Here is a 144179-nt window from a genome sequence, read left to right on the forward strand (position 1 = left end):
TGCTCCATCTATTCCAAAATTGCTCTGATAGATATTTATCTCTTCGCCATCTTTTCCTTGCATATAAATCCTCTTTGGTGAAGTTGCCAGGCGGTGGCTGTATGTAATCAGCTTTAAGGTGAAGTAGATGGTTGGGAGTTAGAGCTTCCAAGCTTGTTGAGTCGTTTATGTTGTTGACTGCAAGTGGACGACTGTTAACAATAGACATTACTTCATAGAATAGTGTCCTAAGTGAAGCATCATCTAATGTTCTTTTTCAACACTGAACTTAGTACGTTTCTTACAGTTCTAATTTGCCTCTCCCAGACCGCCTGTATGGCTTGCATTTGGAGCATTCATGTGAAAAATCACACTGTTTCTCTAACAAGTACTCAGTTACTTTTTCTTTATCAATCTCTTTTAGAGCCTTGTTCAATTCGTTCTTTGCTCCAACAAAATGAGATCCTTGGTCAGATCTAAGTTCTCTGACAGTACCTCTAACGGCTATGAAACATCTTAAGGCGTTGATAAACACGTCGGTTGACATATCTTCCAACATTTCCAGGTGAATTGCTCTGGAGCTTAGACATGGAAATATCAGTCCGTATCTCTTGTACTCCTTGTGGTTTTGTTTGGTGATAAGTGGGCCGAAGCAATCCATTCCGCTATAACGAAATGGTGGAGATGGGTTTACACGTTCAGCTGGTAGATCAGCTATTCTTTGTTCTTCTGTAGGTCTACGTGTCTTTCTACAGATTGCACATTTACTTATGTACTTCGCTATAACTTTGCTTCCTTTCACTATCCAGTAACCACCTTCTCTCAAACAACTTTGAGTAAAGCTTCTTCCTTGATGCAAGGATTTGTTGTGGTAGTGATTGATAATCTTGTGAAGGTAGAATTTTTGGGTAGAATTGCTGGATGCTTAGCTCTGTTAGGTAGCGACGCATTTCCCAGCCTTCCTCCCACCTTCAGTATACCATCCTGCAGAATAAGATTAAGCTTGTACAATGGGTGGTTGTTTGGACGTCTCTTAGGTTCTTGACTAAGTCTCTTCAATTCTTCACTGTAGAATCTTTGATGAATGAGTCTTATAACCGTTTCTTCAGCTTTCACTCTTTCCTCTACATTCTTTCTTTCTGATTCCTTTTGCTATGCGTTGAATCGAGCTACTATGTTTATGACTGTATTCCACTTTGAACATCTGGCTAGTCGTTCAAGTATGTCATCTTGACACTTGGCGGCAGTGCTCAATATTTGAACAACCTTTACTTCTGGATCACCCATAGACAGTTCTGTATAACCTTCACTAGGTATGATTTTCCTTTCCCAAAGGAACTCTGGACCAGTGAGCCAGTTTGAATTCTTCAATTCTGTTACATTCCGGCCTCTTGAAGCATGATCTGCCGGGTTGTGCTTTGTGTCAACATAGTGCCAATGTTCTGGATTCATTGTTTTTCAAATTTTTGAACTCTGTTAGCGACAAAGATGTGGAATCTTTGAGCTTCATTGTTTATGTAACCTAGGACAACTTGTGAGTCTGTCCAAAAATGCTCTTCATCTATTTTCAATTCCAATTCTTCAGAAACTTTCTGATGCTGAAACGACGGCTGCCATTAGTTCGAGTCTTGGTATTATCTGAATATTGTTGGGTGCGACTCTGGCCTTTCCCATAACCAGGGCACAGTGTATCTTTCCTTCTCCTATTGCTCTGATGTAGGAGCATTGACCATAACCATTACTACTGGCATCTGAAAAGTGATGAAGTTCTATTTTCTTGTACTTTCTGAAATCAGGAGGTACAAAACATCTGGGTATCCGAATTTCTTTCAAATTTTACAAGTCTCTTATCCAACTCTCCCACCTTGACCTCAAGCCTGCAGGTATGGGTTTGTCCCATCCCAACTTCTGTCTGCATAATTCTTGCAGTATTTTTTTTGCTCTGAGGATTACTGGTGCCAAGAATCCCAATGGATCATATTTTGAGGCCACTGCGGAAAGAATGGTATGTCTAGTTGGAACTTTCTCTTCCATGGATATTTCAAAGAAAAAATTGTTGTTTTCTACATTCCATCCCAATCCGAGTACATTCTGAACTGGAAGAGGATCATAGTTAAGATCCACATTCTTCATTGTTGATGCACGTTCGGAGTCACTGATGGATTCTAGTACCTCTCTGTCGTTTGAGATGAATTTGTGAAGACACAGGTTTCCCTTTGCGCATAACTCTTGGCTCTCTCTCACCAATTGAATTGCAGATTCTGAGGATTCTAGACTTATAAGACCATCATCTACATAAAAGTTTTCCTTCAAAAAATTTGCTGCTGATGGACAATACTTTTCATTGTGATTGGCCAGATAGGCACAACCTGGGGATGATGCTGCTCCAAACAAGTGCACTTTCATCCTGTATTCCGCTGGCTCTGTATCTGTATCTCCGTCTTCCCACCATAGGAACCTCAGGAAGTCTCTATCTTCTTCCTTCACATGAAATTGGTGGAACATCTGTTCAACGTCGCACATGACTGCTATGGGATACTTTCTGAATCTACAGAGTACTCCAGGTAAAGTGTTTGTAAGATCTGGTCCCTTTAGTAGATGATCGTTCAATGCAACATCATTGTACCTTGCTGAGCAATCAAAAACTACTCTGATCTTATCTGGTTTCTTTGGGTGATAGACACCTTGATGCGGGATGTACCACACTTCTCCATTTTTAGGCTGACCATCAACTTTCTCTGCGTGCCCTTCTTTGAGGATTTCTTTCATCAATTTCAAATAATCGTCTTTGAGTTTGGGATCTCTTCCCATCCTTTTCTTTAAGCTTTTCAATCTTGCCAGGGCAAGATCTCTGTTATTTGGCAGATGAGGTCGTTCTCTAAAAGGTAGGGGCATTTCAAGATGACCTTGTTGATTTTGCTGAATATTATCTTCTAGAGCTTGTACAAACTTTATGTCCTCTTGGGATACGCTCTTTGCATTAGAACTTATGTCTGCAAAGTCAGATTCTAGGATTTTGAGTACTTTCGCTGGACTTCCAGTTGGTAACTCTTGGACAGATATTCTATGACACAATCCTTTCACCTGTCCTGAATCTGCAATCTGTCGTTTTCCTCCAACAACACCCCAGCCTAGATCAGTTTGGACTGCGTAGGGTTCACCCTTTCCTCCTGTGACTACCTTTCGTGGCACCAAGGCCTCGGGACAGTCATAGCCTATCAACAGTCCAACACCAAATTCCTTCAGCGGGGACATTTCATGAGATATAACAGATAGGTGTTCCCATTTGTTGGCTGTTTCACAGGTAGGTATGCGATCTCGATCCAGAGGTATGTCGTCTTTTGTATAAGCTGGAGGTAGATCTAATATGCAGTTTGAGTGGAGTCCTCTAACTCTCAGTACTTTGACTCTTTGACTGTTCACCAATGTGTCTCTTCCTGTCATTGTGGTGAGTTTGAGTTTCACTGGTTCTGTGGCCACTTGTAATTTCTTGCAGATTTCTTGATCAATGAAGGTGACGTCACTCTGGGCATCCAGTAGCGCATAGGCGTATACCTTCTTGTTCTTTCTTTTAGGATTTGAAATACACACTGGTACAACCATTGACGTGCCATTGATTTCTCTTTCTTTCACTCTGCAAGAGAATACTGTCGCTTTATTTTCTTCCTTAGTGTCCTTGGGCATTAAGGATTTCTCTTTCTTTGGACGTTCTTCATGTAGTGGGGTAGTATGACGTCCTTTACAAATCGGTACATGCACAGGTAGAGTCCATGTGAAGAAAGTTCCATTAGTGGCATTCTCCAGTAACTAGTATCTCTGGAGTGAATCCCAAGTTGGATGGCTCTCACATTCTTCGGGCTCCTCAATGGCTGTGTCCCTCACAGAACATGGCTGATGGACCAGCCACAGATTTCACACATTCCTATGGGGGAACCGGGGAAAAGGAAGTGCTCTCCGGACTGTCCCTATTATATCCACAGGAGCAGTGGGTAAGACCCAAACATCCTACCAAAAACCAAAGAACTGGAAAGGCATTAACCCTAACCCTCCTGTCCGGGGTAGCACCTATGTAACTAATATCAACCTGCTTCCACACTCTTTTGTCTATCACAAAGCTTCTGCAGCACTGAATGCATGTTCAGACAGCAACTGCGTACTGGGTAAGCTCTGCCCAGTGGTTCATCCTCATGATCCAGTAGTTGAGGGGGTCATCTATTTGAAAGAACTCTGCATCCACACTTGCCCCCAGATAATCGGCCACAGTGTGATACAGCCATTGTGGATAGGTGTTAGCAGCAAACAATCCTGAGCGTTGAAACATTTCTTAAAGGAATCGCTTATGCAACCACCCCCACCACTGCTTTTCATTTTATCGAGAGGAGGCTCTGAGACACCTTGTCTATGAGATCCTACCACATTCTAGAACTGGGTGACATACCGGTAGGTTCCTCCTTAGTGCATCTTCCAGATGTTTTACCCTCTGCTCCTTCTGCAAGGGCAGGATGTGCTCTTGAGCTCTGTGACTTTCTCCTTGTTACATGGATCAAGGAGTGCTGCCAAGCAGTAATAGTCCTTGATGCCTTAAATCCTAGGAATCTTTTGCAAGTACTGGGGCAAGAGGGAACCCATGTGCAGCAAATAACTGGAGGCGGAGGAACCAGAGTGTTCTATTTCTTTTAATCCAAACTCTTTTATTAATATCAAAGATCTAGGCCCGTGTGAATGAGGCTTTACTCGCGCACAGCTGAAACACTGTCCATGCCATGCACAATTAGTTGCTGATAACTGATATTTGTGTGATATTCACAGTAGGCATACATTTTTTCATCTGTATAACAATTAATCACTAGCATTTTTATTAGTACAACTGCATTCCAAAAAAAAACAGCTGTATTGCTCTAGCCTAAATCTTGCACAGAGAAAACACTTTATGTAACATAAACAGATAAGTGATGTATCCACAAATATTACAGAAGAACTGTGGGCATAATCAAAAATGAAATACAGTATATGATGCAGTCTGTCAATAGCATTGACATATCAGTTCTTCTTTACCTGAGTCCCTCCATAACCAACCTTTATTACCTGTTGACCCTGCCAGTAATCTTGTTTTTCCACTTTAGTTCCCATTAGTATTATAACATTGTAGTAATGTGTATGAAACAAGCATTTTGACATTCATTACTACAATGTGCAGCAATGTATTACATCAGGACCACTGCATGGGTTCTGACAGCTCAGCATCCCCGGAGGTAAGTACAGTGGGAACCAGGGGGTGGGGAAGGTGTATAGTGCTAGTTCACCTTACATTTTATCTGTAAAGGTGAATTAACACTTTAACCGGTACCTGTTGACAGTCCTCTGCATGACTGCTTGAGTCCCTTCAGCACAAGTTTCATTTCCAGGAGACATCCCTTTGTAGAGGTTCAGAGAAGAAGGAGTTGTCCACACCAAGAATGCCTTCCAGGCTTCAGTCACACGGGCATATGCAAGTAGCACTACCCCCTTAGGAGTTGCTAGAGATTTGGGTCCCCCTATAGTCCTGCACAGCCAGGTAACACGCATCTTCACACAGGCTTGCATCCAGAGTCAGAGATCAGTCCTTGAGCTTTGGTTTTGTTGCTTTTATTTAGGTGATTTAAACTGGGATAGGGTTAAGGGTGTACAGGATGTCCAAGGGAACTGATGAACTGAGGAAAACTCCCTGGAACATTTACAAGACTTCACTTCAACACAGTCTCTGTTGGAGAGATAGCCAGCGTCTCCTAATGTACCACCCCAGACCCTAGATGAACTCCTCTTCTATCACCCAGCAATCTGGAGGTATCCCTGAATAGCAGATCTGGTTCCTGTCACTTTAAAAAATGGACAGTCCCAGGTAGGTGGCGAATCTGGTTTCCCACCAAGAATGCACCCTCCCCTATCCTCCCAGATCCTCTCCTGTACCGCTGATGGGTTGGTGGCTGCTACCAGGCCTTTTAGCTGGTCCAATCCTTCCCTGCTGCACAGGTAGTCCTCACTCTGGGAGCCATTGAAACTTTCTTCCTTTCCAACTCTACAGCCTGTAGGTGAGCCCCTATCTCCATATGGACCCCCTCCAAGGTTCCTGTCTCCAGCCTCACATCTTCCTCTCTGTCTTCCACCCAAATTCTCCTCTGCAGCTTAGCAAGCTCAGAAACTCTTAAAGGTTTTCCCAGCCCCTTTTCAAGCCTCCTGTTGGGGATTGGCCAGGATCCTTCAAGTGTTCAGGCCAGCCACTCCTCAGATCCACCCACTGCCTCTAGGCCTTTCTCCAAAGCTCTAGAGCTTGGGGAAATTGCAGAGAGGCTGGCCTGCAAAGCCTCTCAGCTCCTGACCCAAATTTGACCTCCTGACTATTGCACCCAGTCTGCTACTCAGCCCTCCTCTCTATTAATTAGATCCTAATGCATATTCTCTGCAGAGAAAGCAGGTTCTTGCTGGCAGAACTAGCAAATGTATCTGTGTTTAGACACATACCACTCTTCTAATGGCTTATGCATGTATGAGTGCGTATGTTTACCCTTGTTTACATGCTCTTATGCACATAAGCGGGTGAAATCTGCAGATCTATGCGGCTGTGAATGCAGCTGTGTTGTACTTTTTTTGTGCATGGATAAACATGGCACACGTATTCACGTGTAGAGTCAGCTGCATATATGGGCTCATTGATTACTATAGTGCCTCATTTATATGAGTACAAAACTTTGTGCTTTATGCAACTAAACCTTTTCTGCCCGTGTTACTGAGCCCTTAACAGTTTACACATGATCGTGCTGACCAGTCAGAACTGTTCTGATCTGTCCTAGCATCCCTTGGGAAAGAAGAAGAACTTGGTTTTCAAACCCCTGGACTGCTGCACCAGGCTGCGTGGATGGTGAAACTGAATAACCCAAAGAGATAAGTGCAGCAGGGCCGAGGAGGGGGGTCTTGGTGGGTGTAGGGTGATTGGACACAGCTGATCACATGGTAGAGCCTACATCATTGGCTCTTTACTGCAATTGGTGATCCGCTGTGTCAAGGGACACAGCGCATCACCGATCAACACGCTAGAGTGGGAGGTCGTCATATGACATCCTCTCAGAACAAGTTCCCGCCTATCCATCATTTTCCTATACGGTGGGCAGGAAGCGGTTAAACACGTTTTCTGTTTTTTTCTTTTACAATTTGTTTCTTTTTTTACAATTTGTTTTATACATACTGTCATCAGAATAGTTCAGTGTCAATACAGTGACTTTACTACACTGGGTGGGTGATCAAGAATTTTGTCTATACACTGGGATTGCTTGTTAAATGATGATCACTGTAACAGCAATCATTTGAACTATCAGGAATTGCTTTCATTCATGACTAATTCTTTACTGTTGTGATTGGCCCACAGCTATCACATGCTACAGGGTGCTGTGATTGGCTCAGGTACCATGTGATAGCGATGGGCGAATCGCAGTATCACAATAGTAAGCAAGCTGTTATGAACAAAAACCATTTGTGACAGTTGTGCTTACATGTTTTAATGTGATCGCTATGATTGGTCATAGCGATTACATGACCACTGTGATCCACTGTGTCCACCAGGGGGCTTTCAAAATGCATAAGCACCATGATGTACGGGTCACAGTCCCTGGAAAAGCCGCCCCCAGCAGTAATTGTACTGCTGTACAGTTGTTAAGTAGTGGAAATGTATGGATTATTTTTGGAGAATAAGGATATTCTCTAGATATTATCTAGTGTCACTTTAACTGATTTGGTAAACAGTTAAAGTGTTACTAAACCTACAACAGTAAAATCAGTTTGTATATGCAGTAAAGCATGCTTGTTATATTCACTGTGGAGCCTAAGGGTTTAATTCTCCGCATTGTATAACAAGGATGTTTGATCCTGTCTTATCTGATCCTCCCCTTCTACTGTCCCCCATCCATCTGCTGATAGAAAAGAGCCTTGGGCAAGCTGTAGATGCTCAGTTTGGTGTGCATTGCTAGACAGGTTTTTGTTTTCTTGGGAGGGTGCATGTGAAATTTAGGCTAGTATGTATTCTGCTACACGTCTTTGGTTAAAAAAAAAAAAATCCCAATAAGTGTATATTGATTGGTTTGTGTGAACGTTATAGCATCTACAAACTATGAGATATATATTGGAATTTTAATTTATTTGTTTATTTTATTGTTATACTGCTAATGGCGGTGATCAGTGACTTATAATGTGACTGCGATAGTGCAGTGGGCAATCTGGCACTAACTGATGTTGAGGAATACTGACTAACTGCCACTGACATCTCCAGTGACACTAATACATTGATCAGTGATAATACTATACACTTTCACTGTACCAATGACACTGGCTGGGAAGGGGATAACATCAAGGGCAATCAAGGGGTTAACTAACAATGTGTAATGTGTGCATTATGTGCTGCTTTTACTAAAATATCTCTTTGTTTCTCATCCCTGATTTTCAATTCAGGGCTCTGGGCTGTGATTGCACACAGCTGACCAGCATTGGCTGGGACCTGCTGACAGACTCCCTCTATGTACAATCACAGCGGGTGTCAGTGGTGGGGGGGCGTGCATGCACGCACCCGGAAGCAGGCAGCGACATACCAGTACATCGCTGTGCCTGCATGGGCTGCTTGACCTCAGTACAATTGTGGGCGAGAAAGCGGTCTGGAAGTCGTTAATAACAGGCATGGCAAAATACAAAAGGTTGCCTTTTGTGGCCAACTACTGGAACGTCCCCACTAGGGTTGCCACTTCATCCCTTTAAAACTGAACAAATATTAATTACACAGGTTCTGAGGCTGACTAAGGTGGTAATTAAAGTAATACTAAACCCACAACAGTAAAATCAGTCTGTATATGCAGTAAAGCATGCTTGTTATACTCACTGTGAAACCTAAGGGGTTAATCTTCTGCATTGTGTAAAAGGGCTGCTTGATCCTGACTTCTCTGATCCTCCCCTTCTTCTATTGTCCCCAATCCATTGGCTGATAACACAGAGCCCTAGGAGGCACTCTGCACATGCTCAGTTTAGTGTGTATGGCTAGAGTTTTTTTTCTTTGGGATGGTGCGTGTGATCCCCACAGGGCCAATCAGCACTGTCTGGACAGAGGGTCAAAGGTTACACATCCTCCTAGAGCAGAAAGAAAGCTCCTCCTACAAGCTTTAACTACTGAAGTCACAATACTGCTCTAACTGCTGATGAGAAAAGGTATTTAGCAGTTTATATTTACTAAAATAATTGCATTTCCATGTTGTGTGTACTATGGGAGACCAGATATAGTGAAGGCAGGGTCCTGGGTTTAGTATCATTATGTTTCGGTTTTAAAGGGATGAGGTGGCAACCCTAGTCCCCACTGAGGAATAAACAAATTCTTGGAAAATGTAGAGATTTGCTACCTCATCGCTGAGGCAGATTGGAAGGCCAGTGGTGTCTATGCCTTCAAGAAAAGGCAAAGACAAAGGTGATGGGTGGCTAGGATGTACCTACTGTGGCAATAGAATAGACTGAGGGTGTAATGAAAATGATTTGTTGCAGAACCATGCTGCCTGATTATTCCTGGGACCCTATTGTACGTAGTACTGTCTAAGGTACTCATACAGCAGGTTCTCCTGAACATTCATGAGGGAGCAAGCCATTGGGAGGCTGATAAAACGGTTAAATGGGCCTGAGAATTCATGTATTACTTAACCTCCCTAGCGGTCTCATTATGTCCATATTTCTGTGCTCAAAGCGGTACATTTTTTTGCATGGAAATATGTTTTTTTTTTATTGTAGGCCTGTAATTTTTAGGAATTACCCACTAAAATCTGTCCGAACAAGAGTCTAGTAAACATCCCGGGTATGATAAAATTTGAAACACGAAATCATAAATTATAATTTAATAAATATTCATAAAAAATAATAATATAATAATAATAAATTTAATTCAATAATATAATCAAACCAAAAAGACTGAAATTTGAAATATAGCGCCAAGTTCGCACATCACTGAGCAAAGTCGAAAAATCGTTTTCAGTGTCTGATGACGAATTTCCCCACGAATCATTATCACTCAATTCTGCAAGTGGTTCTGATTTACTATCGCTGGTCTCTAGCTGGTCTAAAACCGCTTTTGACCTAAAGGGACGTTTTTTGGACGCCATGGATGTTTCTCAGTTTCCAGGCAGAAAGAACAGTAAAAACACAGGCAGGGCACAGGACAAAGCACTAGGGACAAAATGTATGTGAAATGGGTTGATACAGTAATGTTTTACTACGTGATTTTAGTGAATGTCACTTTTTGGCATTTTCAAATTTCCCGCCGTTCTGTCCCCCGTACGTCCCGACACTCGCAGGGGACGGAACACAGATGACAGATGCCGGGCATCTGCCGGAGGACATTACAGGGGACACTGCAGGAGGGACATCGTGGGAGCACCAGGACAAGATAAGAGAAGACCGAGTGTAGCTCGGGGTTACCGCTTGTGGTACTGAAACTTTACCCCGAGCTACACTCGGGAATACTGCCAGGGAGGTTAAAGCGGAGCTCCATCCAAAAGGGGAAGTTCCGCTTTAAGCCTTTGTCCCCCGCTCCCCATTAAGGATTGGCACCTTTGGGGAGCGGGTACCCAAATTTGACAGGTACCCGCTCCTACTTCCACTGCGATCGCCTCGGCATTCGGAAGTGGAAGTTATCCTCCCTCCCCATAGTCTTCTGGGACATGTGACAGAGCCATTCACAAAGTGCAGCGCTTCTCGCACATGCACAGTGGGCACCCGGCAGTGAAGTCGCAAGTTGTCACAGCTGGGTGCCCACACTGAAGATGCCAGAGCCAGGGAGAGAAGACGGCCGGAGAAACCAGCTGTGGTGAGGACACCGCTGGACCGAGGGACAGGTAAGTGTCTGTATTTTAAAAGTCAGCAGCTACAGCTTTAAACCCCCATGGTGAAAAGTGAAGATGGTGAAAACACATGCCCACATATTTTCTATCTGTTCATTATCTTGGCTCCTAATTCTTGTACACAATTACAATGAAACAGCTGAGTGTTTATCCAACTTGAGCCATGTTATGGTTGGCTTTTGTACATTCAGAGGTTATAATCTCCAGCTATCTGCATTTCCAGAGGCAGTGGCATTCATTTTCTTCTCCATAGCTTACAGAAAAGAACACAATCCTTTCTCAGCTTCTACTGTTGTCTATATTAGTTTGCTATGCTATTTCCCCGGTGGTTTTATCTAGCTGTTTCATGTTTGAGACAATGCTCATAAAGCGGCTTTTGTGCACAAGTCCGCTGTATAGTCAGTGTTATTACCAACCATATTTCATTTAAAAAGGATGGAAATACTAGTGTTATGCATAGCAATCAAGCAGGATGTGTTCATGATCTAGTCTGACAAGTTAGATGTACATCTTATTCAAAATTTAATTTCACGTCTTTATAGTCTAAAAAGTGTAACCCTTTGGCGCTAGCCATTGTAGTAGCAAAATTGGGAATACCAGGTAAAACTCCGGACACGAACTTGAGGAAAAAATACCTTTTATTAACCAGTGCTGTTTGAGACTTAGCAAGGACTTGTGTGTGCAAGCTAAGTGCCTTGAAAAACATCTCACAGGGAACACATAGCAATTACATCACAATGCATTTATTTCCTCTTTCACTTTCTATACATTCAAGAGACTTTCTAAACAGTGCACAATATGACCTTGTGGTTTCACAGGTGCAGACTGGAACACTTTGTTACACAGGAAATAAGGGAGAGGGCAAGTGAGTGGATGACCTTGCGAACAGAGGCTGTTAGAAAAGTTTAAAGGGGAACTCTGCAATATTTGGGTGCTGCCACAGTATGTGATGCTGGGAAGTGGGGTTTAGGGTCATGTGACCACCGTGGTTGGCTTTCACGGCCGTCCCATGATCAGAAAGCTCCCAACTGCAAGTAGCGATCACGACCTTTACATGAAGCACCGGTAAATGTGCCTGAAGCGCGCAGGGCATGCGCTCTCGGTACATCTGTTGTTTACAATGGGTACATAAATATGTGTCCCCTCGGTGCCAGGGCTGATTCTTCCACTAGGCAAACTAGGCAGCCGCCTAGGGCGCACTGCCACCTAGGGGCGCCTGGGAGCAGCACAGACCGGCACTCTCGCTGTGTGGGAATCACGTCATGAATGAACCTTCAGCTGAGGAGAGGGGAGGCAGAGCGGAGGAAGAAAGGACAGGGGCTGGGGCTAATGTAGCAGCTGAGCTGCCGCACTTTCCAGCGATTCTCTCAGACTCAGTCCCTTACTGCAAGCCAGCTGGTGGCTGCTGATCACTGTGGAGTTCCAGCCCTTCTCTTCCCATTCATCAGCATAGGTGGAGCTGCGCCTGTGGAGGAAGATAATGTCTGACTCTGATGCCTGAGTGTGACCCGGCCAGCCATCCATCACATGTGCAATGTTGCAGTGAGTGATGACATCATGACAATCCCACAGCCTGCTCTTCTAGTGCCTGCTGATCTGTCAGTGTTGGTGGTGCTGTGTTGTGTCGGATCTGTCACTGTGTGGGATCCTCAGTTCAGGTGTTCTGTGTGTGTGTGTGTGTGGGTTGGGCTGCCTGCTGTCACAACGTTTTATCTCCCCCCAGTGCCTGGGGAATCCCAGCCTGGGATCTGTCAGTGTGGATCCATCATCCTCCACTCACTGCAACTGTCACCCTGCCACTGCCAGCCACAGATATAGCCCATCCGTGACACTGATTTTGTCTTTAACCACTTGCCTACAGGGCACTTATACCCCCTTCCTGCCCAGGCCAATTTCCAGCTTTCAGCGCTGTCACACTTTGAATGACAATTGCGCGGTCATGCAACACTGTACCCATATGGAATTTTTATCATTTTTTGTGACAGATAGAGCTTTATTTTGGTGGTATTTAATCACCTCTGGGATTTTATTTTTTCTTAAACAAACCAAAAACCACTGAAAAATTTGAAAAAAAAAGTTTTTTCTTAGTTTTAGTTATACAATTTTGTAAATAAGTGATTTTTCTCCTTCACTGATGTGCGCTAATGAGGCTGCACTGATGGGCACTGATAGGCTGCACTGATGGACACTGATAGGCTGCACTGATGGACACTAATAGGTGGCACTGATGGGCACTGATGGGGAGGCACTGGTAGGTTGCACTGATGGGCATTGACAGGCATCACTGATGGGCACTGAAAGACATCACTGATACATGACACTGATATATGGCACTGATAGGCGGCACTGATAGGCACCACTGACTGGCACCGATAGGCGGCACTGACTGGCACTGTTAGGCAGCACTGACTGGCAGTTAGCCAGCACTGACTGGCACTGATAGGCGGCACTGATACGCACTGATTGGCAGCACTGATAGGTGGCACTGATTGGCATTGATAGGTGGCACTGACTGGCATTGAAAGGCAGCTCAGATGGGCACTGATATGTGGCATTGATGTGCACTGGTATGCACTGATATGTGGCATCGATGTGGCACTGATGGGCACTGGCACGTGGTACTGATGAGCACTGACTGCTGGCACTGATGGACACTGACAGGTGGCACTTCTGGGGCCACACTGATCATCAGGGCACACTGATCATCAGTGCCTTGATGATCATGCACATGTCCCCTCCGCGAAAAGCTGATTACCGGCTCTCCTCTCAAGCTGTCAGCGTGACAGCTCGAGAGGAGAGAAATGCCCATAACCGGCATTTCCGTGTTTACATGTGATCAGCTGTGATTGGACACAGCTGATCACATGACCAAGCCGACATCTTAGGCTCTTTCTGTGATCCGCTGTGTCCGAGGGACACAGCGCACCGGCGATCGCCGCGCTGCGCGCTCCCTGAGCCGCGCATGCACGGTGAGAAAGGAAGGACGTCATATGACATCCTATCAGAACGAGAGAACCACCTTGCACCCGTCATTGTACTATATGGCGGGCGGAAGGTGGTAAATATTGGTGCTGGTGGCATCTTATAGCACTTATTTTTGCAGATTAAAAGAAATGTTGCAGTTTCATGTTTTATTGATTTAATATTTTCTGTTTTTTTTGGGGGGGGCACAAGTAGCTGGTCTTGCCTAGGGTGCAAAATAGTATCGCACCAGCCCTGCTCAGCGCCAATGCCCAACCGCCAATCTTTACACTGCTAGCATTAGTAAATAGATAGGAAAATATATCTTATTTACTTGTTTTAAACTTTTTTTTACACATTTCTTCAGTTACCTCCTGGTTATCATGCCTAGGCAAATGATGTCATACATCCCAGGAGTCTTCAGGAGGGGAGGGAGGGTTCTCAGCTCAGCCAGTGCCTGAGCTAAGGGCAGATGGATTCCAGGAAGTACATGCTACATGAATCATCTGCCCTTACTCAGGATGGCCACTGGCAGACATACCAGTGAGTGTTTTATAAAATGAATTCTCAGCAAAATAAAGCATGGAGACATGCATGGATGATGGTGTTTGCTTTGAATATTAACAATTAAATATATAGCATGTTTGGTTTGTGATGATCAGGTGCAGTGAAGTTCTACTTTAAGTTCTGCTTTTTTTAAGTTCCTATAGATATCTGCTTCCTCAAGCTCCTGAGTATGTTAGGATAGGATAATATATCTGAACATCAGGTGTATACCAGATGCAGTGAAATCTACTGGTGAGATTCACCCTTGTTATTTATTATGGTGACCCCTGCCCAACATCACCGGAGTATAGGGACATCTTCCAATGTGGACATTTGTTCTACTGACAGCTGTCCAACAGAGGTTTTCCTTCAGTTTGGAGAGATTTCCTTTCACTTACTGAAGTGTCTTTCAGGGAGCTTCTGAATGGCTGAGTATTGGCTGCAAACAGTACAAGTCCCAGTCCCATTTCTTCTTGTTAGAACACTCCACCTGCTTGAAGCCTTAAACCTCTGCCATCTTGTGCCCAACGACTTGCCAGAGGCCTTCTCACGGCACCCCTGGCCATTAGTCTTTATATTCCAAAGAAAGGAATATCCACACAAAAGAAGTTTAAATGCTGCATTTTACTTGTGTTACTTCAGAAGATAGCAATTACAGTCACATCACATAGACATACTATCCAGGGTCAGTACTTCATCAATTACATATAGTGGACGAACCACAGCAGTCACATGTAAAAGCAGCATAAAAGACTTCTCCCTTCAGCCATCTTTCTTTAACAGTTTATCTCCTTCCCAGGGTCATTTGTACTCACTCAGAGGACTTTGGCTTGTCTTGGGCTATCCATGTCCAGCTCAGGACTGCTTGTCATTCCAGTGACAGGAACACTGCTGATGCACCTCTAGCTTCAGTACACTACTCCTAGGTCCTCCAGGGGGATAGCCTCACTTCAGAGAACACTTGACCTGGCCTGAAAGGACTTTTTCAACCAGCTCTAGCCTCCACCACCATAAGATGCACAATGAACTATCACTCTGAGACCTCCAGCCCTGTCCAGGGCCCCTGCACTAGGTGACTACACCTGCAAAATGTGGGGTATCTGGATCTCATACCTCAACTGCACTAAAGCTCCTCCCAACCTGGCTTTTATATGACCACTGTCTCACCCATGACATCACTACAGGAGGGCTTTAGCTAAAAGGGACCTAGTAGAGACAGCAGAAAAAAACAGCCCTCTTCCTAACACCCTAAAGTGTCCTAAGCTGAAATCCTCCCACCCGGGTACTTACCTGCTTTGACGCTGGTGACCTCCTGTATTGTTTACATCTCAGTCAGCACAATTTAGTGTGCTGCTTTCTGCGCCTGTGTAGTAAAATACTATAAACATGGGTGAAATATTGTCCCAAAAGTATGGGTATGTCCTGTTCAGGTCTATTGGACATTACTGCGCAGGTGAGGGTGTAGTGGAGTGCCCATTTACTCACCTTGAGCCACAAAGACATTGCTATGAGGAGTCTATGTTTGTGTAGCTTTCACATTCTGTGTTGTGTTATTTTGCAGTGTATGCATGTTTTTTTGTCATCCTGAACCTGTGTTGAATCATTCATAGCTTCACACTTTGCACCTGTTTAATAAACTGCAAGTTACAGGTACTCTCTGTCTGATTATCTATTCTGTTAAAATTGGTGTCTATGAACAGTATAGGCCATGTCAGATAATGGTGATGGGGGTGGTGTGAAAGTGATATCTGGTTAGTAGTACTCTAGACGTAAGCAGGCAACCTACCTCTTCTTCAATAATGACTGCCTTATTCCTGCCAGGATTCCTGCCAAAACAATTACCCAAGTACATGGGAACAGATTAGGACTCGTGTGACTGGGCCAAGAGATTGCAGGTCCTGATCAGATTAAATGGGTTCCCATCCCAATCTTAAATTCAACGAGCTGTTAAAAGTGGTAATGGTATGTCAGGAGCAGAGGCGAACAGACTTGAATGTACTTATGTAGGTGTAGGTGTGGCCCTCTGGAAACTGAAGGGATGATTTAGCTCCAGACAGGATTATCCACATTGATGTAGAGAGAGCAATACTCTTCCAAGAAGAAAGAGGGGGATTACCCCTTGTGACTAAAGTGAACACCACCTAAGGGGCCGCTGAGGCTGGGCAAGGTCACCACTGACTTGTTACAGATGTCGAGTTGGACCATTTTCAGAGAGACTGACCCCACCATAAACAGTGAAAGCCATACAACTAGATTGCCCCATTGCCAGGTGTCCAGCAGAGGGCCAGCAAAGTGAAACAACTCCTCATTCCAGCACCGAAGATGTGGATGAAAGGACTGAAGGAATAGAAATCCCTGACTGGAGGAAGGAATAGAAGCAGGCCACAGGTGAACATCATTTATGTACTGGAAGAGAATAACTGGACAGAGAGACAGAGAGAGAGGATCCAGTATTTGCCCCCACATAGAGACAATATGGTTATCACTCTGGCCAAACGCTACAGGAAGACTGAAGTTAATATCAGAAACCAACAATCTGCTGAATGAGTAGTCTGGTCTGGTTCTGAGGGATGGTATACTGTACAACATTATAATGTTCCCCCATGACTCTTCAGTTGAATTGACAGGTTGTACAGCCAAGGGCACTGGCCCTTTCTGTGGCAGAGAGAATCCACATGGAAGAGGGAACTGAGGTGTCCATTAAACATTCTCCTGGTTCACGAGACAAGCTGTGTGTGGATCTGTTCTAATTGGTGGAACAAGTCTGCTGACACTGTGTTAGACATTCACCAAATTCCACCACTGAATTAGCACATGCCTGCCCCACTGGAAGTACTGACCATCGACTTACACTCATCATATCAGAAGAGAGATACCATAAATTTTCAATTGTGGTGAACCACTTTACCAAGTTTGTGGTGGCAATACCAATTAACGACCAGACCACCAAGATCATCACCCATAGGGTGCGGAAGCACATCTACCTTTCTTGTGGCTGTCTGCAGAAGATACATTCAGACCAGGAGTCCTATTTCGAAAGTAATTAATCCAGGAATGGTACTACTGACTAGGCATTAAGAAGTTTCACAATACACTGTACCATCCACAAGGCAATAAGCATGTGAGAGTTTCAGCTGCACCCTGCTTCATCTGTTGATAGGCTTCACTCCTAAAAACTCATGAAAACCGAAGGCAATGGACCCTTTACTTAGGCAAAGTGGTCTGTAAATATAACCACACATTTTATTCGTTGACAGGCTGCTCACCCTACCATGTTATGTTTTGACCATGCTTTTGGGGGTCCTACAGACCTATGACACACAGGACCCACAAAAGAATTTGATCTCACCCTGACTTCCTGGATTTAGAAGTGCTGGTCCAGAGGATGAGGCTTCTCTGGAAGACTCAGCTATTGTGGAGAACCCCCTCCCCAAATGCTATCAAACTCCTGCAGTTCTAGTGGATTGGCCCTTTGACCTTGGATACTTTCAGCTGTTCACCCGTGTTACCAGCGATACCCTGGACTTTACTGAGTAGGATGCAGGGGTGGACTGACCATTTGGAAACTCGGGCACTGCCCGAGGGCCCGGGGTCAGTAGGAACCTTTTTCATAGGATTTTCTGAGTTTGGGCAAGGACACAGGGGCCCCATGATCCCCTATTGCCCGGGGGCCCCATGAGTTGTCAGTCCGCCCCTGGTAGGATGCTGTTTATAAAGATACTCACAAGTAGCTGTTTTTGTTCTCTACTGTTTTAATGAAGTAGTGATCCTCAGTGTTGTAGAGTCTTTTAGCGACTATCCTAAGCAGTCACGTGTTGCCCTGATCGAGTCAGGGAGATGTTGCTGTGAAGATTCCATGTTTGTGCAGCTTTCTCAAGTTTCTGCACGTTTCAGAATGTGTTTTGAATTTTTCTGTAGTGTGTGTATTGTTTTTAGCATCCTAAACCTATTTTGCTGCTCCTAACATTGCACCTACTTAATAAACTGCAAGTTACAGTCAGGCAGGCCATAGATTAGGCAATTTTCTATCTTGCAACCATAGTCAGTGTTGATTGGGGAATCCCACCCGCAGAGCTATTGTGTTCTCACACAATACACAATGAATATTGCTAGAGGCTATAGCTGCTAAAAATCCCACATGCTGATCAACTTGGGTAAATTTAGCCTGCCCATACATGGAGTGGAATCTCAGCCGCTACTTGGTGAACTGGCCGAGATTTGATCCATTTATGGCTCAATTTACTCTCTGATTATCTATTCTGTTTAGAACCTGTACAGATTTTTCTGCACGGGGTGCAATCAAAGTGGGCTGCTGCTGCTGCTGCCAACAGAGATGGTAAATAAGCACCAAGGTGGGTGAGGTGACAGTTTCAACCTAGGATAGCTTAGGGTGCCGGGACAAATTAACTTGGTTTTGTTCTTCCACTTTCTGTCCAGATAGGTGGTGTGAGACAGTAAACCAATAAACAGGAAAACTACTCTATGGGGGGGGAGACATTTAAAAACTGATAGGTGATCTAAACTTTCCAACTCTATTCAATAGTGAAAGTTTTGACTGGAGTTGTTCTTGAAATGTGGAAGGACAAGCATGAGGTTTGCATGCTCTTCTGTGCTTGTGTTGGTTTCCTCACAAACTCCAAAGACATGCTGGTAGGTTAATTGTCTAAATGGGCCTCTAGTATGTGTATGTATGGAGGTCAGGAATGGACAAAGAATGTAAGTTCCTTGAGGGCAGCAACTGATGTAAATGTATGCAGGGGTGTCCCGAGGGTTGGTGTCACCCCTGCATACATTTATATCAGTTGCTGCCCTCAAGGAACTTACATTCTTTGTCCATTCCTGACCTCCATACATACACATACTAGAGGCCCATTTAGACAATTAACACTTGGTGACACCCCCTCCGACGATCTCCGCAGGATGGATCGGATCTGCGGATTAAGCATAATGGATCAGACTCCAATCCATTATGCTCCCCAATCCGCAGATCTGATCCATCCTGCGGGGATCGTCGGCTTTCTTTACAACTTACCTTTTCATGGAGCGGGTCCGGTGTCACCCCGTATAGGTTGCATGCCAACGATCCCCGCAGGATGGTTTGGATCTGCGGAGTGAGCATAATGGATCAGAGTCCGATCCATTATGCTCCCTAATCCGCACATCTGATCCATCCTGTGGGGATCGTCGGCATGCAGCCTATGCGGGTTGACACCGGGTCCGCTCCATCAAAAGGTAAGTTGTAAAGAAAGCCGACGATCGGATCGGACCTATCCTGCGGGGATCGTCGGCTTGCTTTACAACATACTTCAAAAACACACGATTGAGCCCCCAACCACTCCTCCTTCTGTCCCTCTGTCCCTCCTTCCCCATCATTTGTCCCTCATTTTGATTTGAACTTACCTTTTCGTGGAGCGGGTCCGGTGTCACCCCGAGCAGTAGGTGTCACCAGGTGCGGCACGTATCCCCCGCACCTGCCTCTGGACGCCACTGAATATATGATTTATGTAAAGTGCTGTGTAAATTGTTGGCTCTACTTAAAGGAGAAGTACAGCCAAACCTCTTTCAGCTGTACTTCTCCTGTGGATCACAGGGGTGCAGTTCGTTCTGCACTCTTTTGACTCGGTTTCAGTTCACCTCAGGCTGAAACCTGCTGTCAGCTGACATCCCGCAGCTGATCCAGGCATGGAAAAGATCCCAACTTTAAAGTCGGGATCCACCCCAGAGTCTGGAGTAGCAACACCTGGCTCAACCTGTCAGCAACCTGCTGAGAGCCTGAGTTAGCGCTCTCTTCCCCTCCACTGCCTAGCGCTCCAGTAAGCACGCACGCAAGGGGGCGGAGCAGACAGCGGTGACTGACAGTCACCACTCTCTGCTCAGAGAGGCTATGAGAACTCAGCAATCAGCGGTCATGTGATCACTAAGTGCTCACACAGCACTGGCGGGGGGCAGATGCAACATCTGACCGATGCTGCATCCACCTAGGTAAGTATAATTGGGGGAAAAAAAAGCCTAACCAAACATTAAAGGATACGTTCACCTTTGGACCAAAAATAATAAATGCACATTTTTTTGCAGGTAAAAAAATGTGCATTTATTATTTTTGGTTGCATGAACCTGTAAAGCATTGCAGACCGCTGGTGCCATGCAGGTCTCCTGCAGACCTGTCAGTATATCTGCTTTTCCGTACGGTATGTACAGGCAAGTAGATATACTGACAGGAACACTCAATGAACTACCACAAACTACAAGTCGACAACCACTAAGGCTGTGGGGACTTGTAGTTTATTCATTCACAGAACTCTGTGAATGAGTGGCATGGCTGTGTGGGTAGGACCACACTGTTTTTAAAAACGGACAAATAGTACAGGGGTTTTCTCCCCGTACTTCTGTCATGGGGGGGCTGCAGCATTGGGAACATGTTACATGTTCCACTCTTACATGTCCCCACCCCAAAGGAACTTATCCTTTAAAAATCCATAGTGAACCGCCTGGAAACCGCATGATCCAATGATTGATGAAGTGTATCTGCTAATCCTGCCATGATTATTAAAGTTACGTCTGGATACCTAAGTACGATACTTTATGGATGATGATAGCTCAGCTCTGTGACTCAAAGGCTCTTCCATTCCCCTGTGTTTGATTTCAGGCTTTGCAGCAAATGTCAGTGAATATGACTGCTGCTCAGGTCGCTGAGACCTGCAATTATTTAAATGTGATTGTGCAGTATCACAGTTATTCCAAATTTATTGCAAGTCCCAGCAATCTGTATAGAGGTCATATTCATTGACCTATGCTGCAAAACCACAGAAGAGTGCCTGTGAATACTAACTATGCAGAAACACAAGATTCACTTATTTGCTAAACAAAAGACAGGTTTAGGCCTCATTTACACTTGCAGTTGGGGGTGGTAAAAACACACGATTGAGCCCCCAACCACTCCTCCTTAAAACAGAACTACAAGAAAAAAATACTCTGACAGGTAGGGTTTTTGTGATAAAAGAGACCCTATTGCATAGCTCCCAACTGTCCCTGATTTTGAGGTACTTTCCCTTATGTGGAACAAAGTCCCTCTGTCCCTCCTTCCCCATCATTTGTCCCTCATTTTGATCTGAACTGTATAGCTGCAGGGCTTTTCTTCAGCAGGAACGCAGTTCAGGCACCTCCAGCACTAAATGTATGTGCAGGGGTGCTCAGGTGTGTTGAAAGGTCTATTAATGCTTGATATCAGGAGATCTATTGTCACTTGAGGGGATCTACATTTGCTTGGCAGTCTATAGTTGCTGGTGGGGGATCAGTTTTGAGGGAGGGGTCTATTGTTGGTTGCTGCTAGAGAGTCTATTGATGCTGGCTGCAGAGAAATCTGTTGCTGCTGCTGAGAGTCTATTGTTGCTGGGCTGATATTTTGTTGCAAGTGTCCACTATTATTGGGGGATCTATTGTTGCTGCTGGGGTCTGCAGTTGCTGGGGAGGGGCTATTGCTTCTGGCTGCGGGGGATTACTTAGCACCACAAAATTGTATTTGGCTCTGTATTCTCTAAAAATTCTCGATACTGGGAAGGGGTTGGAACCAAGGAACGGTGCTCAAGGGTGGGTAGGGTGACTCAGAAGGAGTAGGGGATTCCTGCACTTATTCTCTGAGAAAGAAAGCCCTGTATAGTTGTATATAAAATGCATTATTTACCTATTAAAAATTGTTTTACAGTGTAAACTTTTCATCCAATTTCTAAATTGCTTCATTTGCAAATTTTATAAGCCAATATAAAGGAATAGTAGTGGTAAAAAAAGCTCTTTTGGGTTTAACCAATAATTTGTTTTGTATAGTTCTCCTTTAAGGGGGTGCATGTAAATGCAATTTAGGCTGGCCATATGTATCACTAACCCCCTAGGATCCGCTGTAGTATTGTCCAGGTCTTCCCTAAACTTTGCCCCATGGCCAGAAACAAGGTAGTTTCACAGCCAGGTACACACACGCTTTCACTCTTTGTCTCCAGTGATCAGTCTAGGGGTTGTTTTTGTAGTTTTGTAGTAACAGCCTTCAGAAAAATCCCAATGTCAAGAAGGGGTTAAACGTACAGTGCTCTTCAGGACACCAGCCGGTGCCCCCTTGTTTCAGACCCACGTTGACTATAGAGCTGATTATAGAGCACCAGAATAGTAGCAAAGCACACAGAGTCCCCAAGATCCCAAAGTGTCTGTACTCACAAGGCCCTAGGACAGAATGGTAGCCTCCTTCCAATCTTCCAAGAGATGCCCTCCAGTGATACCAGACAGATCTTTAGCAGACAGCACCCCTCAATCAGCTTGCTGAAGAACCAGGGTCACTCTCTCTCTTACTTCAGGCCTTTAGGTCACCTGAGACAGCATTGCAGCAGGTACCTGGAGGGGCAGCGTGCCTTCCCCCAGGCTGGTGCAATCCTCTCCAGGAAAGACCCAGGGCCCAGTGTGCCCAAAGAATAAATACCCTCTTCCAGCATCCTTTAGGGATGCACTCCCTGGGATTGGCTGGAGTCGTATTAATATTCATACTGTGTTCTACATGACTTCCACCTATGCATCCAGAACCTTCCTAGGTTACTTAGATATGGAGGAAGTCAGAGGCAGAACTAGCAGTACTGAGCAGGTACTACTAACAATTGCAGCTCTCTGTTAAGCAGAGGAACCAACACCTATCTAGGAGGGTGCTACACATACATTAAACAATTTTCTTCTACAATTTTCCTTTAGATTTAGCAAAACCAAAATAACCACTGGAAGATTTACACCCCTTCATCACCAGACCATTTTTTGCTATATGGCGCTTCATTACTTTAACTGACAATTGTGTGTTCATGCAACACTGTACACAAATGAAATTTATATCATTTTTGTCACACGAATAGAACTTTCTTTTAGTGGTATTTGATCATCGCTGGTTGTTTTTATTTTTTGTGCTATAAATGAAAATAAAACGAAAATTAAAAAAAAAAACAGTATTTTTTCGGTTTGGTATAAAACATATCCAAATAAAAAATAAAAAAATAAAATCTCTTCATAAATTTAGGCCAAAATGTATTTTGCTACATGTCTTTGATAAACAAAAATCCCAATAAGTGTATATTAATTGGTCTGTTTGAAAGTTATAGTGTTTACAAATGGCGGTATATAAACTGGAATTTTTTTTTTTTTTTTAATACTAGTAATGGTGGCGATCAACGACTTATAGCGGGACTGCGATAGTACAGCGGGCATTCTGACACTAGGTGGGAACTAACTGCCACTGACATCTTCAGTGACACTAATACAGTGATCAGTGCTAATAAAAAGCACTGAAACTGTACTAATGACACTGGGCAGGAAGGGGTTAACATCTGCAATCAAAGGGTTAATTGTGTGTCAGGGAGTATGATTACTGTGTACTGTTTTACTAGGGGACATGCTGGTTTTCATTTCCCTGTTTGCAGAGAGATAAACAGCACTTCCCTGCTGACAGGCAAGAGATCTGTGTTGTTTACACTCACAGATTTCTCTCCTGTCAGCTGTTCTGCCTAGTACCGAGTCCCAGTAGTGACCCAGTGATTGACACCTACAGGAGCCAATGATAGCGCGGGTAGGACGGTACATACATGCCCCCTACCCAGAAATGCAAAATCACATACTGTCATGGCCAAAAATATTAGCACCCCTGCATTTCAGTCTATCATGAATGCTGCTGCCAGATTCATCTACCTTACTAACCATTCTGTATCTGCCACCCCTCCTTGCCAATCCCTCCACTGGCTTCCCATTGCCCAACAGATAAAATTCAAAACACTAACAATAACGTATAAAGCCATTTATAACTCTGCCCCAAATTACATCACCGATCTTGTCTCTAAATATCACCCAAACCGTACTCTCTGCTCCTTGCAAGACCTCCTACTCTCTAGCTCCCTTGTCTCCTCCTCCCATGCTCATCAACAGGACTTCTCCAGAGCTTCCCCCATCCTCTGGAACTCTCTACCACGATTTTTCAGAATATCGCCTACTCTGCTCACTTTTAGGCGATCTCTGAAAACCTATCTCTTCAGGGAAGCCTATCCTGCTCTCAGCTAATAATGGAATCTTCTACTCTTCCAACCAGTCCATCCCCCACAGTTACTACCTTTTGTACCACTAGCCCCCCCCTCCTAGATTGTAAGCTCCAAGGAGCAGGGCCCTCCTATCCCTCTTGTATTGAACTGTATTGTTGCTGTATTGTCTCCCGTTATATTGTAAAGTGCTGAGCAAACTGTTGGTGCTATATAAATCCTGTATAATAATAATAATTTCTGTCAGATAATGCACCACTTCGGCCAAAAAATTATTGCAATTGCAAATGTTTAGGCATTGTCATGTATATTTCCTTTGTTTGTATTGGTATGACACAAAAACGTGTGAGAAACAAAAAGCCAAATCTGACACATTCCATGCAAAACCCTGATAATATGGTGAAAAACTGATTCAATCTTTCTGTTGTGTGTTTCTGTGTGCTACATGGAGCATGGAGAACAGAAAGAGCAGCAAAGAATTGTCTGAGGATTTGAGAACATAAATTGTGGAAAGGCTTGGACAATCTCAAGGTTACAAGTCCAACTCCAGAGATCTTAAAGCGGAAGTTCTGCTTTAAAGACTGGTCCCCCACTCCCCATTAAGGATTGGCACCCTTGGAGACAGGTCCCAGAAGACTACAGGACCATTCAGAAAGTGCAGTGCTACTCACGCATGCGCAGTGGGCACCTGGCTGTGAAGCCACAAGCTGTCACAACGGGTTCCCACACTGAAGTTGGAAAAACAGGACTGCGGGGAGGACACCGTGGGATCGAGGGACAGGTGAGTGGCTGTTTTTAAAAGTCAGCAGCTACAGTTTTCATAGTAGCTTTTATTTTTTACAGTGTGACTGGAACTCTGTTTTAATGTTCCTGTGTCAACTGTGCACAACACTGTCAAGAACTTTACAGCCCATGGCACTGTAGCTAATCTCTCTGGATGTGGATGAGCCAATCTGCGGAGATGATCTGCGGATTAAGCATAATGGATCGGAGTCCGATCCATTATGCTCCCCACTCCGCAGATCCGATCCATCCTGCGGGGATCGTCGGCATGCAACCTATATGGGGTAACACCGGACCTGTTCCACGAAAAGGTAAGTTGTAAAGCAAGCTGACGATCCTCGTAGGATGGATCTCATCTACAGATTGGGGAGCAAAATGAATCGGACTCCGATGCATTATGCTCAACCTGCAGATCCGATCCATCCTGCGGGGATCATAGGCTTGCTTTACAACTGCCCTGTAGCAGTATATGCACTATAGGGTGGTCCTTAAGCGGTAAAGAAAAGTATACAGTCCCTACAGTCAAACATGTGGATATTCACTGATATTTCGGGGTTGCTTTACTGCTTCAGGCACTGGATGTCTTGACCGTGTGTATGGCATTATGAAATCTGAAGACTACCAAAGATTTCTGGTTTGCAATGTAAGGCCCAGTGTCAGAAAGTTGGGTCTCCGTCAGAGGTCATGGGTCTTACAGCAGGACAATAACCCAAAGACCACATCAAAAAGCACCCAGAAATGGTTTCAGACAAAGAGCTGGAGAGGACTGAACTGGCCACCAAAGCAGTTGGGAAAAGGAACCCTTCCAGTCTGAGAGATATGGAGCAGTTGGGGAAAGAAGAGTGCGCCAAAATTCCAATAGAGAGGTGGAAGAAGCTCATTGAGGATTACAGGAAGCCATTGATTTTCGTTATTTTTCCAAGGGGTGTGCTACCAAATATTAAATTCAGGGTGTCAATTTTGTCCAGTCCATATTTTTAGTGGAATGTGTCAGATTTGGGTTTTTGTTTCTCCACTTTTTAACCACTAGCCTACAGGGCACTTATACCCCCTTCCTGCCCAGGCCAATTTCCAGCTTTCAGTGCTTTCACACTTTGAATGACAATTGCGCGGTCATGCAACACTGTACCCATATGAAATGTTTATCTTTTTTTGTGACAGAGCTTTATTTTGGTGGTATTTAATCACCTCTGGGTTTTTTTTTTTTTTCTTAAACCAAAAACCACTAAAATTTTGAAAAAAAAAAACATTTTTTCTTAGTTTTTGTTTTAAACTTTTGTAAATAAGTGATTTTTCTCCTTCACTGATGTGCGCGAATGAGTCTGCAGTGATGGGAACGGATAGGCTGCACTGATGGACACTGATAGGTGGCACTTATGAGGAGGCACTGGTAGGTAGCACTGATGGGCATTGACAGGCATCACTGATGGGCAATGAAAGGCAGCACTCACATATGGCACTGATAGGCGGCACTGACTGGCACTGTTAGGCGGCACTGATAGGCAGCACTGACTGGCACTGATAGGTGGCACTGATTGGCAGCACTGATAGGTGGCACTGACTGGCATTGATAGGTGGCACTGATGGGTGACACTGAAAGGCAGCTCAGATGGGCACTGATATGTGGCATTGATGTGGCACTGGCAGGTGGCATGGATGAGCACTGAGAGCTGGCACTGATGGACACTGACAGGTGGCGCTGCTGGGGCTACACAGATCATCAGGGCACACTGATCATCAGTGCCCTGATGATCTGTGTAGATGTCCCCTCCGAGGAATGTCGATTACCGGCTCTCCTCTCCTCTATCAGTGTGACAGCTCATGGGGAGAGAAATGCTGATAACCGGCATTTCCCTGTTTACATGTGATCAGCTGTGATTGGACACAGCTGATCACATGACCGAGCTGACATCTTCGGCTCTTTCCATGGATCGGTGATCTGCTGTGTCCGAGGGACACAGCGCACCGCTGATTGCCGTGCGTCCGGGAGCCGCGCATGCGCGGTGAGAATGGGAGGACGTCATATGACTTCCTCCCAGAACGAGAGAACCACCTTGCGTCCGTCATGTTACTATATGGCGGGCAGGAGGCGGTTAAAGAAATAAACATGAGAATGCCTAAACATTTGTAATGGTAACAATCTCCTGGGCGAAGTGGTGCATTACCTGACAGAAATGCATGGGTGCCAATATTTTTGGCCATGACTGTATATATATATATATATATATATATATATATATACGTGATTTTGTCGGAACGTCTGCAGGGCGGTCAGAAAGTGGATAATATGAGGTCAAACCTAAACCCTTTCAGTTTGTATGCAGTCAGGCAGGCCCTTGCATTATAAAATTGAAGGTAAAGGGAAATTGAGTAAGAAAATTGTACCATGTATGGCCACCCTAGAAAAATGAATTGAAATACATGAAAAAAGTATTCCAATAAATGCACGGCGATGACAAAGACGCACGATGGACGCAGAGCTTGCGGCGTCTATGATCCCTATGTCAGGACAGCTCAGCATTCAGTAGGGATTGTGTAGTCCTGTCATCAGAGCTGGATGGGCCTTTATAGGCTCCTGACTGTTCTCTTCCCAGCTTGTGTGTATATAGAATGGCTCACACAGAGCAGGGCTGGGATTCCTGCAGACAGCCATGTAAACAACGTGCTCCCATTGTGTGCCAAGTCTGCACTCCGGACAAGTTTGTTATTCAGTGTTGTGCTATATTGCAGAGTTTGGAGGGGAGTGACAGGGGCGGGGTTTGCGGCGATCGGGGCGGGGCCAGGCTAAGCTTGCAATGAATGTAATGCTGCGAAGGTCTCAGACATTGTACACACACACATGCCGGGTAGGTCGGGGGAACGTACGACTCATCGCCCGACAAGCTGCATCCACACACCATGATGAACGGATTCCCCTCCGAGGACTTAGCCCGGGACAGTGGGGGAGAGGTCACCTCCCCGACAGCTGCCATCCCCGCCGGGGCTCTGGGTCCTCTCAACGGGCAACTGTGCTGCCTGCGGGACGAGGGGGAGCGCTGCACCCGGCCTGCCGGCAATGCCAGCTTCAGCAAGAGGATCCAGAAGAGCATCTCCCAGAAGAAAGTCAAGATCGACCTGGACAAGACGGTAAGTGGCCGGCGTTGTGTGTTCCCGGGGCCCCTGACATGCCGTGCTATTGTATACTTCGGGCTGCAGAGGAGGCCGGCCATCGGGGACAACAACAAACTAGACAAGTCATCCGCATTGCATGACTGATGGGAGACACACACTGATCGCTAGCAACACGCTGATCACCACACTGATCGCCAGCAACACGCTGATCTGCACACTGATCGCCAGCAACACGCTGATCACCACACTGTACACTGATCGCCAGCAACACGCTATGCAAACTGTACACCAGCAAAACGCTGATCACCACGCTGCACACTGATCGCCAGCAACACGCTGATCACTGCACTACAACAGACACACGCCGATCACCAGTAACACAATGCACCACACACTGATCACAGACTGGGCTGCACACCGGTCACACAATGCACCCTGCCCTACACCAGACACACACCGATCACACACAATGCCGTGCCCGGATCACACACACAGCTGCTTCCTGTCATCTGAAACTTCATGCGATGGCTGTGTGCTCAGTGCTGTGAGCTCCCGGGCGCGGAGCGTGCTCAGTGCTCGGTGGGAGCCGTCTACTATCAGTGGGATATAAACATTCTGCATGGAATTCCCCCTTTTGTGTGGATGTCGGGAATACGTGGCGGCTTCCCGGTCTGGTGCTGGGAAGGGGGTGTACGGTGTAGCGGCGGGTTGGGTGTACGGTGTGGCGGGGCCGGGGAAGACTTTGCTTTTGTTCTGCTGGCTGCGATCAGTCAAGTGCAGGTTGTTGGGGCAGAACAAGTGTCATCCGGCGGTGTGGAGGGACATTCCCCGCATGGAGCACACAGAGCAACAGGGACAGGCGGGCTGCATGTCATGTACAGGACTTGTGTGTTGTCTGCAGACTGGGAGGACTTCTAGCCAGGCCAGTGTGTGTTCCTGGATCCGGCACAACACCGCCTCCGTGCGCAGGGCTCCTCCACCGCTGCCGGGGCGTCCTCCGTGCGCAGGGCTCCTCCACCGCTGCCGGGGCGTCCTCCGTGCGCAGGGCTCCTCCACCGCTGCCGGGGCGTCCTCCGTGCGCAGGGCTCCTCCACCGCTGCCGGGGCGTCCTCCGTGCGCAGGGCTCCTCCACCGCTGCCGGGGCGTCCTCCGTGCGCAGGGCTCCTCCACCGCTGCCGGGGCGTCCTCCGTGCGCAGGGCTCCTCCACCGCTGCCGGGGCGTCCTCCGTGCGCAGGGCTCCTCCACCGCTGCTGGGATTTCCAACCACTACTGGAACTGGGTTTATCTGTGTACACCAGGACTGGGTTTCTGCTCAGTCTGGAGGAAGTTGAATGTGGAGCAGGAGAAATAACATGTGCTGGGGTGTCCTCTATGTACATAGTTTCTCCTCCTGTACAGGGACTGGTATTTCTGCTGTATACATGGCTCATTAACCAGTAGCAAGGACTGAGCTGTCCTCTGTATACATGGAATATACTCCAATATACAGTAAGTACTGGGATGTCCTCTGTATACATGGCTCTTCCACCAGGACTGGGTTGTCCTCTTTGTACACCGGGACTGGGATTTCTGATGTATATATGGCTCCTCCACCAGTACTGGGGCTGGGTTGTGCTCTCTGTTCACCAGTACTGGGTGTTCTGCTCAGTCTGGAGGAAGTTGAATGTGGAGCAGGAGAAATGACGTGCTGGGGTGTCCTCTGTATACATAGTCTCCTCCGGTACAAGGACTGGCATTTCTGCTGTATACAGTGTGTATAGAAAGGAATTACCCCCTTTAACATAATCACATTTTGTGGCTTTGCAGCCTGAAACGAAGACAGACACATATTTTGTTTTATCCAGCTGTATTTCGTCCAAGTGAAAGCTATAACACTAACATGTCAGAAAAAAAATCAAAAACAGAATCTCTGAGTTGGAAAAACGATCACCCTCTTGTGTCAGTATTTTGTTTTTCCACCTTTTGCTTTAATTCCAGCATTTAGTCTGTTGGGTTATGTCTCCACTAACATCACACATTTAGACTTTGCAATATTTGCACACTCTTCTTTGCAGAACTGCTCAAGTTCAGATAAATTTGATAGTGACTGTTTGTGGACTGCGGTGTTCAAGTCATTCCACAGATTTTCAATGGGGTTCAAGTCTGGGCTCTGACTAGGCCAGCAAGGATATTCACCTTTTTGTCCTTCAACCATTGGGGTAATATTTGCTGTGTGCTTTAGGACATTGTCATGTTGGACGGAAAACCTTCTCATTGACAATTTTCTGGCAGAGGGCAGTAGATTATCAAGAATTTGATGGTATTTTGCCCCATCCATTTTTCCTTCTCCTGACAAGTGCTCCAGTCCCAGCTGCAGAGAACCCCCCCCCCCCCCCCCATAACAGGATATTACCACCTCCATGCTTTACTGTAGGAATGGTACTATTTGGATGATGAGCTGGATTGAGTTTCCACCAGACATATAGTTTAGTGTTGAGGCCAAACAATTCAATTTTAATCTGACCATAACGACTTTTTCCATGTGGCCTCAGAATCTTCAAGGTACATTTTGGCAAAGCTCAGTCATGACCACGTGTGGCCTTTCTTGAGGAGTGGCTTTTTTTCTTGTAACCCTCCCATACAAGTCACATTTGTGGATCATTTCTGTTATTGTTGTCACATTCATAGAATGACCACTCTTTGTCATAAATTCCTGCAACTGCTTCAGAGTTGATGTAGGCCTCTTGGTGGCCTCTGTGACCAGTTTCTCCCTGGCTCTTTCATCCAGTTTGGAGTGACATCCGGAACCAGGGAGGTTCTGTGTTGTACCAAATACCTTCCACTTCTTAATAATAAACTTAATTTTTTTTTTTGTATCTGTCTGCTGACTTGTGCCCATCCATAATTGTATCCCTCAGATCATTTGACAGTGCCTTGTGACTCATAGTTGATTGTTTGCTTCAGTTGCACTACAAGAGACTGAAATGCTCCAGGAAAGCTCTTTTTTTGCTGAGCTAATCAAAATTACCACAGCTGATTACAGTTGAAAGTCAAATGGCTTTCTGTGCCATTGAGAAGGTGATTAGCTACACATGATTGAGATTATAAGTCATTTTTAGGAGGGGGTGATTCTTTTTCCAACTAAGTGATTCTGTTTTTGATTTTTTTTCCTGACTTGTTGGTGTTATATCTTTCACTTGGATGTTAGAAGTTGCACAGCTGGATAAAACAAAAATGGTGTCTGTCTTCATTTCAGGCTGCAAAGCAACAAAATGTGATTATTTTAAAGGGGGGTATTCTTTTGTATACCCACTGTACATGGCTCCTCCACCAGCACAAGGACTGAGGTGCCCTCTGTGTACATAGCGCCTCTACTAGTACAAAGAATGCTGTTCCCACTCTGTGTATGACATACACCATTATAAAGCCTCATACACAAGATGAGAATATTTAGGTTTTGGTTTTTTGCTTACTAGTCTCATATAGAAAATAGGTTACTAAAGTTACAAAAATTCTCATATGACAGAATACAATTTTGGAAGTGATAGAATGTGTTGTATTCTTTTATTTCCAAGCATGCGCAGTCTTGGTCTCTCGATATATTTTTTTTTCCAGAATACTGTACTGATTAAAGCAAAAATCGTACATTCTGGTATCATATGAGAAAAACTTTCATGTTTGTCCCTACAGATAATTTAGCATAAACTGGTGTGATTGGCTGTAGAAAGCTGTGTACAAAGCAGATTATCGCACGATTTTCTGATCGTTTGTACTAGGCATAAGTACTGGGATGTCCTCTGTGTATAGGGCTCTTCCACCAGTATTGGGACTGGAGTTTCTGCTCAGTCTTTAGAAAGTTGAATGTGGCGCATGAGAAATGACATGTGCTGGGTTGTCCTCTGTGTACAATACATAGTTTCTTCACCAGTACAGGGACTGGGATTTCTGCTGTATACATAACTCCTCCACCAGTACAAGGACTGTAGTTCCCTGTATGTATATTGTTTATAAACCAATATACGTTCTTGGTTGTCCTCTGTGAACACGGCTCCTCTACCAGTACAAGGGCTGGGGTTCCCTCTGTGTACATGGCTTATACACCAATATAAGGACTACAGTTCCCTCTGTGTACAGGACTCCTCTACCAGATTAAGGACTGGGGTGTCCTCCAAGTACACAGCTCCTCCACCAGTACAGGGACTGAGATGTCCACAGTGTACAATCAAATAACATATTCACCTTGCAAATGTTTCTGGAGATGGCTTGAAGCAAGTGGGTGCTGTAGCAACTGTCAGCTGGAAACCGGTATTAATACAAGTCAAAGCATATAGCACCAGTACACCATGGATCTTCAGAATATCCAGTGCCTGAAGAAGGGGTCCTGCAAGTCCCAAAATTGTCACAATTTACTGCTGTGATGTAATTACTTTACTAAACCTTTGGACACTGTTCTGAAGATCCACGGTGAGATGTGTTGACTCTGTATACAAGGCTCCTCTACCAGTACAAAGACCTGAGTGTCTTCTGTATATACATCTCATTCACCACTACAGGGAGTGGGAGTGCGCCTTTTTTACACAGCTCAATCACTGGTACAGGGACTGGAGTGTACTCTGTGTACATGGCGTATACATCAATATAAGGACTGAGGTGTCCTCTGCATACATTACACATCCACCTATATAACAACTGGGTCCTCTGTGTACGTGGGTACATCACCAGTGAAGAACTGTGGTGTCCTCTGTGTACATGGATACATCACCAGTACAAAAATTGGGTTGTCCTCTGTGTACATGGCTCCTCCACCAGTACAAGAACAGGGGTTTACCCTGTGTACATTGCTCCACCAGTACAAGGACGGAGTGTCCCCTGTGTACATGGCTCCTCCACCTGCACAAGGACTGAGGTGGCATTAGTGTACATGACTCCTCCACCAGAATAAGGACTGGGTTGTCCTTGGCGTACATGGCTTCTCCACCAGTACAAGACTGTGGTGTCCCCAGTGTACATGGCACTATAGGGACTGGGGTGACCTCTATATGGATAGCTCCTCAATCAGTTTAGAGGTTTTGGTGCCTTTTGTGTGCTTTGCTTGTACACCTTTACAGGTGCTGTGGTGTCTTCTGTGTGCATAGTCTCTCCACCAGTACTGGGACTGGGATTTGTGCTGTATAGTCGCTTCTTCACCAGTACAAGGATTAGGTTATCGCCTGTGTACGTGGCTCCTCCACCAGTACAAGGACTGGGCTGTCCTCTCTGTATGTGGCTCCTCCACCAGTACAAGGACTGGGCTGTCCTCTCTGTATGTGGCTCCTCCACCAGTACAAGGACTGGGGTTTCTGCTCAGTCTGGAGGAAGTTGCATGTGGAGCATGAGAAAGGGAACTTGTTTTGTCTGGTCTGCCAAGCCTGGATTATTTAGTGATCACACACGGCTAACCCATTCTCCAGATGGGATTTTCATTGTTTTATCAGTTTACACTATATTCTGGAATGCAATTGTCCAGCTAGTGTGTTTGTTTTTATTATGTATGTAGTGTATATGCACACATTTTTATATACAAATAGATCTGAAGAAAAGGACATGCTTTGATACAGGTTTCTTCTTAGGATACAAATATGCTACTAATTAAATTAAAAAACAGAATGAATTTGTCTAGCAGTTCATTAGATGGCGATAATCAATGGTTCAGCATTTCTCAAAGTATTCCACTGATGTTTTAAATGACCAAATATTTTAAACTCCTTTTTACATATGGTTTAGTGTTTGTTAAACATGAAAAGCACTTTTCTGCTGTATTTTGACGGGGAAGAATTCCCCCAGCACCTGGCAGAAGGTTCACTTAGCAGTAGCTGAGAATCTCCCCAGTACAAGCTCTGAGATGTTAGGCAGTACAGCTTGGAAGTTGTTTGATCAGTGCCTGGGGTTATTATTACTGGGGCTGTCACCTGGCAGGTAGACATCACACTAGTTGCCAATATTATTATTAGGAAAGAGCTCATAAAGCCGGTATTTTTCCTAGAAAAGGTGGCAACCTTTTGTAATACACACTATCTCTCTTACACTTTCATGAAATAAAGGCCTATACATACACACACCTTACAAATCGGTATAAAGCAAAAACATTAAATTATTTAATCTGTAACTATAGGCAAAAAAAATTACATGATACAAGCTGTCACCAGCATTAACCTTCCTAGCGGTAATCCCGAGTGTGACTCTGGGTTAATCTACAGTACCAAAAGCGGTAACCCCAAGCCACACTCGGGATTACACTGTAGTGCTTGTCCTGCGATCCCCTGATCCTTACCTTGTCCTGCGATTCCCCCAATGTCCTCTGACTGTGTCCTCCGGCCAATTCCGGCATCTGTCTTCCAGGTTCCCTTCCCTGCGAGCATCGGGACGCAGGGGGGCAGAACCGGTGGGAGATTCAAAAAAGTAAAAATATGACATGAACACAATACATTGTAATCTGTTAGGATTACATTACTGTATCAAACCATTTCACCTAAATTTTGTCCCTACTGCTTTGTCCAGTGCTTTGCCTGCACTTTTACCGTTCTTTCTGCCTGGAAACTTGAGACCGTCCATGGCATCCAAAAAGTGTCCCTTTAGGTCAAAAGCGGTTTTAGACCAGCTAGAGAACAGCGATAGTGAATTAGAATCACTTGCAGAATTGACCGATAATGATTTGTGGGGAAATTCATCATCAGACACTGAAAGTGACAAAAGCGACGATTCTGCAACTGAGCTCAGCGATGTGCGAACTTGGTGCTCTTTCAAATTTCAGTGTTTTTGGTTTGACTACATTGCTGAATTAAATTTATTATGATACTGTTTTTTATAATTATTTATATTATAATTTATGATTTTGTGTTTCAAACTTTTATCATACCCGGGATGTTTACTAGACTCTTGTTTTGGACAGATTTGTGAGATATTCCTAAGAATTACAGGCCTACAATATAAAACAACAAATTTCCATGCAAAACAATGTACTGCTTTGACATTCAAAAATATTGATCTAATTAAACTGCCAGGGAGGTTAAAGATGAACTCCCTTAGACAGCAAGGTTCAAATGCTTGTTAAAGTGGTTGTAAGGATTCATTTCTTTTCTAAAGTAATAAACTTGTAATATTTACCTGCTCTGTGCGGAGAATGCATTAAGGCAAAAAATCTCTAGCCTTTACAGCCACTTTAGGGGGAGAGGGATAATCTGTAATAAATACCCTGTTCCTTGCTCTAGCAGGCTTCCGGCTCTCTTTTGCTCTCAGCCGTTCCGAGTTGTGGACAGGCTGCACAGTATACAGCATAGAGGAAGCCTACTGAAGCATGGAATATAGTAAGTATGGTAGCTTATTCCCCTACCCCTAGTCTTGACAAGCAGATAAAAGGTGAGACTGTCTATTCATGAAAGGACACCGATATTGGTCTCAGGAGTAGCAATCCATCTGTTAATAGCCCACATATATGTTTCTTTTACTTACACAGAATATATTTTTTCTTTTATAGGCAAGGCATCTCTATATTTGTGACTTCCACAAGAATTTAATTCAGAGTGTAAGGAACAGACGGAAACGGAAGGGTAGTGATGATGACGAAGGGGACTCCCCAGTCCATGACACGGATACTCCGGAGGTATACTTTTCAGATTCATGTTTTTATCTAAGTGCACCTGAAGGACCTCTCCTGCAGGTGGAGAGCAGAGATGGAGCCATCTTACATTACCTGGTTTAGTTTTGGTTGCAGTGAGTCGGCGTCCTGTGTGTGGCCGGTTGCCATTTTTCTGTAGTGGGCAGCACAGTGGCTAAATGATTAGCACTTCCGCCTGACAGTACTAGGGTTGTTTGTTCGAATCCCAACCACGGCACCACCTGCCTGGAGTTTGCATGTTCTCCCTGTGCCTGCGTGGGTTTCCTCCGGGTACTCTGGTTTCCTCCCACACTCCAAAGACATGCTGGTAGGTGAATTGGCTCCTGTCTAAATTGGCCCTAGTATGTGTATGTATGAATGTGAGTTAGGGACTTAGATTGTACACCCCTTGAGGGTTAGGGACTGATGTGAATGTACAATATATATGTAAAGTGCTGCGTAAATTGACGGCGCTATATACAGTAAGTACCTGAAATAAATAAGTGTACAGTCATTATATTATTGTGATAGAACTAGGGATGCACAGATACCGGTTTGTTATCGGTGAGTATGAGTACCCATACTTTCGGTCAAGTACTCGCCCATACCAAATTGCACCGCAAGGAATAGCATGTGATGCCTGTCCAAATCGCATACGGTATGCCTACTGCTCCTGTGTAAACCCAGGCTTGTCCTAGCCCAAGTTCACACAAGAGTGGTGCAGGAAACCCCTGCAGGCATCCCATGGAGGTTTTCCACACCACTTCTGTGTAAACTCAGGTTATGACAAGCCTGGGTTTACACAGGAGCAGTAGGGAAACCATATGCGATTTGGACAGGAATCACATTCATGTTCAAATCGCATGTTAATCTTTGTGGTGCAATTTGCATCCATTAACGCAAATCGCACCGCAAAGCATCGGTTAATGGGAGTATTTTCATGAGTACTCCTGAAAATACTTGGTATCTGCATCAACGCTGGTGTCAGTGCATCCCTAGATAGGTCTATGCTGCTTACTTTATGGTTTGGTATTTGTAGCAAGTCTTCAAAGGACAGTTTTTATTGAGGCATTTGAAATTGTACTGTTTTGTTGAATAACGGAAGTCATTTTATGTTTTAGATTTAATGGAAAGGGAAAAAGAACACCTATCTCAATTTGTCATGTTTACCTTGATCATTAAAAGTGAAAGTAAAATAAATTTTTAAATTTTCGGTTCTCCCCAGAACAGTAATAGAGGGGAAATCTTCCCATGGGAGCACTAGTTCGGGTGACAATGATGACAACTGGGACTACACCGTGTTGGAGGGATTTCCTCTCACTTCCTGTTTTCTGCTATGGGACAGGCAGTGAAGGAAAATCCCCCAAATGGGAAATGGATGGACAAACAGAACATGACTGGGATATAGCGGTAGATCTCCTTAAGCCAGCCATACATAGTGCTGAACCAGCCAAATTTTGATCTATCGATCAGCTTCTGTACAACCACCCTGTTGTGTTTTTTTCTGAACAATCAGTGCCACTGGCTGTATCGGGAACACTGATCATTGTTTTCTGACACCAGGGAACGCCATTCGCCATGAGAACACATTAGCATAGCATGAGTGATTCCTCCATTCACCTTAGATGTGTGGATGGGGGGATCAGCACTTTTTTTTTCATTAAGACCTGTCTTACACTATGCAAAATGAAGCCTTTAGTTCAACTTTAAAATAAACCATATTTATCCCATCAAACAGTACTTATGCGCAAAGTCTGTTGTAAGCTCTTTATTGCTTTCTTTCTGATTTCACAGTGCTATGTCAATAACTAGATATCAGCTGAGAAAGCTCTGGAAATTAGACATTTTTTGGCCTCATTCACATGGGGGGAAGATTACTGTACACCCCAGTCCTTGCCATGTATAGAGCAGAAATCTCAGTCCCTGTACTGTACAATATGGTTTTTATGCAACTGGAAGGCACCCAGGCATTTTGGGTCCAGGGCCACTCATGTTTCCCTGTAGACTTACAAACGCTCTATGTTGTATCCAGGGTGGATTTGATTTAAATCACGATTTAAATCACTAGTCAGTAAGGCTTGATTTAAATCATAGTTTTCTACATAAAGACTAATTCTTGCTGGTATAACTTTAATATGCAAGTAGATGAAGATTTTTAGAATAACTTTTCATATTAGTTTTTTTTTATCCCCAGTTTAATAGGTTAATCATTCATATTTGGACAACTTTTCTGTTGTACTTAGGAAGAAGAAAAATCATTCCCTTAATAATAACAATTTAAACATATTTATTCAACTGAAACAATAACATTACATCATATGTTATTTGCTTAAACAAACATCCATGTTTGTTCACTAATTTGGCTAAACAAAATATATATATTTTAAGAAACTTAGACTGTCAGCCCCTTCCTCCTCACACTTCGTTTCACTTTCTTCTTGTGCAGATCTATTCCACTCCAAACAATCAGAAAAATATTGATTCTATTCACTGAACTTCTCAAAACTTAGCACTGAAGGGGTTGATTCTGTATTCATAGGTTTGTAGAAGTTAGGATTAAGGTCTTTTTCTTAACTCTGTTCATGTTATAACATTTATGCTGTGAAGAAGAGGCATGTGATCTCCGCTGAGTCAAATTCAGTTTTGAAAACTGCAAAAGTAAACCAAGCATCTGTGATAATATCTTGTAGGCAGAGAAACTGCCCAATAATCTTACAAAAACCTCTGGAAGAGCATGACATTGTGAATGGATTCATGGAATTTATTTACCAAAAAAATTAAACATATACAGCCTTATTCTACATAATTAAAAAAACGAATCTTTATTTCATGATGGAATAACCTTTGGATGGTAATATATTTTCCTCAAAAAGCATTTTATTTAAAAAAATCCGATTTAAATAAAAAAAATCCAATTTTTTTATTTATTTATTTATTTTTTTAAATCATTGATTTTTATCCACCCTGGTTATATCACACATACAGCCGCAGCGTGTCATTGATGTATATGGTTGGCTGTATACAAACGCCTTTCACTTCCAGACTCCTTCTAGTCCCACAAACACATGACCCTCTGCACCCATGTGAATGAGACCTTAAAGCAGGAATATTCTCATCGATTTAACAGTTTAAGAAAACAGTTACATTCTGGCCATGTGCCAGGAATGTAACTGTCACATTGGTATTGTTCTCAACCAAACTATCAAACCAATAAATGGCTGGTGTCATAAATGATCACATGTGAAGATCAAACAGAGACCAAGATGGCAGCTTCCTTGGCTGAAAATAATAGAAGGGTTTAGTTCCACTTGAAGGTAAAGTCATCTTTTACACATTTTTACTGTGTACAATGACATCATCCCTCCTTTCCAGATTGGCTGGAACAATTCTTTTCTTTTCTAATGACTAATAGAAAATATAATTCCAGCTAATGGGTAAAAAAGGAATGTGATGCCGAAAATGGGCAAAGTGGATTTTTACACGTTTTCGCAGCTGTTATCTAGGGATTGCTAAACAGCTGTGACATGCTATAGATAGCAACAAAGAGCTTACATTTAAAGTACTCGCTTTCACTTGCATACAGCATTTACAAGCAAAATTCTTTTTCTGTTTTTTTTTTTTTTTTTCAAGAACTAGAATAGATTTATACATAACTACATTTACATGAATGTACACACAAATTCTGAAAATACGCTGAGCTCCATTTGCAGGATACTGACTCTTTTCTTCGTACATTTCTAAGCGCAGATGTAGAATGCTGCCATGTGCATGAACACATTGGCTATAATAGAGTTGCTGTGAGATTTCCCCCCCTCCCAAAAAAGAGTGGGTTTTTTTTTTTTTGTTTTGTGGGTTTTTGTTTTTGTTTTTTTCGCATTTGTGAGCATTAACTCTTAGATGGGATATGCTGGTGGGATAGTACTTTGCGTGCCAAATTAGGATGCCTGCATTGTGCATGTTACATATGGTACCATTCATCCATATGGAAGGTGTGCGTGCTGAAAACTGCAATAAAAATACGGAAAGCAGGAATTTTTAAAACAATATCACACCAAAATGCATAGATAAAACTATGCCATTGCAAATAATCGTATATTCTATTACCATGACTGGCCAAATTTGTGCAACAATCATCTAATTTCTGTGGACGCCTTTAGAGCTCATCTATAGACATTTTTTTTTAATTTTTCCATAAAGTCTGTGATCCGCCCCCCCTTCTGGCAGAATTCCTTTTTTCCTTGGTGGTCACTGGGACAGAAAGTGAAAATATATTTCCCCAACTGAAGTATTTTTTTATTTTTTTTTGCTGGAGTTCCGCTTTCATAGAACAGTGGAAGGAAATGGGAACCATTCTGTCATTGCGAAGTCACATGAATGTTGAATTGATCTTGGAGAAGGAACTAAGGAATTGTGCAAAATGATTCTCTTCCTCTTGGCTTGAACAAGAAATACTGTTTGCTTAGTGTTTAAAGGAAACCTGCACTGAGAAAAGTATTTGAGCTGCTATTGGTGGACACTCCTTTTAGAAAATGCTGGTTTCCAGAAGGTTATGTCCATCGAAAGGCTTCATTATTTTGTGTCAAGGGCCAAGTATGCAGATCAGGAGTTCCAAATATTTTGGGGTTTTACTACCTACCGTTGACTGATAAATCATTCAGGTTAAAGGCAACCAGGAAACTGGTATTTTCAGAATAAGGTCTGCAATAGCCACATATTTTTTCTTTTATGTGTTTCCTTTAGTGCCAGTTCACATGCGTATATGCGGATTGAATGTGATTTGAACTGCATCTGATCCACATGACATGTAAAGTAACATTTCTCTCGATGGTGCCTGTTCACATATGTCCGGTGCACTGGCGGTGAAGATTAGGGCCCGTTCACACTGCACGCGTTTCATTGTGCTTTTTTTCTGCTTCCAAAACACACAGAAAATAAGTTATATGGTTGTCAATGTCATAGTTTACATCAGTGCTTGCAGTTCCAGTTGCAGAAGAAAAAGTAGAACATGCTGCATTTTTCCTGCACAGAACTGTACTGGAAAGCAGTAAAACGTATCAAAAACACACTGGAATGCACATGTCCCTATTTCAATTGAAGTAAAAAAGAGGGGAAAAAATGAACTGGAAGGTATCAAAAATGCACCGTAATGCGTCAAAAACACTCATCTGGAATGCATCTGGGCTGCATTTCTATGGTGTGAACTGGCCTTTAATGCGGTTTTAAAAAAAAAGAGTCCTGTACACTTTCTGAGTAGTGTGGACCGGTTCAGGTGCGGATTAGATATCCGGTTTTAGAAGCGGTTCCCATAGAAGTCAGTAGCCTGGAATCCGCACCTGAACCAGGCCGCACTGCTCAGAAATCGGACAGGACTCTTTTTCAAACCAAACTGAATCCTCATCACCAGTGCACTGGACATATGTAAACAGGCACCATTGGAAGCAATGTTTTTTCACATGTCGTGCAGATTGGATGCAGTTCAAACCGCATATATGTGAACCGGCAGTTAATCTGTTTGCAAACACCTGGTTACTTGGGGATTTTTTTGTGTTAAATAATTGACATATATTACCAGACCATACACATGAGATGAATATTGGCTGATTGGAAGAATCAGAGTGCCAAAGACTTCCTTGGCCAACCAGTGTTGGGGCAAATAGTAGTTGGTGATGTTAGGTTTGTTTTGAGTAAAAAAGTTTATTTTTTCTCTGGGGGTGTGTCAGGGATTTTTCCTTTCTGTCCTCTTGGCAACCTCCATAGCCATGAAGACACATACTTTGATCTTTCATTGAGATTATAGAGGAATTTCAAGTTTTAAGAAACGAACACTTACCAGCCCATGGAGTCCAGTGTTCTTTTCCCCACAGTTGATTAACCAATGGCCCAAGCAGATCTCATTCTCACCTAGAAAAGAATTGAGGGAGTGGGAGCGGGTAACTGTCAAAATAGGTACCTGCTCCCCTTCAAAAATTGACTCTTCCAATTCTTCAGAAGTGGAGGAGGGAAATGAGAAGTACTTTCACTTTTGAGTTTATGTCTGCTTCAAAGTGATTGTAAAGTTACAAATAAAAAAAAAAAAATAACAAACGTGTCATACTTGCCTGCTCTGTGTAATCGTTTTGCACACAGCAGCCTCTAACCTCCTCCTTCTCAGGTCCCCTGCTGGCACTCCTGGCCCCTCCTCTTTCGACAAGTGCTCCCAGAGCAAACCGCTTGCTGGGGGGGGCACTCATGCGTTCTCCCTCCTGAGCTGGCCTTGTATGTTCATAAGACACATGGAGCTCGGCCCCACCATCTGTTCCCTCCTCACTGGCTGTGATTGACAACAGGCAGAGCCAATGGCTCCCACAGCTATGTCTGAGCCAATGAGGAGGGAGAGACCCTGGAGAATCGATGCTTTTGTGCATGTCACTGGATTGAGATCAGGGTCAGGTAAGTATTAGGGGGAGCTGCATGAATGCATGAAGGTCAAAAACCTTCAACCTTTAGAACCACAAGTTTGTAGCTGGTTTTTCACAGGCAAATGAAACACGTAAAACTTTAGGGCTCCACAGGTTTTTTTTTTTTTTTTCTTGTTACCATGTGCTTTTGGTGCGAGGAAATTAAATACATTAACAAGGTACATTGAGGTGCCATTAAGAATTAATGGCACTGTTGCATGCCTGCAAACGCAGAACATGTTTTTTGTATATTGAGGGAACATGGGCAATTTTGTACTTGTTCCTGCAATGCACAATTGTGAGCTTAGCCTAAGCTTTGGTAAAAAAAAATGCCCAAAGCTCCTAAACTTGCATTTTATCAGCTGCTCGTGGTGTACATGAGCCCTAAGACTGGCCATAGATGGACTGAAAATCGGCTGATTCAGCGGGGACCAGCTGAGCTTCGATCCGTGTATGGTCATCTCTGTTGGACAGGAGTCAGTTGTTAGATTGACTTTGGGAATGTTGGAAAACTCTTCTTGATCAGCAGCTGCAACCTCCTGCAGGAAGAATCGTACTATGAGAATACAATGTCCCAGCAGGGAGGATTCTTCTATGGCCACCTTAACTGCCCATAGAGCAAGGAATCTATTGCCCAGTTTGCTCGCCATACAGTATGTTCTAGAACAACGGGAAAAATTGTGCTGTCTGAATTCAAACAAAGATAAATCCATCACCAGCACACCATTGGTTGGACATCAGTATGTTTTCTTCACATGCATAGACTCTGTCCCAACAATTTACATTTCTTTCCTATGTAGGGTTCCTTTATCACCACACTTTGCAGAGGGAGATTGATGTGCTGCATTGCTTCCACATATATGTGCAGATATATGCAAGTGGAGAATCTGTTTTTACGAAGGTGATTTAACTAGGCCACTCTGCATACTAATTAGGGCTGGCTGCTGGGCAGTGTTAGTCTAATGCCCTTCTGGGGCCTGATTTATTATGTGATTCTGTGGACTTGAAAAATATATCATCTTCACATGGCTGGATGTGTGCAGTGAATACAGGCTCACTTTAACTCCTTTTCCACATGGCTAAATCAGGCCCAGTCTCTCTTTATATCGCTTCAAAGCAAATCACACATTTTTAAATCCAGCTCTTCACATATTACCCTTCCCATTTGTACTCCCTTGATAATTATACATTACCGTCTTTAATAAATGAACATATTACACAAACAGCAATTAATGTTTGTGGAGCATCCCTAGTTTTATTGAGTAGTCTTAAGATTTATAAGTTGCTGGTCATATCATAGCAATGCAATATGTAGGCATAGTTTTTACGGTCAGTTTGTTGCCAATTAACCCTTCTCTGCTCCCACCTTTTATCTCACCCCCTCCCCAGCTCCAGTGGGCGCTGGAAGAGTGCGGTAACTGACAGTCACTGCTCTCTGCACCAAGCCAACTGAGAAATGAGCGATCAGCGGTCATGTGATTGGCCAGTTTTCTAACATGGAACAGCTGTAGCATCACACTGATGCTGCTGAATGAAGGTGAATATGTGGGGTTTTATTTTCTTCATAAGCTTCTACTTTTGCGCATGCGCAGTAGGAAAACAGCCGCAAGGCTTCACTTAGTCAAGATGGCGGCACCAGAATCCGATTTAATTAACATTCACAGAGGTCCGGTCAGTAAAATTTTTATTCATTAGGGGTCCGAGTCTCATATTGTGCCATATCTTTCATATTATAGCCCTCTCCTTTTACAATATAGCACCCCTTTACTTTATAGCACCCCTTTATAATACATCATTCTTTACAATACAGCCCCCCTTTACGTCACAGTCCCCCCATATACATGACCGTGTCCCCATTATAACACAGGCCCCCTTTGCATTACAGTGTCTCCTTTCCTTCAGTGTCCCCAGTCCTCCACATCACAGCCCCCTCCCCTTTTATTTGCCTCCCATTCCCCTTCACAGCTCCCTCTTTCTTGTATCCCAGTCCCCTTCATAGCCACCCCCCCCTTTCCTTGCTTCTAAGTCCCTTTCACAGCCCCCCTTTCTTGTATCCCAGTCTCCTTCACAGCCCCTCTTTCTGGTATACCAGTCCCCTTCATAGCCACCCCCCTTTCCTTGTATCCAAGTCTCCTTCACAGCCCCCTTTCTTGTATCCCAGTCCCCTTTATAGCCACCCCCTCTTTCCTTGCATCGAAGTCCCTTTCACAGCCCTCCTTTCTTGTATCCCAGTCTCCTTCACAGACCTTCTTTCTGGTATACCAGTCCCCTTCATAGCCACCCCCCTTTCCTTGTATCCAAGTCTCCTTCACAGCCCCCTTTCTTGTATCCCAGTCCCCTTCATAGCCACCCCCTCTTTCCTTGCATCGAAGTCCCTTTCACAGCCCCCCTTTCTTGTATTCCAGTCTCTTTCACAGCCCCTCTTTCTGGTATACCAGTCCCCTTCATAGCCACCCCCTATTTCCTTGTATCCAAGTCTCCTTCACAGCCCCCTTTCTTGTATCCAAATCTCCTGCACAGCCCTCCCCCCTTTCCATGTATACTAGTTCCCTTCACAACCCCCCCCCCCTTTTCTTATATACCAGTCCCTTCACAAACTCCCTTTCTTGTTTCCAAGTTCTTTTCAAAGCCCCCCTTCTGTACATTCCCCAGTCCACTTTACATAAAAGCCCTCTAACTGACGTCCCATTTCTCCCTTCCATTCACAGTCTCTCTATAACCCTGCTAATCCTAACTTGCACGGCGGTTGGTGGGTGGGCTTGTCTGGATGGGGGCGGGACTTCTAAGCTTTTCCTGTTGGTGGGCAGGTGATTGCTGGGATTGCATCATGTCCTGACAGTATAAATGGTATTTAACACCACATGTCCTGACAGTAAGTCTGTGGTTTGTGAGCTACCATTGGTCCCACCCTCTGGCGTACCGCACCTTCTGCCTGCCAGGGATGAAGGCTGGGGCGGCAGCGGGAGAAGGAGGATTTCAGCTGGGAGAAGAACCATGGTCCGGATAGGACTGTCTTTTGGTCCGGGTTCGGACCACGGTCCGCCATTTAGTGACGACTGCGTTAGTCAGTTGAACAGTCAGCTCCGTTGAGGACACTGCTGTATGCCTGGACAGCTAAGTTCCCTAATATTAAAAGTCAGCAACTACAGTATTTGTAGCTGCTTACTTCTAATTTTTTTTGGGGTGGGTGCTGGAACTCCTCTTTAAGTAGATGATACTGCAACCAGTGTCAGTACAAATCTAAAAGAAATGTATACATGTTTAAGCTCCCTAAGGCTGCTTTCACACTGATCCGTTTTTTTTTACGCTTTTGCATTTAAAAGCGGAAGAAAAAGGTATGATGATGTATTTCAATGGAATACTTTGCACTGCTCCATTGCAGGTCAGGTCCATTTTGTTTTTGTTTTTAAATCCTGCTAGCTGCATTTTTGTTGCAGGTTTGGTGCGGTAAAAATACCACACTAAAATTGCACGTCCCCATTGAAATCAATGGAAAACATGGCAAAACACACGTCCTATAAAAACGCACCTTTTTGTCAAAAAAAAAATGTCTGCCTCAAATGCACCATGTTAAACAATACTTGGACTCACCGAAAATGGTCAGCAAAGTCCACAGTGGCAGAGACAATTGGTCTGTCCTATTATTTTACATTTTCTTCTTAATGCCACTCTGTAGGGGTTTGTCACAAAACCGACTTCCTATCTGATCTCTGTGAGACACTGAAGGATGGTGCTGCTTGAATGGGAACATGTGGCATCCTTGTACATGTGGCCCATTCTGAAGTGCCACGGCACCCCCCAGTTCGAGAATTGCTGCTTTGAATACACTGGTGAAAGTGGAAACAACAACACTTGTAGTATAGGTGTCATGCACATGCTTAAAATATATGTAAACGCTCACCTTGTAAAACAACCCCATAGAAATGAAAAGCAAAAGATTTGCATAGAGATATAAAAAAAAATAAATACCTTTTTTATTTATTTTTTTATTTTCTAAATAAGTGATCATATACCCTCTATTCTCAGCTGCATAAGGAATTTACAGAGCTGTGGAAGGAGAAGCAGCAGCACACTAGTGTTCCCAGTGAATGGCTGTGCAAGGATGAGGGGGGGTGGAATAGAATGTGGTAAATTTGTATTAGGAAAGCAGAGAAACTGGAATGAACAGCAAGCCTTTCACAAAAAAAAGAACCATTACAAAGAGAACGGGATGCTTTTTCTTACAAATACATGGACCAGCAGGAACATATTGGGAATATGAAATGTTGGGTTGACATATGCATTAATACCGTCTATCAGTTGTATTTTGTAAGAAATACAAGATTAAATGTGTCCTCTCCCACAGGCAGCGTGATAACCTGAGAGAGCTTTAGAACCAAATGTGTTCTTGGTGCAGGGAACTGTCTGGCCCAGCAGAAAGACCTGAACACCCTCTTATAGCACTTAAGTGTAGAAAGTCTTAGAAATCATTTAATGGGTACTCTATGACTTTTCAGTCATAACAGATAAATGCTATAAAACAGCCTGCTATCTCTAGACCTGTATTTTCCAATATTGTTTTATAGTCATATAAAATAAAGCATAAATTACAAGGTAGATTCTCTAACAGCTTATCTCCTGTTGTGACAAGAACGTCTGTGGTGAGGAAAGCAATTCTGTAGGGAACGGTTTTGAAGGCCATTTCAGAAACTCAAAAAAAAAAAAAAAATTCAGATGGTATCATGAAATCAGAAGTTGTAAAAATAATCCTTGCAGCAACCTTGATTTTATATAGCTTTTTAATGTTCTAGGTGGACCTTTTCCAGTTGCAAGTAAACACATTAAGAAGATATAAGAGGCATTTCAAATTGCAAGCAAGGCCTGGACTGAATAAAGCACAGCTTGTTGAAGTAAGTTTACTGTTTGTGCATTGGAGATGTGGAAGTATACTGACAGGTGCATAGTATATTTGTATTATTGGAAGAATTGTCATTATATTTTTATTGGCCTTTGTCCTTGTGACATTACAGGTTTATTTAACAAAAGCAAAAAAGCTGTAATATGAAGTAACCCGTATAAGCTAGAGTAAGAATGGATTAATCACTTGACACCCGCTCACATATACTGCGAGCTGGCGGCAGGTGCAGGCTCGGCTAATGTAAAAATACTTTGCTGGTTTTCTTCTGGGTTTAGGGTATGCGTGCTCATGCCCCCTTCTGTGCACTGCCATTGGACACAGCATGATTTTGTTAGCAGTTTCAGCCAATGATTTATGGCTGATACCAGCTGCTCAGCTACTGTATGTCCAATCACAGAACAGAGTCCTGTGTTTACCACATCAGAGGCAGTTTTATTGTGGGTGGACCAGCCTTTCTCAACCAAGGTTCCTTCTAACAAATACAAGGACTAAAAAAAGATTAACCAAGGGCCTGAACAACTGATATAGAAGGGATTAAATTCAAGATCACCCAGTATTATTGGCTACCATATGATCGCTGAAAGTTAATGGACGTGGTCACCAAAACTCATACTCAATACGTATGGGCATAGGGAAAAGCATTCCCCGAACAAAGATCGTTTCATGTGGGACCATGCAGCTTTATCAAAGGGCTTTTATTAGAAAAAACAAAACAAATGTGCATTGCACAAATATACACAAAAAAGCTGAGCACACTACCACCATAACTTCACCAAACTAAAAAGACAATGTTGTCTCGTCACCTTAGCAGCTGCTCATACAACCTCCAACATACACACTAAGGGGAAGGGGGCGGGAAAGGCTAAAGGTGCAACTTGGGAACATATGGGGCAAGAACCATGTATGGAATGTAAGAGTCGGATGATTGTCATTCAGTAATGTCCCATATAGTAGAGATAGGAGTCAGGTAGAAGACCGGTTGTCCCATAACTATATATAATGAATAATAATCGGACGCCTGAGAATTCAATTACATTTGCAAGTGAGGCTTGCCGGTCATAATCTGGATATGAAGGTTCCTTCAGCAGTGAGCAATAACATACTGATCTGCCTACACTCGCCACCAGAGCAAGGAGGCATGTTTACATTGACCATGGACATAATTTTTGTGTTTTTTTTTTTTTTTCCTACCATTTATTACTGAAAATAATTTACTAGCAGAATGTAGGGATATAAAATATATATATGTGTGTGTGTGTGTGTCCTGGATGTCAAATGAAACATGTATGCCACAGTATTTCTTCATTTAAAATTTTCTACCATGTACTCAAAAGTTAATGTACAGCTGTAGGTATACTCCCTTTTAGCAAGTGTTCCCTCATACTTGAAAATTATTTCCAGAATTCCTCTGGGGAAAAAAGGTTGAGAAAGACTTGGCTAAACTATTAAAAAAAGTGAAAAACTTAGCAACTCTGGCAGGTTTAATTGCTGTATGTGCCTTCCTTGCCATGGTGTCACAATGATAGTGTGGGGTCACATAAAACAAGGTGGGTCAAACCGTTTTGCTCTCAACTCAAAACTTAAAAGAATTGTTCTAACTGGAAATGGGCTTTAACAGGGCGCACTGAATACGTTTTTGTTGTGGACAAATAGAAAAAATTAATTTGATTGTATTGGTACCATTTGGCTTATTGTTGAATATGAAAAAAATTCTCGTCAAGGCTATTTATTTTATCTATTTTTCACGGTGTCAAATGTACTTATTTCTGTATGTTACTGTTTTGTTGTTTAGATCATCGGAGGCCATTTCAGAACACTCCCAGTGAATGAAAAGGACACACTAACATATTTCATCTGCTCGGTGAAGAATGAAAAAAACAAAGCAGATCACAAATCTGATGGGGGACTCCACTAGTGAAAATGGACATTTTATGGACAGTTTTGGGTTTGCTCAAGGCCTTGGAATGGAAGGACAGTTGTAAATAAAATTCAGTGTTATTTTAGTGATTTCTGTGGAAAAGTTATTTTGTTGTTTCATCTAAAAATGTTTCTCTACTTCCTAAGCCTGTAATTGAGAAATGTCACTTTTTTGTGACCTATAATTTACCATAAACCTGGTTTATATGAGCTGGTGGGCAGTAATTTAATACACTATTAAGGTGGAACTTAAAGCTATAGGCAAAACTTTTTTTTTTTTTTTTCTGTTTGGATAGAGTAAAAGAGAGTCATAACCCCAGACAGATTTTTTTGCGTCATCTGGGTCACATTGTGGAGATTTTCCTTCACTTCCATAGCCAAAATGGGAAGTGAGAAGAAATCCCTGCAGATTAAGGGAATTCCTTGGGGCCCCCTAGGTCATCAGAACAAGTGCCCACGTTGTAAGATGTCCCCTCTATTACTTTTCTGGGGACAGCCCAACACTTGGGATTTTTTTTACTGTCACTTTCAATGATAATGATGAACAGGATAAATCGAGATGCTGAACCTCCCTAACAAGGGCACAAAAAGCAATAAAAAAAACCTTACAGGTGTTCTAATCCATCTCCACTGTGTCCAAAACAAAGCAGAAAAAAAGTTTTGCTTCATACATATATTTTAACTTTACAAATGTGTATAATTTACATCTGGGACATATGTTGCTGGTCCTTATGTAGGAACAGTATCTGTGCCATCATGCCATTTCTCTTGCTATTCCATCTAACAGTACCTGAGAGGCTGTCGTAGGCAGTTTTTAGCTCCCTCTCCTATACCATGGCTGGCTCACAATCCTTAGATAGTAGCTGTGAAACTGTTAAAAAAAAACAAAAACTTTACTTTTAGAAGGCAGATCTACAATTCCCGTCTACCAAATATTCCTAAACCCATTGCAATTTCTTCATTCTCTAAGGCCGAAAATATTTTTTTACTGACCGTTTACTTTTATAGCATAGATCTGTCAGCCAACAGCAAAAATAGTAATTCCAGCCAACTGGCAAAGAGAAGATTTTTATCCAGGCAGACCTCTGAGGATAAAGGTGTTCTGTAGAAAGTTTCACAGCTGTTATCTAGAGCTTTCTAGATGCCCCTTTCGCACCTGAGCATTCTGAAGCATTGCTTGAAGCTTCACTAAAAGCACTTGAACACTCAACACTAGGATTTCCATTCTATTCAATAGTGCCTGTTTGCAGCTGAGTGTAGTAGTGCTTAAAGCTCATTGCTTAAAACCTCTGTTGGGCAGAGTTGTATTTTAGCCCTAATAGACTTCAAAGAGAACACTTGGGAAACAGGCATTACTTGCATTTTGCAGGTTCTATCTTGACTAGTAACTAGCTTTTCATTGGCTAAAAATAATAATAATACAAAAAATATAAACACCGAAGCCTGAAATGTGGAAAAATGCTCAAAATGCATGTACAAAAGCTCTCTGGCCCCATTCACATTCGGGACTTTGGTCATTTTTTGTGTAGTGACATGAAATAAGGAGCAAAAGGAAACTTACAACAGCCCCTGTACACAGGTACTGTTATATTGAACAGCAAAAAAGGATCATTTTCCTTTCATTTCCTGACTTTGTAGCACTTTTATACATTAGACCCACTTTATTCTACAGTGTATATATAGTGATAAAAGGCTGTGTTCAGACCAGCACATTGGAAGAGGGGATACAGATGTATAAAGATGTATCATAATGCTATTTCCAAAAGGACCTTTTGAAATATAATATTTTAATTTGGTTTAACATAGATAATTTCATTTTCTATTGAACTTTATTTGACCAAAAATGCTTATTTTCTGAGAACCAGATGACCGCCACTCTCAGCTAATAGTGTGAACTTAGGTAGTAGGGATGGCTTGCAATGGTTATTGTAGTGCTGACTCTCACCTAACCGTGAGGCCAGCTATTTCTTTGGAAAGGGTTAGCTATGTATAATGGAAAATTATAACTTGTTTTAACCTGATTGATGAACAAGGAGTGCGTGGCAGTATGGAGAGCTCGCAAGTGTTCCACAAGAGCTAACACAAGTTTGCTTCACAATAGCAGCCTAGGGATGTTGTAAAGCTACATTTTCAGCATGTGAAATGCAAGGCAGTATTTTATAGATTTGCCAGCACTGTGCTGCTACAAATCCCTTTGCATTAAAGCGGAACTAAACCGTCATCTTTTCCAGCCAAGGAAGCTGTCACCTTAGCACATGTTTGATCCCCAACTGCCATGATACTGCACATGTGATCAGTTATGACACCAGCCATTTGATGGTTTGAGAGATTGGTTGGGAGCACAAGCAAATGTGACAGCATTCCTAGCATGCAGGGAATGTATGTGTTTTTTAACACTGTTAAATCAATGGGTTTAGTTCCGCTTTAAGATGTGCCCTGCTTCTCCACAAAGTTTCAATGGGTTATTTTTATGTATGCATACATGAAGAACAGTTGTCGGAACTCTTGTTCCTACATCTTGTTCGTGGCGATCACATTTAATATGTGTGCCCCACAGTAAAACTGATTTATGGAAACTCAATTAAAAAGTAGACTTGTTTGAAGGCCCAACTGAGAGCTATTAGCAATTATTGCATGTATGCTCTGTTTTCCTAAATCAGCAGGGTTTGCCTCTAGGCAGTGTTTGTCAGAGTCATTTTATATATGATGGTGACAGGCATTCTGCTAATATAAATAGGAGTTAACTGGGGAGAAGAGGTTATGCCACCTGGTGTGGTCTTCAACAAGGCAAGGAGCAGTAATCCATATGAGACCTCATCTTTCATTTAGTTGACTGCACTTAACAGCTGAAATCTTACCGGTTGCTCTGGGTAATCGCACATCATGGTTGCTCATTGTACTGTAATATTTCTAGCATACTCTTTAAGGCACTTAAAACGAGAATAATGATGGTGTGTCATGTGCAGTTACCTGCAGAAGCCAATCAGGTGTGCTTATCTGACCACTGCAAAATGAAATTTTGTAAGTCACTGTGCTTTGCACATAATTGCTGCTCTTTACACTGCCTTATTAGACTATTTTATTTGTGTTTAGATGCAGCACATGCTTGCTGCACTTTTCGCAGGCAAGACTTCTTAAGTTAACACGTTTTAATTATCATTTCTGTATATGTATACAAATATATAAGGTGGCGGAAATTGACAACACCACACTCTCTCTGCACTATGTGTTTCAAATGCTGACAAAATATACTGTTAAATAATGCTATATGTGCATTTCCTACTATTGATGTTATGCCATGACTCATTTGAACAACTCACGCTTGAATAAATTTGCTTTCTTTAGGTTAGGACTTCATTTGGTGTATAGCATGTATTAATGCTATAGGTTGCACAGACCCACATATCGTATGATAGCCTTTAGAATTTGCACTTTCCTTTTCTGGGGATTTTTGTCACTTAAATATTGTTGGCATGTGTTGGTTAATGTTCGTGATTTAAGTCCCTGGATCAACCTGAATGTATAATATTGTGATGGCTTTAATAAAAAAAAAGTGTTACTGATCTTTGTTTTGTGATGCTAAATAATTTTTTTAAACATTATACATAAACAAAAGGACCCTTTCTCACAGAACTACGTAATGGCATTCATTTTGAATTTGCACCTCCACAAAGCACCTATGTTGCAGTGCCACCTCAACACACAGTAACACACTACTGTACAATGTGATGCACCTGCATCAACTAAAATTATAAAGGTAAATTTCCCTAAGGCATCTTTCAGGACAGCACCTCTGAGAGAAGGCTATTCCCCCTTTCCAGGAAATGCTGACACATCATACTTTAAAAGGAGTGTCTCTCCGCCAGCTGTGAATATCTAGTGTTTCCTTGTGGGGAGATACTGCAGGGAAACCTGTTGTGTGACTGTTCCTAGGGGCAGTCCAGTGTGTATTCATTATGGAAAGTCCATATATGGAACCAGATATGTATATATCTTCGGTATTCTTAATCTGTATCTTCTGCCTTTTTAGAGGTATCAAAGTAATTCCTTCCAATTCATCAAAATGCGGAGATACTGCAGGGAAACCTGTTGTGTGACTGTTCCTAGGGGCAGTCTGGTGTGTATTACCAATGATTAGGGTGGTTGCTGGGGGATCTAGCCTAGCTGTGATTGGTATACCCTATTTGCTGATTTCTCAGGGAGGATAAGGGCTACCTCTTTGTCAACAACCGCTTTCCCTCTGATGTGTGGGGGAAAGTTCTATAGATCTGCTCCCTTTTTTTTTTTTTTTTTTTTTCAAGCCCAGGGAGGGTCTTTCCTGGAATTGGGGGTTGCTTCCCTGCTGGTGGGTGCAGTGTTAGCCTCATTGGCTGCTGATGTTGTGTGGCAAGCTCCTCTGTTCAGTCTTGGAGGGTGCAATGGCTCCCTCTTTACAGCTACAAAGGGGAACAGATCAGGCATGAGGCTGGTGCAAAGCTTCTGGAGACACAGTGGCGTGGGCAACTGGAGCCTTATGTAGCGGGACCACTCATTTCTCGCTCCTACCAGTGATCTTCTAGGATGTCTGAGGAAGAGACCCCAGTCACCATGGCACCATGCACATCTAGCATCAGCCACTCCTAGTTACCTGATTCCTTCCTGTTCTTTCATGGCTTGGATAATCCCACTAATCTTTTTCCTTTTTGCCCTCTTGGTGATCAAAGGCCTGTACAAGACATTAGGGACTGTTGAATAGCTGTATCCTGCACACTGGGATAAGCATCTTAAGCACTGGCAGACGTGGGGGTGTAATTGGCAGTAGTTGATGAGGCTCTCCTGTTCTTTGTTTTTTTTTTTTTTTCAGGATAGAGCCCCAGAGAAAGCTAAGCCTCCTTCCAAGGGCCAAAAAAGGAAATACCCCTCCTTCAAGATTTTTAGAGTCCTGGACTAAGGCTTTATACAGAACATTGTGGGTCTGGTCAGAGGAGTCAGTGGCCCACTGTAGTGACTTTGTTGCATTAGTGAAACAAGAACGATCCACCACTTTTCAAGCATTCGGGTCCCTGACCTCCAATATCCCTCTCCCACAACTGCCATCTAGTCAACAGTATCCACCAGCCTTTGCTGGTTACCTCATCTACCAGTGCCAGGTCCTGCACGAGTCTAGTGAGGAGCAGAAGAGTCAAGTTACCAGCTCCAGGCAGAGTTTGAGGATGAGGGGCTAGAGGGAGACAATAAGGGGACCTATAGGTACAAGACCCAGGATGATGTGTTGGGGGTGATTTATACTACCATAAATACTCAGGAAGAGAGAAGCTCCTCACCTTCCATGGGACCCTGAAAGCAACCTGTTCTATTCCAGGGCCCTCAAGCAGGATTTCTGTCTGATGACACAAGATGGATGCAGCCTTTTTTCAGGTATCAAAGAATACTGATTTGGCCCTTGAAGATATGGGGGCATTGAAAGATGCAATGCATAAGAGGATGGATTTTTGCTACAAAAAACCTGGTACTCTACTCATACATAATTGAAGCCAGCTGTGGCAGCGACCGTGGGGGACAGGAACATAGAATACTGGTTGACACAGATAAAAGCACACATTGAGGCTGGTGTCCCTAAGGAGCAGATTCTAGCCTCATTTCCCATGCTTTTGCAGGGGGTGGGGTGCATTGCAGACTCGTCCGCAGATTCTGTTCGTATGTCAGCAAGGCCTTCGGCAAGGTCAAGCTGACTCAACTAAGAATGCTGTGGCTGAAGACCTGGCAAGGGAATGCAGGGTAAAAAATTAAGTTATTTGGCATTCTAATTGTGGGGTACCTTCTTTTTGGCCCAGTTCTGGATGCAGTTCTAGACCATACTGCGGAGAAAAAGAAGGCCTTTCCAAGTGCGTAAAAGCAATTTCAGGCAAAAGAAGCCCTGGGGTGGCCAGAAGGCAAAAGGGAAAGGAGTCTTTCTTTTTTTTTTTTTTTTGCATCCTCCTGACCAAACCCAGAAATCCCAGTGACAGTGTCCCCATGGTGGGGGGAAGGTTGGGGCTCTTCCACAGCGGGAAGTGGTGACCTCCAATCCATTCATTTTGGGATTGTCAGAGGAGGGTACTGTTTAGCATTTGCAGATACCCCACTGAGGAGACTTTTTGTCACTTATGGACATGGAACAATTTTTGTCACTGGACTCCCATGGTGTGCGGAGAAGTGTGAGGCCATGGGCTGCTGAGGTACTCCATCCTTGCAGTCCAGTGGGCAGGGCAGCATTTGTGTCTTTGCAGGTTTTCATTCTCAAGGTGTGAGATCTTTGCTGGAATCACTTGGCTCACTGGTGAGGATACCAGGCTAGGTAAAAAGGGCGTTTTGCTTATGGGGTAAGTCGGCAAACCTATTGGGCTCTTTTAGGTTCCTCCCATCACCAGGCGTGTAAGTACAGATGTGAGTGCAGGTGGGGAGCTTATCTGGGGGTCAAGGTTTACACAAGGCAGATGAGAGTACAGAAAGGCAAGGTCTTTGAACTGGAGATAACTGAAGGAGGTAGATCTGGCGGTCAGAGCCTTTCAGGAGGATCTGGTAGTCAAACACGTGCAATTTCTCTCATACAACGCCTCAGCTTTAGCTTATGTCAACAAATAGGGGGGGCAGAAGCAGGACTTTGTGGTTGGTGGCAGAGGAACTGCTCAGTTGGACGTAATTGAACCCAGTTTCCATATTGGCATTACACTTAAAGTGAGTAGTAAATCAATTGGCCAATTTCCTCAGTAGGAGACAGCTGCAGGAGCGGTGTGCAGAATAAGGAGTACTTTAAGGCTCTCAAACAGAGGTGGGATACTCTTTAGATGGGATGGAACTCTTGGGGTGGACGCTCTGTCTCAGCATTGGAAGTTCCCCTTGTGCTACGCTCCCCCCCCTCTTGGTTTAGTGCCAGCGGTACTGAGGAAGTTTCAGAAGGAGAGAACCTCCTAGTAGTGTTAATCCTAGTAGGTCCTCACTAGGGCTTGGTTTTTGACCCTGAGCAGTCGTTCAGCAGAGCCTCCTTTGAAGCTACCATGCAGGAAGGATCTGCTGTCGCAGTGGTTACTGAAAAGCAGCTGCTAAGGAATAAGGGATTTTCAGACCGGCTAGTGACCAACCTGCTGTTGAGTAGGAAGAGGGTGGTGGGGGCTATATACTATACATGAAAGTCTGGAAGCTTTTCAGTAGGTGGTGCAGTGAGAAAGCCTATGAGTCCCAGAACTCTACAGTGGAGTTAGAATTCCCAAAAAGTGGAGCATATAAGGGGTTGGCACTTAGTACCCTAAGGCCTGTTTCACACAGGCTTCAGCTTGTGTAAGAGCAGTGTGAACAGCAACCTTTTACAAATCACTTGCAGAGCTTTCAACAAGCTTTTAAAGTATTAAGCAACAATTTTAAATGTTGAAAACAGATCCCAATGGGAGTGCTGACTGCCACTTGAAACAAACTTAAAGAAAGCTGCTTGAAGCTTGCGGAAAGTTTCATAAAAGCTTGCTGTTCACACTACTCTTATACAAGCTGACGCTTGTATAAGCTTCAGGAGGCAGTCGTGAGTGTGTTTCTGGAAACACCCTTGGCCAAAAGCCTTTAGTAGTTTGAGCTCCGTAAGCCTAGTACACTCGATGGGAAAATCAAACAAAAAATACCACTTTCAAAGCGATCGTCCGATAATCTGATCGTTTGTACACAGCTTTCAAGAGCCAATCACGACCTGCAAAATTATTTGAAGGGACAAACGCATAACTTTTTCTCGTACGATACCAGAACAACCGATTTTCATTTAATTCTATACTACTATAAACCAGCGCTAGGATTGCAGAAAATGTGTATACAGAAAAAAAAATATAAACTGCTCAAAAAAATTAAATAAACACGTTTTAATCAGAGTATAACATCAAGCCAATTAAACTCCTGGGATATTGATCTGGTCAGTTAAGTAGCAGAGGGGTTGTTAATCAGTTTCAGCTGTTTTGGTGTTAATGAAATTAGCAACAGGTGCAATAGATGGTTAACAATGAGACGACCCCCAAAACAGGAATGGTTATACAGGTGGAGGTCACTGACATTTTTTTCCCCACTCATCTTTTCTGACTGTTTTTCACTAGTTTTGCATTTGGCTAGGGTCAGTGTCACTACTGGTAGCATGAGGCGACTCCTCCAGGATGGCACATTTATACGTGCCATTGCCAGAAGGTTTGCTGTGTCTCCCAGCACAGTCTCAAGAGCATGGAGGAGATTCCAGGAGACAGGCAATTACTCTAGGACAGCTGAATGGGCCATATAAGGTCCTTAACCCATCATCAGGACTGGGATCTGCTCCTTTGTGCAAGGACAGGATGAGCACTGCCAGAGCCCTACAAAATGACCTCCAGCAGGCCACTGGTGTGAATGTCTCTGACCAAACAATCAGAAACAGACTTCATGAAGGTGGCCTGAGAGCCCAACAACCCCTAGTGGGCCCTGTGCTCACTGCCCAGCACCATTGACCTCGAATGGCATTTGCCATTGTACACCAGAATTGTTTGCAACTGCCGCCCTGTGCTTTTCACAGATGAGAGCAGGTTCACCTTGAGCACATGTGACAGACATGAAAGGGTCTGAAGAAGCTGTGGAGAATGTTATGCTGCCTGTAACATCGTTCAGCATGACTGTTTTGGTGGTGGGTCAGAAATTGGGGAGGAATATCCATGGAGGGATGTACAGACCTCTACAGGTTAGACAATGGCACCCTGCATGCCATTAGGTGTTGGGATGAAGTCCATGGACCCATTGTCAGACCCTACGCTGGTGCAGTGGGTCCTGAGTTTCTCCTGATGTACAACAATGCCTGCCTCATGTGGCGAGAGTATGCAGGCAGTTCCTGGAGGATGAAGGAATTAATGCCATTGAATGGCCCCCACGCTTGCCTGACCTAAATCCAATAGAATACCTCTGGGATATCATGTTTCTGTCCATCCAACGCCGCCAGGTTGCACCCATTTTGATTTGCTGCACTGAAATTTCAGCAAAATGGACTAGCCTGCTGCATAATATTTTCACTTTTATTTTCCGGGTGTCTTTGAATTCAGCCCTCTGTAAGTTGATCATTTTCATTTCCATCAAACAATGGGGCATCCTTACGTTCCTAACACATTACCCAGTCCATATCAGTATAGATATCCAGCATGATATTTTTCCCTATTAAGATCTGATGTGCTTTCAAAGTGTTCCTTTAATTTTTTTGAGCAGTGTATATAAAACTTTCACAGCTGCTGTATTCAAAATGCCTTATAGACTGTTGGTGTTATATCACTGTTGCTGTATTTTATGTGCTATTGACAGCCCCTTCGTGGGCGTGCCTCTTGCATTGTTGGAGTTACAATACTGATTTCTTTGTTTTTTATATACCATTGATAGCCCATGCGTGGGCGTGTCTTTTGCTCTAATCCTTCTTGTTAAATTGTTTACAAACGTTAATAAAAACCATTGAAATACAAAATGCCTTAAAGGCATTTAGTACTACCACCAATGGAATATATACAGCGCTAAGTAAACCCCAAAAAAACTCTACTTTTAAAATGTGCATGCAATGTCCACATTTTTAAGTGATCCTATGCAGCAATACACCACAAATGGCCTCAATAAAGTGCTTCAATAAAGTGTTCATACAGTTATTTTCATGCAAATGATTCCATGCACAATCATCAAACAAAACCAGTGTGCTCTTGATGCTGCGCTCCAGTGGTCATCCACCACCAACACAGAGAACTCACCAAATATACAGTTGCAAGAAAAAGTATGTGAACCCCTTGGGATTACGTGGAGTTTTGCATGAATTGGGCATAAAATGTGCTCTGAACGTCATCTAAGTCACAACAATAGAAGAACACAGTCTGCTGAACATAATACTACACAAACATTAGATGTTGCCATGGTTTAATTGCACATAACATGTAAACATTCACAGTGCAGAGAGGAAAAAGTATGTGAGGCCCTAGCTTAATGACTTCTCCCAGAGCTAATTGGAGCCAGGAGTGAGCCAACCTTGACTAAAAATAGTGTGATGATATTGGATGTGTTGCTGACAGCTGTCCTGCCCTTAAAAAACACACACCTGTTTTGGGTTTACTGGTTTCAAGAAGCACTGTCTGATGTGAACCATGCCTCACAGAAAAGAGCTCTCAGAAGACCTACGATCAAGAATTGTTGACTTGCAAGAAGCTGGAAAGGGTTACAAAAGTATCTCCAAAAGCCTTGATGTTCATGTGTCCACGGTAAGACAGACTGTCTACAAATGGAGAAAGTTTAGCACTGTTGCTACTCTCCCTAGGCGTGGTCGTCCTGTAAAAATGACTGCAAGAGCACAGTGCAGAATGCTGCATGAGGTAAAGAAGAATCCCAGAGTGTCAGCTAAAGACCTACAGAAATCTCTGGCACATGCTAACATTTTTGTTGACACATCTACAATAAGGAAAACACTAAACAAGAATGGAGTACATGGGAGGACACCACGGAGGAAGCCATTGCTGTCCAAAAAGAATATTGCAGCACGTTTGAAGTTTGCAAAAGAGCACCTGGATGTTCCACAGCTCTACTGGCAAAATATACTGTGGACAGATGAAACCAAGATTGAGTTGTTTGGGAAGAACACACAACACTATGTGTGGAGAAAAAAAGGCCCAGCACACCAACATCAAAACCTCATCCCCACTGTAAAACACGGTGGAGGGAGCATCATGGTTTGGGGCTGCTTTGCTGCCTCAGGGCCTGGACGAATTGTTGTCATTGATGGGAAAATGAATTCCAGAGTTTATCAAGACATTTTGCAGGAAAACGTACGACCATCTGTCCGCCAACTGAAGCTCTGCAGAGGATGGGTGATGCAACAGGACAATGACCCAAAGCATACAAGTAATTCAACAAAACAATGGCTGCAGCAGCACAGAATACGCCTTCTGGAGTGGCCCAGTCAGAGTCCTGACCGCAACCTGATTGAAATGCTGTGGCATGACCTTAAGAGAGCGATTCACACCAGACATCCCAAGAATATTGCTACACTGAAACAGTTTTGTGAAGAGGAGTGGTCCAAAATGACTCCAGATCATTGTGCAGGTCTGATCTGCAACTACAGGAAACGTTTGGTTGAGGTTATTGCTGCCAAAGGAGGGTCAACCAGTTATTAAGTCCAAAGGTTCACATACTTTTTCCTCCCTGCACTGTGAATGTTTACATGTTATCTGCAATTAAACCATGGCAACATCTAATGTTTGTGTAGTATTATGTTCAGCAGACTGTGTTCTTCTATTGTTGTGACTTAGATGACGTTCAGAGCACATTTTATGCCCAATTCATGCAAAACTCCACGTAATCCCAAGGGGTTCACATACTTTTTCTTGCAACTGTATATGAACACCCAGTACAGGTACTGTAAGTCATACAGCGCTTCTAATACAGTGAAAAGACACCTTCCACTTTCCACCAGGATCAATCTCTTCACTCTAGTTGCGCTTGCATCAGGTCAGGTAAACTCATGTCACATGAGGAGGGAATAGAGGGAGACCGCCATGGTGTAAAACCTTAAAAACTTTATTTCTCATAAAACCCCCCACAATTCTACTCTCATTAAACAGTGCTTTGCCTTGCACTAAGGTATGTGCATATTATTTGTTAGCAGTGTTCAGGTACCTGCTCCAGAGAATGTACAACTGAGCGGTCCCTTCCTGCTCCTTCCCGGGTGTATCCACCGTCACTTCCGGGTGTTCTATACAGGATGACGTCACCTCCTGGCTTCCTTCTCTTTTAACGCCCTTTTGGCACCCCTGCATTTTTGTCAGATAATGCACCACTTCACTCCTCTTTTGTTTCTGTTAAGATGTTTATTTTTGGTGGTCCTGTTTGGTGTTGCCCAACCCATTATGGTATAACCCAATGGTACAAGAATTAACTCTCTTGTGTCCTGTGATGTACTCTAAGAAAGGGATTTCACAGGTAAGTAAGAAACAATTGAGTACTGTCCGGAGTAAGTCAGAAATCCCATTTCTCAGTAAAAACTATATTCAAGTTAATTATGGGACAGACAATATAGTACCCAATTTTTAGTAAAATATAAAAAATTAGGTTGTATAAAATTGTGCATTGTGTGTTTGTGTGTATTTTGGAGTGTAATTTTTTTTAAATTACATTTATTGCTATCACAAAGTGGCTGATAAGTCCTCTATATGTTAACATAGCGCATGGAACAGGTCCTCTTTACGGAGACATCAAGGGTCTATTAGACCCCTAATGTTACCTCTGCACTCTGCCAGGGTTTGACAGTTCTGAACCCAGAAGTGCTCAGACCTAGGTGCTTCTGAGTTCATACTACCTAGAAGGGATCAGTGAATGGGTGTTCACTAATCTCCCACCACTCTTCATTCCTTACACCCACCATGCTGGTTGTGGGCACCCAGTTAAGCCCAGAACACGAGTAAAGCTGACCAAATCATTTCTACTATATAGCCAGCAACCAGCAGTGAAAATGTATTTAACCACTTTCCGACCAGGGGCATATTTACCACAAGGCAAACAAGGCATTTGCATAGGGCGGCATTTTTCAGGGGGGCAGAAGCGCCCTTCTGGAAGAAGGGGCACTTGTGGCATGGGACCAGGTGGGAGTTGAGAGAGCCTGCGGACTGCTTGATTGTGTATGAAGAGTCCGACTCTTGTTCCAAGGGATGTCCGGAGCTGTGAGGGTGAGTGACTTTAACTCCGGGGGGTGTGTGTTGCCTCTCTCGGGTGGGGGGAGCAGGGGTGTTGTTGGTCAATGTTAGGCTCTCTCTGGGAGGGGGGGTCCGATTTCTGTGTTGCCTAGGGCAGCACAAAACCTAAATACACCACTGCCGACCATCCATAGCAGTTTCACTGCTACAGGGTGGCTTCTCTGTGCAAAATCATGTATATGTACAGCCATGGCCATATTGGCACCCCCGCATTTGTGTCAGATAATGCACCACTTCGCCCAGGAAATTGTTGCAATCATAAATGTTTAGGCATTCTCATGTTTTTATCTTTTGTTTGTATTGGTATGACATAAAAAAGTAAGGAAACAAAAAGTCAAAGCTGACACATTCCACAAAAAACTCTAAAAATGGACTGGACAAAATTATTGGCACCCTCAATTTAATATTTGGTAGCACACCCCTTAGAAAAACTAACTGAACTCAATTTCTTCCTGTAACAATGAGTTTCTTACATCTCTCTATTGGAATTTTGGACCACTCTTTCACCAACTGCTCCAGGTCTCTCAGATTCAAAGGGTTCCTTTTCCCAACTGCTGTTTTGAGATCTTTCCACAAATTGCTCTGTGGGATTGAGATCTAGACTCAGGCCCTGGAAGGGCCTGCCTCATTGGATACAGAGTGATTGGATAGATAGGTGTGTCCTCCAATGATATAGTTTTGGTGAATCTAAAGGAGATTGTACAGAGATTGTACAATTAGATTGCACAGTGTAGGGCCACCTTTAAACATTTAAAATGAACTAGTTGTGATTTTGGGGTCAATAATTGTTAATGGCACCCCAAAAGCAGAAGCAAACACACATTTTGCCATGTGAAAAAACTAACAACAAATGCAGCAAAACGCACAGTAAATAACATGCTTACTGCAACACGTCAAAATGTCCCATGAGCTACTTTACCATGTGCAGCACAGCCCATTGAAATCAATGGGCTTCCTTATGTGTGTTGTGGGAAAGGCAAGCCAAAAAACATGCGCTCCAACTACGCTAGATGTGAATAGGGCCTGAAAGTGAACGTGGTGTTTTTACACAACCACAACGAGGCTCCACTCACTCACATCTAAGCATTACCGAACGCACGCCAAACTGTCCAAAAAATGCCTGCTTTCCTGCGCAGTTTGGAAACATGCTACAAATGCGCGTCATCAATTTTTAATGGGACCCCACCCATGGGTAATAGACATGCGTTTGCCATGCGACAAACAAGCTGCAAGCATGCCAAACAGCACTGTAAAAAAAACACGGCAAGCTTTTTCTCTAAATACCTTTCTGGAGCCTCTTTCGGGTGTTCAAGTGAATGGGTTGCCCTATGCATGATGTGCAGAAACTCTCCAAAACACTACAAAAAAAGTGTGTGGAAACAAGAGTTCTCGCTATGTGGAGATGTGAATGGGGCCTGACAGCTGGGTGTCTCCGTTAAGGCTGGCCATACACTATACAATTTTCTGTCCAATTTCTGCCCAATTTCCTTTAGATTTACCTTCAACTACAGTATGTAGGATAAGAGTCTGCCTAATTGGATACAGTTGAAAGTGTTGTTAGGTTTGACCTCCTATTATGTGGTTTTTGGTAAATCTAAACCAAAAATCTCAAGAAAATTGTATAATGTATGGCCAGTCTTGCTCCCTCCTATGTACTTGTATAAATATGGCCATACACTATGCAATCTGATTATACAAGCTCTGTACAATTTCCTTTGGATTCATTAAAACTACCCCCTATGTGATGAAAAAAAAAAATGTTATTGTAAAAAATGAAAGTTACACCCAAGCACATACCACCACCCCCACATACAAACGTAAAAGCACACGCTGCGGCACCTATGCATGAAACCCTCGATTACAACACATGTTACATATCGGCGCGCACGCCAGAATGAGAGCAATAATTCTAGTACCAGACCTCCTCCGTAACACTAAACATGTGACCTATAAGGAGCTTTAAATGTGTTGACCTATAGAAAATATAGGGTACTGAAGTTTGTCACCATTTCACGAGCGTGCACAAATTTAAGGTTTGGCGAGTTGGATATCTATTTACTCGATGCAAAATCATCTTTTATATTTTACAAAAATAATAAGGCAGTAATTGCTCTTTTGTACCCTAAAATTAACTTGTATTTTTTACTGAAATTTTGCGGTAATATCATGCGACATAAAAAATTGGAACTGACAGAAAATACATCATGTTTGGGAGTTTTATGTAATCTTCAGGCCTAAAATAATTTTTTAAACGTGTGCAAAAAACGCAAAAACGGCTCTGGCAGCAAAAACGACTCTGACGGCAAAAGGGATAAAGTATAAGCCCTGACCCCCCCTTTCCTGATGAGCAGCCAATCGGTGTGGATGACACTGCAAGGTCTCTCTCCTCCCTGCTAGTCCCCGGGTGCGGTGCTGTAGACAGGCAGGGAGGAGAGGAGGAGATAAACAGAGCAATGTTAAAAATAATACATGTTTAAGTCACCATAAAGCCCCTTTTGTTTTTAAAAGCCCAGACATTCCTAAAATCACCTCTGATTTAAATACAGTTTTGGTTACATTTTTTTTCTTTTTTTATCTGGACAAGTAGATTGTCATGAGGGACAAGTAGATTGGGGCCCGATTTAGTCCCTGGACAAGTAGTTTTTTCAAAAATGTCCACACCCCTGAGTAAGTATTCAGGGGCTGGGCGGGTTGCTACACACAGAAGGTTTTTTAAAAAATCTGGAGCCTTTAAAACCACTGCATTTTGAGGGTCTGTATTTCTTTTAGTACAAGTTTTCCCTCTTAGCTATGATTATCTTTTAGAACTTTTCAATAGGCCATATAACATTTATTGCCATGCTTGGAATATACCATATTTTCCGGCGTATAAGACGACTTTTTACCCCTTGAAAATCTTCTCAAAAGTTGGGGGTCGTCTTATACACCGGTATACGGCATGCTGACACTTTTTAGGGGGGCGGCGCGGTGCCGCTGCCACCCTCCCTCCTTTCCAAGGGACACTAAGTACAGGGGTGGGCAGGGGCTGCTGTTTCTTACCTGGCTGCAGTCCCACGACAATCGGGTCCAGAAAGCGCGGCTGCTCCTTCATTCGGTTCGGCTACTGGATGCTTGCGCGGCTGCTCGGCTCTGCCTCCTCACCGGTGATTGGCCGCCAGGCACACAGGCGGCCAATGACCAGCGAGGAGGCGGAGCCGAGCGGCCCCGCAAAAATCGAGTGAAGGAGCAACCGGTAAGTGTGCCGTACAGAGGTGCTGCTGCAACCACATATGCTGGCTGCAGCAGCTCCATACTGGAACAGGGGTCAGCAAGTGTCAGTGGGAGGAATAGTGCCCCATTAGTGGGGCATTATTCCTCCCACTGACACCAATGATGGGGCACTTTTCCTCCCCCCCACTGACACCAACGATGGGGCACTATTCCCCCCCCACTGACACCAATGATGGGATACTATTCCTCCCACTGACACCAATGTTGGGACACTATTCCTCCCACTGACACCAATGATGGGGTACAATTCCTCCCACTGACACCAAAGATGGGGCACTATTCCCCCCACTGATACTAATGATGGGGCACTATTCCTGCCACTGATACCAATGATGGGGCACTATTCCTCCCACTGACACCAATGATGGGGTGCTATTCCTCCCACTGACACCAATGATGGGGCACGATTCGTCGCTCTGACACCAATGATGGGGCACTATTCCTCCCACTAATACCAATGATGGGGCACTATTCCTCCCACTAATACCAATGATGGGAAACTATTCCTCCCACAGACACCGATGATGGGGCACGATTCTTCCCACTGGTGTGCATTGGAAGAGGGGTAGTCTTATACGGCGAGTATAGCCCAAACACTACATTTTAACAGGAAAAGTAGGGGGTCGTCTTATACACCCAGTCATCTTATACGCCGGAAAATACGGTAATCATGCAAGCCTTCAAAGCTGCATTGGAATCAACAAGCCACTATAGCTAAGGGGATTTTTTTCAATCCCTTTGACCTAAGAATTTGTGTCAGAATGGGTCTGGAAGGAAGTAAAATATATCTCAGTTGGTACATTTATAATGCAACGACAAATATAACACAAACCAGACTTGACACCGTTTTTCTTATTGGGAATAAAAATCATTTTAATTTTAGCAGCTGTGTTCCACAAATGTGAAAGTGCACATAGATTTAGCTTTAATCATGGGATGGGTAATCAGAATACCTTTTTGTGGGCTGTCATAATCATCATATTGTGGTGAAAAAAAAAAGACAAGTAGATCATTCCGCTGGGGGCAACACAAAGTAACAAAGAGGTGAAGGTATTTTATTGGGAAACTTCACATTTTTCATACCAGCCATTCTCTTCTTCTTGCACAATGTTTGCTTTGTTTATCAGTGGGTGGTACAAGGAATCACAAAGGAAATCTTCGGCCCAAAGAAAATCTCTCTGTAAAACAAGAAACAGAGTTTAAGTTCACGTTTTGCAAAGGCTTCTGGGACAAGTAATAGTATTACCCTGATGTCATTTATTAATGGAATTGGAAGTTGTTGGGGTTTTTGAGAACAGCAATCTGGCACCTTGAAGACAGTAGACGGCACATTAATACAAGCTGGCTTCTCTCTGAACATGTTCACAAGCTGATGCTTCAGGGGGAAGGAACAGAGGCATCATTGTGAGGGTATAATAGCACTTCAGTTGTGCTCTCACATCCAAATAGCCTGGCTGTAACTGCCAATACATGGGAAAAACAGAGCCCCTACTAAGACTCTTTGCCAGCTCTGTGTCTGCAGGCTGTGCTCTGCCTTCCCTACAGTATAGCCCCAAACTGCTATTTCTTCTTCTCTGTATATACCCTGTGTATGCTCATAGTTACTAACATTCTAAAACTATTTCCAGGGACATTTTACTGATGAGCTGTTCTTGGATCATCACCAACACGCCATTGTTGTATTAATCTATATCCATTTTGAACTGTATTGCTAATATGATCCATAGGTAAGTAAGATTTCAAATGGTGCTCTTCATAGAGCATTGGCTGAAAATGCCCAAAAGAACATTTATGGAGCATAAAAATGGATCTTTACACACTTGCACATGGTTTTGTTATTGATCCCTTTTCTGAGCCCATGAAGCTCCACAAATTACCTATCCATTCACCAGCTAGCTGCACCCTGTGGGATGCTGGATGAAAGCAAAAATGCAGTATATCCTACAGCCAAGAAGTGATGGGTAACTGTGGAGATTTTGCTGGTACTGTATATGCAGCAGAGGGACAAAAAATAAATTTATAATGGTACTGTGGCACTGTATATAGTATACAGCAAGCAAAATAAGTATTGAACACGTCACTATTTTTCTAGTCAAATATATTTCTAAAGGTGCTATTGATTTCTTGCTATTTTCTTTACATGTCGGTAACAAACCATGCAATCCATACATAAAAAGCAACCAAACCAAAAAAGTTCAGTGTAATAAAATGTAACGACACAGGGAAAAAGTACTGAACACATGAAGAAAGGCAGGCGCAAAAAGGCACGTAAAGCCAAAACACCAGCTGAAATCTATCAGTAATTAGAAAACCTGCCCCTTGTCAGTGCAAATTATTATCAGCTGGTTCAGTCTCAACTGATGGCCTATAAAAAGGTGTCTCATTATCAAGGTATCACACAAGAAAAACATCTCATGATGCAAAGAGCACTCTCAAGACCTTTGCAACCTTAAGGTTGCCATATATACTTATGGCATTGGTTACTGAAGGATTTCTAAGCTTCTGAATGTTCCAGTGAGCACTGTTGTTATCCGGAAGTGGAAAGAACATAATTTCACCATAAACCAACAGTGACCAGGTGCTTCTCGCAAGATTCCTGGCAGAAAAGGGTTGTCCAAGAGCCAAGGACCACTTGTGGAGAGCTTATGAAAGATCTGGAATTAGCAGGTACAATTGTTTCAATAAAAAGTAATGCACTCAACCGCCATGGTTTAAATGCACGCTCACCACACAAGACTCCATTGCTGAAGAAGAGGCATGTTGAAGCTCATTCACACCTAAGCGTTTTCTGCCATGCAGAAACGCAGTACAGTCCATTTAACATGATTTCCTATGGGACATGTTCACATTTTCACCCGGTCCATTTTTTGGAAAGGGTCAGGAACTTTTTTGAACATTATGGTTTTGGTTCTATAGACTTCAATGGGAACGCTGCAGAAAAACATGTATTGCTTTTTTATTGCATTTTTGCTGCGTTTGTGATGCATTTTGCATTTAAAATCTGCCTAGCAACAAGAAAAATTGGAAAAAAGAAAAAAACGCGAAACACATCAAAAACACGGCAAAAAAGCAAGTGCAAAAATTCAAAATGCAATGCAGAAACGCCATAAATGCAACCTGCATAGGTGCGAACCTAGGGTTAAAGTTTGCTGCACAAAATTTAGACAAGCCTGTGAAATACTGGCAGAATATAGTCTGGTCAGCTGAGACCAAAATGGAACTCTTTGGATGCCATAATACACACCATGTTTGGTGGTCAAATGGCACTGCACATCACCCCAAAAACAATATACCAACAGTGAAGTTTGGAGGTGGGGCTGTTTTTCAACATACAGTATTGGCAAACTTCATATTAATAAAGGAAGGATGATTCTTGATCAAAATCTGCTGCCATCGACCAGGATGATGAAGAGGAAACGAGGATGGACACTTCAGCAAGACAATGATCACAAACATAAAGCCAAGCAAACACTCAATTGGTTTCAAAGAAAGAAAATAAATCTGCTAGAATGACCAAGCAATCGCCTAACTTGAATCCAATAGAAAATCTATGGAAAGAACTAAAGATCAGATTTCATAGACAAGGCCCATGGAACCTTCAAGATTTGAAGACTGTTTATTTGGAAGAATGGGCCAAAATCACACCGAACCAATGCATTCAACTAGTTTATCCATACTTGAAGCTGTAATTACCAACAAAACATTTTGACCAAGTATTAAATACATTTAAATTTGCATGTTCAATACTTTTTCCCTGTGTCATTCCATTTTATTATACATAGCTTAAGTTCTGAACTTATTTTTTTGGTTTCTTTGTATGTATGGATTGCATGGGTTGTTACCAGCATGATGTGAATATTTCATGTCAATAGCACCTTTAGAAATATATTTACTGAGAAAAATGGTGATGTGTTCAATACTTATTGTACCCACTGTATAATGGTGCTGATCTCCTTTTAGGACCTTGTCCGTGACCGTAGTTTTGCTTGAAAGCAGAACTAAGCTGCTGATAGAAAACATGGGGCCCCGTTACAAAACTTTGAATCTGCCATCAAAGGCATACACCTGCATTTTTATTCTCTTGTTTAAAACTTTAATGAAAATATTGAAATCATGGGGCCCCATACAGCCTACCTGACAGCATCCCCTCCCCTGCCAGAAAATATAAAAAATATATTTTCACAAGAAATGCACTAAAATCATTATTATCAGACACAACATAACATACAAAATTCTCACTAAATCTAAAAGATAAAACTGTATTGCATTAATAAAGCTCTGTGTGTGAATGTCTTGCGGCTCATACATAGGTGCTGTGGCCTGTACATGTGGATCAGTGGTTTGTTTATGTGGCTGGAGCTGTGTGTAGGCAGTCTATGTTAGGCTATGGGGATGCAGCAGCTGTTTGAACACAGTGGCAGGTCCTAATTTGACAGGCGTGTGGTACATGGCACCGCACACAGACAGTGTGCATGTAGGACCACTTACCCACACCTGCACACCTGTCAAATCACTACCTATAGCTACGATCGTACAGCTTCATACAGCAGCTGCATCCCCTTAGAGTAAATGGTGGCTCCAGCTGCATGAACAACCACTCATTCACACAGCCAGAGTACCTGTGTAAATGAGCCCTTAGGACTTGTTCATATGTGAGGTTGGGGGGTAAACTCCAAGGTTAAGCCATGCTTTTACCACCCCCAACAGCTACCCCCCCCTCCTTTAGCTGCAAGTTGGGGTGTGAACATGGTGGCACTTGAGAAAGGGACTATTTTTCCGCAAAACGCCTGATTATAGTTTGTGTTATAGTTCATTGTATTCCTGTCCACATGCCATGGCAACAAAGCTTTACTTTGCAGCTATGTAAGGAATTATACCCCTTGACACTTTCAGCAGGCATAGCACCCCCTAAACATGACCCTTTCAAGTTAATGGCGCCACTCTGCAAGCACCCCACAATCATGTTCAATGCATGTGGTTGCAGTACACTAGTGCAGCGTGCGGTGTTAAAGGGGTTAAAGCAGGTGCACTGCACTACCTATCCCCATAGATCAAATAAGAGTTAGGCATACACCAGATAGGCCTACTATCCCTAATTAGAACTGTTCATAACTACTGCTGGGAAATTTAGCTGTATCCACTACAGCATTGTAATTCTTGTAGTCAATACCCAGCCTGGGCTTTTTTGTCTCTAGTAAAGTTAGGCCTAGCCTTGCTTTTTAAAATTGTCCTGCTTCCAGACAATTTTGCACTGCTGTATTATCTGTAATCTCTTAATTCTTGAGAATTCTTCTCTGAGAACTTGTTAGAAATTGGCAAGAGTTGGGACAGTTTTGCATCATTGAGAACATAGCCAGCCCTATCGAACTACTGGCTTATTTTCATCCACCAAAATGTGTCTATTAACTTTTGATGAAAAAGCATCATTCCTGAAAAAAAAAGAACTTTTTAAAATCTGAAATAAAATTGAGGTGCTACTACCATGGGCTTGAGGTAAATCCTGTGGGCGATTTTTTTTTGTAATAATGCACTGTATGGCCTTTGAACTATGGCTAGCAAGCTTAGAAGGGCCAATAAAGAGGATTTTAGTTAAAGCGGAGTTCCCTGTCAAAAAAAAAAAGTCAGCAGCTACAAAAACTATAGCTGCTGACTTTTAAACAACAGCCACTTACCTGTCCCTCAGTCCCGCAGTGTGTCCCCTGCAGCTTGTTTCACTGGCCGTCCTGTATTCCAGGAGGCCGGCATCTTCAGTGTGGGCACCCGGCTGTGATAGCTTGCGGCTTCACAGCCGGGTACCCACTGCGCATGCGCGAGTAGCACTGCGCTTCATTAATGGTCCTGTAGTCTTCTGGGACCTGTCACGTGTCCCAAAAAACTACAGGGAGGGAGGGAGGAAGGACGCCTTCCGCTTCCGGTCGCCTAGGTGATCGGACCGGAACTGGGAGCGGGTACCTGTGAAATTTTGGTACCTGCTCCCCCCTGCCCCCCAAAGGTGCCAATCCTTAGTGGGGAGCGGGGGAGCAGTCCTTAAAACGGAACTTACCCTTTTGTGTGGAGCTCTACTTTAAGCCTGCCCCTTACTACAAAACAGGGGGCACAGAGCAGTCATAGTGTCAATAAATTGAAGCTAAAGCAGGGAAAACATAGGGATAGCTGAAAAACCACAAAGAGAGAGATTAGGGTCAGTTAGGAAACTGCATTTTAATTCTAATTGCTAGTTTTGGGGATTCAACCCCCTTGCTACCTTCTTTTTTGTTATTATTGGGGACTTTTTTTGTCTTTTATTTTGTGGCTGATTAAAAGGGGTCATTTTTAGCTTTTGATCTGTCCATAGCAATTTTTATTTTAAGGCTTTTTTGTTTCAGGGTTGATATTTTAGATTTTTTTAAATCTCTTTTGTGTGTCTTTTTAACGTTTATTTTATATTAATAGGAGCAATCACTTGTAACTGACCATCTGTTCTTGTAGCTGCCTTTTGTTCAAAGCAATCTGCTGCATCATTTGAGAGAAAAAAGATAAGCGGAGCACCTATACCACCATTCCTGTAGATAAAATGAAAGTTAAACATGCTGTATATCAGTTAGGCCTATTATTCCTATTTAAAGCAGACCTCCCCCCCACTACCCAAATTGACTGCCAACAGCATCATTTTTTTTTAAAGCTGAAATTTATTAAAATAGTTTTTTTTTAAAAAACAGCATCAGGTACAGTACTTACCATGAATGAAGAGTATCCTGTGTGCTGATGACTTCTGTTTTCAGATGAAAGTTTTCTGCACTGATCTTCTAGTGCTGCGGGGGTAATATGAATGCTGCACCTCTGCCAACTATTACGCTTTCTGCCCCGTGCTCCATTCATAAAAGCCATGCTATTGGTTGATACGATTAAAAGCATTTTGTGATTGGAGGAGGCAGACCGTTCTTTCATCTGCTCCATTCATAGAGAGTTTTTCATTGTGGGAGAAGAGAAGGAAAGGGGAAGGCATAGTCGGCACTTGAAAAGTGTCTTTCACAGGTGCAGCTCCACATATTAATCCCCCACAACACTGGACGATCACCACTGTGGGGGTATCCTGGAGCAGAAGACTTTGCATTTCATGAGTTTGCTGGTTTAGGCACTGTTTTGCACATGTGTCATATATGCTGTGGAGTGATCACCCAAAAGGGGAAGCTCCGCCGCTTTAAAGATTGGTTCCCCGCTCCCCATTAAGGATTGCACCTACCCAAAATTGACAGGTACCCGCTCCCACTTCCACTGCGATCACCTAAGCGATCTGAAGGGGAAGTTGTCCTTCTACCCTCCCTCCCCATAGTCTTGTGGGACGCGTGACAGGTCCCAGAAGATGGCGGGACCATTCAGGAAATGCAGCGCTACTCACGCATGTGCAGTGGGCATCCGGCTGTGAAGCTGCAAGCTGCAACAGCCGGGTGCCCACACCGAAGATGCCGGCGCCTGGAAAACAGGATGGCCAGTAAAACGGGCTGCGGCGGGGGCACCGTGGGATCATGGGACAGGTGAGTGGCTGTTTTTTTAAAAATCAGCAGCTACAGTTTTTGTAGCTGCTGACTTTTATTTTTTTACAAAGTGAGTGAAACTCCACTTTAACAAACTGCTGCATAACTTGTCCAGTGCATGTGCAAAAGCACGTGGGAACATGATCATGCACACTATGAGCCGTGGAGTGGTTTACTATTGAACAATCTCAAACTACTTCACAGATTACATGACACGTGTGAGATCTCCCTCAAGGCACTGCTAACAGGACTTTCCCAGGGGGCACCTGTAAGGCCATGACTGTAAACAATGCCGCAAGGAACTAGGTAGTGCAAACAAGTTGAATGTAAATTAACAGAAAATTGTTTATTTTTCACCAGACTTTTAACATGTTTCTAGATCAGCATGCAGAACTGCATACACGGGTATTTTTAGGTTGGAAGGGTCCACTTTAAAACTGTTCAGCTGCTGGCAAATTGTACGCTGCTCTGTCATCTGCAGTGCTTTGTTTCTTTTAGTAAACACCTGCCTGTACTTTTTGTCTCTATTCCTTTGTAGCCTATTAATCTGATTAAAATGATCCTGCGACTGGACAACTTTATACTGCTATATTCTATGCAGAATCCTATTTCTTTTAGTAATGTGCTAGTCTGTGCTCTTTGTCTCTAGTATATTTAGGCCTAGCCTTGGATTGAATTGGTCAGTGCTGGAACAGAACAGTGCTCTGATCCATTCTGGAAGCCCTGCAGAAAGATGGGGGGAAAAGAGCCGACATTACACATCCCCGCATTGCTGCACTGGCTGCATGCATGAGAGCTCATCACTCACATAGGAAAGTATAGAGGGGACCAGGAAAGTGGGGAGACTGTAGGGTGTTAGTTCATTTTTTTATTTTTTCCTGAAGAGATTAACTTACACTTTAAAATTTTTCTGCTGGCCAATTTTACACTGCTGTATCATTTTCAATCTCCTAATCTGTACTCTTTTTCTCTAGTACATTTCAGGTAAATGTTCTTCATTAAGGGCAAATTCCCACTGCAACACAGGACGGCAGGGGCAATTCACCACTCTGGCCATTCTGCATTGCGAGCTGCGCTAGGGGGCAGTGTGATGTGCTATTCAGCACATCACATCCCCCCCCCACTTTTTTTTTGTTTTCAACAAACTTTATGTGAAGTGTTCAAAACTCATTCACTACAATATCAGGAAGCACGATTGCAGTGCCATTTGGCCCAGTGTGCTGTGATAAAATGCGGCATGTCTGCATTTTACCACAGCACACTTCAAGGCTGCATTACAGTGTGAATGGGACACATAGGAAACAATTGTTTCCTGTGTCTCCCTGCGATGACATGTTTTACCATACAAATATATATTTGAAATCAAATTTTTATTATTTTTTGGCAATAGCATGGTGTGGGTGGAGTTTTGCCACTCACAGGCTGTGTCACGCCCCTCCAGCCTGTGTATTAGAATAAGAGGGAGGTGAAGCCTCCATCAATCTACATGGAATATCCGGCCCCCATTGTTTTTAGCTGGTTAGTGGACATGGAGGGGAAGACAGTGGGCTGTCATTTACCACTGTATATACTCCCACATGTGTGACTCTATAGTCACATGGGCTAATCAGATGTGATAAGGAGGAAATGCTCAGCATAGAAACCCACAAAAAACTAAACATGCACAGAGTTGCCAGCACAGCTGCAAAATCTCTAGCTGAATTGGGGACATTAACAGAAGGTGGAGATAGAGAACAGCAAAATCAACCAAGTTTTATGTAGAATTCAGAAAACAAATCCCACAGTGACTGAGTGAGTATGAACAGCATGTAATACAGCATTTATTAATAGTTTTTTATGATGTGGGTTTAGTGACACTTTAGACCCTTATTTTTTTTTAATTCAGAAATGAAGACCCACACATACGCAAGATGATTGGTCTTCTTTAAAACTGTACCTTTCCTTCTTGTTGTCCAGTCCCCAAACTACTAGTTCCCCTTGTGGGTCTTTCCTTTACTTAGTAGGCTGTGAAGGAGATATCCATGCATGCATGCTCCAGTCTGGGATTGAGCTGAGCTGTGTGCGTCCATAGAAAAGCCACACCCCTGCTTCCTCCTCCTCCCAGAAATGTAATTGACATCAGCAGAAGCCTATCACACCAGCTGCCCATAGTATCATCCTCTGCAACCCTACAGTTTGGGTAAAGGTATGGATTGATCCTGCAACAGTGACAAGGAACCTTCAGGTAGACATTTGGGGACAGGGGTGCATAGAAAGCTGCTGGTGCATTTTTTCCCTAATGCATTACGGAAAAAAAATGTCTAGCATTTAGTACTACTTTAAAAATGTTCTGCTGCTGGTCAGTTTTACACTGTACTAGTGCAAATCAATCTGTAGCATTTACTATGTACATCATGCGTAGACAATGGACATTATTTTTACTATTACTACTATCTTTGATGGAGGAATTTAAAAATTTAACCACATAATGTTTTGGATGTTGTACAGTTTTGTTTGGAAATTTAGTGTTTTTTACAGTTAAATTTTGTGTTTATTAAACATTGATTTATTGTTTTGAATACAAATGCTGTTTATTAGGATTCAAAGCAGCATTACAATCAAAACAAAAAGCATCATGGGGGATATCTGATATATAACTTGAGCATGGATCAATCACGTCGGTATACAGTATAAGTGAACCAAGTTAAAAGAAACAAAATACCATGCCCCAACTGGGACATGTCAGTAGAAGCAATTGAGTCAAACTGGTGGTAAAGCATGAGGTACAGGTATAGGGTTCTCAGTACATAAAGAAGTTGTAATGACCAAACCAATCACAGTAGGATGCATCTATTAGTAGTAATTCAATAAGAAGACCACATCTCCCATTTATGTTCAAAGATATGCATGGTATCCATAATAGTTTGGTCAGTTCTCTCCATTAAACTTATAGTTTCCATTATCTGTAGCACTTGAGACCAGGAGAACATAGAGAAGTGCCAATTGAGGGCAATAACCCATTGTATAGCACTGAAGAGAGTATGGGCTAGATTTTGATTAGGAGATAGTGGTAAAGGTACACAGAATAAGCACATCAGTAAAGTCAGTGTCAATTGAATCCATGTGATCTGAACTACCTTAATGGCCGCCTTTTGCCAAAGCAGTTTAAGCTCCTTACAACTCCAAAAAATATGGTGAAACGTACCTCTGTCCAGACAGCCCCTAAAGCAGGTCTCAGGAATGTTTGAAAATATCCTATGTAGTTTAGCAGGAGTAAGATACCACCTCATATGGAACTTCACCACAGTCTCATTTATTGCAGTAGAATGTGTACATTTATGTATGTCAAGCCATTCCTCTGAGGAGAAAACCTGACCTATCTCAGTTTTGCACCGAACCATGGACTTAAACTTGTCAGGGAAATATAAGCAATTTAGGTAAACAAATATATTGGATCTGTGCCTTTATCTCCAGGGGAATGGTGACAGGTCCAATCAAAATCAGAGTATACAACTGTGAAGTGGGTATTGGGATGTATAGAAATGTCTGATCTGTAAAAACTTATAAATTTCAAATTGTGGTAAGCCACATTGTTGTTGAAGGAAAGAAAAGGAGCAAAAAAAGACTCTTGCATAAAGGGTGGTGAGCTCACTCCCCACCACCTAGAAAAGTCAGTCGTAGCTAGAAAGGCTGGAGGGAATCCTGGTTACCCCAGGGAGGGAATCCTGGTTACCCCAGGAAAAGACCTTAATAGGGGGTTAGAGCACAGTCTATACTTCTGCCTGTCTAATGCCCATAAATGTAGAGACTGACATACTGCTCCATTTAGGAAGGTTAAATCTCTAGGGTGTATTTTGTCTGACAATAATATTCCTGGGAGATAGTATGGGTGTATCAAAGAGATTTCAAAGCTAAGCCAGGGTTTCTGTATTGGAGAAGTATGCCATTGTGCCATTTGGGCAAGCCTGGCCTCTAAATAATAGTGCCAAAGGGCTAGGCAACGCTATCCCCCCCGGGATTGGGGTCTGTACACCAAGGATTTACCAAAGCGAGGTCTGTTATCTCACCAAATAAATTTGTTTACTGAAGAACTAGGGCAATTGTCTGGTGGGAAATCCTGTTCCTCCTTGCACAAAGGAGCAGATACCGGTCCTGCTGATGAGTTAAGGACCTTCTATGGCCCTGTCCAGCTGTCCTAGAGTAACTGCCTATCCCTTGGAATCTCCTCCATGTTCTTGAGACTGGGAAACACAGCAAACCTTCTGGCAATGACACGTATTGATGTGCCATCCTGGAGGAGTTGGACTGCCTGTGCAACCTCTGTAGGGTCCAGGTATCACCTTATGCTACCAGTAGTGACACTGACCCAAGCCAAATGCAAAGCTAGTGAAAACAGTCAGAAAAGATGAGTAGGGAAAAAAATATCAGTGGCCTCAACCTGTAAAACCAGTCTTGTTTTGGGGGTTGACTCATTTATGCCCATCTAGTGCACCTGCTGTTAACAACCCCCTCTGCTACTTAACTGACCAGATCAATATCCCAGGAGTTTCATTGACTTGATGCTATACTCTGATTAAAAAGTGTTCCTTTAATTTTTGAGCAGTGCATATATATATATATATATATATATGTATATATATATATATATATATACACTGGGGAAAATTATTATTTGATCCCCTGCAGATTTTGTACGTTTGTCCACTTACAAAGAAATTAAGAGTTGCAGTTCAGTGAGTAAAATAAGTATTTGGTCCCCTTCCAACCAACAATAATTCTGGCTCCCACAGACTAGCTATGTGCTCATGTGGTATACAGATTAGTCCTGTCTATGTAAGAAGGTGCTCTTAATGACAACTCATTTTGTATATAAATGACACCTCTCCACAGAATTTCTTTCTTCCATTCAAACCTCACCATCATTGAGCAAGACCAAAGAGCTGTCAATTGACATCAGGGACAAGATTTTAGACCTGCACAAAGCTGGAGCTGGCTACAAGACCATCAGCAAGAAGCTTGGTGAGAAGGAGACAACTGTTGGAGCAATTATTCGCAAATGGAAGAAATACAAAATAACCAAATAACCATCAATCACCCTCGGTCTGAAGCTCCATGCATGCTCACCTCATGGGGTAAGGATGATCATACATAAAAATGGGGGATCAGGCCAGAACTATACTGGAGAAGCTTGTGAATTATTTCAAAGGAGTTGGGAGCACAGTCACCAAACAAACCATTGGTAACACAATACGCCACTGTGGATTGAAATCTTGCAGTGCCCCCAAGGTCCCCAACTTCAAGAAAGCACATGTCCAGGCCTGTCTGAAGTTTGCCAATGAATATCTAAATAATCCAGAGAAGGAATGGGAGAAAGTGTTGTGGTCAGAGGAGACCACAATTGAGCTTTTTGGCATTAATTTGACTCGCCGTGTTTGTAGGAAGAAAAATGCTGACTATGACCCTAAGAACACCATCCCTACAGTCAAGCATGGAGGTGGAAACCTTATGCTTTGGGGCTGTTTCCCTGCTAAAGGTACAGGCCAACTTTGCCGCATTGAGGGATCAATGGACGGGTCCATGTATTGTAAAATCTTGGATGAAATCTTCTTACCTAGGCCAGAACACTGCAGATGAGTTGTGGATGAGTCTTCCAGCATAACAATGACTCAAAACATACCGCCAGGGCAAAAAAAGAGTGGCTTGTGAAGAAGCACATTAAGGTCATGGAGTGGCCTAGCCAGTCTCCAGACCTTAATCCTATCAAAAATGTATGGAGGGAGCTGAAACTTCGAGTTGCCAAGCAACAGCCAAGAAACCTTAAGGATCTAGAGAAGATTTAGAGAAGATCCGTAAAGAAGAGTGAGATGTGTGCAAACCTGGTAACCAACTACAAGAAAAATCTTAGCTCTGTGAGTGCCAACAAGGGTTTCTACACCATATACTTGCCAGACAGAGAAGTGTAATTCATTACTCTAGAGAACACATCTCCACTGCTCTAGAGTCCAGTGGATGCAGCTGCTTGACCATGAAAACCCATTCCATGAAGCTCTCTATGCACTGTTTTTGTGCTAATCTGAAGGCCACACAAAGTTTGGAGGTCTTTAGCTATTGACTGTACAGACAGTTGGCGACTTCTACTCACTGTGCGCTTCAGCATGCATTGGCTCCTGCTCTGTCATTTTACGTGGCCCACCACTTCGTGGCCGAGTTGCTGTTGTTCCCAGTTTCTTCCACTTTGTTATAATACCACTAACAGTTGACCATGGAATATTTGATAGCAAGTACATTTCACGGATGGACTTATTGCACAGGTGGCAACCTATCGGGGTACCACGGTTGAATTCACTGAGCTCCTGACAGCGACCCATTCTTTCACAAATGTTTGTAGAAGCAGTCTGCATGCCTAGGTGCTTTATTTTATACACCTGTGGCCATGGTGGTGATTGGAACACCTGAATCCAATGATTTGGAGGGGTGTCCCAATACTTTTGGCAATATAGTGTGTGTATATACAGTGTATATATATATATAGATATATAGTGTATATATAAAATATAAAACAGTATCTGCACATAGATTTACTAAAACTGGAGCACTTAGAATTTGGTGCAGCTGTACATGGTAGCCAATAAGCTTCTAACTTCAGTTGTTCAATTAAGCTTTGGCAATAAAATCTGGAAGCTGACTGGTTTCTCTGCAGAGCTACACCAGATTGTGCACTATTTAGTTTTAGTAAATAACCCCCATAGTGTCTTGTTAATGTTACTTTTTATACCTGCCCAGCTCTTTTTGTTTAATATGCAATAGCACAGTTTAGAATATCTATGCAATATCGAAAGCTATTTTAATGTTGGGTATAAAATGGTAATTAGGTTAACAAATGTAAAACTGTAAAGACGTGATTAATATTACATGACTGTTGTCAGCTGCTACTAAAATTACTTTTATCAGATTATGGAACTTGCATATGCTGGTTGCAGTATAATGATCACTATCTTTAACATTTTCAGCTGTTTTTATTTTTCATGCTATCACACCCACAAACAGAAATAATCATTTCAACAGGTATTTCAGTGTATTGCTTTCTACAAGCAGTAAAAAGACATTAATTTAAACTGCAGCTATGGTGACAGAATGGGAATGTTTCAAACTGCAGTACGGAGCCTATTTGAGCATTTTATAAAATGTTACATTGCATCACTGTATATAATAACCAAGGTCATTACTGTTGAATTGTGGTAAGGAATATTTTGCTTCAGGCTTTGTGTGACCAATTATTCAAGTTGAAATAACCTAAATATATTTTTCTAGGCCTAGGCAACATGTGAGTAAAGCTACATTTTCTGACATGTACAAATGATAAAGGGACAGCAAAAAAAAAAGTTGTTGTTCCTGTGACAATTGTATATATTAACTGAATGCAGCTAATATAAAGTAAATGCCGTAATCTATGTGCATGTCAGCCACAATACTGTGATTACATTACTGAAATGTTTTTGTTAATGCCATGCTGCTCCTTTATTGTCAATTTAATAACTGGACAACAGGTGACTAAGAACTTCAGCTGCCAGAGAATGCAGAGGGAAGTGGAACATGCCAGCCTCTGCATTCCTCTTGTCATTGCAGCCATCTCCTTCCTAGCTGTTGTTGGATTAGTTGCATTAAGAGGGGAGAGATGGCAGAATAGACCTCACAGCTTGGGCTAGGAAGCCCCTAGTAACATGAGACAAATTACTACATGTACTGTGTCCAACAGGGGACAGACTGTGCATGCAGACATCAAAAAGTAAACACAGAAAATATGTTTAAGAAAAATAAAATACTGTACATAATGCACAGCACATCTTACCTTGGGCAGCAGAGCAGCTCATTAAAATTGCAGTAGCACACCATATCACATGCTTTTCCTTCCCAAAAGCGGTCTTGGAGATTTGTATTAATTGGCCAAAGGTTCTGTACTCCCTCTGGAATGTTATGACAGTTCCGATCTTTCAGAATCTTTTTGTAGCATGAGAGACGCCCGGCTGGAGTAGCATTGATTCCCCAGATAACAGTCAATAAAAGTACAACTCTAGCCAACTTCATTTTTCACCAGAGAAAAATATAATTACCCTGAAAGAAAGAAAAAAATGACAGGCTATGTAGAATGAGTTTTATGTGTATGTTTAGCTGTCTGTACAGGCAGCACTGGATTTCAGTTTAAAGAGAATTTCAGAGAAAAATGGAACACCCTTATTTACAAAAACTCCCTTTTGTAATAGAGCAAAGAGTACCTTGGCTTTCTCAGTTCTTATAACCCACAAAATAAAATAGGTCACAGATAATTGCATTGCACAGGCAGACAATAACTAGAATTTCTTGCTCAATTAAAAGTGGCTCTATTATTAAAATTCACATACTACATACATACTGTAAGGCATATATCAGCATTACCAAATCATTATTACTTTGAGTGAAAAAGTAACTATTACTTTCTAAGAACAAAAACAGCTGCTCTCGAACTCTCTCTTGTCACCTTACTGACTTGTCTCACCAACAATCTTGTTGGGAACACTTTTCCAGCAACAGGATCTTTAAGAGACAACTGATTTTCTTCCTGGCTAAACTAGCAAAACATTGCTGTGTTACTACTTTCCTGGTTGGGTTCTGCAGCATTTCAGCCACTGAGTAAGTGACATCCTTTAGGGAAAAACTCTAATTACACCTTAGTGATGCTACCGCTAGGCTACTTTCCAGTAGCAAGATAACGTGTGTAACATAGTGCTAAAGTCTAATTAGTCACACTAGAGATGAGTAAATATTGTAATATCCACTCCATTGTTGAATGGGAAGTGATTATTGAATTCATTTTGTAAAAGTGGTACGAAGCAACACTTTCCAGTACTATGAAGCTTATTTGCACCTGCCTCCCCAGCATGCCCCCATGTGACATCACTGCCCTGAGAACGTTGGAAGACTGAAAACGTCCTGTTTGGTTTGGTTGGGCCAACTGAACCACTTTCATTTTAGTGAATTGAGTTTACTGGTATAGAGAATCAACTCAACCCATTGAACCCTGGCTTTTAACAAACCTATTGGATTCACTGTGAGTCCTGACTCACTGAAACTGATTTGCTTATCGCTGTTTTTGCTTACCAGAGTGGGTATTTCACATTATAAGCAACTGCAGAGAGTCTAATGCAGACCATAAACACAAGTGGAAGGAAAGAAAATAGCTTGATTCCCCCATCCATCAACATAGTCAGTGTTAATGGGGGAATCGCTACTGCAGCACTATTGTGTTCTACCGGCAGGGAGCCTTCCCTGCTGGCAGAACACAATGATTAATTTTGTTGGCTATAGCCAGTGGCACTAATCATTTGGGAGAAAGCCAACAGGCTGGTTGTATACAAGTCGATCTATCGACTGACTGGTGTACAACCAGGGTGTCCATACATGCATCAGAAATCGTACGGTCCCTGCTGAACCGGCTGGATTTCAATCCATGCATGACTGGCTTAATGCTTTTAAACAGACTGCCATTTGGAGTGAGATAAGTGGTTTAGTTAAGCACGCAATTGTGTAGCACTGCTAAGTAGGAACCTGGGCACATTAGTCCCTCCTGATAATATTATTTACATGAATATCATTGTTTTCAAAGGTATATTTAAAAAAAAAAACATTAAAAACACTACAGTTCTACTCTAAAATTCCCTTAAGCCACTATTGTAATATCACCTCTTTAGCTTAGATTTCTATGGTTGTTTAGCAACATGTTTTTGCGATTACTGTGGAATTAGGTTTCAGTTCCCTAACATCTCATCCTTTAAGGTATAATAATATATAAGGGTAGATATATGTACAGTGAATGAAATAAGTATTTGATCCCCTGCTGATTTTGAATGTTTGCCCATTCACAAAGAAATGATTATTCTAAAAATCGAATGGTAGGTGTATTGTAACACTGAGAGACAGAATAGCAACAAAAAATTCAAAAGAAATGCATGTCTAACAAATTATGCACTGATTTGCATGTTCATGAGGGAAATAAGTATTTGATCCCCTTCACAAAACATGACTTAAAATCCCTTGTTGGCAATCAGAAGTCAGATGTTTCCTGTAGTTGGCCATAAGGTTTGCCCACATCTCAGGAGGGATTTTGGCCCACTCTTCTTGTCAGATCCTCTCCAATTCATTAAGGTTTGGTAGCTGATGTTTGGCAACTCGAACTTGCAGCTCCCTCCACAGATTTTCAATTGGATTAAGGTATGGAGACTGGCTAGGGCACTTCGGGACCTTAATGTGCTTCTTCTTGAGCCACTCCTTTGTTGCCTTGGCCGTCTGTTTTGGGTCATTGTCATGCTGGAACACCCATCCACAACCCATTTTCAATGCCCTGGATGAGGGAAGAAGGTTCTCACCCAAGATTTGACGGTACATTGCCCGTCCATCGTCCCTTTGATATGGTGCAGTTGTCCTGTCCCCTTGGCAGAAAAACACCCCCAAAGCAGAATGTTTCCACCACCATGTTTGACAGTTGGGATGGTGTTCTTGGGGTCATAGGCATCATTCCTCCTCCTCAAACTCAGCGAGTGGAGTTGATGCCAAAGAGCTCAATTTTGGTCTAATAGGACCACAACACTTTCAACCAGTCCTCCACTGCATCATTCAGATGTTCAGTGGCAAACTTCAGACGGGCCTGGACATGTGCTTTCTTGAGCAGAGGGACCTTGCGGGCACTGCAGGATTTCAATCCTTGTCGGCGTAGTGTGTTATCAATAGTTTTCTTGGTGACTGTGGTCCCAGCTGCCTGGAGATCATTGACAAGATTCTCGCATGTAGTTCTGGGATGATTCCTCGCTGTTCTCAAGATCATTGACACTCCACAAGGTGAGATCTTGCATGGTGCACCAGACCTAGGGAGACTGACACTTGTTTTGTGTTTCTTCCATTTGCGAATGATTGCATCAACTGTTGTCACCTTCTCACCAAGTTGCTTGGCGATAGTTTGGTAGCCCAATCCAGCCTTGTGTAGGTCTACAATCTAGTCCCTGACATCCTTGGACAGCTCTTTGGTCTTTGCCATGGTGGAGAGTTTGAAAGCTGTTTGTTTGATTGCTGCCATGGACAGGTGTCTTTTATACAGGTAACAAAATGAGATTAGCAACACTCCCTTTAACAGTTTGCTTCTAATCTCAGCTTGTTACCTGTATGAAAGACACCTGGTAGCCAGAATTCCTGCTGAATGATAGGGGATAAAATACTTATTTCCCTCATGAACATGCAAATCAGTGCATAACTTGTTAAACATGCATTTCTTTGGAATCTTTTGTTGCTATTCTGTCTCTCAGTGTTACAATACACCTACCATTCGATTTTTAGACTGATCATATCTTTGTGAGTGGGAAAGCATTCAAATTCAGCAGGGGATGAAATACTTATTTCCTTCACTGTAAATAGTATCCTGCCACAGAATCATGGTGCTGTTGTTGTTTAAGTCATTTGACTTCTACTGTAAATGAGACCTAAATGACCATTAATTTGATGTTCAATTACTGACTGGTTTAGTTTTGCTTAATGTAATATATACCTAAAAACACATGGTTTGTGTGAAAAAGGTTCTAAGCTCTTTGTCTGGGAGACGCAATGTATTTTTGAAAATACATTTTCTATGTATTAGAAAAAACTATATACTGTACTGTTTGCTATGCTCTTCATTTAATTAATTGTTTGAATTGTCTTGTAAGTTCCTTATTTCTTGATATACAGTATTTTTGATATTCTAAAGGAAATAGGTAAGGGAAATAAGTAATGGCCAGGAAGGATGCCCTCTTGACCCAATTGTTGTAGACATGTTAATCAAGATCAAGATCATAAGATAAATGTTTTGATTATTATCAAGGTGTTAGACTAATCATAAGACATCGAGATAATGGTCATAGGATGTACCATTGGTCAACAATGACATATGTTAAGGTCTAAATAGGTATATAAGAGGCAGAAATTGTATGAAGTTTTAAATGCAATTTCATTGATTTATTTATTTACCCTGCAATTCAGGATAATACAGTAAATCTACCAATCTGAGCACAAATTTCTGTGTCTACCATCCTATTGGAAGACCAGAACAATCACTTTTCACATTTAAAGAGTCCAAAACTAAATGATGTTTCTTATTTTTAGAACAGAATCCTATTGTGGAATTCATTTTTCTTTATGTTTACATTATGGATGTACATGACATTCTTCTCGTGATGTTCAGGGGATTAACCGGGCTCAGGGGAAGGATTGCATTAATGGACCCAACAGACCTTAAATCAAGGCTTACATGATTTTCTAATAATGCAATGTAAAAACAAAGATAAATGGCAAACTAAAGTAACTATCAACCAGATGGTTTCTGCACATTTTTAACCCTTGTCTTATAAAGTATATCTAAAGCAACAACCTTTTTTTTGATGGCCTGTAAATTGTTTAATTTGTAGTGTAGGTACATTTAGGTCTGGCTCACTGTAGCCAGTAGAGCTACATTTGATTGTTTTACTCTCATCTGTGTTCCAGAGGCTGCATGATTGTTTGCTTCCCCCTGTTCACCTGGAGCTCTAGGTAACAGACACAGGAAGATTTTAATCAGCAGCTTAATATCTATGTAGCCACAGCCAATCCCTGGGAACCCTGGCTCAGAAGATTCTGGGAGAATGCATAAATACCATGGAGCTGAGAGCAACTGGGTCTTCTTCCAGAGGGAAAGAGCACAACCTAGGGGGCTGTTTGCCCTCCCTGGGCACTATGGCCATGTGCTTGCCAAGAGGAGATTCCAGCTGGGAGGGCGGAGGGCCTGAAGCTACTTAGGGTTACTGAGAGCTGACTGAGGCGCTGTTATCTGAGGATACTGGTACAGACAAGGGTGAGAGATCTGAGCGACTGAGTGCAGCTATCACCCCTCCTGTGTGTTAGAAGGTCAGCTGAGTGCTTGCTAAGAAGTTACTGTGTCCTGAAGAGCATAGTCTATCTAATTTCTTGTGAAGGGATTTTTGCTTGGACTGTTCACCAAAGAAGGCTTAGGCTCCCTAATACTGTCATTGCAGAGCCTGACTGATACCTGGTATACAGGGACTGCGTTCAGTGTTCAAGGAAGGAAGTTCAGTGTCCTCAAATTGTCACTTGAAGTTACTGGAGTATCCCATCATCTCTAATCCCAAGTTCAATCTTTATTAAATCATCCAAAAAAATTCCCTTAGACTTTTTTGTGAGCCAACAGAATGACTGTGCATGTGTGCCTTACTGTGGGGCAGTTACGGTTAGAGACCTAGTTACTTACAACATTGCTGGCTCCTACGGGGGTCTTGCTACACAAATGTGAAAGGGAATGACATTTTCATGCTGCAGTTCTCCATACTGATGAATCTGATCACCTTTTTCAAAGATCTGATTAGGTAATATGTTTCACTAATTATTTGCTTCTGCCTGGGCTCAGCGTAGTTGCTAAAATTTGCACAACTGAAAACCAAGGAACTATTAAAACAATTCCAGCATAAAGTTCTGTAGAAACACCAACGATGGTTGGGTTGTACAAAAAAATCCAAAACTTCAAACATTTCTTGAAGCATAGACAAATTAATGGAAACAATTTGGCACAATTGCAACTCTGCCTAGAGAAGAAGGTCATGTACAGCTATAAATGGCTGCTATAAGCCAGATCCTCCACAATGTTGCAGGTGGTCCCATCTCAGTGCAATTTTCTGGGCCTGCTAAAGGCAGCTGTTGTGCTTAGAGTGCACTACTTGTACCTGCAACTGCTAAATATAAAATATCCATATAATGTTTTAATAATAAAATGTTGAGAAACATACAGCAAGGTTATTTTTTTTCTGTGAGAGCAGCAAAATAAAAAGAATATGGGCCCCAGGAGCAGTCATTGTATAATTAAAAAGTCAATGTTCTTCATAGTTCAGGGTTTTTGAAGCACAAACATAGAACGCAGAGTAATATCTCTGATCCCATCAGTTCACTCTTGTCCCTATTCTGGGCCACCGAACTTAACAGATCCTAAAACTGACCCTGCCTATCTTGCAATGACTATTTGTGCCAGTGACCAAGTATCCATAAGCCACAGGACAGCATAGCAATGCTAAGTGACAGCAGAGCACCCAATAGTACACAGATGTTTAACTGTATACAAAAAAAGGGTTTAAAAAAACTAAAAACAGTGGCAACAATGCAGCACAGAAGATACTTCCAGATTCCAATTAAAATCCCTAAAAAAGTCTTGTAGTCAGAATAATTTGCTCATCTCTTATTGTTATTGCATGTTAAACCCAAAACCAAGTGTCTGTAACTTCTGATTGACTTAAACCAAACCTCTTCTCTTAACCTTCCTTAAATCAGAAATGGGGCATGGTAACAAGATTTGCCGAATGCATCTCTATTCATACTGCATATATAGTATCTTCAATTTGACATTACTGGATTTATTTTATTTAACTGAGAAAAGAGATGGCAGGTAACAAAAAAGGCATCTTCAGCACTGTACACCTCTTTTGGAGGATCCTGTATGGTTTCTGGTGCTGGTTAGGGTGACAGCAAATCTAAGGACGGAGTGCTGATGTGGGTGTGGGACCACATCAAAAGGATGAAGAAGAGGATGACACAATGCTTCTCAGAAGGAGGTTTTTGTTTCAACAATCTGCTTGTTCTGCATTTTAAAATTCTGCTACAATTCTAAATAAAAAAAATCTATGTTTTTGGCTCAAAATTTTAGGTACAAAATAATTGATAAAAATATTTAGTATGGTAGCTGGTATAGTGGTCTGGAATGGTACCTTAATCATGTACAGTATTTTCAAATATCTCAAGAAACCAACATACACAAAAATACTATAAAATCCATTTGTATTACCAAGTCATACATAAAAATATAAAATATGTTCAGAGGAGAAATGGTTGGCTGATGTATCCTTAGGATTACTTTTGATATATTGTGTGTTGTGGTGGACATTGAGCTCCTGATCATTTCACTCACTTGCTGTCAGACGGTATGGCTACAAACAATATGTGATAGATCCTAGCTACCTACATGAATGTGATATCTGCCCCATTTCAGGGGTTTCAATATCTATTTGTGAAAATATATGATCTATTCCCTATTGCGATCTAAGGGTGATATACAGGTAGTGCAATACCGAAGTGTGTTATGGCTTTGGTGCTTATCAGTCTTGTCTTTAGCTTGCCTGAAGGAAGCTTTTAGCAGTGCAAGTCATTATTCTGTTTGAAGTCTATTCGATAAATACCTCCATTGCCCTCCTGATGAAGCAGCCTTGTCTGAGAAATGCAGTCATTAGTCTGCATCCAGTGTTGCCAACTGTCAGTATTTTTACTGGCAGTCAGTAAAAAATGGGCACTTTCCTCCTGCCAGTAAATGCCAGCGACAGGAAAAGGTTGCCAGTTAAAAATATGGCTGTGACGCAAGGCATGGAACTGCGTATGCACAGTTCCGGTCCGGAGCCAGCCAAGACCATCCGAGTGCCTGCTACAGTGCGTTCAGATAGCACGGGCTGGAGGGCGGGTCTGGTGGAGGCAGTGCCTGAACGTGTCATGTGATGTCATGGTGCAAGGACGCTGAGCTGAACGGCTACAGCCTCATGTGCGAATCAGGAGCAAGGCAAGCTGAGAGCAGGACTATCAGTGCTGTTTGGACTGGAGTAGACTGAAGGGACTACCTGACATGGAGAGAGACTGCCATTGTAACTCAGGAGGGGATGTATCATGTTGGCGATGTGTCATCTTCATCTGTACTGCTGAAAACGACTGACACTGAAATTTCATGTGTGTGCCTGCCCATTGAAATTTCTTGCCCTCCTGAGTCCTGTCCCTGAGCTACTTACTTACTATGTCAAGAATAAAATAAAAAAATGCCTTTTGCCTTAATATCTACCTGTAATGCTCCTCTAGATAGCTAGGGGGAGCTAGGGGGCATGAGACAGTGGGTCAAATTTAGGTCAGGGCTGAGAGCTCTGCAGGTCAGTTCCTTGATACCTCCCCCTGCTCTAGAAACTTGGAGAAGATACTATAAGCAGTATAGGGGTGAGGAGAGGCTGGCCTGCACACTTAGAGGACTCTGGCCAATCCCCAAGCAGGAGGCTTGGCATGGGGTCAGGGCAGCCTTTAAGTGTGACTCAGCCTGCTCAGCAGCAGAAAAGGTCAGGTGGAAGATGAAGCTAGAGGCTGAGATACAGGAGCCTGTGAGGGTACACAGTGAGAAGGGGCCTACCTCCAGGCAGAGCCGCTGGAAAGGAGGATCACTCAACCTCAGGAGTCCTCTGAGAGAGGACCACCTGTGCAGCAGGGAAGCCCAGCAGAAGGCTTGAAGGCAGCCACCAACCCAACAAGCTCACAGAAGAGGAGGAGTAAACAGTCTTATACCCCTGGGCTGGATAAGGGGAGAGTGCATTCGGGTGAGAAACCTAACAAGTCACCATCTAATGAGACAGATTCTGAGTCCCATTGTTCAGGGATTCACCAATTACTGCTGGATGAGTAGAGGATTCATCTGGGGTCTGGAGCGGTACTTCAGGAGAGGCTGGAGAGCTCTGTTTGTCTATGGACTTGTACATAGTTGCTAAGGAGTTTGTCCTCAAGTTTCTACAGTTCCCATACACCCCTCAAACCCATTCAAGTTCAATACCCCTTAATAAAACATTAGTTGCCTGGCTGTGCAGGACTATTGGGGGATCCCAAAAATCAGCGACTCCTAAGGGGGTAGTACTACATACCTTAAATCAAATTGCTAATTGCATATTGTACTTGTTTGTAGCCTAAATACTGAAAATTGCACTTAAAACTATAATTTTGTAACTTTAGGAAAAGCTAGTAAAAACTTTTGGGTGTTGTGTCAATAAATTTCAGTCTGGTAGGTTGCATCCCACCTGTGTATTTGGCACTAAAATATGACATTTATAGTAATATACTACTTGAATATACTGTATATTGGATTTAAAACCACTTGCTGGTACACTCTAAGAAGTGATAAGTTGGTCTATCAAACAATGTTAAAGGTGGTCTTTTCAATAACGTAGACAGATTATTTTATTATAAGTTTTTCTGTTAACATATCTTATGGTTAAAAGTTTTTATGAATTAATTTGTTATAAATAAAACTGATTTTATTTAACTTTTCTCCATGTTGGCACCTTTAAAGTCTGTTTTTATTTCTTGAGATATCAATATTCATTATAAGAAAAATGTAATTTAAAATAATTATAAGAAGAAATGGTAATGCAATTCCTATGTATTCTCTATAATGAAGAAAGTTGAAAACAAGGATTAGAGATAAACCCAAGCTTTACACACCAGTACTTGTGCTGAATTTGAGTTCAACACCACCTGCTGGTCAAATTGGATAATGCAACACAAAGTTACATGAAAGATAGAACTATAGCTAGGTAGACTGAAATTCATCTGCAATGTATTAAGCTGAAAAAGTATTGCTAAAATTTTAACCATGCCTTTTCACATTTTTTTTATTATATAAGTAGCACTTTATTTAACTTTAATGTTATTGACTTTGCATTTTAGTTGCATATGCATTTCACTGTAATTGAGAAAAGACAATATAATCACTCTCTTTATATATGGACTAGGAACCAGGGGCTACAAATTAGGGACAAAGTACATGAATAAATAGCTTGGTATCTGCTGAACAAAAGTGTATTTATATGTAATTATTTAATTATTGAATTATGTACTATATATGATCCTTTGTTGCTGAAACATACCTGTACAGATCCAAATCTACATTTTCTAATTTTCTTCCTGGGAATACTATATTCCCATACTTAAATTACCTGGTGTCCACATCTGTCCACATAAATATATTTGATTATGATACTTATGAAGACAATTGCTGCTGATTTTTTTTATTTTTAAGTGAACAGGAGGTGAGTGGACAACTTTCAATGGGGATGCCTTTTCCGGAGACATCTGTCTAAGCAGTGCCCTGACCTAGCCTGGATAAATTAAGTTTTTGGCTCTGCTGTACTCAGTTGAGCAGCAGTTTATTTTACAGGTCTGGTCAGGTCAATCCATAAGACTAGTAGTTCATTGCTCCCGTCTGCCTCTGCAAGAAGCTTGCAGAAATAGAGTAGGCGGGTCAGCTATTGGGCTATGAATATTTATCTGACCTCAGCTCATCCCTAGGAGAGGACACCCAGAAGGTGGCTGGGGAGGAGATAAATGTTTGGCAGGCTTGTTCAGTCTCTCTCTCTGTGTCCTGAGGCTTTACTCCTGGGAGGCAGCCTGTATTTAAGATCTGTTTCTGTTAGGCCTTAGCATGCGTTTGGCTGAGGGCCTGAAATAATTCTGGTTTAAGATACTACCTTGGGAAGCTGGGCTGGAGAAGGACCCCTTTCACAGGGAGGCTGGTTAAAGAGCTGTCTCTGGCTTTTGAGTAGGATCTTTTGCCAGGAGCTTCAGGTGTGATTGTGCTTTGAGGATAAACACCAAATGCTAGAAAGGACTGTGACTGCTCTTAGACTGGGCTCACATATGCGCGGACCAGTTTGCAGTGCAATTTAAAAACCCGGTCCTGTGAGATTTCATTCAGCTGTTCAGGTACGGTTCCAATGCGAATTGTTAAAGCACTTGAGATTGGAAATCACACCTGAACCAAACTGAAAATCGCACAGGACTCTTTTTCAAATCGCACTGCGGCTGGCCCACACATTGTGAAATGGCTCCACAGAAAAGCCTTTTGGTTCACATGTCATGTGAATTGGTGCGGTCCAAAATGCATCCGAATTCACATATATGTGAACCGAGGCTAGTAGAGACACAGATGGACTGGCTGTCTCTTCTCTAGCTCCAGCATTATTTAAGGCTGCTGAAGGACTTTTGCTTGAGAATCTGTCCTCCTGGTGTTTTTGGAGTATCCTGCACCCTCAGTCCTCTTTCCTGTTCCATTTCTGGAATCAGTCTACAAATAGACAACCCCTAGATTAAGCTTGTGTTTGTCGCTGTGCTGTGCAACTGCTACCTGGGCAAGGCAGCCTCTGAGTAGGTAAGGGAGATCTGAATGTTGTCAGTGGCCCCTTCAGGGGTGAGTGCTACAACAGTAATTTTACCCTCACTATGGAGAAATTTCTACTCACCTCCTCTTTTATTTCTGGGGCAGGAAGCAAGGAGAAATCTTACTGTAGAAAGCAAACAAAAAAGACTAATAGCAAGTTAGATACATTTATTTAGAGGTGTTTTTCATGAGTCTAATAGGCATCTGCGAAGAAATCACATTAACTCTCACATTCTTGGACTTTCAACATCCTCTGATCATTTCCAGGTAAGAGTGGGGGTGCCCATAAAAAAGATGAAGGACTCAAAAGGACACAGTGATAATAATGATTTACGTATGGATCTCTGTACAGCATAGAGTACTGAGTGAAGCAGCATAAAATAGGGAATATATACATAGCATGCCACAAAGAGTGAAACAGTGCAGAAAGTGAATTTACAGAGCAATATACAGAATTAGGCAGTGTGGAATAAGTACAACAAGGGTTAAAGAATGAGCTGGAGCAGAATAGGGAACGTTCATCTGGAATGAGGTGGTACAAAATAGGAAGCATACATCATGGCATATGGAATGAAGTGGTGTGGAATAGGCAATGTGCACCAAAGTACATGATATTAGGCATTGCTGAGTAGGGAACATACATCATAGTATTTGGAATGAGGCAATGGGAAAAGAGAATGTACAGCATTGTATACAGAATACAGCAGTGGGAATAGGGAATGTACAACATAATATACAGAATAAGGCATTGCAGGATAGAAAACATACAGCATGGCATGCAGAATGTGGTAGTGCACAATAAGGAATAACAGCATGTTATAGGGAATGATGCATTGTGAAATAGGGAATATACAATATGGTAATTAGTACAAGGTGTGCTATAGAGAATGCACAGCATGGCATACAGAATAAGGTGTTGTGGCATAGGGAATGCACAGCATGGAAAAGGGGCAGTACAGCAGAGAGGGACAGTGGATAGTGATTACACCTTAACATTAGCTTACTTGCTGCCCATGCTGACCCCATTCTCACTTCACTAAATGTTGCAGTAACACCTTGACATGCTGTACATTCTTTTTTTTTTAACCCCTTCATTCAGTATGAATGTTGTTCATTCCCTGTTCTGCACCCCCTCATTCCCTATGCAGTGCTATACATTCCCTATTCAAGTTTCCATCATTCTGTATGCAATGTTGTACATACCCATTCTGTACATTCCCTATTTTGCACCCTTCCATTCCACATTCCATGCTGTATGTTCCCTACACCACCATCCTCATTCTGTATGCCATGCTGTTCGTTCCATATTCCTCACTTCCCCATTACCTATGTCATGTTGTGCACTCTCAATGCCACAACCCTTCATTCAGTATGCCATGCTGTATACCCCCAATTCCGCAACATCTCATACCATTTGCCATTCTGTATAACATGCTGTACATCCTTCATTCTGCAACATCCCATTCAGTATGCCATGCTTTATGTTCCCTATTCCACAATGCCTCATTTCGTATGTAGACAAATAAACTACTGCTCTAATGCACCTACAGTATTACTGATATCAGCCAATACAACATGTAATGACCTAATGAAGATTGTATAAAAGAGCTTGTCAGACTAGAATATACTATTATTATTTATTATAGGTACTTGTATAGCGCTTTCAATTTACGCAGCGCTGTACAAATATAATGTACATTCACATCACCCTCAAGGGGTGCACAATCTAAGGTCCCTAACTCACATTCATACATACATAGTAGGGTCAATTTAGACAGGATCCAATTTATCTACCTCCCGCACCAGCATGTCTTTGGAGTGCGGGAGGAAACCCACACAGGCACAGGGAGAACATGCAAACTCCAGGCAGGTGGTGCTGTGGTTGGGATTAGAACCAAGGACGCTAGTACTGTCAGGCGGAAGTGCTAACCATTTAACCACTGTGCTGCCCACTACAGAAAAATGGCAATCGGCCACACACAGGACGCTGACTCACTGCAACCAAAACTAAACCAGGTAATGTAAGATGGCTCCATCTCTACTCTTCACCCGCAGGAGAGGTCCTTCAGGTGCATTTGCCCCCTTGAGTGCCTCAACAATTAAGCCCACTAGGGAGAAAAACTCATCTGAGGACCCTCTACTGCCAGTGGAGAGCAGAGCTGAATCCATCTTACATTACTTGGTTTTGTTTTGGTTGCAGTGAGTCGGCGTCCTGTGTGTGGTAAGTTGCCATTTTTCTTTCTCATTCTGTATACCGCACTGTAAATTTGCTGTTCTCACTGCCTCATTCCATATACCATGCTGTACATTTTCTATTCTCTGCCTCATTCCATATACCTTGCTGTACATTTTCTATTGTCTGTCTCATTCCATATACCATGCTGCACATTTTCTATTGTCTGCCTCATTCCATATACCATGCTGTACATTTTCTATTATCACTGCCGTATTCCATATACCATGCTGTACATTTTCTATTCTCTGCCTCATTCCATATACCATGCTGTACACTTTATATTCTCTGCCTCATTCCATATACCATACTGTATATTTTCTGTTGTCTGCCTCATTCCATATACCATGCTGTACACTTTATATTCTCTGCCTCATTCCATATACCATGCTGTATATTTTCTATTGTCTGCCTCATTCCATATACCATGCTGTACATTTTCTATTGTCTGCCTCATTCCATATACCATGCTGTACATTTTCTGTTCTCACTGCCTTATTCCATATACCATGCTGTACATTTTTTATTCTCTGCCTCATTCCATATACCATGCTGCACATTTTCTATTCTCTGCCTCATTCCATATACCATGCTGCACATTTTCTATTCTCTGCCTCATTCCATATACTATGCTGCACATTTTCTATTGTCTGTCTCATTCCATATACCATGCTGTACATTTTCCATTCTCACTGTCTCATTCCATATACCATGCTGTACATTTTCTATTCTCTGCCTCATTCCATATACCATGCTGTACATTTTCTATTGTCTGCCTCATTCCATATACCATGCTGTACATTTTCTATTGTCTGCCTCATTCCATATACCATGCTGTACATTTTCTATTCTCACTGCCTCATTCCATATACCATGCTGTACATTTTCTATTCTCACTGCCCCATTCCATATACCATGCTGTACATTTTCTGTTCTCTGCCTCATTCCATATAACATGCTGTACATTTTCTATTGTCTTCCTCATTCCATATACCATGCTGTACATTTTCTGTTGTCTGCCTCATTCCATATACCATGCTGTACATTTTCTATTCTCTGCCTCATTCCATATACCATGCTGTACATTTTCTATTGTCTGCCTCATTCCATATACCATGCTGTACATTTTCTATTGTCTGCCTCATTCCATATACCATGCTGTACATTTTCTATTCTCACTGCCTCATTCCATATACCATGCTGTACATTTTCTATTCTCACTGCCCCATTCCATATACCATGCTGTACATTTTCTGTTCTCTGCCTCATTCCATATAACATGCTGTACATTTTCTATTGTCTTCCTCATTCCATATACCATGCTGTACATTTTCTGTTGTCTGCCTCATTCCATATACCATGCTGTACATTTTCTGTTCTCACTGCCTCATTCCATATACCATGCTGTACATTTTCTATTCTCTGCCTCATTCCATATACCATGCTGTACATTTTCTATTGTCTGCCTCATTCCATATACCATGCTGTACATTTTCTATTGTCTGCCTCATTCCATATACCATGCTGTATGTTCCCTTTTCTGTACTCTTCAATCCCTGTGCATTTTATATTACATACTGTCTCATTCTGTATGATGTGCTTTAAATTCCCATTTCTGCACTGTTTCACTCTGCATGTCATTCTATCTATATTCCCTATTTTACAATTATATTTGAATTTTTTTTTCTTTACTTTATTCCGTATGTTGCGCCTTACACGGATCCATACTTGCTTCATTATCACTGTCATGCTTTTCAGTCCTTGATCACCTGCCAAGGTATTTAAGATCATGTGCAATAGTGTTTTTTTTCTGTTAGGGGCCCAATACATTTTTGCTATGGAGCCCTATGATTTCTAGTTACCCCCAAGCATCTGACAAAGTATTGCTCCTGATTCTTTTCTACTTTCTTTTTCTGTAACACTTTGATTTTGTTAGTTAATACTTGCAGTAGGGATGCTGTAAGTACAATTAGTGTTCCATGTAAATGGGCCTAACTAAAGCTACACTGCTGTGTAAAAATCAGTCATTATTTGGTACAATAAACTGAGTCATTGATATACCATTGTCTTTGCATATGTGTTCTTCCAGGAAGGAGTGTGAGGAATTAAATGCTGGTTGCAGCAAAATCAAAATGAAATGAAACATGATTGCAGTCTTAGAAAAAAATAAACAATAGACCTTTCAATTTGGTTAAAAAAAATTAGTCATATGGCATCTGAACTGTTTGTGCTGGCATGAAGCCTAGATAGGAGGCAACATGCTTCACGTTTCTCAGCAGGGTCTAGAATGTACTCAGTTATCAGGTGCCACTTTCAGTGACGTTATTATTCTTTGAACGCCAGTGGCCAAGAATCCATCATTCAGATCCATTCAGCAAGAAAAGTGAGGGCTATGAATGTGAATTTCAAGTCTAGAATACAACGCATATACTTCAACCTGTTTTTGTGAGCTACTCTCAAATGTTCAGGTCTAAACCGAAGAAGATTGCAACTCTGTCCATGAACAAAATCATCAATGGAAGCTTCCTGACATGTGTAATGAGGTCATACTTGGGTTTAGATTAAAGTCGAATTGTGGCCAAATGGCTTAAAGGGATTGTAAATGTATTTTTTCTAATTACAAGCAAGTTATACTTACCTGTTCCGTGCAATGGTTTTGAGCAGCAGCCCTAAACCTCTTCTTCTGGGGTGCCCTCGCTGGTGCTCCTGACTCCCCCCCCCCCACCGAGTGCCCGTAACAAGCCATTTGCTATGGGGACACTTGTGCAAGTCTGAGCCTGAGCCAAGCTCTTTGTGTCCATAGATACACACAGTATGGCTCGACCCCACCCCCTTCTCTCTGCTCACTGGCTATGATTGACAGCAGCAGGTGTGAATGGCTCTTGCTGCTGCCTGCATGTCCAATGTGGAGAGAGAGCGGAGAGACACTGCTCTCGTACACAGCGCTGGATTGAGATCAGGCTCAGATAAGTATACAAAGGGACTTGGGGGGGGGACTAAATACAGAAGGTTACATTAGGGTAAAAAAAAAACCTTCTACCTTTACTACCACTTTAATACACAATGTAAATACGTATGTGTTTAACCTGCCAAAACACACATGATTCTGTTCAACCCCTTTTTGTGATTCATGCAGCACTACATAACGATCAAAATCATGCCTGTCAGACTCGTTGATAAATACATTTTCTATCATTTACCCCACACTTTTATTGCCTCTTGAACATATTATTTAATGTTGCCACGTCCATGATATTAAATATTCATTTAAGCTGGAGAATTAAAATAGAGCACAACTCACAGCATCTGCACCTGTATCTACAGTACATTCACATTTCACGTTAGTTTCTATACTGAATTTCCATCAATTGAATGTAATTACATTCAGTTCTACTTTCCTGTACAATGGCAGGGAAACTGATAGACAAAAGGTAATGAGAAAGAGAACGTGTTAAAAAAGAAAACTTGAACAGAATATATTTTTTATTGGTGAGACACCTGGCTTATGAATGATGTCTTCTTCTCTGGGGTCCCGGTTTAAGTTTTTGAATGGGCCTCTCAGTTATAATAATTATGATTTTCAATGTATAATGTTTTTCCTCTAATGGGACCCTAAGCTGCCGTCTGTTGCATAGCAAAGATAACACTCAACATTTAATTAGCATCAGTATAGGAAGGCTGAATATTAGTGTACATCAGAGAGAGATGAAGGGAATAAAGTACATCCCTATTATAATAAAGCTAAACATTCATTGTCCAGAGGCAGACAGTAAAATCTATCACACATTAAATGGGAAGTTAGGCTGTGTTTGTGAATTTGGCTATATGTAGTCTCATGGCCTATTTCTATATACAGTTGCAAGAAAAAGTATGTGAACCCCTTGAGATTACGTGGAGTTTTGCATGAATTGGGCATAAAATGTGCTCTGAACGTCATCTAAGTCACAACAATAGAAGAACACAGTCTGCTGAACATAATACTACACAAACAATAGATGTTGCCATGGTTTAATTGCACATAACATGTAAACATTCACAGTGCAGGGAGGAAAAAGTATGTGGGGCCCTAGCATAATGACTTCTCCCAGAGCTAATTGGAGCCAGGAGTGAGCCAACCTTGACTCCAATCAGTGTGATGATATTGGATGTGTTGCTGACAGCTGTCCTGCCCTTAAAAAACACACACCTGTTTTGGGTTTACTGCTTTCAAGAAGCACTGTCTGATGTGAACCATGCCTTGCAGAAAAGAGCTCTCAGAAGACCTACGATCAAGAATTGTTGACTTGCATGAAGCTGGAAAGGGTTACAAAAGTATCTCCAAAAGCCTTGATGTTCATGTGTCCACGGTAAGACAGACTGTCTACAAATGGAGAAAGTTTAGCACTGTTGCTACTCTCCCTAGGCGTGGTCATCCTGTAAAAATGACTGCAAGAGCACAGCGCAGAATGCTGCATGAGGTAAAGAAGAATCCCAGAGTGTCAGCTAAAGACCTACAGAAATCTCTGGCACATGCTAACATTTTTGTTGACACATCTACAATAAGGAAAACATTAAACAAGAATGGAGTACATGAGCGGACACCACGGAGGAAGCCATTGCTGTCCAAAAAGAATATTTCAGCACGTTTGAAGTTTGCAAAAGAGCACCTGGATGTTCCACAGCACTACTGGCAAAATATACTGTGGACAGCTGAAACCAAGATTGAGTTGTTTGGGAAGAACACACAACACTATGTGTGGAGAAAAAAAGACACAGCACACCAACATCAAAACCTCATCCCCACTGTAAACCATGGCGGAGGGAGCATCATGGTTTGGGGCTGCTTTGCTGCCTCAGGGCCTGGATGGATTGTTGTCATTGATGGGAAAATGAATTCCAGAGTTTATCAAGACCTTTTGCAGGAAAACGTACGACCATCTGTCTGCCAACTGAAGCTCCGCAGAGGATGGGTGATGCAACAGGACAATGACGCAAAGCATACAAGTAATTCAACAAAACAATGGCTGCAACAGCACAGAATACGCCTTCTGGAGTGGCCCAGTCAGAGTCCTGACCTCAACCCGATTGAAATGCTGTGGCATGACCTTAAGAGAGTGATTCACACCAGACATCCCAAGAATATTGCTACACTGAAACAGTTTTGTGAAGAGGAGTGGTCCAAAATTACTCCAGATCATTGTGCAGGTCTGATCTGCAACTACAGGAAACGTTTGGTTGAGGTTATTGCTGCCAAAGGAGGGTCAACCAGCTATTAAGTCCAAAGGTTCACATACTTTTTCCTACCTGCACTGTGAATGTTTACATGTTATGTGCAATTAAACCATGGCAACATCTAATGTTTGTGTAGTATTATGTTCAGCAGACTGTGTTCTTCTATTGTTGTGACTTAGATGACGTTCAGAGCACATTTTATGCCCAATTCATGCAAAACTCCACGTAATCCCAAGGGGTTCACATACTTTTTCTTGCAACTGTATGTTATCTTTTGTTCTAATGTGACAGTACTGGTGCTTATCAATTTGCACAGTTCTGTATCTCACAGACTGGGAAAGTGTCCTAAGTCTTGAGTAAGTTCCATCTAGAGCAACTCTAAGTTTGAAGTACAATTAAAGGCTCTTGTATGACATTCTAAAAAAATATCAAATCCAATAACTATGTGATTAGCAAGCCTCAAAAATTAAAGTGTTTGTAAAGGCTGAATGTTTTTTACCTTCATATGAGCTAATGAGGAGAGAACAGTAGACAGGGCTGAGTCATGGCTCTATGAGTCTTATGGATACATAGAGCCAGTGGCATCCTGAGGCAGGTGTGAGGGGTGCAGTCCGCACCGGGTGACACCGACCGCACGGGGTGACACCGGACCCGCTCCACAGGAAGGTAAGTTGTAAAGCAAGCCGACGATCCCCGCAGGATGGATCCGATCCATCCTGCAGGGATCATCGGCTTTCTTTACAACTTACCTTTTCTTGGAGTGGGTCTGGTGTCACCCCGTGCGGTCTGTGTCACCCCGTGCGGACTGCACCTGCCTCGGGACACCATGCAGCCCTAGGTGGCATGCCGACGATCCTGCCGGTATAGTGGCAAGATGTGTCTCCCATGTAGATATGTCCCCCCTGAAGCAACTGTGCATGTCCCAGTTTCAGGCACGATCAATCTATGATAGAATTACTGCTATCATCGTTTGATCATGCCTGAAACCGGGACATGCGCAGTTGCTTCAGGGGGGACATATCTACATGGGAGACACATCTTGCCGCTACACCCGGACCCGCTCCAAGAAAAGGTAAGTTGTAAAGAAAGCCGACGATCCCTGCAGGATCCATTATGCTCAATCCGCAGATCCAATCTATTCTGCGGGGATCGTCAGAAATCCGCAGATCCAATCTATTCTGCGGGGATCGTCAGAAATCCGCAGATCCAATCTATTCTGCGGGCATCGTCAGAGGGGTGTCACCAAGTGTTACTGTACCGCATGACACCAACCCTAGGGACGCCTCTGCATAGAGCAGGGCTCAGGAGAAAGAACGCACCAGCGCCCCCATAGCAAGTGTCTTGCTATTGGAGGCACTGCTCAAGGGGAAGGCGTGCTGGCAGGGGACCAGAGAAGAAGAGGATTGGGGATGCTCTTGTTAAATAACATGTTTGTTATTTAAAAATAAACTTTAATATCACTTTAACCACTTGCTGACCGCAGATAGCTGAATAACGGCTTCACCACGGCCGGCCAGTTCTAGGAGGGCATCATGCGCCGTTTCACAGCGTGAGGAAAGTACTGCCGATAACCGTCAATTGTCAGAGGATTGATAGGCACCGATCATCAGGGCACTGATGATCAGTGCCCAGCAGTGCCACCCACCAGTTCTGCCCACCTGTGCACAGCAGTGCAGCCCACAAATGCCCAGCAGTGCCACCCACCTGTGCCCAACATTGCTACCCACCTGTGCTCATCAGTGCCTAGTAGTGCCACCCATCTGTGCCCAGCAGTGCCACACATCAGTGCCACACATCAGTGCCACCCAACAGTGCGACCCATCAGTGCCACCAATCAGTGCTCAGCAGTGCCACCAGTCAGTGCCATCAGTCAGTGCCACCCATCAGTGCAGCCTCATCAGTGCCAGCTCATCAGTGCCACCTATCAGTGCCCGCCTATCAGTGCTCATCAGTGCTGCCTATCTCTGCCACCTCATCAGTGCCGCCTATCAGTGCACATCAGTGCCACCTATCAGTGCCTATCAATGTCCATCAGTGCTGCCTATCAGTGCAGCCTCATCAACGCACATCACTGAAGGAGAGAAATTACCTGTTTGCAAAATTTTATAATAAAAACAAAGAAAACCTTTTTTTTAATCAAAATTTTTGCTCTTTTTTTGTTTATAGCACACAAAATAAAATACCCAGCGGTGAGTACACACCACCAAAAGAAAGCTCTATTTGTGTAAAAAAATGATACCAAGTTCATATGGGTGCAGTGTTGCATGGCCATGCAATTGTCATTCAAAATGCGACAGCGCTGAAAGCTGAAAATTGGCCTGGGGGTATAAGTGCCCGGTAAGCAAGTGGTTATGACGAAAATTGCCTTTAAAATGAACTATACAAGCTTTGCCTAGTCAAAGTGAACAATATAAGTGAAAACATAAACAAAATGTTAATTAGTTCATACCACATGGATATGGACTAATTAACATTGTGTTTATGTTTTCACTTTGCACTTTGACTAGGCAGCACTTGTATAGTTCATTTTATAGTTCTTAAGGGTTCAGAGCTCTATTTAGATAAGTGGCCAGTCATATTTATTATTTATTCACAAGAGCAAACACACCTTAATAGTATAATTAGTTTGTTTTTTAGTACAATATGTGGGTACACTGATAGGTCTTAGCACGGGTACACAACACCAATTTAAGAACCTTTCCTTTTCCTACCCCGAAAGAGTCAACCCCTCCTTAATTTTGATCTCACACACTTCCCCTCCTAGACACTGCAGCTCAGAGTGGGAGGGGGGTCTGCAACAGAGGAAGCACTGTCAATCCAGAAAGCAGTGGGCAAGACTAGGTGTGGCCAGATTTACAAATGACAGGTTTAATAATCTACAGCAGTGACAAAGCTGATAGCCAAGTCCCCTTCAACATCTTTACATCCTACTGTAGTGAAAGCAGGAATAGTCCTTATTATGAGAGTGGCAACTTTGCTTTGAATCCAGGAGCAGTGCAGTGCAAGTGCAGTGCAATTCCATTCAAACATGGCAAACATCCCCTATTCAATCATTCTTCAGGGGGTAATCATTCATCCAGGTCTGATCTTTTCTGACTGATAGCAATTGTCTTCCTCTGAGATAAACTGGTAGCAAAGTACTTTCCTTCCCCTTTTGTGGAACATGCATGAAAATTCACCCAATGCAAACATGCATGACTACAAAAGATAGAAAACTGCAAAAATAAGGTGAAATGTGGAATACAAAAAATTTGTAAAACCTAGGCAGATAAAGTAAATTAATTAGTAGACCTTAATGAAATGTAGTGATATGAAATGATTATATATCTGCATCATTAATCAACTTCTAAGGCAGTTTTGATATATTCACAGTAAATCAGCACAGACAACACAAAATGTTTTGGCATTATTATGTCATGAAATCATTTTACTCTATATTTTACAACTTTATTCTGGCTGGCGTGTAGTACAGATATCTATCTGGAGACTTTTTTCCCTCTACATGCTGGGCTTTGGATAACAGTCTACATTCATCTTCTGAATATACAGTCACATACTTCAAGATCCTACTGAGAATGATCCCTTAAATTTCACATTTGCTTAAAACCTCTAAAAATAACATTAAAGTATACAAGCTTTCATACTGTAATACAGGACTCTTTTTTCTCATGAGCTCAGGGAGAACCACTAGCTTGATAGAGGATAGGCTACTTGGCGCCACATGCTTTTTTTGGATACATTTAACCACAGTGATCAGAGCAGAATAAAACAGGATCACTGGCCAATATAAGCAGTCTAGAAAAGGAAACGCAGTTGTAAGTCTTAACAATGACACAAAACATAGAAGATTGACTGCCTGACTAAGATATAATATATGTAATTGAAATTTCCCAATACATTCATGTAAATCAATTCAGTTTTAGAAGAATTTGAATTTGTTTTATTTTTTAAACATTCTAATAACCACACTTGACCTCAGACAATTTACCCCTCCTTCCTGACCAGGCCATTTTTTGCGATACGGCGCTGCGTTACTTTAACTGACAATTACATGGTCATGCAACACTATGCATAAATGTAATAAATAAATTGTATCATTTTTGCCCCACAAATAGACCTTTTTTTGGTGGTATTTGATCACTTCTGTGTTTTTTTACTTTTTGCGTTATAAAAAGATTGACAATTAAAAAAAAAAACCACAATATTTTTTATTTTCTGCTATAAAACATTAAATAAAAACATTTTAAAAATCAAATTTCTTCATAAATTTAGGCCAAAATGTATTCTGCTACATATCTTTGGTAAAACAAATTCCAATAAGTGTATATTGATTCGTTTACACAAATGTTATAGCGTCTACAAACTATGGGACATATACTGGAATGTTTTAAATTTTTTTTAATACTATTAATGGTGGCAATCAGCTACTTAGAGTGGGTTTTTAATATTGCAGCGGACATTTTTATACTAAACAACACTAACTGACACTTTGTGAACCAGTGACACTAATAGTGTCAGCAGTGACACTAATACAGTGGCAGCACTGACACTGTGCTAATGACACTGGCTGGGAAGGAGTTAAACATCTAGGATGATCAAAGGGTTAACTTTATGTCTGTGCTTGGTGTACATTAGGTGGTGCTTTTATTAGGGGAAATGAAGGATCTTGTTCCCAGCTTTGCAGGTACACATGATCCTTCACTCCCCCCCTTCAGAACAGAGCTCTGCCTAGTTTTGTGTCCTGCCCGATGATCGGCGGGTGATGGCGGACATCAGTTCACGGGCACTCGCAAATCGCTATCCACTGGCAGCATGTGCACACACCCCCTATGGCAGAAGTGCAAAATCATGTATACAGTATACTGTATACGGGATTTTGCACAGGAGGGCCGCCCTGTAGAAGTAAAATTGCTATAGGGCGTACTTTAAGTGGTTAAAAGTGGTTTCTTATATCCATTTGATAATTGCGAGAAATTAGCAGCTGATCCTGACAGACATTGTGTGGTCTGAAAATCTCATGTGCCCTCTGCCTCTGCTGTTTGTGTAGCAAAGGGCCCATCTCTTTACCATTCTCATATGCAAACACATGCCCCTTCAATGCCCAAGGAGTAAACATTCTTCTGTTTTCTTCTCTCAGAAGTGCCACGTCTGATGAGGCAGAAGTACTTAGGAAAATGTAATGCAGCCAGATGAGTGGCCCTCCACTGTCAGAACCAGCGTGTGGACAGCCAGGCAGGAGCCTATTAGCATGGCGTTCCTCCAGAAAACCCAGCTATTGTGTAAAGCCGCTTCCTGATTTCTACCACAGAACTTCAGCTCCAGTGATGTGTCCCTTTGTTCTTGGGTCCCTCCAGTTCACTTGTGTTATCAGAGCAACCATGGACATTACAGTGAGAGACACTGTTTATGAGGATAATTGCAAGTAATTGTTTTTGTTCTGTACTGTTTTAATGATGCAGTGTTTCTCAGTTGACAGCCTGTTAATATCGAGTCTTATAGAGACTCTGCCATGTAGCCACGTGTTTCCCTGAATCACAGAGGCAGGGTTTGATCCAGTCGAATTGGATCCTGTGCGCTAAGCAGACAGAACTGACCATCAATGTTCCAGAGGGGGAAGCAAGAAGGGTAATTTTGCACCTCCCAGTTGAAGACCAGGATTCCCTTGACAAGATAATTAACTGTGTAGAAGCAGTGTACAGCCATGTGGTAACATTAGGATACCCCATGGCCAAAATTTTCAGCAGAGAGCAGAAGAGTTAATTCCACAATATGCACTGGAACTGCATTACATGGCAGCAAGGATATGCCGCAGGGAAAGGGGCCGAATAAGAGGTTCCAACTAGGGTGATGCAGGAATATGGCTGAAGGAACAATTTGTGGATGGACTGTTGTCCAATAAGGTCTGAGAAACTTTGCAAGAGAAAGATGGAAGTACACCCAATTTGAAGTTCCACAACGTTTAGGAGTGGACATAGCAGTGACATACAGGCTTGGACACACCCATGGCAATCATAGGCAGAAAACCAATAAACTCACTTCCAATGAAACAGACAGTCCCATGGGAAGTTTCCATCAGCTGCAGAAAGAGTTATCAGAGTTGAAATACAGAAAGGATTACTCCACAGAGGGGCAGTCAAGGATCTCCATCTCCAAGAAGACTGTCCCAGCCATATATAAAGGAAGCCATTAAACCAGAGTGTCCCACTGCCAAGAGTTGCTCAGTGGGGCAGCAAAGGGGAACAACTTCCCATTCAAAAACCGAAGATGTGGTGGTAACTGTCCTGTTGTGTGTTGTGTCTCTGGGATGAGGTAGTTATAGGTGATTCTGTACATGAATATCATCTGGGAACTAAGAACTGAGATGCTGAAGGGATGTTCTGCACACTTGGGTCCACCGAAGGAAACAAGACAAGTTCTGCATATCTATGGAAGCACTGAAGGGCCCTGACATGTACTCTGTATAAATCTGTAAAAAAGCAGGCATTGTCAGAGTTCCTTTTGAGACAGAGATTAAGGTAGCAGCTAATCCAGAACTAATACTTCCCCATAAATGTGAGCTCTTGACATAAATTGCAAAGCTTTTGCTGTCCTTAAGGAACCCTTGCCCTCAGAAGTGGCTCCATTTCTCAACAAGACTCTCACAGTGGCCTGGCAAGGTATGGTACCTGTTTGAATCTGAACTCCAAGACTCCTCCACTCCACTTGCTTCCTGAAACAGCAATGTTTTAACTGGCCTTATCCATGTAAGTGCTTCCCCATGGGTGGGGCACATACTGATCCTAGAATTTCATGGTCGTTGCTATGTGGCAAGATTGAACATAATTCCATAATTTGGTGATTGACATGAAAAACCTGAGCGTGGGCAGGAGAGCAAATACTACGGGTACTGATACCCATAGAGTTAGAAGTAGTAAGGTGGCTATTACATAAGTGGTTAGAGATGTTCTTACATGGGGACCATGACCACGGCTGTAGCAGTGGGATTGACCACAAGATACTCACAGGTGTCCTCCCATTTGGGAGAGATATCAAAGCATGCCTACACACCACTACCAAATAGTCAAGCAGATGCTACAACAAGGGGTGACTGAAGAGACAAACGCCATTGGGTAGCTCTAATCATCTTGATGAGGAAGAAGGATAGCAATCTCACTTTTCTCTGTGGGATGTAGTCATTTGAAAGCTGGTACCACGAAGGATGACTATCTTCTTTCAGGGATAGAAGAATCCTTTTATGCTCTAGTACAGGCCACATTTTTTCTCCACATTCGATCTTGACAACAAGTATTTGCACATCCCTGTTGCCAAAGTTAACCTACTATAGACTGCATTTATGACTCCCATGGGATTGCACCAGTTTAAAAGGATGCCCTTTGAGCTGAACAATGTGCCCACCACATAATGATCAGGATGGTGGAACACTTACATCCTGGCTAGTTACCTGATTTATCTTGATGATGTAGTGGTGTTTTTTCCTACATTCAAGGACCACTTTCAACACATGGATTCTGTGTTGATCTGAGTGCACCAGTATGTCCTGAAATACCAGTGTGAGATTCAGTCCAATCCCAAGTAAGACAGCACTGGAGGCCCCTAACGATTGTGACCAAAGTCAGAACATTTCTGTATTTTATCAAGCAATATGCCAATCACTCTGCTCTGATTCAAAAGCTCCTACATGAGTTTGGCCAGAAGGAGGGGCACATGAAAGTGGAAGCAGCAGCTGAAGTTGACTCTCTTGCTTACCTTTGCTGACTTCTCCCTTCCATTCCTTCTAAGAACTGACACTATTACTCAGGGCCTAGGAGCCGTACTCTAGCAAGTACAAGATGGTCAGGAGAGATTCATCACCTATGCCATTCAAAGTCTACATGTGACCAAGAAGAACCCTGAAAACGTCAGCTCCTTCAAGTTGTTGCCTTTGGTGTGCTGAACTCTTGCAATTACAGTGCCTGACATGAGGCAAGTTTAAGATCATGGACAGGTAACAATCCATTGGTGCATCTCCAAACAGCTAAACCTGGTGCTTTGTAGCAACTTTGGGCAGCTCATCTGGTGAATTTGAAATACTCATTGCGTTATCAGTTTGGGAAGAGGAGCTAGGTGGAAAATGCTGTGTCATGGTACCCACTACCACGTCCTCAGCAAGATTTGGCTGAAAAAGCTAAAGACATAGAAAACCCTGACTTGACTGGAGGAAGACCTAAGAGTGGCCCTCAGGTGAACCACATCCATGTACTGCAAGAGTGTAGTACCAGAGAAAGATTGAAGATATTACCAAAAAACAACAAACTGCAAAAAAGTGGATCTGCTATGTAGTGCTCCTGTTGTATTTCCCCAAATAGCCAAAGGATATATTCACTTGAAATACTTCTATATGGCTGTGTAAGCTCCTTTTTAACAATTATTGCCCTGATGTATAGTGTATCATATACCTAGTCATTGCTGATGGTAAATACTTGCCCCGTTTTACACAGTAGTCCTAAGTAAGTTGAGAAAAAGAAAAGTCTCTTAAAACTGTATTCTGCAAAAATGAGCCCAGAGGCCTTGAGAAAATAAGTAAACTAGAATGGACTGCTAAGGGTTTTTGCTTTATTAAAAGACAACTGTATCTTTTTATTCACCTAGTCCCATTGGATGCAGCCCATCTATAATTTACCTTTGTCTCAAAATGGACCTGCAAGTAGTTTTACAAGTCTGCATGATTGAATTCCTGACAAGTCACAATGCATGGTAACATGGTTTTTATTCAAAAAAGCTGTACCTTTTATCATTAAAAATCAGTTCTTGAGCTCCAGGCAGGTAGCTGTGCAAAGGCTGAGATGACAGAAATCATGGGGAAAGGTGTCATCGGTCTGCTGTAGGCAGAAGGAAGCAATTCTTCAGTCTACCCTCCCTCAATGATCACTCATTGTAAAATTTTAGCAAGGAACAAAATTAGAGGCAGCACTAGGGAGCTGTAAAGTGTGAAACAAGATGTATACATACAGCTTTAGATAAAGTCAGAACAAAGATGGCACTAGCCTTGTAGGGAGAAGATGTAAACATCATTGGGGGAGCATTGTGGTTTCACTGAGAAACAGTAACTTGGTGGCAGGCCCCTGATACTCTGCTGGCAAAGGTCATATCAGCCCTGGTTGATGACCCCTCCTACTACCATGGCCAGAACATTTCTCACTCCATTTTTGAAGATTTCTCCATACGAATGTATTAACCTTGCACTAGCTATTGCAATCTCAGTTGAAAATACATTAAAACATAAGAATAACGAAAGTACATCAAATTTCCAAGTTTAGATTTGGAACTAAGAACTATCCTAACCTACATTTTGTTCAATGTAGGTTGTATCAGATGGAGTTTGTTCTCAGAGCAGCACCATGATATATGGGCAGTGTAGTGCTGTGGCAAGGCTAGTGAATTACGTATTAGTATAATGTCAGTACTACAATTTCATTCCAAGAGTCACCTCATAAATATGATGTTTTTTCTATTTCAAATATTTGCATAAAACACATTACATGTTCCTCTCATATAGACATAACATCTTACGTGGGATAAGAAAACATTGTATTATTTTTATGCCAGTTAAGATTAATGCTATATGTCTTAACATTCATATTGGTGCTCATTTAACAGCTCAGCGTATAGTCAGTAATATACATTAGTAGCAGTCATATCATTCATTACATATACATACTTATAGCAAACCTTTCAATTAAAAAAAGTGTAAACGGGCCGTTGTAATATAAAAAGCATGTGTTAATGTGTTTTCAAGTGTCCCCGAGGCCCAATAACCTTAGACATTTAGATATGTAAATATTAACTTCAAAAACAAAATTGATGCAATTTGTATTGACAACTCCACTGCACAGATATCTATCCTACTTAACATACCCTGTCCAAAACCACATTTAGGTGTCCGTTTATGACACAGAGAATAGCTGCGATTCAACAGATCTCAGCTATTCTCTGGTCATTCACAGTTTATGACACTCAGGAGATCATGTCAGCTCTTCTCTGGAGATCTGTGTTCTCCCTCCAGATTCTCCAGCCCAGAGCTGGAGAATCAGAGGGACCGCAAACTAAGCAGAGATAATTTACCTCTGTTTAGTAAACTGATTTTTTACTATAATCTCGAGAGATTATAGTAAAATGAGCCGTTTTTCAGAGTTTGTAGACCGTTCTCCAGCGTTTGGAGACCGTTCTCCCTTCGTTCGGAGAACTGCTTCATAAACTGCATTCACAGGAGAACTGTGTTCTCCGAGAATGCCGGAGAACTGAGCAGCGATCTATTACCGCTGGTTCACAAACGGACACCTTAATACTTTCCTTTTTTGGCCATTTTACTACAGAAGAGGTTGCCAAACTTTTCTCTGGAGCCCGCCTTACCGCCTTTCCTATGGACCCTGTTCCCTCGCAACTACTATGACCCCCCTCTTGCTCTATTCTATGCTCCTTCACTCACATCTTCAATCTTTCCCTATCTACTGGCACCTTTCCCTCTCCTCTAAAGCATGCACAGATCACCCACATACTTAAAAAGCCCTTGCTGGACCCCACCAACCTGAACAATTTAAAGTGTTACTTAACCCGCCACAGTAAAATCAGTCTGTATATGCAGTAAAGCATGCTTGTTATACTCACTGTGGAACCTAAGGGGTTAATCCTCTGCACTGTGTAAAAAGGCTGTTTTATCCTGATTTCTCCGCTCCTCCTCTTGTTCAAATGTCCACGTCTTATCTCCTGATAAGACGTACGGAACCGTAGCCATTCTGCACATGCTCAGTTTAGTGTGTATTGCTAGGTAGTTTTTTTTTCTTGGGAGAGTGCATGTGATCAGCACAGGGCTAATCAGCACTGTCCAAACAGAGGTCATGGGTTTTGCATTTTCCAAGAGAAGAAAGAACACTCCTCCTACAAGGTGTAACCAGTGCTTGGCTGGACACTGATAGAAGTCAAAAGACTGCTCTAACTGCTGATAAGAAAAGGTATTTATCAGTTTATATTTACTAAATTAATTGCACTTCCATGTTCTGTGTACTGTGGGCTACCAGATATAGTGAATGCAGGGTCCTGGGTTTAGTAACACTTTAAGAACCTTCTCCTTGATCCCATTTAACTCTAAATTTTTAGAATGCCTAGTCTACAATTGCCTGAGCTCTTACCCCACTGACAACAACCTTTCTTGACCCCTTACAGTCTGCTTTTACTTGCAACTTTCTACAGAAACTGCCCTACTAAAACTACACTAACTACACTAATGATTTACAAATTGTTAAATTCAATGGCCACCACTCCATACTCATACTACCAGACCTTTCTGCTATCTTTGATACTGGTGACCACCTGCTACTTCTCAAAAAACTCTACTCCCTTGGCCTCCAAGATTCTGCTCTCTCACCTTTTTCTCCTCCTACTTATCACAGTGTTCCTTCAGTGTTGCCTACAACTCTGCCCCCTCTTCTCCACTTCCTCTTTCTGCAGTGGTTCCCCAAGGTTCTGTCCTCGGACACCTTGTCTTTTCCATCTATACCTCCTACCTTTGTAACTTGAAAAACTCCCACGGCTTCCATAATCATCTTTGTGGTGATGACACTAAAATCTATCTCTCTACTCCCCATCTCACATCTTTAGTCTCCTCTTGCATTACTAACTTATTAACAGACATATCACTATGGAAGTCACTCCAACTCCTCAAACTATATCTTTCTAAAACTAAGCTCATAGTATTCCGGCCTGCCTGTGCCTCTCCCCTAACTTCTCCATTAAGATCAATAATACAACTATCAGTCCCTCCCCTCATGCCAGGGTGCTAAGTAAAATCATCCATTCTGATCTGTACTTTCAGCCTCAAATCCAAACACTGTTCAAATATTGTAAACTTCACCTCCATAACATCTTCAATATATGCCCATTTTTAGTGTCTGCCACCCCTCTCTGCCAATATCTCCACTGGCAACAGCATACAAAGCCATTTACAACTCTGCCCTAGCAGCACCACCAGTCTTGTCTCAATATTATTATTATTATACAGTATTTATATAGCGCTAAAAGGTTTGCTCAGCACTGTACATTATAGTGGGGGACAGAACATGAGACAATACAGTAACAAAACAAAACACGAGGGGGTCAAGGGCCCTGCTCTTTCGAGCTTACAATCTAGGACAATATATCACCAAAGCTTTCTCTCCATTGCTCCCAAGACCTCTTGCTCCTCTTGACCCTTCGTCTCCCCTTCCTATGCTCTCCAGGACTTCTCCAGAGCCTCTCCCATCCTATGGAACTCTCTACCCCAATCTGTAAAGCTATCTCCTACTCTGTCCACTTTTAGACAATCCTTAAAACTTAATCTCTTCAAGGAAGCCTATCCTGAATTCAGCTAACAACTGAATCTTATATTCCCATCAGCTCATCCCTCACAGTTGTTACTTGCCCCTCCCTACTACATTGTAAGCTCTTATAAGGAGGGTCCTCCTAATCCTCTTGTGTTGAATTGTATTATTACTGTACTGTATGTACTGTACAAACTGTTGGTGATATATAAATCCTATATAATGATAATAATAATTAGAGCGGTAGTAGACTAATTTTTTATAATAAAGCTTACCTGTAGGTAAAATGAATATCTCCTAAATGCTGTTCCTTCAGAGCTGCGTGCCACGCAGGGGCGGACTGACCATTGGGGAACTCGGGCACTGCCGAGGGCCCGAGGTCAGTAGGGGGCCCCATGAGATGTCCCTGGTACCTTTCATAGGCTTTTTTGGGTGTGGTTTGAGTGTGGGCAAGGAGACAGGGGCCCCATGATCCCCTATTACCCGGGGGCCCCATGAGTTGTCAGTCTGCCCCTGGTGCCACGGCCATAGCTCCCACAAGCATTGTGCGGGAGTGATATTATCACAGCTTTGGACATTCAAGTGGCCGCATCCTGGGAACCTGGAGGGAAGATTGGGTTAACATGGAAGCCTCAGCAGCAGTGGCAGCTGAAGGTCTTTGTTCTTAAGTATGTCTTTCATAATGTGCTAGTATGCGATGCATACTAGCACATTATGAAATTGCCTTGCAGGAGGAATTTATTTTTTTAGGTTTTGTACTGCTTTAACTTCCTAGTTGACAGCTGACCTGCCTACCAACACTTTCTCCATCTAGTTAATAGTCATTGGACCCTCCTATGCCCAATAACCAAAATATAGGCCCAGGTGGGGGAAGCCAACCAGCAACTTTAAGAAGTAAAGTCTATATTTGTACATCAGAAGATACAAAGGCATGTATGCCCAGGTGCTTGCTTTACATTACAATGGCTGTTTTACACTTTTTATTAAAAGAGGAGAGGTTTGATTTAAGTAACTTCAGCTACTGTATGACATATCCATATACTGGTGTACTATATGACATATCTGTGCACTGGTGTACTGTATGGCACTTTGATGACTGCTGGTGTGTTAGGTATCATGATCTCAGCAAGAGCCTGCTGTCTGTTTCTGGAAAGAACAGGCTTTTACTGACATGCATGTTAGCCATGTATCAGAAGAATTGCTACATCTAATCTGCATATTATTCAAGAAAGGATAACAGGAATAAATAAAATGTAGATTTATTCATGTATAATGTAATTTGTTTTTATTTAAAAATATATCTAAACCCAAGAACAATATCCTAATATATTGCCTCTTACCTGTCCTTAAATATGGTAGGTGAATAAATTTAAATTTTGCAGTCTAAGAACACTTTAAGACTCGGTTCACACTATTGCAGGCCATGTGGCTATTGTTTGCTCGGCATGGAAGCCCATTAATTTGAATGGGTTGCTGTGCCCGTGTTTTCACACAAAAAAAAGGTGCATGCACCTTTTTGAAAAGGTGGGCACAGGGAAACCGCATGGTCTTTTTGACCACGCGGATTCCCTACGGTTCCTGCACCCACAATCGCTCTGCAGACTGAGATGCGTAGGGGTACCATTTAGAATGAACAGTTCAGTTGTGGGTGGTTGCCACCAGCCCACAAGTATTAACATAGCCTTAGCAAGTACTTGTAAATACCCGTTGATCTCGCCAGAAATGCAGTGTCATTAATTTATTTTAACGTGGAACTCCATGTGCCCAGCCTGTCCACCTTGTCCAGTCTGAGAACATTCTCCAGGCTCTCTCTGGCTGGGCAACATGGAGAGGATAGGCAGATTACTTCACAGTCTACCATTGTTCAATCAAAGAACACCATGCATTAATTAACAAATAGGGTTCTCTGAATGATGTCGGTGCCAAGCAAGTGCAGGAACCCCTGTGTTCAGCGGGGAAAGCTGCTCAAGCAGGACCCAGAAGATCATTACCACTGTAGTTACTGCAAGCTACTATAGTGGTTTTCAGCATCTCCAGCGACCATCCACATATAAGATATGGATAATTACATTGTGCCAAGCTGGATCAATGTAAGTTTACAATAAATTTAAATCTTTAGGGATGTATTCTGGTACCTACCATCAGTGGTACAAGGATAGCAATATTTGGAAATAAATAGTGGATATACAGATAACAGTAGTATTTATTTTATGTAGAGATTAAATGGTCACAATGGCTGCCAGAAAGTGAGACCTCTCTAGAGCAAAGACCTAACAGTCACATTTCTTAAAACTTATCTAAACCCAAAACCAGAAATGTAATATTTTGGTGCTTACCAGTCCTTAGATGTGGGGCTGCATTACTTTTCTCTCTTTTATTTTCTGCTGGTGATTGTGCCAGTAACATACATCCTGTCCTGTGACAACACTCACTCACCTTACTGTATCATGACAGCAGAAACAGGATAGGACTACTGGGACCTCCTCCTGTTTGTTTGTCAATATCATTGATGGGTGGAATCCTGTATGCCTATATAACTGATATAACTGATAACAGTGAAGTACAGGCAGAAAGCACAGGAACTTATTAGCTTCTGACAAGATCAACAGGTATTTGTTATTCAGTAATCAAACAAACATAAAAAATGCTTTTAATGGTATATTTAACAGAAGAAAGGGAGCACATATAAAAGTTCATTATTGCAAAAGGGTTTGCATACCCTTTAGTGGGATTAAAAATGCTGCCCTAATAAATTTATTAAAAATTTTAACCCTTTAAGATCGTGCAGAATTTTAAATGTATTGGGTTTTTTTACATGGACAATGTATTTATCAATTTGTTAAAAATGGAGGGGAAAAATGTGCATTGTCACTGATATATATGTACTGTGCTCCATCTCCTGTAAAGTATAATAGTTTCTATTGTACATATTACAATCTGCAATGCCTACATTTTAATATGCAGCATTGTGCCATATTTCATTGGGGTGTAAATGTCCAAAGTAATAACCTAAAGCATTGCTATAATTAAAGAGTAGAAAAATTACCTGATTCTTCTATAAAATTTCTGTATGTCCTTTAGACCTCTGGGTAGATGAGTACTGTACAGAATGAGGTACAGTGCTAGAAAAGGGGCCATAGAGTAGTACTGGGATGGGGGAGTGGGCTGCCTTTACTTACATAAAGAGAGAGACATAAATGTAGCTTTGTTTCCTTAGCGGTGACAACTTCTCCTTTGCTGCCAGCATTGGCCAGAGGTAACTGTGAATAACAGACTGCTTTAACCACGTAAAATCTTTAGGACATCTATGATCAGTTCACTTCCAGAACTAAACACAGCTCTCTTTTGTACAGTCTAAAATGAATAAAATGATGTTTTGGAAATTATACACATAAAAAGTAATATCTTTGCAATTTGTGAATGTCAATATACAGATAAATATTTGCAAGCAAACAATAACACTTATGCTACAGTGTGAAAATAAAGTGTACCTGTCAGCTAACCTAGGAACTTTCATCCCACAGGGGGATAATTGTGGTGTGTGAGCTGGTTTATATAGTAATATGATCTGCAATAAAGCAGACAGTGCTTATTGACACTATAGTACTAAACTGTGGTGATAAATGAGCAAATGTGGCAAAATATGGACAATAACCACACTCTGTCAGTCATGGCAATATATGGGAAACATACTGGCAACTATGACAACAAATGAGAAAGAAATGTGGACCACATACATACTTGTGGGAGTAAGTTGGCAAAATGTTTGCATACCACACAAGCAATTGTGACAATACATGGGCAATAAACAGGCACTCATGGAAATATATGGGCAACCAACCTGTAGTTGTGACAGCTTTTAGGCAAAAAATTGGCAAAGGTGAGTGTACACAGGACCAAACATTCAACCATGACAATTCATGGCCCCTAAACATGCAGTCATGGCAAAACGTGGGTACATAGTGAGCAATCTTGACAACACGTGGTCAAAAATGGGCAATTGTTAAAATATGTTTGCAACAAGTTGTAAAATCCCTGTTTTTGAAAAAAAATGCTTCTAATATTTGTGTGATGATAATGAAGTCTGATTACTCCATACTGGTTGGAGTGAAGAGGAAAGTCAGGCTGCTACAGGATGCTATCCTCATTTCTCCAAAATTGGCAAGTCTGCAACAAAACATTTGGATTTAAATCTGATGTTTGTGCTTCAGTAAGGGATAACAACTTTAAAAAGCCGTAGAAAGACTGAACACCTCCATACTTGAGCATAACCAAAACAAGCATATCAGTATAAATAAAGAGTACTAGCCAGGGTATGCTCAGCCTAAAAAGATTTCTGATTAAGCTCTGTTGTGAAATTACATGTCATAGACAAGCAGCACACTCCATGGGCTCTAACCTATCCTGATCATAACTGGGGTTCATAACATTAACCCAGAGATTCATACCTGGCCGTTTTTAAACCCATTTAGAAGCAATGCACATTTGGAGTCTGGCACTGCTTGACCTGTAACTGCTCCTTTAATACCTCACAAAGCTCTCAAATTCTACTCATAATCCATATTCTAGTATGATAAAATTAAATTCTTAACAAGTGTCTACCCAAATGTACTGTATAAGAAAATAGCTATCAGTAAAATACCAAACACAAAGTGAAGAAAGCTTATGTGACATATTACATCTCCTAAGGAGAATAGATATCAATATCATGTTTGATGTCTATCAAATTGATATTTCCTTCTATTCAGTAATCAGTTGGTTGAAATTTGGAAATACTGATACAGTTATAAAAACTAGCTTTGAGTGAGTGTTCTCTGGAATATCATAAATGCTTCAGCAATCACACCCCTCAGTCAGGGGCGGACTGACAATTCATGGGGCCCCCGGGCAATAGGGGATCATGTGTCCTTGCCCAAACTCAAAAAAGCCTATGAAAAAGGTATCAGGGGCATCTTATGGGGCCCCCTACTGACCTCGGGCCCTCGGGCAGTGCCCGAGTTTCCAAATGGTCAGTACACCCCTGCCCTCAGCTCTCTTTTGACACCCTCTAAAGGGTCCAAAGAAAGCTCTTGCAATTTGCAGATGAAAGCTTTCAACTGAATAGGGTAGCACAGTGGCTAAGTGGTCTGTACCTGCTTGGATTACTCTCTGGATACTCAGGTTTCCTCCCAGACTCCAAAGACATGCTGGTAGGTTAATTGGCTCCTGTCTAAATTGGCCCTAGTATGTGTATATATGAATGTGAGTTAGAACAATATTTAAAAATTGTTAAACTGGTTCTCTAAATTCTCTAAAGTAGCACAATCAGAACATTCTGAGAGTACTGGTGGGATTTGATACAGCCTCTGTCACATTTAACCATGAACAATATATTAAAACCCACGAGCAGCTGAATCAAAACCTACCAATCCAATAGAAAAAAAAAGAAAGAAATGACAGCTGCCCATACCTACACATACTCATGCAATGTGCTGCATATCTAAATAACCTATTCACAGTGCTGTGCTTTTCTCAAAACCTAAAAATCACTCTAACGTGACATAAATAACCCATTACAAATAAATAAGTGAAAAATAATCTAAGCAATGCAATGAGATATAGCTGAAAACTTCAATCAATCACAGTTCATAATTTCTCCAAAAAGTGATATTATCATCATTATTCCATCTCTTCTTTTTTCACCTTAAATATATAGTGCACATCCACCATCAATAACACTAGCTGTGCCCTCACCTGTAATTTTTGACTTCACAACTAAGTTTGCTCAAAAATAACTTCTGTCCTCTAGATGGACATACAGTGATGGTGTATCATTAAAATCCTCCTTCTGTGTTAGTTAACCTCCTTCTTATGACTCCTTCTCCTCCGCTCTGCATACATGTAGGAAATACATAGGTATACAAATAGTGTTTTATTGTTTTAAAACACTCTATTTATTAAAATATAAATAAGCAACTCACATGGTACAGGTGCTCCATTGCACCAAATAACATACACTTGAATCATAAACAGCTGACACCATCTGGCTATAAGAAGCTCCTTTTGTGTTCCCTTCCGCAACCTCTCCGGAGAGGGTCAGCTGACCGTGAGCGCCATGATGTCAGAAGCCCATTTACACATACATTTTGTGAAAAGTAAATCCAATGCTGGTCCATCAGCACCCAATGTGCTGTGCTTTGGGGTGCCATCCTGAATTAGTTCACATACATTCTTACTGAACTGGCCTTAAACAAAATTGCATGAATAACTAAGAAGCATGGTGATATATGTATGTATACGTAGTGATTATACTGTATGTCTTTGCCCCAGCTGTAAACTACAAGCTTTAAATTGCGTTGGCAGCCAATGACTGGCAAGGCAAAATAGAACTTACAGATTGTCCAGAGAAGATATATATCATACTGCCCATTGTTGAAACTTCTTCCCTGTCTGTTTATAATGTTTCTCGTGAGCCCAGTGATTACAAAAAGGATCCTTTTTTTTTAAATTTATAATCTAAATGCAGGTAGAACTGCTAAAGATAAGGTAATGTTCCACTGAAAACAATAACAATCTATAACAGGAGCACAGTGGGGTTTAAATTAGATTTTGGAATAATGCTTCTCATGAGAGATATTAGATAAGACTTCACAAATAATAAGACCCTAAAAATGAGGACATTTTTGTTAATCCATTAGAAGATTCTTTTAACTCTTTTTACAGAATACAGAGAACCTAGTGCCAGGTTGTTTACCAAAAAAAATGTAGCAAAATACATTTTGGCCAAAATTTATGAAGAAATTTGGTTTTGTAATTTTTTTTATTAGATATGTTTTATAGCAGAAAGTAAAAAATATATTATAAATTATTATACAACGTATTTTTCGCTCCATAAGAAGCACCTGACCATAAGACGCAACTAGGTTTTGGAGGAGAAAACCAAGAAAAAAAAATATTCTGAACTAATGGACTGCAGACATAGTACAGGAAATGACCAGTGACTGCAGACATAGTACAGGAAATGACCAGCGACTGCAGACATAGTACAGGAAATGACCAGCGACTGCAGACATAGTACAGGAAATGACCAGCGACTGCAGGCATAGTACAGGAAATGACCAGCGACTGCAGGCATAGTACAGGAGATGACCAGAGACTGCGGACACAGTACAGGAGATGACCAGAGACTGCGGACACAGTACAAGAGATGACAAGAGACTGCAGACATAGTATAGGAGATGACTAGAGACTGCGAACATAGTACAGGAGATGACCAGAGACTGTGGACATAGTACAGGAGATGACCAGAGACTGCGGACATACTACAGGAGATGACCAGAGACTGCGGACATACTACAGGAGATGACCAGAGACTGCAGACATAGTACAGGTGATGACCAGAGACTGTGGAAATAGTACAGGAGATGACCAGAGACTGCAGACATAGTATAGGAGATGACCAGAGACTGTGGAAATAGTACAGGGGATGACCAGAGATTGCAGACATAGTACAGGTGATGACCAGAGACTGTGGAAATAGTACAGGAGATGACCAGAGACTGCAGACATAGTATAGGAGATGACCAGAGACTGTGGAAATAGTACAGGGGATGACCAGAGACTGCAGACATAGTACAGGAGATTACCAGAGACTGCGGACATAGTATAGGAGATGACCAGAGACTGTGGAAATAGTACAGGGGGTGACCAGAGACTGCGGACATAGTACAGGGGATGACCAGAGACTGCAGACATAGTACAGGAGATTACCAGAGACTGCGGACATAGTACAGGAGATGACCAGAGACTGCAGACAGTACAGGAGATGACCAGAGACTGCGGATAGTACAGGAGATGACCAAGAGACTGCAGACAGTACAGGAGATGACCAGAGATTGTGGACATAGTACAGGAGATGACCAGAGACTGAGGACATAGTACAGGAGATGACCAGAGACTGCAGACAGTACAGGAGATGACCAGAGACTGCGGACATAGTACAGGAGATGACCAGATACTGCGGACATAGTACAGGAGATGACCAGAGACTGCAGACAGTACAAGGGATGACCAGAGACTGCAGACAGTACAGGGGATGACCAAGAGACTGCGGACCTTTGGGGAGGGAGGGGGAGCGGGTATCTGAATTTGAGAGGTACCCGCTTCCACTTCCGCGGAGTTGTCCTCCCTTTAGTGCAAGCGCGAGAAGTGCTGCGCTTTGTGATTGGTCTGATGTCTTCTGGGTGCTGTCATGTGTCCCAGAAGACAACGGGCCATTTACAAAGCTCAGCGCTTCTCGCTCATGCGCAGTGGGCACCCTGCTGTCACAGCCGACTGCCCACACTAAAGATGCTGGCATCGGAAGACTGTACAGCGCTGGACCGAGGATCAGGTAAGGTTCTGCTGCAGAGAAGAGACGAGCGGCTGTGGGAATACCGGATCGGCCGCTCCATATTCGCTTCATAAGACGCACTGACATTTTCCCCCCTTTTTTGAGGGGGAAAAGTGTGTCTTATGGAGTGAAAAATATTGTACATTTATAAAAAAATTTAAAAAGCCCAGTGGGGATCAAATACCACCAAAAGAATGTTCTATTTGTGTGAAAAAAATTATATAAATTTCTGTTGGGCTCAGTGTTGTGTGAACGTGCAATTATCAATTAAAGTAGCGCAGTGCTGAATAGCATAAAACTACCTGGTCATGAAGGGGGTAAAACCTTCTGCAGCTGAAGTGGATAATGTACCTATCTGAGTATTAAAACTTTTAAAAAACATTTTTGTTTTTTTTTAATTATATAACAATAGGGCAACATAAAATTATTGCAATATTTGACATTGTTTTTGATAAACTGAAACATCAATATCTGGTTCGATGGATTGAATTCTCAATGAATTCTCAAGGTGGTCATCAGATATTTTAGTTCTAATTTTGTCCTTCCTGTGCTTTATCCTTGAAAATAATGCTCACAAATATACATGAATAAGGCTTTGATTTGTGAAGGTGACAGTGAAGATGGGATATTTGTATTTGGGAAGATAAAACTTATAAATGTCCAGTACAGAGACACTGTCAAATTTTTCTTCAGTGGCATGTGTTCGCTAAGTGTAAATGCATTTTATTATGGCGGGGTGGGGGTCTGGACATGACTGAGTGAGGACATGCTGCACTTGAGCTCCCAAACCCTCTCCGACCTTTTGCAGTTTACTCTGGATTTTATATATCGGGATACTATCAGCCAAGAAGAGGAAGGTAAAGTCAGCCTCAAAGACTTCTCGGGCATTCATATCATGGGTGGAGATTAAATGATTCTTCCTGGGGATCGGCCACCTAGTCTGTGTGCCAATATGGCAGGGCCATTCATTCCCTTCCCAGTGCCTCCAGCCTCCCCAACCACACCATCATTCTCTATAGCATCGGACACCTGTACAGACATCCCGGAGATGCTCTCCCCCTGTAAGTCTTGCTCACCTCCTGATCTGATGGCTACTTCCTTCCCACAGTAGGTGGAGGACTTGCGGGTACTGATCCAGGCTTTTCCAACCAAAGCGTTCTTTCTCCGGTTGGAGGACTCTCACCGTCAGGAGCTCAACTTTGTCCAAGCAGAGGTTCAGACCCTATCAGGCAGATTGACTACAGGGGAAACCTCAGTAACAGCCTTGGAGTAATGGTGGTGGTGCTGGAACAAGCACAGGGAACCCATAATGACGCCACAGTGGCTCTACAGTTAAACTTGGAGGAACTGGAATACCAGAGCAGACAAAATAACTTGTGGATGCGAGGTCTTCCAGAACCACTTCCTGAACATCTCCAGGACACGGTTCCTGCTATATTTCACTGGGTGCTGGACTCTGTTCTGACCTAGAAATTGACGGGATCCATAGAGCACTAGGCCCTAAGCCCTCTGACCCAAACAGACCAAGAGACATTATATGTCACCAACACCACTATACCCATAAGAAGACTATTCCCTTGAAAGACTTTAACGCTGGGATGTGCATGTTCCCCCCTAATGCCTGTCGGAATTCATTCTTACCGTCTTGTGGTCTGCACTACTAATATGCTGGCGCAGACTTTTCTGGTGCTGTGGGTAAATGTGGAACACGATGATCATGGCGTGCATCACCCGGCTGGTCCCAGAGATCTGCCTCGCATTCACTGGGGGGCATTTGCCTCTCAGTGGGATTAGACTGATGGTTCTGGGTGGACTGGATCTGAGACTACAGAGTGCGTAATATGTTATTAAGGACAAAAGTGGTTCTCAAGCTTCTTTTGAGTTATTCCGGGGGAACCATACAGTTCATTCTTTTCTGTGTATTCATTACTTCATTTTTTTGTAATAACAGCACCTAAACAGAAAACTATAAACGAGAAAAGGGAAAAAAAAGAGAAAAAAAAACATTTTCTAATCTATCCCGGTTAGGATGGACTATTTAAGTTGGCATTCAGTCACACATGTTTATAAGCCTGAACTTTTGCTGCACATTACTTTTACTATGATATTTTGTGAGTGATGATAATGTAGTCAGCCTAATGGAGAGGGTCGGTGTAGTGTAGTCAGTTTTCCCTTGGCTGTGCCCACCCACATTCCCCAATAGGTCTGCGCTCACATGGCCTCTGCTGCACTAATGAGTGCCTCTGGTATTTCCACTTAGCTTTACTTAGAGAGTTGTGAACCTTGGTTGATGTCTGGCGCTTATTTCATTCTGGGGAGAGAACATTTTATTCTCTGCTGCATCAGTTATGAAACAGTTAAGGGCAGGGAGATGGTGGTGCTGACCGTGTTGAAATGAGCCCTGAGGAATATTAGAGACTGCGTGAGCTCCAACTAGTTCTTTTCCATGTTCAACAACCACCCGAACTCAAGAGGAGTCGAAATGACATGGACCCTGTGCTGTAGCAGCTGTTCTCTGTCCTCTGATAGTAGGAGCAGGTCATCTAGGTAATGGTGCAGGTGAATGCCTCTGGTTCTGATCAGGGCTGCAACCACCAACAAGACTTTTGAAAACACACAAGGTGACGTCAAAAGCCCAAAGGGAAGACATACGAACTGGAGATGCCGTTGGTCCACAGCAAACCATAGGAGCCTCTGAAAATCTTTTGCAATGGACACACGAAAGTAGGCATCCTTCAGATCTATAGATAGGTGCCAGTCGCCTGGTTGAATTGCTTGTTGGGTTGTGAACAGGGTCTCCATCTTGAATTTTGACTTCCTGATAAAGGAGTTTACATGTGTAAGATCTATGTCCGGCCTCCAAGCCCCATTTATTTTCTGGACCAAAAAGAGGGTCGAATACATGCCGTGAAATTCTTCACCCTTCGAAACCAGCACAACAGTATCCTGTGCCAGTAGAGCATTCATGTAGAACAGCAGGATTTGCCTCCTTTCTCCAGAATGTGGAAGTGTGAACTTGAAATGAGGAGTGCTCTTGAATGCCCAAGCATGCCTTGAAGATACAGTGCTGACGACCCATAAGTCCCGGATCGAAGCCGCCCAGACATGCCGAAGATGGCGAAGGCGTGCCCCCACCTGGCATGACTGAGCGGGTCCAATCGCAAAGGTACTTTGTAGCCTCATGACCTCCATTGGTTGAGCCCTTGGAGGACTTCTGAAAAGATGACCGGATTCTCCTCCAGCTTCTCTTGAATTCATGGCCAGGCTTGTAGAGGAACGCATCCCTTGCTCGTTGACTTGATTTCTGGGCTAAGCCCTCTTCTGGCCTAGCAGACGCTGATCCTGGGACAAAAACTAGCCTGCTATAGCGCACCATGCCTGCTTAGAGACCTGATCGGCCAACTAGGGCCAAAGCAAGACCACATGTTTGGCTGTAACTGAGGACAGCCACAGACAGGTAAGGTCAATCGAGGCTTCCCCTAGAAAGGCGGATGCCAACCTCAGCTCCCGAATGGCTGAATTCCTGGCCACCTCTTCCGGAACTCCTCTGAGAGCCGCATCCACATCATCCAACCAAACTTCCATAGCTTTGGATAAGGCCGCTGGGGCAAGCACTGGCTTGCAAGCCATAGTGTAGATTCGTTTGAGATCAGAACCGATTCTCCTTTCCAGGTTGTCTTTAAAGGACATCGAATCCTTGAGAGGGAGGGTAACGTGCTTAGCTAGCCTCATCAAGACTGCATCAACCAGAGGAGCTGATTCTAAATATTTGACGTCTTCTGATTTGAACGGATAGAGCTTGGCTGAGTTGTTCAGCAAGGAGGACCTCCTATAAATATTGTTCCACTCCTCATTGAAAATTTCCCAAAGTTCTTCCAGAAATGGAAAGTTTGTACAAGTTTTTTTAGATGCTTAAATAATCTTCTGTGTTTAGAAGGAGACTCCACAGCTTCTTCCCACTTCAGGGCCTCTTTAACTGCCTTGACTAAGGGCAAGACCAAGGCAAAGTTGAAGCCCACACACCTTCCACCTCACTCTCTGATGCTCCGGCTGACAGGTGTCTAGGCTGAGAAGGTTCCAGTCCCTCTTGGGGGTCTTTGGGAGGGGAGCATGCCACGACTAATGGGCTGTGGGCACAACTAGTCCCCGTTTCTTTCAGGGACTCTTAAACCACCCCCAGCACGTTTTCCTACCGGAGCGGCTGGAGTGTCACTTAACGTGATGCCTGGAGGAGGAACTAGAACTTCTCCTATGATGCCTGGAGCTAGAAGGAGACCTGTGGCGCCTGGATCTAGAGGAAGAGTGATAGCGTCGAGAACTGGAAGCACTTCTGTCATCATGTTCCGTATAATGATGATCAAACCTAAAAGGGCTGAAAAACACAGAACAGGGAATAATTAAAAGCCATAAAAAAGCGCCAGTGAGGGAGCAAGGGGGATAAAGCCACCTGTCCGTACCTACTGTGCAGGGGCTGGCCATAAGGAGCTGTTTAAATCTGCTGCCAGTGATGATGTCACCGCCACCATACCGTGCATGCACCGGAATGCCGACATCTCCCCGTGACACCCGCACGCATGTGTGAGCACTGCCATCTTGCCGTAATGCGCACGTGCGAAGCGAAGCCTCTGAGGCCAGCTCGCGCATGTGCCATATACCGGGAAGATCGCAGACCAGGAAGCGGCGGCCTAGAATGCAGCACTGCACTACAGCCACCATGAGAGGCTGAGCACTAGCACCAGGGAAAAAAAGGAAGAGAAAAAAGGGGAAAGAAAAAGAAAACATAAATGAGGGACCGCTGCCACAAGAGAGACCACCGCTTACTGATCCTGGCACTCCCACGACCGCCTGCCTCGTCTGTTCAGGGTGCTAGATGGCCATCCACTGTTAGCAGGCTATCCAGCCCAAGTTGCCACTCACCCGCCATTGACAGACTCCAGCTCTTCCAAGCACCGTCTCTTGCTCACCCATTTCCACCCCTTCATTAGCTAGGGAACGCTGGAATTGATGAAGGGAAGCAACTGCACAGCACTGCCAGCACCTCATCCATCTGCCACATCCAATACCTCGCCATTAGCTGGGGACTCCTGGAACTGACAAGTGGCCTGTCACCTCACATCTCCCAGAGAGGCTCGCCAGCCCTTGGTCATGAACACTGCCATCTGTATATGGGAACAAGATAGGACTTGCACGCACAAGGTCCATAGGAGGAGCAAAGATTTATAGGAATGGGGTCCTATAGGAGAGGTGATGGTGGGACTAACCCATACATATGCTGCCATTGAGTCTGTCAGGAAAGCACTAATTAAAAAAAAACTTGCCTACATAGCAAAACATCAGCGTGGCACTGATGGAAGGTCTCCAGTCAACGTAATGTTCACCTGCTATGAAGAGGGAGCGGAGTGGAGTACCTGGAGAAAATGATTCAGATGCTAACAGTGTCATTTTCTGGGTAATATAAATTAAATATACATTTTTGTTTATTAATAAAGTAACTGAAATAATTTTTTTTAATTCACATTGTTAAGAGAACCAGCAGATGAAGAAACTGGATTCATCGACGTCTTCTTACTTTACCTAAACAATTTGGAGGTCTGGCTGTTCTGGATCTGCACAAATATTATCAGGCGGCGCATTTAGAGAGATTGGTGCACTGGTGCTGCCATAAAGAGATTAAACTTTAGCCCCATTTTGAACAGGCCCAATCTGCATTACTGTTCTATCAAATCCCATGGTGCCATGCATATTTAACTTTAAGGCACAAAATGCACCCTTTGATTGGCACAACATTACGTATATGCTCTCAACTCTTTACAAAGACCTCAATAGCTCCCAGGCATTCTCCTTTGTTTCCGATTTTGGACTCCCTAGGTTCACCCTTGGTCTCACAGAAGTTCCTTTCAGGGCCCTTCTCCAGTCAAACCACTTTCAAGCTTCTCATTTTCTGATGAGAGCTGCTTGGCCTTCCCTGTCAACTTTGATTAATCCAGTAGGTGTTTATAGGTTAGACTGGAGATTAGAGAGCAATACAGATTCATAATTTCTTGCATTCCCTTCCCTCCACAGATAGCTTCCAACACAGACTGACTACCTTTGAGGAATACTGCACTGCGCTTCCTCATGTCCTACAATATTTAAATGGTCCGCAAACACACAAGAGCAGCAAACCTGAAACTCATCCCTAGTCAACACATAGTAAATATAATACATTAGGATATCTCAGTATTCACTGATGACTTTGAGGATTTACAAGTTTTTTTGTTGTTGTTTTTTTTTATTATTATTATTTCAGGTGCATCTAAAATCATTACTACTATCTGTATATCCGTTGCTAAAATTAACCTTCTTTACTTGTCTTGGGGACTATTGTCCTGACACAGAAAATGGAGTGAAATTCCACAGTTTTAAGTTGCCATTGTAAAAGGAATTTGTTGACATTTGTTCAGGTGATAAAGGTCTAAGAGAAACTTTCCTTTGTTTTGAAGAGATCTCCTCTCACCTATTAGTGTGTCTTAAACAGGAAGAGAATGACATTTTCCTCAGTGGGACAGGGCAATAGAAACATTTTTATAAACATAAAAGCTTAAAGTGATTGTAAAGGATAATATAAAATAAAAAAAGATGTTACACTTGCCTAGTATCAGTGTTTTCAGGCAGCGATGCTGAACAAAGTAAAAGCAATCCAAGTGGCTAAATAGCCACTGAATTGCATTTACATGTAGCGGAAGGGGTCCCCTCCCGCTGCCTTACGATGACTTTCCGTGCTCTCCCATTCCACAGAGGAGCCTGGAACTGAAGCCAACAGTTCTGCCAGCTTATCATAGAGATGTACAAGGACCGCAACTTCCACAATCATCTCTGTGGTCTAAGAAACTGGAAGCAACAAGGATTTTATCATTTCCAGTTTCGCTCAGATGGAAACAAGCCATTACTGGCTTGTGAAAGCATCTGATCGAGCTAATCTTGGTTTGATCAGATGCTTTAAAAGTTATGCAATAAAAGTTATAAAAATGAAGAGACCGTAAAAAAAAAAAAAATTTAATAAAAAAAAAATACATTAAAAAAATATTAAAGTGCCCTCACCCCTGTGGTCATTCGGAAAGATGAACACATACATAGGTCTTGCACACATATTTAAACAGTGATTGCATTCCACTTGTGAGGTATCAGTGTTTATGTTATAGCAAAAGCAATAATTCTAGCACAAGCCCTCCTGTGTAACTCTAAAATGGTAACCTATAAAGGCTTTTAAAGTTTTGCCTATGGATATTTTTAGGTACCCTAGTTTGCCGCCATTCTAAGGGCGGAAATATTTCTAAAGCGTGATATGTTAGGTATCTATTTACTTGGTGCAACATCATCTTTTAAATTCTACCAAACAATTTGGTACTATATTGTGTTTTTGTGCAGTAAAATTAATTTTTTCCCAAAAAATTGCTCTTGAAAAAACACTGTGCAAATACCATGTAACATAAAAAAATGCAACGCTCACCGTTTTATTCTCTAGAGCCTCTGATTAAAAAATATTTATTGTTTGGAGTTCTAGAAATTTTGCTAGCAAAAACTGCTGATTTTACATGTAGGACAGAATTGGCCTGGGAGTTAAGAAGTTAATTTGTGCCATTTAAAACACTAGGTCATTTAAACTGCTAGAACAGCTGTAAGCTCAAAGATCTTGCATCACTGATGCTTTTCTATTTCCTACAGCAAAATGTTGTTGGAAATTCTCATTTATAAAAAGATAAATTAAAGTGTTCATCTTTTGTGGTTGTGTTAGGAATTGGGTTTCTGTACAGTTATTGATTTACATTGTATAATCTGTATTTGTCAAGGAATTTCTAAACTATTTCCCTCTTATTTTATTTTATAGTTAAGAACAGAAACAGGTAAATAAAAGCTGGCAATTTGCACCTTTTAGATCAACTAGCCCAACAGGTAGGATCCATTATTCCACGACAATGTAAATTGGTCATGGGGGAATTGGTATTCATCCCTCCTGAGGGGATAAGCAACATTTCATTTACACTTTCTCTCTGCATTTGAAGTAGTGATGCAGCGATATGACTCTGCTAAAATAAGCACCAAAATAATAATATCTAGCACAATACTAATAAAACTCAGCATCTTAAGCAAAACTGTAGTGCGGCCAGGGGTATGCAGTGTTTTTAATATTGTTCAAGTATGAATAGAATGCTTGTGTAGCACCCCTCTAGGTAGCTAGATGGTGCTAGTGTTCAGTTTTTAATACAGAGGGCTGAGTAGCAGTCTGGATGTAATAGTTAGCAGGGTTAAATTCAGATCAGGGCTCTGTAGGTCAGTTCCCTGATACCTCCCACTGCTCTAGAGTCTTGGAAAAGATTCTAGAAGCAGTGGGCGGGGGTGAGGAGGGGCTGGCCTGCACACTTAGGGGAACCTGGCTAATCCCCAAGCAGACGGCTTGGCAAGGACCAGGGCGGCCCTTAAATGCGCTAGAGACTGCTAAGTAGCATGAGAGTTTGGGTGGAAGATGGAGTGAGAAGGCTGAGTTGCATGAGCCTGGGAGGGGGACCAGTTGGGAAGGGGCCCACATCACGGCAGTGATGCTGGAAATGAGGAAAACTCAGAAATCATCGGCCCCCAGAGCAAGGACCACCTGTGCAGCAGGGAAGGAGCCAGCCCAGTGGAAGGCCTGAAGGCAGCTACCAACCCACCAGCTCATAGGAACAGAACTGAGTGAGTAATCCTACACCCCCTTGGCCAGTTTAAGAGGAACACTCTGGTGGAGAACCTGATTAGCTCCTTACCCAGGATTGTTTATCTTAAAGAGGCAGGCACTGGATCCCCTTGCCCATGGATTCCTTCAGATAGCTGGATAGAGGAGGATTATCTAGGGCAGTGGTTCTCAACCTTCCTAATGCCGCGACCCTTTAATACAGTTCCTCATGTTGTGGTGACCCCCAACCATAAAATTGTTTTCGTTGCTACTTCATAACTGTAATTTTGCAGTGGGAGGACTAGTGCCACATCATTGGTGTCAGTGGAAGGAGTAGTGCCATATCACTGATCTCAGTGGGATGAATAGTGTCCCATCGTTGGTATCAGTGGGAGGAATAGTGCCCCATCATTGGTATTAGTGGGAGGAATAGTGTCCCAGCATTGGTGTCTGTGAGAGGAATAGTGTCCCATCATTGGTGTCTGTGGGAGGAATAGTGTCCCATCTTTGGTATCAGTGGGAGGAATAGTGCCACATCGTTTGTGTCAGTGGGAGGAATAGTGCCACATCACTGATGTCAGTGGGAGGAATAGTGTCCCATCGTTGGTTTCAGTAAGAGGAATAGTGTCCCATCATTGGTATCAGTGGGAAGAATAGTGTCCCAGCATTGGAATCAGTGGGAGGAATAGTGTCCCAGCATTGGTGTCTGTGGGAGGAATAGTGCCCCATCATTGGTGTCTGTGGGAGGAAAAGTGCTCCATCATTGGTATCAGTGGGAGGAATAATGCCCCATCATTGGTGTCAGTGTGGGAGGAATAGTGCCCCATCATTGATGTCAGTGTGTGTGTGTGGGGAAATAGTGCCCCATCATTGGTGTCAGTGGGAGGAGTAGTGCCACATCACTGATGTCAGTGGGAGGAATAGTGTCCCAGCATTGATGTCTGTGGGAGCAATAGTGCCCCATCATTGGTGTCTGTGGGAGGAATAGTGTCCCATCATCGGTGTCTGTGGGAGGAATAGTGTCCCATCATTGGTGTCAGTGGGAGGAATAGTACCCCATCATTGGTGTCAGTGGGAGGAATAGTGTCCCATCATTAGTGTCTGTGGGAGGAATAGTGTCCCATCATTGGTGTCTGTGGGAGGAATAGTGTCCCATCTTTGGTATCAGTGGGAGGAATAGTGCCCCATCTTTGGTATCAGTGGGAGGAATAGTGCCACATCGTTGGTGTCAGTGGGAGGAATAGTGCCACATCACTGATGTCAGTGGGAGGAATAGTGTCCCATCGTTGGTTTCAGTGGGAGGAATAGTGCCCCATCATTGGTATCAGTGGGAGGAATAGTGTCCCAGCATTGGTATCAGTGGGAGGAATAGTGTCCCATCATTGGTGTCTGTGGGAGGAATAGTGCCCCATCATTGGTGTCTGTGGGAGGAAAAGTGCTCCATCATTGGTATCAGTGGGAGGAATAATGCCTCATCATTGGTGTCAGTGTGGGAGGAATAGTGCCCCATCATTGATGTCAGTGTGTGTGTTGGGGGGGGGGAATAGTGCCCCATCATTGGTGTCAGTGGGAGGAGTAGTGCCACATCACTGATGTCAGTGGGAGGAATAGTGTCCCAGCATTGAGGTCTGTGGGAGCAATAGTGCCCCATCATTGGTGTCTGTGGGAGGAATAGTGTCCCATCATTGGTGTCTGTGGGAGGAATAGTGTCCCATCATTGGTGTCTGTGGGAGGAATAGTGTCCCAGCATTGTTGTCTGTGGGAGGAATAGTGCCCCATCATTGGTGTCTGTGGGAGGAAAAGTGCTCCATCATTGGTATCAGTGGGAGGAATAATGCCCCATCATTGGTGTCAGTGTGGTAGGAATAGTGCCCCATCATTGATGTCAGTGGGAGGAGTAGTGCCACATCACTGATGTCAGTGGGAGGAATAATGTCCCAGCATTGAGGTCTGTGGGAGCAATAGTGCCCCATCATTGGTGTCTGTGGGAGGAATAGTGTCCCATCATTGGTGTCTGTGGGAGGAATAGTGTCCCATCATTGGTGTCAGTGGGAGGAATAGTACCCCATCATTGGTATCAGTGGGAGGAATAGTGCCCCATCATTGGTGTCTGTGAGGAGGAATAGTGTCCCATCATTGGTGTCTGTGGGAGGAATAGTGTCCCATCATTGGTGTCTGTGGGAGGAATAGTGTCCCATCATTGGTGTCTGTGGGAGGAATAGTGTCCCATCTTTGGTATCAGTGGGAGGAATAGTGCCCCATCATTGGTGGCAGTGTGGGAGGAATAGTGCCCCATCATTGATGTCAGTGTGGTGGGGGGGGGGAATAGTGCCCCATCATTGGTATGAGTGGGAGGAATAGTCCCCCATTATTGGTGTCAGTGGGAGGAATAGTGCCCCATCATTGGTGTCAGTGGGAGGAATAGTGCCCCATCATTGGTGTCAGTGGGAGGAATAGTGCCCCATCATTGGTGTCTGTGGGAGGAATAGTGTCCCATCTTTGGTATCAGTGGGAGGAATAGTGCCCCATCATTGGTGTCAGTAGGAGGAATAGTCCCCCATCATTGGTGTCAGTGGGAGGAATAGTCCCCCATCATCGGTATCAGTGGGAGGAATAGTCCCCCATCATTGGTGTCAGTGGGAGGAATAGTGCCCCATCATTGGTGTCTGTGGGAGGAATAGTGTCCCATCTTTGGTATCAGTGGGAGGAATAGTGCCCCATCATTGGTGTCTGTGGGAGGAATAGTGCCCCATCATTGGTGTCAGTGGGGGGAATAGTGTCCCATCTTTGATATCAGTGGGAGGAATAGTGCCACATCATTGGTGTCAGTGGGAGGAATAGTGCCCCTTCATTGGTATCAGTGAGAGGAATAGTGCCCCATCATTGATTGCAGTGTGGTAAAGGGGGGGGGGAATAGTGCCCCATCATTGGGGTCAGGGGGGGAATAGTGCCCCTTCATTGGGGTCAGGGGGGGGAATAGTGCCCCATCATTGGTGTCAGTGGGGGGGGGGAAATAGTGTCCCATCGTTGGTGTTGGTGGGGGGAGGAATAGTGCCCTATCCTTGGTGTCAGTGGGTGGAGGAATAGTGCCCCATCGTTGGTGTCAGTGGGGGGAGGAATAGTGTCCCATCGTTGGTGTCAGTGGGGGGAGGAATAGTGCCCCATCGTTGGTGTCAGTGGGGGGAGGAATAGTGCCCCATCGTTGGTGTCAGTGGGGGGAGGAATAGTGCCTCATCGTTGGTGTATGTGTGGGAGAAATAGTGCCCCATCATTGGTATTAGTGACACCAATGATGGGGCACTATTCCTCCCACTGACACCAATGATACTTACCTTGCTGACCCCTTCTCCAGCCTGGGCTCGCTCCCTCCCTCTCCCATCTACAGCCAGCATACCTGACTGCAGCAGCAAAATTTGCACGGTACAGACACTTACCGATCAGCTGTCTTCCTTCTCTGTCCGCTCTCCTCTTCACTCGCTCCGGAAGCTCCCTTACTCAGTCTTCTTTGATCCACGCGCTGCCGCTCGGCTCCTCCTCTCCAAGCTCCACCTCCTCGCCGGTGATTGGCCGCCTGTGTGCCTCTCCTGAGCTACAGTTCCGGTGGCCAATCACCGGTGAGGAGGCGGGGCTGTTGAGTGATCCCGGAGGTGTGGCCAGGTTACAGGGGCAGCATGTCATCCCGCCCACACATCGCCTGAGATGGATAGAGGAGCGGTGTCTCGGTTCCTAAGACCATCAGAAATATGTGTTTTCCGATGGTCTTAGGCGACCCCTGTGAAATGGTCGTTCGACCCCCAAAGGGGTCGCGACCCACAGGTTGAGAACCGCTGATCTAGGGTCTAGGGTGGTACACCAGGAGAAGCTGGAGAGCTCTCCCAGAAGAGATTTTGCTACATAAAAACTTGTATATAGTTCCAGGAAGTTGTCCTCAGTTTCAGTTCCTTAGGGCATCCCATACCACTCTTACCCCATCCAAGTTCAGAACCCCTAATAAAACTACAAAAAAAAACTAGCTCAAGGACTGGTTACTGTCTCCTGGATGCAAGCCTGTGATGAATGCGCATTGCTTGGCTATGCTTTTTACAGCAGACTTAACTCTGAGGTGATGACAACTCTATCTCAGATTCTGGTCCAGGTATATTCACTCTTCAATGATTGGGTGACCACTGATAATTTAACTCCTATGCATGTACTCTGGATTTATTATATGAGCCTCCAGCTCCATTCTTGATATCTTGCATTTTCCTTGAGTGGGCTGAAAGTGTACACTGTACTATGCAAAAAAAAAACAAATGCTAAGAGAAAGGGTCCAATCTCCTTACAGCTCACAGACTGTATACTAACATATCCCTGCAAGATGTTTTATTCTGGGAATATATTAATAAATGTTCTTCCATTTGTGGGGCTGTTGGCTTTTAATTCTGTCACTGTCACTGACTGACCCCATTGATGGCTGGGAATAAATTAGATTGGTTCCTATGATCACTAGACTTCCAAAATAAGCCTTCAGTGGGATTTGCAGTGTCCTCTAGTTAATAGTGTAAATGTCAGAAACAATCACATTATTATTATTATTATTATTATTATTATAATAATACCAATAATGCATTCTTACACATTTGTCAGCATATAATAAAAAACAGAGAAGTTTTTTTAATTAAAACAGTGTTCCAAATACAATTCTTAGATGTCTTTCAAAAAATAATTTAGAGATGCAAATTGGTCATAGAGGTACTGGATATATGCAAGACTACAACTAACATGCACAGAGGATGTTAAAAAAAGGCAGAAAAACACAGGAAGAAACAATTTCATGAAAAATAGTTTACAGAGCCATTAAATAGTTTTTTATAATAAGAATCCCCTTTGGGGGCTATTTACTAAAACTGGAGAGTGCATCTGGTGAAACTCTGCGTAGAAACCAATCAGCTGCCAGGTTTTATTGCCATAGCTTAATTGAACAAGCTGAAGTTAGAAGCTGATTGGCTACCATGCAGAGTTGCACCAGATTTTGCACTCTCCAGCTTTAGTAAATCCACCCCATTTTGTCACTTTTACCAACGCATACTGACACCGATAAATTTAGCCTGGATATCAATGACTTCTAGTCTCAGAAGGGGTAACACACTATTAACAGTACTAGAAATACTGTAATTCACATTATCAGTGTTCTCAGGTACTACGTGGTGCTCTGCATGCTATAATGAGAATAGCCTTTAACCTCCCTAGCAGTCTGATTATGTCAGTATTTCTGTGCTCAAAGCGGTACATTGTTTTCAATAGAAATTTGTTGTTTCATATTGTAGGCCTGTAATTCTTAGGAATAACTCACTGAAATCTGTCTGAACAAGAGTCTAGTAAACATCCCGGGTATGATAACATTTTAAACACGAAATCATAAATTATAATATAATAAATAATCATAAAAATTAATAATACAATAATAATACATTTTAGTCAATAATGTAATTAAACCAAAAACACTGAAATTTGAAATAGAGCGCCAAGTTCGTACATCGCTGAGCTCAGTCGCCGAATAGTTTTCAGTGTCTGATGACGAATTTCCCCACGAATCATTATCACTCAATTCTGCAAGTGGTTCTAATTTACTATCACCGTTCTCTAGCTGGTCTAAAACCACTTTTGACCTAAAGGGACGCTTTTTGGACGCCATGGATGTTTCTCAGTTTCCAGGCAGAAAGAACGGTAAAAATGCAGGCAGGGCACAGGGCAAAGCACTAGGGACAAAATGTATGTGAAATGCTTTGATACAGTAATATAATACTATCAGATTTTAATGTATTATGTGTATGTAAAATTTTGCCATTTTTGAATCTCCCACCAGTTCCGTCCCCCATACGTCCTGACGCTCGCAGGGAATGGAATCCGGAAGATGGATGCTGGCATCAGCCGAAGGACATGGCCAGGGACGCAGCTGGAGGATAGCATGGGACCGCGGGACAAGGTAAGTCATCCAGGGATCCCAGAGCAACGCTGCAGGATATTCCTGAGTGTAGCTCGGGGTTACCACTTCTGGTACTGAAACCTAACCCCGAGTTAACACTCAGGAATACCGCCAGGGGGGTTAATTACTGTAGGCACTGACTTTGCAAGTGAACCTGCAAATACAGCCATGGCCAAAGGTTTTGAGAATGACACAAATATTAATTTTCACAAAGTCTGCTGCCTTTTATGATGACAATTTGCATATACTCCAGAATGTTATGAAGAGTGATCAGATGAATTGCAATTAATTGCAAAGTCCTTCTTTGCCATGAAAATTAACTTAATCCCAAAAAAACATTTCCACTGCATTTCAGCCCTGCCACTGTCACATCATGTCAGTGATTCTCTCATTAACACAGGTGTCAATGTTGACGAGGACAAGGCTGGAGATCACTCTGTCATGCTGACTTAGAACAACAGACTGGAATCTTTAAAAAGAGGGTGGTGCTTGAATTCATTGTTCTTCCTCTGTTAACCATGGTTACCTGCAAGGAAACACGTGCAATCATAATTGCTTTGCACCAAAAGGGATTCACAGGCAAGGATATTGCTGCTACTAAGATTGCACCTAAATCAACCATGTATCGGATCATTAAGAACTTCAAGGAGAGAGGTTCAATTGTTGTGAAGAAGGCTTCAGGGTGCCTAAGAAAGTCCAGCAAGCATCAGGACTGTCTCCTAAAGTAGATTCAGTTGGTGGATCGGGGCACCACCATTGCAGAGCTTGCTCAGGAATAGCAGCAGGCAGGTGTGAATGCATCTGCACGCACAGTGAGGCAAAGACTTTTGGAGGTTGGCTTGGTGTCAAGCCACTTTTCTCCAGAAAAAACACCAGGTACAGACTGATATTCTGCAAAAGGTACAGGGACTGGACTGCTGAGGACTGGGGAAAGTAATTTTCTCTGATGAATCCCCATTTCTGATTGTTTGGGGGCATTTGGAAAAAACCTTGTTTGTAGAAGAAAAGGTGAGCACTACCAGTAGTCCTGCATCATGCCAACAGTAAAGCGTGTTGAGACCATTCATGTGTGTGGTTGCTTCTCACCCAAGGGAGTGGGCTCACTCACAATTTTGCCTAAGGACATATCTATGAATAAAGAATGGTACAAAAACAACTTCTTCCAACCATCCAAGAATAGTTTGGTGATGAACATTGCCTTTTCCAGCATGATGGGAGCACCTTATCATAACACAAAAGTGATAACTAAGTGGCTTGGGGAACAAAACATCAACATTTTGGGTCCATGGCCAGGGAACTCCCCAGACCTTAATCCCCATGAGAACTTGTGGTCAATCCTCAAGATGGGGGTGAACAAAAAAACTCCACAAATTCTGACAAACTCCAAACATTGATTATGCAAGAATGGGCTGCTATCAGTCAGGATGCATATGTACATAAACAAGTCTGTAGCTGTTAATGCAACTAACAAAGCCAAGTATTCCATACCATTTTTAATTTGTAACATATATTTTATGGATATAAATAAGTTCTATCTCACTAATAATAACTTTGGCTATCTCATACTTCATTTATGAGTGCTTCAGAAAGGTCTGTGATTTGAACTGTGATGTTTGTCTCCACCTAGTGTAGAAAAGGATTATTACAGAAGCTACTTTTGCAAACATTGTGAACTAAATATTGTCAACCTGAATAGATATGAGGGAAAAAATGCATGGAAAACAGTTTTGGTGGAGGAAAATTCTAATCCTCTTACTTGGCAGCAACAGACAACACTATCAGCGATTTGCTATTAATGGAAAAAGAAAATGGTAACAAGAAAGTCGAAAATGAATAAATCCACTGCCATATCCGGTTTATTAAATATATAACCCCTTTGGGCTGTGTTCCCCTCTAAGTTTACAGTATATCTAAACTAAACATTTTCTTTTAGTCTTAAATGGAGCATGGAAGGATTGGTACCCCTTGTCAGGTATTTGTTCCTATAAAGGAAATTGAATGTCATGCAATCCACCAAAACATCTAGAGAACACATGCCCTCTTCATAGAGAACTGATATATCTTTGTAATATAATATATACAAATTTTCATATGAATGTGACACAATCGGTCTTGCAGCATTTCCAATATCTTAAAGCAGTAGTAAGCCGCACACAAAAACTCCTGAATAATGGCCCCCCTGCGGTCATAATGTACTAGTATGCACTGCATACAGACTTACCTGTACATGGAGCCCACCAGCATGGAGCTGCCATGACTCCCCAGCATTGACATCTTCACTCGGTCTGCCTTCCAGGTTCGTAGGCCCAGAGGCAGTATGAATGGCTGGAGCCACGATGCTGTCACTCCATTGCATGCGGTGGGAGTCCTCAGCTGTGACATGGAGCTCTAAAGGGGAGAATGTCACCAGCACACCGAGAATCACCAATATGGGTCCAAAAGGTTTAATGAATGATCACATAGTTACAGCAAGGCAACGTTTCAGAGTCTCGCAGGAACCCTTCATCAGGCATCATCAGGAGACCTGATCTCCAATCCCAGAGGACGCAAGTTTTGGATAAACACGTCGGGTGGAGCTTTCTGTAACGTCACCAACTTCCGGCCAGTGGTCTGACACCACGGGAATTTTAAATTTGTATACTGCCTTTATGCACCTTATTTATGTAAGTGCAATACTTTAATACATTTTTTTGAGTTTATCTGGTTGCACTATGAAGTTTGTTCTTCTGTATTAAATCTTTCCTTATATGGTGTGGAGAGTCGTTTGGTGTGAGGAATCCACCTGCAGTTGTTCATTCATCTCATTTGATACTGCTTACATGGGTGTCAGCGTGGGACCTGAACACTGTCAGCTTGTTTAATCTCTTGAGTAGAGATCAATGTGTCTGGTAAGAGGCTGATTTGTCTGTTGTGGCAAGCACTTGTGGACACTAATACACTTTTGTTGGAAGATTTTTCAGCACACAGCACTTTGTCACTGGATTTGGGACTTTTATGTTTATTTACTTTATGGATTTGGACTGTTTACAGCATTTTAGCAACACAATGTTTGTAATGTTTCACATGATTGTCATATGCCTTTAACCACCTCCCGCCCGCCATATAGTAATATGACGGACGCAAGGTGGTTCTCTCGTTCTGGGAGAATGTCATATGACGTCCTCCCATTCTAACCGCGCATGCGCGGCTACCAGAGAGCGCAGCGTGGCGATCAGCGGTGCCCTGTGTCCCTCGGACACAGCGGATCACCGATCCATGGAAAGAGCCAAAGATGTCGGCTTGGTCATGTGATCAGCTGTGTCCAATCACAGCTAATCACATGTAAACAGGGAAATGCCGGTTATTGGCATTTCTCTCCTCTCGAGCTGTCATGCTGACAGCTCGAGAGGAGAGGAGAGCCGGTAATCGGTATTCCACGGAGGGGACATGTACACTGATGATCAGAGCACAGATGATCAGTGTGCCCTGATGATCACTGTAGCCCCAGCAGTGCCACCTGTCAGTGTCCAACAGTGCCAGCTGTCAGTGCTCATCAGTGCCACGTGCCAGTCCCCATCAGTGCTACATCAATGCCACATATCAGTGCCTACCAGTGCACATCAATGCCACATATCAGTGCCCATCTGAGCTGCCTTTCAGTGTCACCCATCAGTGCCAGTCAGTACCACCTATCAATGCCAATCAGTGCCTCCTATCAGTGCGCATCAGTGCCGCCTATCAGTGCCAATCAGTGTCGCCTATCAGTGCCAGTCAGTGCCACCTAACAGTGCCAGTCAGTGCCACCTAACAGTGCCAGTCAGTGCCACCTATCAGTGCCAGTCAGTGCCGCCTATCAGTGCCATATATGAGTGCTGCCTTTCAGTGCCCATCAGTGATGCCTGTCAATGCCCATCAATGCCCATCAGTGCCACCTACCAGTGCCTCATCAGTGACCCATCAGTGCCATCTATCAGTGTCCATCAGTGCAGCCTATCAGTGTCCATCACTGCAGCCACATTAGCGCAAATCAGTGAAGGAGAAAAATCACTTATTTACAAAATTTTATAACAAAAACTAAGAAAAAACTTTATTTTTTCAAAATTTTTTGCGGTTTTTGGTTTGTTTAAGAAAAAATAAAAATCCCAGAGGTGATTAAATACCACCAAAATAAAGCTCTATCTGTCACCAAAAAAAATGATAAAAATTTCATATGGGTACAGTGTTGCATGACCGCACAATTGTCATTCAAAGTGCAACAGCGCTGAAAGCTGGAAATTGGCCTGGGCAGGAAGGGGATATACAGTGGGGATCGAAAGTTTGGGCACCCCAACTAAAAATTTGTATTAATGTGCATAAAGAAGCCAAGGAAAGATGGAAAAATCTCCAAAAGGCATCAAATTACAGATTAGACATTCTTATAATATGTCAACAAAAGTTAGATTTTATTTCCATCATTTACACTTTCAAAATAACAGAAAACAAAAAAATGGCATCTGCAAAAGTTTGGGCACCCTGCAGAGTTAATATCTTGTACTGCCCCCTTTGGCAAGTATCACAACTTGTAAATGCTTTTTGTAGCCAGCCAAGAGTCTTTCAATTCTTGTTTGAGGTATCTTTGCCCATTCTTCATTCTTCCTTACAAAAGTCTTCCAGTTCTTTGAGATTTCTGGGCTGTCTGTCACGCACTGCTCTTTTCATGTCTATCCATAGATTTTCAATTATGTTGAGGTTAGGAGATTGTGAAGGCCATGGCAAAACCTTCAGTTTACACCTCTTGATGTAATCCCCCGTGGATTTCGAGGTGTGTTTAGGATCATTATCCATTTGTAGAAGCCATCCTCTCTTTAACTTCAGCTTTTTCACAGATGGCATCAAGTTACCATCCAAAATTTGCTGAAATTTTATTGAATCCATTTTTCCTTCTACTCGTGAGATGTTCCCTGTGCCACTGGCTGCAACACAACCCCAAAGCATGATTGATCCAACCCCATGCTTAACAGTTGGACAGAGGTTCTTTTCATTAAATTCTGTGCCCCTTCTTCTCCAAACGTACCTTTGCTCATTCCGGCCAAAAAGTTCAATTTTAACCTCATCGGTCCACAGAACTTGTTTCCAAAATGCATCAGGCTTGTCTATATGTTCATTTGCAAAGTTCAAACGATGATTTTTGTGGTGAGGACGTAGAAGAGGTTTTCTTCTGATGACTCTTCCATGAAGACCATATTTGTACAAGTATCTCTTTATAGTGGAATAGTGTACCACAACTCCAGTGTCTGCCAGATCTTTCTGGAGGGATCGTGCAGTCAAACGTGGGTTTTGAATTGTTTTTCTCACAATCCTGCGAGCTGTTCTGTCTGATATTTTTCTTGGTCTTCCAGGTCTTGCTTTAACTTCCACTGTTCCTGATGACTGCCATTTCCTAATTACATTCCGAACAGAGGATATTGACATCTGAAAACGCTTTGCTATCTTCTTATAGCCTTCTCCAGCTTTGTGAGCGTCAACTATTTTCAGTTTCAGTTTTCTAGACAACTGCTTAGAAGAACCCATGGTGCTGATTGTTGGGGCAAGGTCAGATGAGTCTGGGCATTTAAAACCTTTGAGCTTGACATCACCTGGTCTTCCCAGGCGATGATTGAGAACAATCCATGACACTGGCAGGTCTCCGCTTTGCAAAGGGGGCAGTGCATGCGATAAATTCTGCAGGGTGCCCAAACTTTTGCAGACGCCATTATTTTGTTTTCTGTTATTTTGAAAGTGTAAATGATGGAAATAAAATCTAACTTTTGTTGACATATTATAAGAATGTCTAATCTGTAATTTGATGCCTTTTGGAGATTTTTCCATCTTTCCTTGGCTTCTTTATGCACATTAATACAAATTTTTAGCTGGGGTGCCCAAACTTTCTGTCAGGGATCTCCTCGATCCCCGCCGCGATGGTCCCGGCGCAGGAGCAGTGCACCGCCCTGTGCAGGGACACGGGCACTAGGTCCGGGCCGGCCGCGGCGTTCGAGTTTGCGCATGCACAGTAGAAGCCGCGGCCGCCTGCTGGGCACCAATGGCAGCGCAGGGCGGGATATTTAAATGGCCCTGAGCTGTCATTCAGTGCCTTCTGGTCTTCCCTGCATCCTGTGAACCTGTGAACCTGTACCTTGTAAGTTTTGACCCGGATTGTACCTGACCTTGCTGCTTTCTCCTATTCTGACCCTTGCTTTGCCTGACCTCTCTCCTGAATGCCCCTGACTGGATTTGACCTGCTGTTGCTGACCTGGCGTGTGACCCGACCATTCTATGCCCGCTGCCTTGTACCTTGCCGTCCTCTCTGTTACCGACCCGGCCCGTCTGACCTTGCTCATCCATCCATCCCTTGCAGTGGGGTCTTCTGACCTCCTCACATCAGACTCTTCCCCGTGGGAGCCCTTGGCGCATACCACTACCACTGATGGACGCACTCAGTAGCCACGACCTGGTCTCGGGGGGCTCCAAGTCCATCCCCACCATCAGGGGCCCTGGTGAACAAGCACCCTGGGACTTAGATTCCGTGCGCTGGGGACGCCTATTCAGTGGAGTGCTAATGGTACCGCCAAGCGGTCCCTTACAGTACCAGAAGGCCATGACTGAGTCTAGAGGAGGGCCCTCGCCGCTTGAGGAGATCTGCAGGCACCTGTCTAATTTGACACAGGCCGTATCGGCCCTGCAGGATAGATGTCAGCAGATTGAAACCCAATTCCAGACCTGCACTATATCCGTTCCTGCCCCACAGGCCGCGGTCCCCGCACCCCCAGCCGTAGCAGCCCCTGTGCTGGTTTCTGGGGCATCCGCACCACTCCTGGCGGCTGAACCCCGAGTACCCTTACCGGAACGTTTTCACGGGGACCGCACACGCTTCAGATCATTCCGCGAGTCCTGTCTTCTCTATTTTGAGTTACAACCCCGGACCTTCATGACTGAATCCGTGAAGGTGGGGTTCGTCATCTCCCTCCTGCAGGGTGAACCCCAAGACTGGGCCCACCGATTACGGGGAAAAAATTACCCTCACCTTAGTTCGGTTGACATTTTTTTTGACGCAATGGCCATCCTTTATGATGACCCACAGCGGGCAGCTACTGAAGCTACTTTGTACACGCTCCGGCAAGGCCGTCGAGCGGCGGAGGAGTACGCGTCTGAGTTTAGGCGCTGGATGGGGGACACACGCTGGAACGAGTTCGCACTCCTGCATCAGTTCCGTATAGGCCTATCAGAAGGCCTGAAAGATGAGCTCGCCCGGGTGGAGGTGCCTGAGACTTTAGAGGACTTAATAGCACTGACCATTAAAATTGATCGTAGACTGCGGGAACGCAGGTTTGAGAGGTCCGGCCAGGGTCATGGAAATCCCTGGGGGTCATTTCAAGGTCCCAGTCAAGCACCTAGGCCAAACATCCAGAACCGGCCACCTGGAGATATCCCTGAACCCATGCAACTCGGCCTGGCATGGCCTAAACTATCTCCAGAGGAACATCAGCGCAGACGATCCCAGAACCTGTGCCTCTACTGTGGTGAAGCTGGTCATATGGTACGATCCTGCCCGCAGAAACGGAGTAAGTGCACCTCTTCTTCCTTATCCATTGGCAATGTTGGTCCATCCCAATACTTAGTGGTGCCCCTTTCCTTTGAGCTTCCAGAAAGGACCGTGGAAGTATCGGCCATAATTGATTCGGGGGCATGCAGCTGCTTCTTGGACATTAATTTTGCTCACCAGCAGGGTATTCCTCTCCAATTTAAACCGAAGGGGTTCAATATTTATTAGGCCGACGGTTCCCGAATAAAATCAGGGGTAGTGAACCAGGAAACCCCCTCCATCACCACTGTCATTGCCGGCCAGGAACTCCTCCTCCTGGATGCTATAGCTTCACCCCTCTTCCCAGTCATTCTGGGGCACCCATGGTTACGGGCCCATAACCCCCAGATTGACTGGGAGACCGGAGTAATCTCGTTCCCTTCCCCATACTGTCGGGTATACTGCCGCACTTCGGGCCCGGGGGTCCCCCAAATCCTCCTGTGCTCTGAGGGGGAAGCTGAATTAAAACAAGTAATCCCTGCAGTCTACCATGAGTTTCTAGATGTGTTCAGCAAACGGGGAGCCGATACTCTACCCCCCAACCGCCCTTATGACTGTCCCGTTGACCTGTTACCCGGTTCAGAAATTCCTTTTGGGCGAATCTTCCCCCTTTCAGAGCTCGAATTGGGGGCCCTAAAGGAATATATCGAGGACAGCCTCCAGAAGGGGTTCATCCGCCCCTCCACTTCACCGGCGGGGGCGGGAATTTTCTTTGTTGAAAAGAAAGACAAAACCTTAAGGCCGTGTATCGATTACAGGGAATTGAACAGGGTCACGATAAAGAACCGTTACCCACTGCCGTTAGTACCAGAGTTGTTCCAAAGTTTAAAAACAGCAGTGGTTTTTACAAAGCTGGATCTGAGGGGGGCGTACAACTTGATTCGCGTAAGGGAGGGGGACGAGTGGAAGACGGCCTTCCGCACCCGCTTCGGCCATTTTGAATATTTGGTCATGCCGTTCGGGTTGTGTAATGCTCCGGCCACGTTTCAACACTTTGTGAATGATATTTTTAGGGACTTTCTGGATGTCTTTGTTATCGTTTATTTAGACGACATTCTGATTTTCTCCCCTTCTTTGGGGGAACACAGAATACATGTAGCAAAGGTATTGGGGCGATTGCGGCAGCATGGGTTGTACGCCAAGGCAGAGAAATGTTGTTTTGAACAATCCAGCATTGCCTTCTTGGGCCTGATTATCTCCACCGCGGGGGTCGCGATGGATCCCCAGAAAGTCGCTGCAATACTGGATTGGCCTGAACCCACGGACAGGAAAGGCGTCCAACGATTTATCGGTTTTGCAAATTTTTACCGGAAGTTCATCAAGAACTTCTCGGGTCTGGTCTCCCCCATTACTCAGCTAACCAAGCTGGGAACCCGGTTCAGATGGACACCAGAGGCGCAGGAAGCTTTTGAAGCCTTGAAGAAGCTGTTCACCTCGGCACCCATTTTGGGTCACCCAGACGCCGCCCTGCCCTATATCTTGGAAGTAGATGCATCGGAGAATGCGGTAGGTTCCATCCTCTCCCAGCGGAAAGGCACCAAGGAACTGCTCCATCCTGTAGCATTCTTCTCACAGAAGCTTACCCCAGCGGAGAAGAATTATGATATCGGTGATCGAGAGCTACTGGCGATCAAAACGGCATTAGAGGAATGGAGGTACCTGCTGGAAGGTGCGGTGCACCCCATCTTAATATTTACTGACCACAAGAACTTAGAATATCTGAGAACCGCCAAGCGTCTACGCCCGCGACAGGCAAGATGGGCACTATTCTTTTCAAGATTCAACTTTCACATTACGTACCGGCCTGGATCAAAGAACACTAAGCCAGATGCGTTATCACGTATGTACGAGGACGCCAAGGAGATCCCAGTACCCGACACCATCCTGTCCTCGGGTAACTTCTTGGCCCTTCAGTCAGACCTTCGTTCCAAGCTAATGGAGGCATCCACAACCATCTCTACCTCAGGCGGAGGGCCGCTCCAGAACAAGGGGGGACTCCTATGGAGGGAAGATCAAATTGTGGTGCCGGAGGAAGCCCGAACCCTGGTCTTGGGGCATTGCCATGGCCACCCGATGGCGGGGCACTTTGGCCCAGA

The 144179-nt window shown here is 43.0% G+C and overlaps 2 protein-coding genes across 4 annotated transcripts; one reads left to right on the forward strand and one right to left on the reverse strand.

Moving 5' to 3' along the window:
* The first annotated feature begins 27981 nt into the window (after positions 1-27981).
* Positions 27982-52745, forward strand: SAP30 (Sin3A associated protein 30). The gene is made up of 4 exons (XM_089684039.1): positions 27982-28333; positions 35812-35937; positions 47159-47257; positions 49058-52745. The coding sequence occupies exons 1-4, from the start codon at positions 28106-28108 to the stop codon at positions 49178-49180; spliced, it is 576 nt and encodes a 191-aa protein (XP_089540165.1). The 5' UTR covers positions 27982-28105; the 3' UTR covers positions 49181-52745.
* A 13272-nt stretch (positions 52746-66017) lies between these two features.
* Positions 66018-114645, reverse strand: SCRG1 (stimulator of chondrogenesis 1). Of its 3 annotated transcripts, none has more exons than XM_089684008.1 (3): positions 114529-114645; positions 80514-80776; positions 66018-66349 (listed from the first exon to the last, which is right to left on the reverse strand). In XM_089684008.1, the coding sequence occupies exons 2-3, from the start codon at positions 80747-80749 to the stop codon at positions 66295-66297; spliced, it is 291 nt and encodes a 96-aa protein (XP_089540134.1). In that variant the 5' UTR covers positions 80750-80776; positions 114529-114645; the 3' UTR covers positions 66018-66294. The 3 variants fall into 3 exon arrangements, with proteins under 3 accessions (XP_089540134.1, XP_089540135.1, XP_089540137.1); XM_089684009.1 differs by lacking the exon at positions 114529-114645 and adding an exon at positions 113819-113840; XM_089684011.1 differs by lacking the exon at positions 66018-66349 and having other exon boundaries at positions 80510-80776.
* Positions 114646-144179: the final 29534 nt, after the last annotated feature.

The sequence above is a fragment of the Staurois parvus genome, unplaced genomic scaffold (assembly GCF_062004578.1).
Source record: "Staurois parvus isolate SC_StPar_1 unplaced genomic scaffold, SC_StPar_1.0 ptg000334l, whole genome shotgun sequence".
NCBI classification, from domain to species: Eukaryota; Metazoa; Chordata; class Amphibia; order Anura; family Ranidae; genus Staurois; species Staurois parvus.

What these genes read in the sequence shown, in the direction of transcription:
- SCRG1 (XM_089684008.1), bottom strand. Translation starts at nt 80,749, where the DNA reads ATGAAGTTGGCTAGAGTTGTACTTTTATTGACTGTTATCTGGGGAATC. An exon ending in GAGCTGCTCTGCTGCCCAAG is followed by an intron (nt 66,350 to 80,513) that starts GTAAGATGTGCT and finishes CTTGTTTTACAG; the next exon opens with AGAGATTTTCTTTGGGCCGA.
- SAP30 (XM_089684039.1), top strand. Translation starts at nt 28,106, where the DNA reads ATGATGAACGGATTCCCCTCCGAGGACTTAGCCCGGGACAGTGGGGGA. An exon ending in ATGACACGGATACTCCGGAG is followed by an intron (nt 35,938 to 47,158) that starts GTATACTTTTCA and finishes TTAATGTTCTAG; the next exon opens with GTGGACCTTTTCCAGTTGCA. An exon ending in ATAAAGCACAGCTTGTTGAA is followed by an intron (nt 47,258 to 49,057) that starts GTAAGTTTACTG and finishes TTTGTTGTTTAG; the next exon opens with ATCATCGGAGGCCATTTCAG.